General features: G+C 47.2%; 1 protein-coding gene across 1 annotated transcript; it reads right to left on the bottom strand.

Annotated features, from left to right (window-relative positions):
• Positions 1–44,692: 44,692 nt before the first annotated feature.
• LOC142575041 (testis-specific serine/threonine-protein kinase 3-like) lies at positions 44,693–120,450 on the bottom strand. Its single transcript, XM_075684007.1, has 8 exons — positions 120,216–120,450; positions 117,986–118,042; positions 117,354–117,451; positions 103,566–103,732; positions 94,228–94,239; positions 75,345–75,371; positions 50,171–50,327; positions 44,693–44,866 (listed from the first exon to the last, which is right to left on the bottom strand). The coding sequence occupies exons 1-8, from the start codon at positions 120,448–120,450 to the stop codon at positions 44,693–44,695; spliced, it is 927 nt and encodes a 308-aa protein (XP_075540122.1).
• Between the last annotated feature and the right edge of the window lie 23,729 nt (positions 120,451–144,179).

Genomic DNA, 144,179 nt, shown 5'->3' with positions numbered 1-144,179 from the left:
CTGCCGCTCGGTCACACGCAGTGCAAGTTGGGCAATGTTGCGAAAGATGCGCACCTCCTTCTTTCAGCGACCGCACATAATCAGCTGCACGGTAATTCACGCATCTGCCCGTTTGGCCCACATAGGTCTTCCCGCAGGTCAAAGGTATTTCATATACCACACCGGTGCAGCACATTACAAACTGCTATCCATGTTTTTTGGCGCAGTTGCTCCTCGTACCCTGGCTCGCGACGCGGGCGCACAGCTGAGCCGAAAACACGACTGGGACGCCGTGTCTGTTTGCCACCTTTTTCATATTGTGGGCTATCCTATGTACATACGGAACCACTTCCGGCTTCGCAGCTAGTTTTTCTTGTGCGCACGGTTTCTTGACCATGGCACCTTTGATTTTTTGCAAGATCCCTTCAGCCACTGCTGTGATAACCGTGCTTGGGAACCCCACCGAAACCAACCTATCAACTTGCTTGTCAAAGCTCGCACGCATTGCATGGTGACACGATTTCACGAGAGCAGACTTAAGACAAAGTTTAGCAATGGAACGTTGCACGCTTTTTGAATGCGCCGACGCATAAGGATGAAGCTCCTCTTGTGCTCGAGGTGCATACTGCCAACATACATGATCTTCACCCAAGGTAATGTTAATGTCTAAAAACTGTAATCGCCCCTGCAAGGGTAGCTCATGCGTGAAAACCAACCCTCGTCCCTCCTCTTTAAAGCTGTCTAGGACAGTGCTTACACCATCTGTGTAAGTCAACACGTTCAGTTCGTTAAAAACTATGAAAAATCGTCAACATACCGGAACACATTTAGTACACCCTTTTCTGTTAAAACTGGCTCTAAGGCGTTGTCAATACAGGTTAAGAAAATGATAGTAAGCACCGGGGCTACGCAGGATCCAATACGAATTCCTTGTCTTTGTCGATAAAACTTGTTCTCGAAAGAGAGAAACGTCACATCAAGGTAAAATTCTAGCATTTTGATACAATTGTCTATTGACACGCCAGAGGAGTTTTGGAACTCTACTGCACCGTTACATTCTATAGCATCTCTGACAGAACGAAATAGGGCATCGTGGGGCACAGAATAAAACAAGTCTTCAACGTCTACTGAAAGCACATAACCAATGGAAGTACCTTCCTCAAGAAACCTAACATCTTTTGAACTGTTTGTGGCGTACGGATCTTCAACTTTAAGGGATGTAAGGTGCTTTTGAAGAAACTTGCTTAACACAATCTGCCAGGTTCCATTTTCGCTGGCCACTGTTCTGAATGGCACATACAGTTTCTGCGTTTTGGCCGTAAAGAACACGGAAAGGGCATTGCTTTTGCTGTTACCAATGTCATTGGCCAGCCTGCTCAGATCTAATTCTTTGCACATCGCAGCCGCCTTGCCTTTCACTCGCGTCGGACTAGCTTTCAGAGGGATGAAGTTCTTCATAACCCTCACCCCCACGCAGGGTAGCCAACTGGATGTACGTCTGGTTAACCTACCCGGCCTTCTTTGTTCCTTTGTCTCTCTCTCTAATATGTAAAACCCATGCAGAAGAACTAAAAACCACACAAAATCTAGTCGCCATACCTGTTGAAACTAAGATGCGACATGCTTAAACCATTTCAGACGTGTAAATGTACCTGAAATACAAGGACAAAAGATAGGACAACACATATGTAGCACATGCACTACTGATTCTTGTTCATTCTTTTGTCCTTGTATCTTATGTACCTTTACAAGCCTGCAATACTGAACCAACTCGTCCAACTATCTATATTGCTTAAACCAATTTAATTATATTTTTGGTTAATGTATACCCAGGAATTCGTGCGATGATTAGGCAGATTCTTCACTTGCAGAACTTCACCCGACCAAACACCAGAGAAAAGAGTGATGCTAATACAGTCACACAAGTTTTGTTGGCAGTGGACTATGTTAGCTGGACAAACTGCTGCAAGCGTTGCATAACAACATGCATTGAAGCTGGTGAGCAAGTTGAAGTGCATGATCTGCAAATTTTCTGCCAATAATTTGCATTGTCAGACATCTGTGATGAAGGTAAAGAATTAACGGACTGCTGGAATCCGGACCAGGTTCTTGGTAAGTTCTTAGCAACTGCTATTACATTGGAGGTCAAAATAAAGCAACCACTGTGCCACCTGAAGCAGTATTCTCACTTGTTGCTTAATCCAGGAAGGACAGAAAAAGAGTCGAGAATGCTGCCTTCCAAGCTTAATTACAAGCAATGCAAAAGCAACCTTGGAAATCTAATCAACTGCATCATTCTGGGCAGAAATAGAAGCAAAAAGATAGGGTGACATGCAAGAGTAAAGAAATATCTGCACATTGGCCCAGCACATATTAAGTTTATATTATTGCTGGAAATGAAAGAAGCTATGCTAAAAAATGAGCAGCACGGCATGGAGCTGAGAAACTGCATGCCATAATCATAATAAAATCAGCTTTTTCCATGACTGGCAGGATCTATGTCACATGTGCAAGCAACAATGTCCAGCATGTTAATCTCCACCAAACAGAAAGTAGACTAAACGAGACATTTGCTTGAGCTTTGGCAGAGTGTTATCACCGGGCATTTGTGCCTTCATGGCCTCACGAATAAAATAAAGTCGCAGAAGTAATACAATATTGCTTTTGCTGTAATGGACTTTTTATTGTGTATTTGCTTATGTTAGTATGTGATATTTTAATGTAGTTTTATAAGTGCAACAAAGCAATAAATTTTTTGTTACAGTTTGTGTTGAAAGATTTCAATAATGGGGGTTGTCACTCTTACATGTTTTTATGCCAACCCAGTAGACAAAGTTGTATATTAGCTTGTGCCACTAGATGTGTGGTTGTGTTTGTGACGCCATCTTGTTCGTCTCATTGTCGTCATTCCAGCTTTGTCATGCAACTCTCACGCTACCTGTGTTGGAACCAGATGGCTCGCATGAAAAGATCCGGGTGTCTCAGCAGCAGCACACCGACCTATTGTTGGTCACCTCTGTTTGAGATTCAAAAGCAAGTTTCACACGAGTGTTCATTTCGGAACGACCGATAGCAACACTTCACCTTGGCATAGCCAACTGCCTGTAAAATAGTTCACATAACATCAGTTCCCCCATTGCGTGGGATTTACGCAAGTTTATCTCATAGTTTTCTTGTAGAGCCTTTATGTGGGGGATAATAAAATGGCTTTTTATGTCCAGCTCCTCTAAAATATATATAATTCGACACCTTGCATGCTGAGCTGCAGCTTCTTACGTCCCAAAGTGGCATCAAGAAAGCCAGGACCATAAAATGATACGGAGCTGGACAAATCAGTCTCCAAAGATGTATGTTGCGCTCTTGATCTCCTTTCCACAGTTCCTGTGATAAGTTCGTGTGAAAAGACATCCTCAAAGCTAACATATGTAGATACCACGCTGAGAAGCTTTATGTCAAGAAAGGCTTAGGTGGCTAATGGGGCCTTTGGAGGAACAATGAATTGCAATTTTTTTCTGATGTTATGAAGATAAATAACATTATAGCATGCAGACTTATGCTGCAGCTTTCTTTCCTGCCATGCAAACACCAAGAAAGCAAATGTGTAATTGCAAAGTAATCTGCACATTGTATCCCAGGTGTATTGTGCGTGCCACATTACCAGAGAATCCTGCTGACCTTTAATTCACCTTTAGAGTACAACATGTCTTTATCAAGCCATACCTTTACGTTGGGTTTATATATGCAGGGATGCCCTTTCACCTTCATGTCAGCTTAGCTCTGTCAACAGCAGATGCACTAAAGCTACACACTCTTGCTACCTACTTCGCATATTGCAACTGAAATGAAGGAAATACAGGTCTTAAGAGTAAACTTATAAAGAGTGTATCTAAATACTTGTGTAACCTTTTCGGAAAGACCATGTGGCGTCTACTGGTGTAGAGAGATGTAGCTTGGCAAGTAAGAAACTGATGTGCTTTTATCTAAATATAGAATTGATGTTTTGTGGGACAAGGTGCCTGGTGTCTCAATGAGCACACTTTATGACTAATATTATTTTCGCCATTGCGTCAGCTTTGAAACCTTGTCAGAATCTTTAATCTTGGTGCATTAGAAAACACCTTGACACAAAATGAATGTAACCCTTAATGTCATTGATAGAAAGGTGCTGAAAATAATTCGGTGAATACAGCAGAGTGAAATGCAGGGACTTAGATGGGAAATAGGTAAGCAATTTACCAACCACGTAATGAATGCAAGCAGCTGACCCTGAATAGAATAAGAAAGCCCTGGAGCAAGTCTGGCTTGCAGTGCAAGACCTGTGCACACCTATGATGATATTGCAGTATTCATGGCAGAGACGGGACCATTCAACCTTGCACACTGTAACACTTTGTATATCTCGTTAAAATCTTCTTGTACCAACATGTACACACTGCACATTGCAAACAGTTAAATTATTACTATTGTCCTACTGACAGCTTCAATGTTTATTGGATTCTCATTTTAACAGCCGACTTTAATCTTCCACACTGAGAGCTGGACGAGTTGGTGCATTTTTGAAACACTATAAACAGTGCACAAAGTATGAAGGACAGTGAAAATGCAACAGAAGCACTGACTTGCAACTAAATTTACAAGAACAAGAAATACAAGAACAATATGCACACACCATGCAATGTGAAAAAAAGCTAGCAAATGAAGTGCAAACTATTAATCACGATTGACATTGCTATATATGCTACAAAACACAAACATGAGTGATGTCGTGAGTTAACGACGACACGGTAATAAATTCATGCAGAAAGCGATGTTAGAACTTACGTGGGCATTATGTGATTCAATGGATTCAACAGTATGCTTATAAACTATGTATTCTAACATTTTACTTGAATAAGGTTCTAAGAAGTTCAATCTATATGTAGCTACAAATACCTTAGTCACCATATTTAAAAAGATCGAGGACTCATTTGTTTCAAAGATGAAAGAACAATACCTGTTGCGAGAGAATGCTGAAAGATAACAGCGATACTGAGGAGTCCATTGGGAATAATATAATGTAGCGAAATGCATTAGGAATTACGTCAGGGACTACACATTTCTTAAATTTGCAGACATACTTCTATATTATAACAATATTATTATGGCACACAAATTTAAAAAAAGAAATGCCGCTACGTTAGTATTTGCCATAGGAAATGATTTCCTAGTGGTGCATGTACAAAGGCCCCCGTTGACAATTGTACCACTAAAGCTCTACCACATGTTTGACCCCTGTTGATTGCTCCAAGGCCAGCTAAGTCTCACGAGCCTGTTCCCTTAGTGAGTGAAACTCAGTGAGAGAAACTTGGCTTTCTTTTTAGAGCAAAGACAGTTGGCAGAAATGCAGCACACAAAGGTAGATAGGTTTTGGTATAGCCTGTACAGTGAAAGCTCCACTCAAAATCCAGGTGCTGTACCATATCTTCAGAAGATAAAGCATTTATCTAAACATGTGCACAGCGTGTAAATGATCGCACTCCCATGCATGTGATACATAATGATAATCACCACAAAAGCCAACCTTAATGCTATTACTTCCACAGGTAATTTGCACGGCTGCTATGGAATGGCTGTCTAACTGCACCACAATCTATAGCAACTAATACACTGGGCATTTCAAATGGTTCATGAAAGCGGGTTGGGCACTGGTCAGACTGAATCAGCGGCACTCCACACACTGTTCAACGCCCAGCCTCGCGTGAGTCACTTAAAACTTGTCACGGACACCTGCTCACATTGCCTTAAGGCGGGAACGGGCCTTTCTATTAGATCCTCGTTTCACGTCCAGGCTTTCGTTACTAGGCTTCTGCGTGCGTAAGGTGACGCGAAATGTGTGAATACACGTTGTTCATCGACAAAAGACGTCCTTACTTTGCAAAGCGATTTGGAAACGTGTACGCACCCTACATCGACGTCAATGCCGGCGCGCACTACTACTGCGTTTTCGATCTCAGGAGCAGTGTGTCGAGGTAGTGTCCAAGGCCAAAGAAGCATCCGGCTTTACGAGAAGGCGTCAACACAATTTAAAAAACCACTACATATGACACACCCTGCGATATGCATTATCCGTGTCGGCACCATATGCAGCCGGCGCTGTGTTACCACGACTCTTCGAAACACAGTCCAAATCAGGCGACATGTCGTGCTGTTTCGTGGATGCAGTACTGTTTGTTCGAAGCTCCTGTAGTTTCGTAACGGCAACGTTATTCGTACTCGCAGATATTACACACTGCTCCTGTACTAGAGTACACAACACACAGCCACAAGGAACCACAACGGTCCTTCCACCAGCTGCGTGCACGTGCCTGTAGGCGCCGACAGTCATTTCCGATTTTAAAACACCGCATTAAATAAATAATTTATTTATTGAGGCGTAGTGCATTTAACAACAAAACGATAATGTTAGCATTTTATGTATTTTCTATTAAACTTGTTTTGTGACGTCATCATGCGTGGCAGCAGCGGACTCCACTTGGTGTCGTCTGCAGCCACGTGCGTGCACCCACCGCCGGCCTAAACTTTATTCGGCCGCTAGGCACTGCGGGAGTGTCCGCTCTTCTTGAAACGCGCGCGCGATCGTTCTACCGCTACTGTGTGACGTCATGGTTGATATGCGCAGCTGCGCCCCCAACCGGCGCGCCGATTGCTCAGGAGGTTGCGCTGCTGCGCGGAGGCGAGGCCACACAGTTGGCACGATTCCAGCGCGAGGACGGACGCGACCGCGAGCAAGCAGCCATTAAAGGCTTACGCCTTAATACACACTGTGACCGCCTCCCCCCCCCCTCCCTCTTCTAGCCCGCTTTTTGACCGCACAGACCTACATCACCTAAACGAACGCCACATGGCTCTCTTGCTCGGGGTTCAAACACCTCGGTGCAGACGGCCCGGTGCGCTAGCATGCCCCGCAAACACATCAATCTTGCATTCGCGCGACGCGGCGGCGAGCTCTCCCGTTACATGCTCGACGGCCTAAACATCGTCACCGCCACGGGAACGCCGCCACCCCTGGCGAGAACGCGCCTACATGCTGTCGAGCGACATGCGCGCTGCGAAGCGGCTGTTGCTTGGCCTTTGCTTATAACGCGCAGCGAACCGCTCTCGAAGAGTGGCGCCGTTCGAAGAACACAAGCGACCGCCGGCTGCGAAATAAAACAGTCATACACATGGCTCCTGGGTTCCAACGTGGTGGCGTTCAATGCATACAAGGCTGGTTGCGTCAGCCAACTTCAATGCTCAACCTTTCTGCCGAAACTGAGCATACTGACGCCATAGCGTTAAGGGCCCCATGTCGCAAAAATTCTGATGTTGCCGGACGTCGCTTGGCGAAAAATCATTCCGAACCGGAACCAAGCAGGCCTTCGGCGTGGCGCAGTGCGTTACCGAACTAATTCAATTGCGCGAAGTAGAATACCTAAGAAAAATCGTAAAGTGCGGCCTAAACACAACCTGCAGACACGATAGCGTCAGAGTTTAATTTCAATATACCAAAACACATAATTCTGTTACGAGGGAAATCAAACTCCATTTCCGAGCGGCGCGGCCCGCTCGTTTCCTTTCGCTTGCCGGGAAGCGTGACAAGCAGTCAGCGGTCTTTAAAATCCGCTGCGTTCCATTCTTAAAGGCGAAGCTCAAGCGTCCTCCAAATCGTTCTTTCTTTTGCTCGGGACGAATAGCCTTATCTTTTTACAATTTTGTTTTAATATGCGGGCCCCGACTGCAGCCACTTGGCGCGGAAAGCCATAACTGACCCAATATTTATTACACTGTGCGAAGCAACAGACGCAAGCCTCGGACGCGGTGAGCCACGTTGATGCATTGCTCCCGGCGCGATCTGCAGCGCATGCGCTGGCGCTCATTACCGCAATATTATAGCCGGACCCTCTTACAATTTGTTTATTAGCGCTTACTAACAAGATACTGCCCAGTAGGAATGCTCTGGAAATTTGTCAAGTACTTTTTCATGCTGAAATTTTCAAACGTGGACTTAATGAAATTTTAGATCAAAACCAACTTTTTCGCTGCAAGTACAACTTCGCTATATCGAGGATCGACTTATCTGCAGCTTACCGCAAGTACATTCAATATATTTATTCTGGTTAGTGCATGGCGGCTTGTTGAGGACCCGCAGCGGTGGCTATGTGACCGCGATGTTGCTCTCATGAGCATGATGCGGCTCCGTCCTCGATTCGTGGCAGCTGCTTTCAGACACAATGCCCAAATGTCCGTATTTACTGTCCTTAGGGTGTGGGTGTAGAGTAAAAAACAAACTTGAGATTGATAAATTCCACAGCCCTTCACCGAGTCATTTCTCCTATCCCGTGTGTGTTAAGGGCTTTTATACTCCACCTGATCTGTTGCTTCTTCAAACAATTTTTACGAGCAATGGATTGTCTATTTATTAATCTGCATACCTATCTCTGTGCGTCTAGCCGTTTTCCCGGCAGCTTCGGTCACTAGTATATCCGTGGCTTGGCGAGTGCCAATCGGTCACGAGGGCAGGGTACGCCTGCCGGCACCTCGTCGACTCCGCACCAGCACGCCGCTCGCGGTCACAGACCAGACTCGGTGGTTTCTGAACAAGCACCACGTGCGGGATCGTTTGACTCTCGCTGAAATCAACATGCACGAGGTCGATGATCACGTCAGGGACCTCGGGAGTACACTCGATCATTACTGGGACGGATCGCGCGACCACACAATTATCGTGCGCACATATCACACAATTTTGTCTCGTTAGTTCCACCATCATTTTTGCCTCCTCTTATTTTTTCCGGTAATGCAAACCTTGCACCACACATTCTTTTTAAGCTGTGGACCAACCGAACGTAGTCTTCTGATAAATTCCACCATCAGAAGAATCATCAGCTCGTATCATTATTTACACCCTTGTCATAATGCAGTGTGCTAAACGCCCTATAATGTCCCCATTTTATCCAAAGTAGTGATGCGTTGTTATTTTAATATTTATGTAATGATTAATTCTTACTGTCAAGGTGCATTTAGGGCATGACATAAAGCATGACGTAGTGGTAGTGCACTCTCTTAGAGTTGCTGCTGACGGTGGTACTAGCTATGGAGGGCGAGAAGTGGTTTCATTCTGCACTGGTGCGCAGCATTAAGGAATTGAGATATGTACTTGACCACCAACTGGACACTCCACACTTAAGCTTTTCCGGGCACTGACTTGCAGCTGAAATATTATTGGGGAAAAGCATCACGTATGTATAAAATAACAACACGCATGCGCCAAGCATTGCGAAAATGACGAGCAAATGAAATGCAAGTTATTAATCATTCTTTAAGGCAGAAAAAAAGTCAGCGTCTTGCAACAAAATGGACCTGCTACTGATGCTCTTCTACTGATACTCTGCCTCTAGAATAGAACTGGCAGAACTTTCGAAGTTAAACAACAAGCGTAAGACAGCTTACATAAGGAAGTTTAATATGTATAGAATTGAACATGCTCCCAGGAACGGAGGAAGCCTAAAAGCAGTGAAGAAGAAACTAGGAATTTGCAAGAATCAGATGTATGCGTTAAGAGACACAGCCGGCAATATCATTACTAATATGAATGAGATAGTTGAAGTGGCTGAGGAGTTATATAAAGATGCATACAGTACCAGTGGCACCCAGGACGATAATGGAAGAGAGCATAGTATAGAGGAATTTGTAATCCCCCAAGTAAGACCGGAAGAAGTAAAGAAAGCCTTGGGAGCTATGCAAAGGGGGAAGGCAGCTGAGGAGGATCAGGTAACAGCAGATTTGTTGAAGGATGGCGGGCAGATTGTTCTAGCAAACCTGGCCACCAATGCAATGCCTCATGACCTCGAGCGCACCGGAATCATCTTGGAAGAAGGCTAATATAATCCTAATCCATAAGAAAGGGGACGCCAGAGACTTGAAAAAATATAGACCGATCAGCTTACTGTCCATTGCCTATAAAGTATTTACTAAAGTAATCGCAAATAGAATCAGGAACGCCTTAGAATTCTGTCAACCAAAGGACTAGGCAGTATTCCGTAAAGGCTACTCAACATTAGAACATATTCACGCTATCAATCAGGTGTTAGAGAAATGTACGGAGTATAACCAACCCTTATATGTAGCTTTCATTAATTAGGAGAAAGCGTTTGATTCAGTCGAAACCTCAGCAGTCATGGAGGCATTACGGAATCAGGGTGTAGACGAGCCGTATGTAAACATACTGAAAGATATCTATAGCGGCTCCCCAGCCACCGTAGTCCTCCATAAAGAAAGCAACAAAATCCCAATAAAGAAAAGCGTCAGACAGGGAGATACGATCTTTCCAATGCTATTCACAGCGTTTTTACAGGAGGTATTCAGAGACCTGGATTGGGAAGAATTGGGGATAAAAGTTAATGGAGAATACCTTAGTAGCTTTCGATTCACTGATGATATTGCCTTGCTTAGTGACTCAGGGGACCATTTGCAATGCATGCTCACTGACCTGGAGAGGCAAATCAGAAGGGTGGGTCTAAAAATTAATTTGCAGGAAACTAAAGTAATGTTTAACAGTCTCGGAAGAGAACATCAATTTACGATAGGTAGCGAGGCACTGGAAGTGGTACGGGAATACATCTACTTAAGACAGGTAGTGACCGCGGATACGGATCATGAGATTGACATAATCAGAAGAATAAGAATAGGCTGGGGTGCGTTTGGCAGGCATTCTCAGATCATAAATAGCAGGTTGTCATTATCGTTCAAGAGAAAAGTGTATAACAGCTGCGTCTTACCAGTACTCACGTTCGGGGCAGAAACCTGGAGGCTTAGGAAAAGGGTTCTACTTAAATCGAGGGCGACGCAACGAGCTATGGAAAGAAGAATGATGGGTGTAACGTCAAGGGATAAGAAAAGAGCACATTGGGTGGGAGAACAAACGCGAGTTAATGACATCTTATTTGAAATCAAGAAAAAGAAGTAGGCATGGGCAGGACATGTAATGAGGGAAGATAACCGATGGTCATTAAGGGTTACGAACTAGAATCCAAGGGAAAGGAAGCGTTGCAGGGGGTGGCAATAAGTTAAGTGGGCGGATGAGATTAAGAAATTTGCAGGGACGACATGGGAACAATTTGTACATGACCGGGGTAGTTCGAGAAGTATGGGAGAGGCCTTTGCCCTGCAGTGGGCCTAACCAGGCTGATGATAATGATGATGATGATACTCCTCTCAACGTTTTATTATATGGCACGCCTTAGTAGTCAGCCACGTATGCTTGCACTTACCGTGGTACACAATCTGTTCTTTTCACGGTATGTCGGCACTCACAATGACCACAGTGTGCAGGCAAGAAGCGCAAAGAAGTATTTCGAGGACGGGGTCCTTCGTTCTTTGTGCGCTGTTTCTAGTCATCCAAACATGTGTCAACTCGGCCACTCTCGATTTTTCTTCGGAGTTAGGTCTCGCAGTTCCTTAGCGTGTCGGTCGCGTTCATTGTAATATTTCTAGGATGGGGTGCTAGTTTGAAGTTTATTAATTCGCAAATTTACTCTCCTATTTTAAGGTGGGAAACCTCACCAAGTTTCCACCTCATGAGGTGGAGCTGAAACAAATTTGACCTCGACCAGACAATGTTAGATGGGGTGCCGACTTATAGAAATTATGTGAATGAGGTTAACATAACCTCATGCGCCAGTCTTCGGCTGAGTGAGGTCGGGTGCTCACTGTAGTCAAGTTCTGAGGTGAATTTTTTTGGGTGAATATTTCTATTATTTCAGCAATTGACTGGGGTGGGGGGCGGGTGGGGGCTATGACCACTGTCGGCGTCGGCGTCCGCGTTCCAGCATCAGACATCGCTTCGCCAAATAGACTTTCGGACCACTCATACCCAGGCCCGTCATGTAGCGTAAGGAAGCTACTGCGCTAATTTTATTTCTCAAGCTAAATTACGTAGGAAAAACATACGACTTACACACAGCCTAAAGACATCATAGCGGCCGACTGTAATTTGACTATAGGAGAAAACATAATTTCGTTACGCGAAAACTCAAACCCTCCTTTTCCAGCGTTTCTACCATCCATAGACCGGCCACGCCGTCCGTCATTTGCGGGCACCGGCACGTGAGTATCTCGGGGGCCACGGAGCGGCACGTCCGATTTCTTGCAATAACTCCAGATGCCACTCGCCTCCGCCGCATCGAAGTCGTGGCGTAGTGGTCAGGGCGCCGGCCTTGGCTTCGGGAGGTGGCTGGTTCGAATCCGACCACCACCGGAAACCAACCGGCTAAACGGGTTCAAGTGTCCCCCCAGCCCGCAGCATAGCTCCAATTTGTGTAATGTGCACTTGGGGGGTGCTTCTAACTACGCTGTGTCATTCTTCCAACCAGCCTAAAGCGGTTTGGAACAGGACGCTCTCTGGTTGCTGATAATTCATTCGTTCGTAAACCTGAGTGGTATGTCTGGCAATTCACGTCTCTAAATTACCCCCCCCCCCAAAAAAAAAATACTGGCGTTGCAGTAAAGTAGCGGAGGTTACGACAAAAAAAAAAACCGCCCCCAGTGGTTTTTCTTAAGGTAAGTCAATGCTACACCTTTGTGTGCAACATAACCTTGTTATCATGAATGCAGGGCCTAAGTGTGACGTGCATACCACGTGGGAAGCGGAAAACTAGCAATCGATCATTTATTACTGCCTGATGGTAGAAGGAACTCATGATAAACTGCGAGAAATGATCATTGACTAGGAAGGGCATAGCAGCATAGGGAGCGATCATAAACGCATAATTTTGAATATGGGTTATGTAGTTGCGAAAAGAGAGCAACGAGTGCAAAATTGCCAGTCCAAACTTGAAAACTGAACAAATAACAAATATTGTCGCAAGTGTTGAGGAAGAACTTGGGAAATGGCCAAGCAAAATGTTGCAATAGAGCGAGCTTCTAAGTGTAATAACGACAGAAATACGGAAATAGAAGCAACATGTTCGTTGAAAGGGAAGAAAGAAACCGAAACGCTGGTGGAACAGGGAGATACGGGAAGTGATCGTCGAACGACAGAAAGCATCCCTAGAGCGCTGGCAGGCAACGAAGGCACAATTGCCGCAGAATGAAGTCGTCAGAAAGTGGAAAATATACCGGGATAAAAAAACCTATGGTTCAAATACAGGTGCAAAGATGAAATGTGAAATTGAACGTTGGTTGTCAGAAATAAGTGAAAAAGAAAGAAGACCGCACCTAGAATATTTTAGAAGTACATAAAACTATTAGGCAGGAAGTCAACAACAACATATTACCATATCCTAGACGAAGATGGAAAACTGGAAAGGGAACGCGCCAGTAAATTACGTTGGAAAAATAACCGCCGAATCATTCCAAGGCAATGACGAGCTTGAAGTTGAGCAAAAAAGGGAGCATGAAAGAGAACTAGATGAAAAAGGAGCCGCTCCGGACAAACTTCAACTGGAAGAAACCCGAAGGCAAAATTCCGAAGCGCACAGCCACAGGGCTAAACTAGCTTCCCGTTAGGCTTATAATGAACTAGAACCAAAAATAAGGAAGCTCTGTTGAAAGCAGCCGAAAAAAGTCTAACAGATAGAAGAATATGAGGCAGTTGGGGACAAAAGAATTAAATTAATTGATAAAGCTAATAATGATAAGCTAATTCACTCTTATAGACCGTTGACCATTTAATCGGTAATATACAAGATAGCAGTGCAGGCAGGTAAGTTAAAGGTGTAAGCATGGGCAGAGAATAATGAAATTTTGCGAGAAGTTCAGAATGACTACAGAATAGGTAGGCGTTTGGATAAGTTACTGATCCTTACTTAGTGTATCGAAATATCAAGTGTAGAAAGGACACCGTTCTATGTGGCCTTTTTAGACATTACAGGAGCGTATCCCAATGTAGACATCAGCATTTTGTGGGATATTCTGGAAAGAGAAGGCTTAGGCGAAGATTTTCTACCGCTTTTGAGAGAGATTTACTGAGAAAATGCCGTTTCCGTTGAATTGGAAGGAATGAGGAGCGAGGAGGAAGTTGATATCAACAAGGGACTGAGGCAAAGGTGACCTTTATGCCCACTGCTGTTTATGATGAACATGTTGAGGATGGAAAGGGCGATAGATGGAAGTAATATAGAGTTTAATCTGTAATACAAACAGGTGAGTACAATAGTAGAATAGTAGGGGAGAGAGAGAGAGAAACTTATTTACAGAAAGGCAGAGAGGTCGGCCTGAGCTATAACTTGCTCTGGCCTGCTACTCTACTCTGGGGAAAAGGGACGGGGAGGGAAAGGGCTGATGAATGATGATGGTGTAAGGAAGAGATGGGTATATACAAATTCACATAGTTGTGGCATCTCTAAAGCCATGCGTCCAGCCCAGTGGGTTGGAGAAAAGTTGTAGCGGTTCTTGTTACCAGGGCTGCGCTGGTTGCATTAGGCCAAGGACCTAAAAGAAACTCGTCTCATAGCGGTCTCTCATGGATCTTTGCTATGGAAGAGACAAGTTCCTGTCGTTCTTGCGCGTACGCGGGACACACGCAAAATATATGTTCAAGTGTTTCTGGCACCTCCCAGCATTCACAGTTTGGGCTAGTATCACTGGCACCTATTATATTTCTATAACGGTTGGTGAATGCGACACCAAGGCGAATCCGGTGCACCATGCTCGTGTGGTTTCTTTTGAACTTGTGAGGCATACGAAATCTCATTTCTTGGTTCCATTTGTGTAATCGCTTGTGTCGTCGATCTGGTTGGGTCCAGTGTTCCAACGTAGAGTTGCGGTTTACGCGACGAAGTAGGGCGCTTCTGTCTGTTCGTGAGAACGGAATGCGTACTTCACAAGCATTATCTAAAGCAGTTTTCGCTTCAGCGTCTGCCTGTTCGTTCCCCATCACGCCACAGTGGGATGGTATCCACTGAAAGGTGACATTGTAGCCATTTCTAGTTGCGTGGTCGAGATACTCTAATTTCTATAGCCATAGAATAATACGGGCCCCGTCTGAGGACACAGTCAATCGTTTGCAGAGCTGGCTTGCAATCGCAGAGTATCATCCATGCGTGAGGAGGCTCCTCGGAGAGAAATCGAAGTGCCTCCCGGATAGCAACAAGTTCTGCGGCAGTTGAGGTTGAGCTATGGTCTAGTCTAAACCGCCTAGCGATGATGATATGTGGAATGACGAAGGCTGCTGTGGAGGCAAATGCTGTGACAGAGCCATCGGTATACACATGTACAGTATCTCCGCACTCTGTAGAAATGTGCAACAGGGTGAGTTGCCTGAGGCCAATAGATGCAACGAATGACTTTTTAGTAATTCCAGGGATCTGCAATGTAACGACAGGTTTAGGCAGAACCCACGGGGGTATTCTCGGAATACAGTGGGGAGAAAATCTTGACGGCAAAACACTCTGATGCCGCGATATAGTCCTTGAAAAGCTGGAACCTGGGTGGGTGGTAGGGAGCGATGACAGAGGATGGTGCCTGTGTCAGGTCAACACGCGAAGGTGCATTCGAAGAGGCTCACAGAGCAAGTACACTCGAATAGGACAAGCACGAGCTTCCGCTATTGTTCCATTGGTTGACGTGCATCGTGGGAGGCCCAAAAATGTGCGCAGTGCTTGAGCTTGAATGCTCTCCAGCGCGCTCACACAACTAAGTCCGATGCTTGAGAGCGCCGGCATGCTCTACCGTATATACCCTACGAATAGTGCTTGGTACAATTGGACTGATAAGACTCCGAGGGGCCCCATATTGTTTCTCCCACGACGCGAAGAACGTGAACAAAACTCTGCAGCTTTGACTTCAGTGCGGCGACGTGTCTTGACCAAGGTAATCTCCGGTCTATGACTAAGCCAAGGAATCTGTGGTGCGTAACCGTAATAAGTATCGCTATGCCGTTAACAATTATCGGATACCTGGTCATTCATTTTCGCGTGAATGTAATCACGGAACAATTTTCTGTTGAGAGTCGGAGGCCTTGACACCGAAGATACTTAGCTGTGATTGTCACTGTACGTTGAATCCTAGCACGCATTTGGGGATGGGTGGCTCCAGATGCCCATATGCCTATGTCGTCGGCATATGTGCTAATCTTCACGGTGCTAGGAAGTTCGGATGCAACGCCAATCAATGCAACATTGAAAAGAGTTGGACTGAGAACTCCCCCTTGTGGAACACCTCGATGTATATGGTACTGTCCGGTGTCGCCATCACTTGTCGAGAAATGCACCGTGCGGCCACTGAGCCAGCTAACAATCCATGCATATAGTTGGCCACCGATGTCTAAATCTACCAGTGCATCAAGGATTGCATAATGGAGTAAATTGTCGTATGCACCCTTAATATCCAGAAAGACAGCTCCAACTAACCGACGTCGACTTCTTTCCTGTTCAACAGTGGAGACCAAGTCGATAACTCCGTCAATCGAAGAACGGCCTCTTCTAAATCCGTGCATAAAATCAGGAAAGCAATTATTTCTCTCCAGAAACCATTCCAGTCTTGACAAGACCATTCTTTCCATTACTTTGCCGACGCAACTTGCTAAGGCGATCGGTCCGTTGGAGGAAAGCTCGTTAGGGCACTTTCCCGGTTTAAGCAGCGCAACAACGCGACTGCATTTCCAACAATCTGGAAGATTTCCTGTCTCTCACGTCTTATTATAAAAAGATAGGAGAAGACGTCGTGATTCGGTGTGAAGATGGCAGAGTGCAGCGTACGTGATTCCATCTGGCCCTGGTGCCGATGAGCGTCGAGAAACTGAAAGCGCAGCGACAAGCTCTTGCATCGTATACGGTACTTCGAGTCGCTCATCAGGTGACGGGGGTGCGATGGTGACAAGGGATGAAGTCACTGCATTAGATGCGTCCACAATCAGTTTACAGTAGTCCTCTGCTACCTCCATTTCGGTCCGGCTTTGATGTGGAGCCACCGCATGGAATGAGTGTCTTTGTTGTGGAGTTACCTGGAGACTTTGTATGACCCGCCAGATCTTAGATAGAGGCTGTCTTGGAGCTAGGGATCCACAGAAAGCCCTGCAGCGCTGTCTGTCAAGCTTCTCCAGATGTCGAAGAACATGTCGTTGAGCTCGGCGACTGCTCGAAAGATCTTACGGTGACTTTGTTCTTCTCTATCGCCGTTCCGCGCGGCGACGGATCGCACGAAGGCCCTAATATTGTATGTCGACCGATGATCTGTGCTTCTGTATGCTGACTGCTCTAGTTTTGTCCCGCAGGGTAGAGGCAATGGTGTCCTCTATTTCAGATGGAGATGTCATACTCAGGCCGCCATTGGAATATGAACCTGGCAACGTTTAACGCTAGAACGTTATCTAGTGAGGCGAGTCTAGCAGTGCTATTGGAGGAATTAGAGGGCAGTAAATGGGATATAATAGGGCTAAGTGAAGTTAGGAGGCCAAAAGAAGCATATACAGTGCTAAATAGCGGGCACGTTCTGTGCTACCGCGGCTTAGCGGAGAGAAGAGAACTAGGAGTCGGATTCCTGGTTAATAAGAATATAGCTGGTAACATACAGGAATTCTATAGCATTAACGAGAGGGTGGCAGGTCTTGTTGTGAAACTTAATAAGAGGTACAAAATGAAGATTGTACAGGTCTACGCCCCTACATCCAGTCATGATGACCAGGAAGTCGAAAGCTTCTATGAAGACGTGGAATCGGCGATGGGCAGAGTGAAAACTAAATACACTATACTAATGGGCGACTTTAATGCCATGGTAGGCAAGAAGCAGGCTGGAGACAAGGCAGTGGGTGAATATGGCATAGGCACTAGGAATAGCAGGGGAGAGTTATTAGTAGAGTTTGCGGAACAGAATAATATGAGGATAATGAATACCTTCTTCCGCAAGCGAGATAGCCGAAAGTGGACGTGGAGGAGCCCGAACGGCGAGACTAGAAATGAAATAGACTTCATACTCTGCGCTAACCCTGGCATCATACGAGATGTGGACGTGCTCGGCAAGGTGCGCTGCAGTGACCACAGGATGGTAAGAACTCGAATTAGCCTAGACCTGAGGAGGGAACGGAAGAAACTGGTACATAAGAAGCCGATCAATGAGTTAGCGGTAAGAGGGAAAATAGAGGAATTCCAGATCAAGCTACAGAACAGGTATTCGGCTTTAACTCAGGAAGAGGACCTTAGTGTTGAAGTAATGAACGACAATCTTGTGGGCATCATTAAGGAGTGTGCAATAGAAGTCGGTGGTAACTCCGTTAGACAGGATACCAGTAAACTATCGCAGGAGACGAAAGATCTGATCAAGAAACGCCAATGTATGAAAGCATCTAACCCTACAGCTAGAATAGAACTTGCAGAACTTTCGAAGTTAATCAACAAGCGTAAGACAGCTGACATAAGGAAGTATAATATGGATAGAATTGAACATGCGCTCAGGAACGGAGGAAGCCTAAAAACAGTGAAGAAGAAACTAGGAATTGGCAAGAATCAGATGTATGCGTTAAGAGACAAAGCCGGCAATATCATTACTAATATGGATGACATAGTTCAAGTGGCTGAGGAGTTCTATAGAGATTTATACAGTAGCAGTGGCATCCACGACGATAATGGAAGAGAAAATAGTCTAGAGGAATTCGAAATCCCAAAGGTAACGCCGGAAGAAGTAAAGAAAGCCTTAGGAGATATGCAAAGGGGGAAGGCAGCTGGGGAGGATCAGGTAACAGCAGATTTGTTGAAGGATGGTGGACAGATTGTTCTGGAGAAACTGGCCACCCTGTATACGCAATGCCTCATGACCTCGAGCGTACCGCAATCTTGGAAGAACGCTAACATAATCCTAATCCATAAGAAAGGGGACGCCAAAGACTTGAAAAATTATAGACCGATCAGCTTACTGTCCGTTGCCTACAAAGTATTTACTAAGGTAATTGCAAATAGAATCAGGAACACCTTAGACTTCTGTCAACCAAAGGACCAGGCAGGATTCCGTAAAGGCTACTCAACAATAGACCATATTCACACTATCAATCAAGTGATAGAGAAATGTGCAGAATATAACCAACCCTTATATATAGCTTTCATTGATTACGAGAAAGCGTTTGATTCAGTCGAAACCTCAGCAGTCATGGAGGCATTACGGAATCAGGGTGTAGATGAGCCATATGTAAAAATACTGGAAGATATCTATAGCGGCTCCACAGCCACCGTAGTCCTCCATAAAGCAAGCAACAAAATCCCAATACAGAAAGGCGTCAGGCAGGGAGATACGATATCTCCAATGCTATTCACAGCATGTTTACAGGAGGTATTCAGACACCTGGATTGGGAAGAATTGGGGATAAAAGTTAATGGAGAATACCTTAGTAACTTGCGATTCGCTGATGATATTGCCTTGCTTAGTAACTCAGGAGACCAATTGCAATGCATGCTCACTGACCTGGAGAGGCAAAGCAGAAGAGTGGGTCTAAAAATTAATCTGCAGAAAACTAAAGTAATGCTTAACAGTCTCGGGAGAGAACAGCAATTTACAATAGGCAGTGAGGCACTGGAAGTCGTAAGGGAATACATCTACTTAGGGCAGGTAGTGACGGCGGATCCGGATCATGAGACGGAAATAATCAGAAGAATAAGAATGGGCTGGGGTGCGTTTGGCAGGCATTCCCAAATCATGAACAGCAGGTTGCCATTATCCCTCAAGAGAAAATTATATAATAGCTGTGTCTTACCAGTACTCACCTACGGGGCAGAAACCTGGAGGCTTACTAAAAGGGTTCTACTCAAATTGAGGACGACACAACGAGCTATGGAAAGAAGAATGATAGGTGTAACGTTAAGGGATAAGAAAAGAGCAGATTGGGTGAGGGAACAAACGCGAGTTAATGACATCTTAGTTGAAATCAAGAAAAAGAAATGGGCATGGGCAGGACATGTAATGAGGAGGGAAGATAACCGATGGTCATTAAGGGTTACGGACTGGATACCAAGGGAAGGGAAGCGTAGCAGGGGGCGGCAGAAAGTTAGGTGGGCGGATGAGATTAAGAAGTTTGCAGGGACGGCATGGCCACAATTAGTACATGACCGGGGTTGTTGGAGAAGCATGAGAGAGGCCTTTGCCCTGCAGTGGGCGTAACCAGGCTGATGATGATGATGATGATGTCATACTCTGACAGGCGGTGTCGACAGAGGTCTTAAATGCAATCCAGTCTGTTTGACGAATCCGACGTGTGGCTGAAGGGCGAAACCAGCTAAAGTGAACGTAAGTGTGGGGAGGTGGTCACTACCATGAGTCTCTAGATCCGTCGACCAGGATGCTGAAGACAGAAGGCTCTTTGATACAAACGTTAGGTCAAGACAACTGCTGTAGGACGTGCCACGAATAAATGTGGGAGGCCCGTCATTGAGCACATTTAGTCCCCGACTACACATAAAGTCGGCCAAATATTTGCCACGAGAATTCATCGAAGTGCTACCCCACAGGGGATGGTGCGCGTTAAAGTCACCAATCACAATATGAGGACCTTGCGATGCTTGCAGCAGAGACATCAGGTGCGAGCAATCGATCCTCGCTCTTGGGTGGATATATCCTCCAATCAGTGTAACCGTGCGACATCTGTGTTTTATGGTGAGGCATAAGTAATCATTAGTAGTATGCGATGGGACGTCATGTCTGAAATACACCAGGTTGTGACGTATACAAACTAATACTTTGCTCGAGGTTCGGTCGTTACGAGACCACATCTGGACATAACCAGAAATACGGAAAGAATCCGTATTAGGTACACAGATAACAATAACTGGAAATTTGTATTTAAATACCCGCTGTTGGAAATCCGACAAATGACCACGCAGACCTCGAGCATTCAATTGTATAACCAGCGGTTGACGCATCCGTTCTTCAAACGTCGCCATACTTGCTTAGTGAAGAACCACTAGCAGTGGTTCCAAGTAGCTGCACGGCAGCCTTGGCAGTCGGGGTATTTAGGCCGGAAAAAATCCTGTGCATAGAGCCATCAAATTTTTCACACCTCTCGTGACATCAATGTCATCCATCTTTCCATTTTCTTCAGTGCGTGTTGGAGCGGTGCATAAGGGCGTTCCCGCAGGCCTTGATGGTAACGAGGGCCACTGAGTCTCCGATGTGTTTGGTGCCGATGATGGGTCGCCTTGTACTTTCGCGGCAAGCAAAGGCTTTGAGGCACGTGCTTCTTCATTCCTGAGACGAGGAGGGGGTGGATGTTGCACTTGAGCTGTCATCCCTCCAACGCGAGGAGGGCTGCAATCCCGTTGATGTCGGTGTCGTGAACGACGTCTTCGGTGGCGGATAGCACTTGCCGCTTCCCTGTGCTTGGCACGATCTCTACTCATCTTCTTCAGAATACCCATTTCCTTCCTGATCTTTGGGCACTCTTTTTACGTTGCGTCGTGTGCAGCAGAACAATTTGGACATTTCGCAGCAACGTTGCAATTGCTGTCTCCGTGAGGTCCACCACATTGTTTGCATGTTATTGCACCCTTGCAAACTGCACCGACATGCCCAAGTTTCATACACCTGTGACATTGTAAAAGCCTCGGCACGTAAGGACGTACCGTATGCCTCACATATCCAACTTTGACGTGTGTTGGCAAAGTTTCCGATTGGAACACTAATTTCACACATCGGGAACGTCCAAAACGGTGAAAGCTGTGCACAGGAGCCGACGATGATAGTAGTTTGGCCAGGTCAGTGTCTGTAATATCAATGTCCACATCGTAAATGACGCCTGTCCTCGCTTCCTTGCCGTATGTGGGGAATGAGCGAACAGGGATGCTTCCCAACTGAGTGATGTTTTCAGTGTCTCCAGTATTGTCGGTGTATTGACTTCCACCGAGAGGATGTTCTGTCGAGCGTTTATACGTATTTCTTCTACTTGACCATGAGCAGTTCAAAATATTCCGACAGGCTCTGCCTGTTCAGTGAGTTGAGGTTGTCTTTTGTCGTTGTTGGTACATATGCAATAGTGTATGATTCCTTGCCACTTGCTTTTTTCGTCACCTGGCGACTGCTCGGTGATGTTCTTCGTACCTTTCTCTGCAGACGTCGGCTTGACACCACGGTAAAATCGCTGTCCGAGCCCATCTCACCAGTAGAGGAGCCATCAGATGACTCAATCGGGACCATGCTGGGGTCGAAGCGGTCACTCACGTCACCGGCATAATGAACTGGCCGTTCAGGACCAAACTGCTGGGCGGGGTTTGGGTCCCCCATTGCAGAGGACGACGTCCCTCAGTTTTTTTGTCACTGATAGCAGAGATCACAGAAAATAAAATCGAAAATGCAGAGAGCTCGAAGCTGAAGCTGCTCGCTACTATCACTTCTTCTTCTTCGTTTAGTAGAACAGTAGGTTAGTAGGAATAGTAGTAGAACAGACGTTATGGTATTCAATGAAAACAGCGAACCGACAGTGACAATACACAACCAGGAAATACCTCGCGTAAAATAATATAAATTGTATTGGTATGTCGGTAAACAAAGGCAATAGATCTGTGGAAAACACTGAAAAAACAATAACAGTAAAAGGGAAGAGAAATGCAGCCATAAGAGGGGGGGGGGGGGGAGTCACAGAGCGCTAAGGGCATACTATACGTACGAGGTGCTTCTGGGTATGTGGAAAGGTTTATTGGTTTCAGACCTTACATTTGGAAATGCGCTTGTTTGCGTGAAATCAGAGGCACAATCTGGACTCGACGGGAACCGAAGGTGAGTGGGTCGCCCAGCATTGGGTGCTCACGGAAAAAGTACAAATGAAACTATGCAGGGTGATATGGGCTGGGCAAGTTTTGAAGTGAGAGATCACAGTAAAATGATGAAGAACGACTGAGGGATATGGAAGAAAGTAAATGGGCTGGCAGAGTGCTCAAGGTGCTTGTACAGGAATGACATTGATTCACAGTGGCGGAAAATAACTGAGAAGCTAAGGCAGTGAAAAAACCTTGGCAGTGAGCGCTGCATTATAGAAATTCTCCTACTCACTTGGCTTGCACGTAGGCCCCCCGGGTTACCACTATCACGAAATGGGACTCCTTCTGGCCCCGTAGGTCAACCCGCACTTCCATGCAATCACGGACACCGCGACATTGTCCGAGCAACTTCAAGATGACATTCGTTCCGTAACTCGCGCCTTTCCCGATGACTTTCCAAAAGATACGGCAGGCCCCCATCTCCTACACTTATCAGAAGCCAAATTAGGTTTACAACGATAATGGTAGAAACCAAGCTTGAATCCAACAGTCCAGCTACATTCAACACACAGATAGAGGTGCATGCAACGACTCTATCTCGCTAAAACTGAGAGTCCATCTGCAACAAGCTGGATGGGAATATCAGCATGCCCCAAACCTGGAAATTTTCCTGACATCTCATAGACTACACTCAATCGAGGAGAGCCTAAACACATCTCTTAATTTTATTTCAACATACAGCAGCCCTGAAGGGCTATCGTAGGAGTGGGCAAGTACAATACATGGAAAAGCATAAAAACAATACTGAACATCAGTGATTAGTAATATACAATAGAAATTCATCAAGTGGTAAAGATTTTACATAAAGAGGCAGATCATTCCACAATTCTATGGAACTGACAAAGAAACTGTATTTAAACACATCTGTATGATGACGAAAAGTAGACGTTTCAACTCATGGTAATGATGCCTGGTGGTTGTTGGTGTAGCGGGTGCAGTGCATTTGCTAAGTAGGAAAAATCGTGGGGACATAATTAGAGTATAAAGAAATTTCGAAGATTCAATGTGACGACAAGAAGAGAGACTGGTAAGCTGATAACTAAGAAGATTGGAGCTGGATGAAAATACCTGTGAAAGGCAATGATAAATGAAGCACACACCTTTCTTCTGGACCGATTCAATTTTGCTGATGTCAGATATTTTGTTTGGGCTCCATACGATAGAGCCATGCTCCAGTATTGGACGAACCAGTGTTTTATAAGTGAGGAGCTGTTTGCTGATTGGGACTGAACGTAATGTGCGTTGCAAGAAGCCTAACCTTCTGAGCGCACGGTTGCACATGAGTTCGATGTGATGCGACCAAGATAAATCCCGAGGGAATAGAAGACCTAGATATTTATACTGTGAAACATCTCCTAGAGGGTAGTCCTTATAGGAAGAGGTAAACGGAGAAGGGAAAGAACATTTGGTAAATGATATAGATACAGTTTTCAGGAAGTTGATCTGCATCTACCAAGTCTCGCACCATGATTGAAATGGCGCAAGTGAATCATTGAATATAATGTGAACATGAGAAATTTTAATAATCTGGTACAAAACACAATCAAATGCGTACCCGCGGATTTAACAGTAATATTACTTGGTAGATGATTTATTAAAAACAAAAATAGAAACGGACCTAATATTTAACCTTGAGGCATGCCAGACGTTACAGTGCAAGTGGAAGATTGAGAAGATCGAAAGAGTACTTACTGAGACCGATTGGATAAAGAAGAAGAAATCCAGTTAACTAATACCTGGTTGTTAAGAATACCAGTAAGCTTTAGCAACAATTTGGAGTGTGACGCAGTGTTGAAACCTTTTGAAAAATCAATAAATACGGCATCAATTTGATCACCTTCATCGCGGGCCTGGATGATATCATGAGTTGATTCACTAAGCTGGGTTGTTGCGAAACCGCATCCTAAGCAGTGTCGAGCATCAGATTAAACATTATTAGACTCTAGAAATGCAATGATACGTTTCTAAATTATGTGTTTGAGTATTTTAGAAAGATGAGATATGATAGAGATGGGGTTTGTTTAGTAAGGAATGCTTCTTTCTAGATTTGCATAGTGGAATAACTTTAGCCGTTTTCCAGGCACAGGGACAATAATGCTGAAATATAACAGTTAAATATTGACTAGTCCACAAAGAATATATAAAGAGAAATGTATTGTCTATATTGTAGGGATTACCCTTCTTTTTCGGACCCAGTTTCAAAGTCAAATTCAGCACACCCTGGTTCTAAACAACGATGACGTTAATACAACATTTGTAAGCTCTATAAAAGAGCAACAGCGGAGTTATCAAGTGTAAAAACAGATCTAAAGTAACTAATAAATGCACTTGAAATCATGGAAGTATTACTGCTGTGTCGTTTGTTTCAAAAGTATTAGTGGTAGATTCTTTTGGTAGAACAGAGCTCCAAAATTTGCGTGGATTATTTTAAGCAAACCTAGAAGTGTTACCTTGAAGTAAAAATCACGAACAGCATTAGTTTTGCTTCGAAGTTCCTCCTTAATGGCAATGAATTGTGCAGTAAGAGCAGAGTCACCAGTACGTTTAGTACGCCGCAAATGTTCAAATCGTCGCCATAGGTGTGAAATTGCCTATGTGATCCAAGGCAGCTCTGAATTCGTCGTTTTTGCCTTTAACGGTAGAAAACGCGTGATGCAAAATGTAGCGAGATTCCTAATAAGTGTAGTTACAGCATCGACGTGGTCAAAAAGGCTAATTGCTTCAAACTGGCTAAAGGAAGCACTAAGTGTATCAATTATACCAACATCATCAGCATGGTTCATATAGTGGAAGGTAGCATGAATACATCGTGCTTTCAGTACAGGAAAGGAAATTAATGTAAAGACCGCTTTATGACCTGATATGCCATCAACGAAAGCACATTCGTAACCATAACCACAGGCCCTAGGGCTTAAAAAACAAGATCTAAAATTGCCGTACCTGTTATGGCATCACTGACCTTTGGCTTTAAGGAGGAAGTCTGTGAAAAGTAGAATGCCTCACTGTACGGTTGGGAATTATGACCTAGCCAGGATAACGACGGTCCGCGTATATCGGGGACATTCAAATAACCCATGCATATCAGATTTGGCCGATGAGGTGCTATTTCTTGGATGAATGCATTGAAGGAAACCAAAGGGTCTTTGATAAAGTTATGTGGACCCTAAAAGGACACCTACAAGAAAAGTGAATGGCTCAAAATAAACTTTACACGAAAGCGATTTAATCTGAGAAGGAGCATCAAGCGCAAAAAACTAAGTCGGAGTGTAAATATAAGTCAACTCTACCACCTCCACCTTCCGTTCTATCAGTTCTTATAACATTAAGGCCTTGTAGCTATACTTCGGCATTGCAAATATCACTATGAAACAGCGTTTCCGTGACTCCAATGATATGGGGGAAGTAGGATAAAATTAATGAGAATAAATCAGGAAACGTGTTGACTAAACAGCTGGCCTTAATATTTAAAATGCGGAGAATATCGATGAAGTCACGTGGGCGTCATCCAGAATTACAAGCAGTAGCTGAAAGAGTAGCCCCGGTATCGTGATTACGAGACTGCACAATCGTGCTAGTCTGCGGGTCCCACTTGTAGCGCACGTTGTCAATAAACACGTGGCCGTATACTATGCGCGCGGAGGAGCTGCTGTTGCGGTAAGTTCTGGTTGCCTTTCATAGCTTTCTTCTGATAGATCGTACGTTGTATGAATAGCCCTCAGATATGCGTTGTCCGGAGCCTTTCAGCTTAGACGCGTTTTCGAAAATTTCAGCTTTCTCACGAAAATCCAGAAAATTTCAAAACAATTGGGCGGGTGCGGGCTGAGGTACATCTGCCGATCCTATGAAACCTTTCAGTTTGTCGGCAGTCCATGCAAAGGGTTACTGTGAAACGTGTTGTAACAGCGTTGACTAATGCCCTAATGTGATCATCTGGAGATGCGGGAATTCCATGCAGAATCGAATTATTACAGCGCAGTCTATTTTTCAGGACGTCGTTCTGAACCGAGAACTTACTCACCTTCTCAGTAAGAGAAGCAACTGTACTTTTTAAGTCATCCATCATTTTTTTAGGTACACTACATGGAGTAGTGGATGACTCTAGAGCGTTAAGACGCAGGTCAAAAGCCGCGAAGCGCAGAAGAACGAAGTTCAGCTATATTTTGTGCGATTTTATTTTGTTCAGCGAGCAGTCTGAAAATATGGCAGAAACGGAAAGTTCGCTGCCAGTGGATGCCGAGTCGCTATCGGAACCGCCCACATTCTCACTCGGTAACAGCGCAGGTGTTGCCGAGCCGGTGCGAGAATTTCCACCAGAAGTACCTTACGTCCCCTTGGTGCCGGGTTTAGCTCAATGCACAAGCAAAGCATTTCACAAGCATTTTTTCACAAGCATTTCACACAATGCACAAGCCGAGCATAAACGGAAACAAATGAAGATACAATGGCTTGTGGGCAAGTAAACAGCAGCAAGTGACGCTTATCAGAACGGATAGAATGAGCGTTGTCTAGGCAGCATACCTGAACGATAAAGGAGCACCGCGTAAGCATTGTACTGCTGCTGTTACGGCCATTGACGCTGCACTGTGGCTGGGGTCTTTCATATCCAAAGCTGATGACGTTACAATGTTGGCCTTAAGAACGATTTGATGACACGGTGGAGAGTCAGCATAGACACTTGAGCATAACACAGCCACAGCAGACAAGCCAAGATTATCACTCTGCAGAAAGACAGGAAGGGCAACCTGCATGCATCCACGGTGATCGGCAAGTTGCGCACCGGTTGACGCATTCCGGACCACCACGCTGTCCAGGCAGTGCGCCGAAGAATCCAGAAGGCTGGCAAGAAACTGGACGAACAATGGTACGTGAGGAGACATTGTCACGGCCGTGCCGCCGTGTCCACTGAAGACCATTGCTGGCACTGCCTTTTTTAAGCCCAGGAGCCTGGCAAGCCGGTGTCGTCCTGGAGACGTCAAGGTGCTCGCAGATAGTGCGCAGTAGATGCAGTCCATGTGCAGATTAAAGCCCGGCTTGCCGAAAACTGGGCAGGCTTACGCCATGAAGACAGCTGGGTTCGATGTAGCAAGCTGAGACCAGCGGTGTGCGCCATCGGCCCATCCCACAGATCTGTGATCGATGAAGTAGCTCCCAAGCGGAGTCTTCACGAAGAATGGTACCAGAGGCGACATTGTCACGGCCGTGCCTCTGTGTCAACTGAAGACCGTTGCTGGCACGGCATCTTTTAAGCCCAAGAGCCTGGCAAGCCGGTATCGTCCTGGTGAGGTCAAAGTGCTCGCAGATGGCACAAAGTAGATGCTGTCCACGTGCCAATTCAACCCCGTCTTGCCGAAAACAGAAGTTGCACCACGAAGATGGCTGTGCCCGATGTATGAAGCTGAGACCAGCGGTGCATGCATAGAGCGGTGCCCACCGTCGGCCCATACCATGGTTATGTGATCGATGAAGCAGCTTCCAAGCAGAATCTGCATGAACAATGATACTTGAGGCGACATTGTCAAGACCGTACCGCCGTGTGCACTCACTAAGCTCATACACATATCAGACCCACCCCTACACAAATTCCTTCAAGAGCACCGAAATCATTATTTCTCCACATACACGCACGCAACACACCTGGGAGATACGGGTCCCCCCAACGACATCCTTGACCAACCTATTACAGAGGCGGAGGTTAAGATGGAGTTACAACGCCTTAACACGTGATGAACCATTGGCCCGGACGTTGTATACGACAAAGCACTCCGCAACCTTGACTCTCCGTCCATCACAGTCCTCACCAATTTTGCCGCCCCATTGACAAAGACATGCCAAAGGTCGACATGGTTGGTCACGTGTTGAAAGGCACAGCTGACGGTGCATTCAACATATTTATGTGTAAACACTGCAGCACGGTTCACTCCATCATAACAGAATGCCGTTGGTTCGAAAACGCGAAAAACAGGTGCATTGCTCACCACTTCACCTAACTCCCGAAAACGGGTGCGACAACCCCATGCGAACATCCCGTGACGCCCCCTCTGTTCTCGACACCTACAAACTTAACCAGGATTGTTCGCCAGGAACTCGAAAAGGCATGGCTCGAACCGCTTATCAAGCACCTGCTCACGACCATTTGGCGACAATATCTCTCATTCAACCCGTCGTACGTGAAGAGTTTGCGAATATGGGCATTCCACAAGGTGCCTGGTCCGTACCTCCGCCCATGCGTCATTCCGGTCCTCAGACTGAATTAGACAGCCCCAATTTTTGCTGCTGCCGCTTCCACTCCTCGATTCACGCCCCGCTACAGAAACCCATCTGAGTGGAGGACGCCAGACGACCGCCCAATCTGTTTTGCTTGCTCTCGCGTCGGCCACATTTCACGCCACTGCCGCAATTGTCGGTATTACCGACCAAGCAGGCCGGTGACCGCCGCCAGGATCGTGGCCCGCCTTTTAGCACATCTCTTCTCGATGACCACCTTCAGGGCCCGTGAGCCTAACCGTCTATTTCGCGCTCTGCACTGACATAAGCCATTGCTTCTCCAGGACACTGGTCTAGTCAATCGCGGTCACCTCCGAGTCGCTAGTCGCGCTCCCCTCAGCGCGGTAGCTCTCCCTCTTCCCTCTTACTCTGGCCACCACCCGGGCAAATAACCAGTGCAGCTCCGGTAGGGGAGATTGCATTGACGACAAGGACCGAAAAACCTGTATTTACCCTCACTTCAAGACGCAATTTGCTCGGTGTTCTCGTCGACGGGGGGACCGTTACTGCCCTCATTGATACCGGCACCCATATATCTGTTATGAGGTCTACACTCCGACACCGCCTACAAAAAATGCTCAAACCTGCTGCCTCTCCTACTCTGCGAGTAACCTCTTACCTTCCCAAAGTGAAGCATTCCGTGCTGTCTAATTTTCTTACCTTGACGTTTTTGATTTTGAGAACAGTCCACTAGGCCGCGCACACGTCGTGGCCCACCGCATCGACACTGGAGACGACAGCCCCCTTCACAAGCACCCTTACCGAGTCTCTTACTCTGAGCGCCAAGTCATCCAAAAGGAGGTAGAGAAAATGCTTGACAGAGATGTGATGCATTCTTCCTTCAGCCCTTGAGGGTCCCCTATGCTGCTTGCGAAAAGGAGGGACAACAGCTGGCGGTTTTGCATCGATTATTGCCATGTCAATCGGGTAATGGAGAAGGATGTGTATCCTCTCTCTTGAATTGATGATTTGCTCGACTTCCTCCTTGGTGCCAGATATTTCTCATCGCTATATCTCCGCTCGGGCTACTGGCAAATTGCCGTCGATGACCGCAACCGCGAGAAGACCGCTTTTATCACACCCGGCGGCCTCTACCAATTTAAGGTCATGCATTTGGGTTGTGTAACGCTCCTGCAACTTTCGAACACATGATAGACACTCTCCTACGCGGTCCTAAATGGTCGACCTCTCCTTGTTATCTTGACGACGTCATCGTTTTCTCGCCCAGTTTTGAGAGCCATCTCCGTCGTCTGTCGGCCATTCTCGACATATTCCGCCGGGCTGGTATCCAGCTCAATTCCTCTAAGTGCACCTTTGGGCGCTCTCAGATCAAATTAATTGGACACCCAGTTGATGCCACGGGTGTCCAACCAGACCCTGACAAAGTCCATGCCGTCCGTGAGTTCCCGGTTCCGCGGTCCACCAATGAAGTACGCAGCTTACTTGGGCTCTGCTCTTTCACCGCTTTGTTCTCACCTTCGCAGACATTGCTAGACAGCTCATGGACCTCCTCAAAAAGGATGCGACCTTGGCGCATGGATCAAGCGACTTCTTTGCATCGCTAATTTCTGCCCTTACATTACCGCCTCTGCTAGTTCATTTTGACCCAGCTGCTAGAACGGAGCTTCGCACCGACGCAAGCGGCCATGGCATAGGTGCTATCCCCGCCCAAACACAGAACGGAGCTAACAGTGTGATAGCGTATGCTAGTCGCCTCCTGTCACAGTCGGAAAGATTACACTACTACTGAGTGGCGGGCTGTCGCGAAACTCTGTTCCTGCCTATATGGACGGTCGTTCGCGGTCATAAAAGACCGTCATGTGCTCGGCTGGGTCTCAACAAAAAGGCTCTACAGGGAGGCGTGGTCGTTATAACAGTAGCACACGTTTCCGGTTGTGTATAAAAATGGCAAGTTACAGACTGACGCCGACTGTCTATCCCGTCACCCCATTGAACAATCCGACTCCACTGAGACAGATCCTGACACCTACGTCTTACCAGTATTCACCCATGTGGTCGACGAAGAACGTAGAGATCTATTGTTGCTCTCTTTTATTGACAGTTCGCAATACGGTACCCTCGACTCCTCACTCAAATTGTTCTTGCTTCAGGACAATGTTCTTTACCAGCGCAACATGTACCCCGACGGCGCAGAACTCCTATTAGTTGTCCCGCTTTATCTACGCAGAGAAACACTCGTCTATTTTCATGATGCCGCAACTTCTGCGCTCTTAGGCGACTGGAGAACTTATGATCACATACGACGGCATTTCTTCTGGAAGGGCCTTTATCATTCCGTTCGCCGCTACCTAACATCTTGTGACCTGTGTCAGCGCCGCAAGAAACCTCCTACTCAACCTGCTGACATCCTTCAGCCAACTAACATTCCGAGAGAGCCGTTTGATCTTCTGGGCCTCGACTTTCTCGGCCGCATTCCAATTTCCACGAAAGGCAACAAATGGATTGCAGTCGCTATGGATTATACCACGGGATTTGCACTTACCAGAGCGCTGCCAACCAGCTGCGCCACGGATGTAGCCGACTTCCCATTCTACGACGTCACCTTCCAACATGGTGCTTCACGTCACCTACTTACAGATCGCGGTCGCTACATCCTGTATCGTGTGATGGACGATCTACTTCGATCATGTACTCATCAAAACTTCACCACCTCATATCACCCTCAAACCAAGCACCTCACCAAACGCCTGAGCCGTACACTGACTGACATGCTTTCCATGTACGTTTTAGACGATCACCACGGTTGGGACGTTGCCCTTCTGTGCGTCACATTTGCATACAACTCATCGCATCATGATACTTCCGGCTACTCACCCTTCTATTTTTTATATGGCCGCCATCCCTTATTACCATTTGACACCCTGCTCCCTTCTGATCCGGCGTCCTTGTCGACGACTTCCTACGCGCAAGATACCATCACGCGTGCGCTCGTCGCGCGCACAGTAGCCTGCGCTCCGCTCTTGTCATCGCAGACCGCATAAAAGTCCATTTACGATCGTCGATACCGGGATACTGCTTTTCCACCGGGCTATCGCGTCCTCTAGATCCCATCTGGTCCTGTCGGCCTCTCCGAAAATTTAATGTCTCGGTACGCAGGGCCCTACCACGTGCAGCACCACGTGACTCCTGTCACCTTTAAATCCCATAGCATCCACTTCATCGACGGCCATACCTCGAAGTGACATCATACATGTTTCCCGCCTTAAGCGTTACAACTGTGACAACCCATTTTGAACACAACCAGCACCGGGACGGTGCTTCACCAGCCGGGGATAATGTTACGAACAGGGGCTGAGTCACAGTCTCTTCTGTCGGTCTGAAAGAGCTGCCAAAACCTGCGTGCCCTGTCCACTCTTGACTAGCCAAGTGCTAAACGTTTACTGTTGAGCTAGTACTCCCCGTAACATTTGCCTGTGCGCGCATGACACCATGCTGGTTAATTTAATTGAAACACGTTGCGGGCTAGTTGGTTTGAATACATGATACAATGTGTAAGCACGAGTGAACAAGGACGATGAAAGAAGCAGACACACAGAGACAGCGCCGTCTCTGTGTGTCTGTCTGTTCCTACGTCCTCGTTGAGTCACGGCTACGCATTCTATTATTGTTAATTTAGTTAGTAAGCAAATTTTCACAAGTTTATACAGCCAATAAATCTACTACCCTCGCTTCGTACAGCTGTCTACAAATTTGCTGTCGGAATCGGTGCTTCGCATTTCGGGCGGCACTGTTAATTTTTTTTACTACATAGTGTTTGGATCCCACCGATGGCAACGGTTGTTGTGGTCGCACCGATGGTACGACCTGTTGGGAACTCGGCGCTGACGCCCGTTGTTGCACCTGGGTCGCAAGCCCCAAGGGTAGCGTTGGCCTGGCGGCCTGGGGTACAACTGGAAGCATCCGAAGGTCCCGGCAAAGCATGAGTCGACTGGTAACAACAAAACAACTTGTTTATTTTAACATCGCAAAGAGTTGGCGGTCAGGTTGACCGAAGTAGAGAGACGGGAGTGCACTTTTCTCAACAGAAGAAATCGGAGCCCTCCTTTGGCGTCCGGGGGCAGCTGCTTTTATACTCTCGCAGTTGAGGGCAAGAAGGAACCCCTCAATAGACGAGCACGTGATTGTACAATGAGATAAGGTGACGCATACTGTCGTAGCGCCGCCGGTCGGGCACAAAGACTGGAAGGAGAAGGTAACTCCTACTCTCGTAGCGCCTTCGGTTGGGCACAATGGCTGGGAGGAGAAGGAGACTTCTACTCTCGTAGCGCCTTCGGTCGGGCACAATGGCTGGGAGGAGAAGGTGACTTCTACTCTCGTAGCGCCTCCGGTCGGGCACAATGGCACATACACTCACACACGCACATGAAGACACGTGGCATCGGAACATGCCTGGACGCGCTTGGCGGGGAGCGTAGCGGCGACGCCGAACGGGCCAAAATGTCTGCCGCTTTGTTGCAGTCGCGCCGGCTAAACCGCGCGTCGTAGGCGAAACGTAACAGACCGCCCCGCCGGGGGAAGGAGATCCCGATGGACAGGGGACTGCATCCGCTGTCCGGAGGGATGTCGCTCGATGATGCTCATAACCGAAGTCGGGCGTCCCTCGACGTTTCTTGAGCGCAGCGCACAGAGAAGGCCTCGTTCTCTCGTTCAGGTTCGCACGGGACACTGCAAAGTGACTTCGGGAGAGTTCACATTCTTGTTCTCGTTCCCGGCAAGCGTTAGAACTACGCTGAAACTCAACCGCTCAGTCAGCAAGCACGGCACAACCCTCACTAAGCCCTGCCAGGCTCTTTCCCCTTTTTATACCACTGCCTAGTTCCTTACAGTAGTCTAGCATCACTCAGAACGCGTCCACAAATTGGAAAATTGCACTAGAAAGCATATCATCACTTTGAAACACTAAACAAAAGCAATATGTTAAAAAAAATCCTGCCTCAGGAAGAAAAACATCAGTAACAAACAATTTTGAGGCTGATTCCTACGTTAGGGGCTTCGGCTTAAGCCATCGGCGTTACCGTTGAGACTCCCCTTTTTGTAACGCACCTCAAAGGAATATTGTTGCAAAGCGAGGCTCCAGCGCAGGAGGCGGCCATTTTTGGGAGAGATGGTCTGCAGCCATTGGAGAGGGCAGTGATCCGTCTCAATGATAAACCTCGAGCCGGCTAGATAGCATGACAATTTCTGAACGGCCCACACGAGACATGCACACTCTTTCTCGGTGGCGCTGTACGCCTGCTCACGACTGGTCAGCTTACGACTAGCATACAGGACGGGGTGTTCTACTTCTCCATTTTCCCGTTGGCACAGTACAACGCCCATGCCTCGCTCACTAGCATCGCACTGAACAATGAACCCTTTTGTATAGTCTGGCGATCGTAGCACAGGCTGGCTTGTTAGGGCACTCTTTAGGGCGCTAAAAGCTCTTTCCTTTGTCTCGTCCCAGACGACTGTTTGAGGCTCTGTTTTTCTTAGAGCATCCATCAGGGGAGCCGCGATATCAGAGTACCTGGGGATGTACCTCTGATAGTAGCCGGCGACACCTAAGAACGACCGAATATCGGTCTTCGTGCGCGGTTGCGGGAAGTCTCGCACAGCGGCCACCTTTATTTCAGAGGGGCGGCGACGACCCTGACCAATCACGTGACCGAGGTAGACAACCTCGGCCTGTGCTAACTGGCACTTAGGAGCCTTGACTGTCAAGCCCGCTTCGCGCAGGCGGGTTAGCACTGCCCGCAAGTGTGCCATATGCTCAGACCAGGATGCGGAGAATATCGCTACGTCGTCTAGATACGGTAAAGCGAATTCTTGCTGTCCCCGCAACACTTTATCCATGAGGCTTGAAAAACAGTATGGCGCGTTCTTCAAACCAAAATTCAACACTTTAGGACGGAATGTTCCCATTGGTGAAATGAACGCCGCATACCTACTAGCCTCTTCTGTAAGTGGAACCTGCCAATAACCCCTGACAAGATCTAGGGTGGAAATAAACTGAGCGCTACTAACTTTCTCAAGGCGCTCCTCGATGTTAGGGATCGGATAAATTTGATCCTTAGTGATGGAATTAAGCCTGCGGTAGTCGACGCAAGGACGAGGTTCCTTGCCCGGTACCTCAACTAAAATCAAAGGGGAGGTATAATCACTCTCACCTGCCTCAATAACACCGAGCTGTAGCATTTTCTTTACCTCAGCCTCCATAATATCGCTCTGGCGGGGTGACACCCGGTACGCCTTGGATTGTACTGGCTCGGGGGAGGTAAGTTCTATATCATGAGTAAGTACAGAAGTCCTACCAGGCCTCTCAGAGAACAGACCTTGAAACTCTTGTAATAGCTGGTGTAGTTCGGTTTTCTGCTCAGGCGACAGCGGTGCTTTACTGATAAGGTCACTAATGACTTGACCGGTGTCTTCCCTGTTCGTCACTGAGCCTAGTCCCGGAAGCTCGACCGGAAGCTCTTCAGGAACGTTTACCATCATGCACACCACTGCTTCCCTTTGTCTATAAGGTTTGAGCAGATTACAGTGGTAAACTTGCTGTGCTTTCCGCTTTCCTGGCAGACTTACCACGTAGTTAACGTCCGACAGTTTCTGAACAATTCGTGCTGGGCCCTCCCACTGCACGTCTAGTTTGTTGTTTAGCGATGTGCGCAATATCATGACCTCATCGCCCACCTCAAAACGACGGGCCCTGGCTGTCCGATCATAATAAACCTTGGCCCTCTGCTGGGCCTTTGCCATTGCTTCACCTGACAACTCCTGTGCCCTTCTTAAGCGTTCGAGGAGCTTAAGCACGTACTCCACCACGACTGGGTCGTCGCCCCTGCCTTCCCACGATTCTCGAAGCATGCGAAGCGGAGACCGAAGCGAGCGACCGTACACCAGCTCAGCTGGCGAAAACCCCGTAGCTGCATGCGGCGCGGTTCTTAATGCAAACATCACCCCAGGCAGACACAGCTCCCAGTCAGTTCGATGTTCAAAACACAATGCTCTCAACACGCGCTTCATGACGGAGTGGAGCTTCTCAACGGAATTCGACTGTGGGTGGTACACTGAGCTGCGTAACAGCTTTACCCCACACCTTTCGAGAAAAGTTGTCGTCAAAGCGCTAGTAAACACTGTGCCCTGATCTGATTGGATTTCCGCAGGAAAACCAACTCGCGCAAATATGGACAGTAGTGCATTGACTATCTCAACTGAGCTGAGTTCTTTAAGCGGCACTGCTTCAGGGAACTTTGTCGCTGGGCAGATCACAGTCAAAATTGTCTGTACCCCGTGGCTGTTACCGGCAGAGGTCCCACTGTATCAATAACGAGCCGTCTAAAAGGCTCCGTAATGATAGGTACCAATTTCAACGGCGCCCTTGATTTGTCCCCTGGTTTGCCCACCCGCTGACAAGTGTCACATGTCCTCACGAAATGGTCTGCGTCCCGAAAACACCCTGGCCAATAGTACTCTTGCAAGAGACGGTCCTTAGTTTTCTTAACTCCTAGGTGTCCGGACCACGAACCCCCGTGCGACATGCGCAACAGATCCTGACGATAGCATTGAGGAACGATCAGCTGATCGAACTCCACTCCTCTGCGGTCTAGATACTTCCGGTACAGGACTCCACCTCTTTCCACAAAACGCGCATTTTTCCTGGCGATACCTTCCTTGACATTGCAGCGTATGTTTTCTAGGCTACCATCCTTCTTTTGCTCGGCTATCAAAGCCGACCGGCTGACTTTTAGCAACCTATCAAGTCCGTCTGACGTAGGCGCGATGAGCAAATCTGTAGATAGCTCTTCTAACTTTCCCGCATCGGGATTTTCCTCTCCAGTATCTGGCGCCTTCAACGCTACAGGCTCAATTTTATTCAGTTCGTCAGCTTGCTGCACCTCTGACCCTTTTTCATTGTTCGATAACGTCGGCCCCGCAACTACCGCCTTTGCAGCGAGCTCCCGAACCTTCGATCTGGTTAAGGCCTGAACGCTAGCCTCACCAAACAAAAGCCCCTTCTCGCGCAGGAGGAGATCGGACCTGTTCGAAAATAGGTACGGGTACTGGGGGGGCAGCATAGATGACACTGCGGCCTCCGTCTCAAGCGCTCCGAAAGGTCCTTCGATAAGCACTTTTGCTACCGGCAGACACACGCTATGAGCTTCCACGGCTTGCTTGATCCATGCGCACTCGCCCGTGAACATATGGGGTTCTACGTAAGACGGGTGAACTACATCCATCGTAGCTGCGGAATCGCGAAGCACTCGGCACTCTTTCCCGTTCACGAGGAGGTCTCGCATGTAAGGCTCGAGAAGCTTCATGTTCTCGTCAGTGCTGCATAATGAAAAAAACACAACTTTTGGTGTTGTTTCCGGACACTGCGCCGAAAAGTGACCCGGCTTCTGGCACGTATAACACACGCGCGCTTGCCTCATCTCGAACCGCTTTCTGCGTTCGGCTTCGGCTGCCGCCGTCTCTTTACGTTTGGTCGGACTGCTTTCACTCGCATCCTCACTACGCGTGTTCCCCTTTGCTCTCATGGGTGTGAACTTCGGCCTCTCAAACTTCGAGCCAAATTCACCCTTTTGACCGTCCTTAGCTCCGCGAGCCCGACGCGTCACAAACTCCTCGGCTAGCTCAGCGGCTTTAGCCACCGTACAAACGTCTGGCCTATCCAAGACCCAGTACCGCACGTTCTCAGGTAACCGACTATAAAACTGTTCTAGCCCAAAACACTGCAGAACTTTATCGTGGTCACCGAACGCTTTCTCTTCTTTGAGCCACTCTTGCATGTTTGAAATAAGCTTGTAGGCAAACTCTGTATATGACTCATTCTTGCCTTTCTCACTTTCCCGAAACTTCCGACGGAAAGCCTCTGCTGACAGCCTGTACTTCTTTAGCAGACTCGATTTTACTTTGTCGAAATCCTCTGCCTCCTCTCTATCCAAGCGAGCGACTACGTCGGCCGCCTCGCCGGGTAACAAAGTGAGCAAGCGCTGTGGCCACGTTTCCCGAGAGAACCCCTGCTTCTCGCACGTTCGCTCAAAGTTAACCAGGAACAAACCAATGTCCTCTCCAAGCTTAAACGGCCGCATCAGGTCAGTCATTTTGAACAATACGCGTTCTCCTGTACCGTGTGCCTGACTTCCATTACGAGCGCGTTCCATCTCTACCTCAAGACGCTTCATTTCCAAAGCGTGTTGACGGTCACGCTCTTGTTGCTCTCGCTCTTTCTGTTTTTTACGTTCACGCTCTTCTTTTTCTTTCTGTTCTTTAAGTTCGCGCTCTTCTTTTTCTTTTTGCTCTTTAAGTTCGCGCTCCTGTCTTTTTGCAGTCTCCCTCTCCTCAATGGTCTCAAGGCATTCCGACAGCTCGTCATCCTCAGCTTCTAACTCAAGAATAGCCTTTAGCAGTTCAGGTTTTCTGAGTTTGTCTGAGACATCCAGACCCAACTCTCTTGCAAGCTCCAGCAATTTCGGTTTGCGCAACGACTTCAAATCCATGGCTGCTCTGAATGCTGCTTTCTCTACTGCCTATTATTGTCTTGCCGCAAACTAACCCGGCAGCAACGACAACCACAATTACCAGCTCTGTTTCTAACACTAACAAAAGCCTGGCAAAGCTCAGAAGAAGAAAGTCCCGCACTCACCAAACCTCGCAGGCAGGAATTCAGCGCAGTCGTTCCGCTGCAGGCAACCAGTCATCACACAGGGCTCGTTGCACTGCTCCCGGATCGTTGTTGAGCTGCTCAGCATACAGTCAACTGCATCTCTTCGCTGCTGGCCTCCGTTGTCGCGATCTCACCGCTGGCAGACAGTTGTTTGGATCCCACCGATGGCAACGGTTGTTGTGGTCGCACCGATGGTACGACCTGTTGGGAACTCGGCGCTGACGCCCGTTGTTGCACCTGGGTCGCAAGCCCCAAGGGTAGCGTTGGCCTGGCGGCCTGGGGTACAACTGGAAGCATCCGAAGGTCCCGGCAAAGCATGAGTCGACTGGTAACAACAAAACAACTTGTTTATTTTAACATCGCAAAGAGTTGGCGGTCAGGTTTACCGAAGTAGAGAGACGGGAGTGCACTTTTCTCAACAGAAGAAATCGGAGCCCTCCTTTGGCGTCCGGGGGCAGCTGCTTTTATACTCTCGCAGTTGAGGGCAAGAAGGAACCCCTCAATAGACGAGCACGTGATTGTACAATGAGATAAGGTGACGCATACTGTCGTAGCGCCGCCGGTCGGGCACAAAGACTGGGAGGAGAAGGTAACTCCTACTCTCGTAGCGCCTTCGGTCGGGCACAATGGCTGGGAGGAGAAGGAGACTTCTACTCTCGTAGCGCCTTCGGTCGGGCACAATGGCTGGGAGGAGAAGGTGACTTCTACTCTCGTAGCGCCTCCGGTCGGGCACAATGGCACATACACTCACACACGCACATGAAGACACGTGGCATCGGAACATGCCTGGACGCGCTTGGCGGGGAGCGTAGCGGCGACGCCGAACGGGCCAAAATGTCTGCCGCTTTGTTGCAGTCGCGCCGGCTAAACCGCGCGTCGTAGGCGAAACGTAACAATAGACAGTTGTACTTCTAGTGGCTTGACACTGAAATTTCATTGCAGGCTTCATTAGACATTGCTTGTGCATGTGGTCGTTGAGCTGTGTGTTTGAGGACATTTCAGGACACTTCTGGTAGAAACATCTTACTTGCGGTAGGAAAAGTTGCTGGTTTCCGACTGTAGTCTGTTGTCGCCAAAAGGGTAAGCGCAAAGCCACGACATAACAGCGGCTGGCATACGTTTCAGAAGAAGTGGTACGTAAACATAAAATAAAATCAAGCATACTCGTAGGAGGCCATAAGCGTCCCAGCTAGAACTGCAGCAGTTGTGCTTAAAAGTACTGTCGATCGCTTTACTGGCAGATCAGCATCGTAGGAAAACCCAGGGCTTGCGCGCTGAAGAGCTTATCGTTTCGATTTCTACGGGCAGAACGCTTTGTTATTGACGCTTTATCGGTGATGTTCGATTTCTCGGGACAGTGGTCTCGGATTTCGGCGAGTACATCCGATGGTGTGCTGCTTCATAGATCATGCTCAGTGTCTTGACTCAAGGCATAGAGCATGATCTCAGAATTTATACTTCCCTTATTGAGAAAAATATATACGATGTCTTTATCGTTAATTCGTTTACAAAAGCTTTGCATGTGAACCAAAACCGTTGTGAAGCGTTACGCACCAGTTTTTTCTTTCGTTCCAGAGCAGAATCGGAATGGAAAGCTTTTCAGTGAAACGAAACTAAAACCGGAACGAGAAACATTTCGTTTCGACACCCCGCATTGGGCAGGATGCGCACGGTCTCTTGAGGAGAGTTCTTGGTGAGGACGGTAGTCATCTTTAGAGCTATCTAGGGAGGAAAAGGTAGTCCAATTGTTCTTCGCGAAAAAGTCGCGTTAAATCATGAGTTTCCACACTTTTCCAAGAAGGAGTTAGTGGATTATTGTTGGTCCATAGCCTCTACCAACGCCAAATTTTCGCAGAACAGGTTTGGCTAAGGTATAGGCGAAGCTCCTGAATACGAACAATGCTGAATTGCTCTACTAGCGGTAGTTGAGGTCAAAAATAGTTTGCATGGAAAATAGTTGTCTACAGTATGCTAGAATACATAGCATACCTTCCTCATTACCCACCATTTTGGTATTCTATGTTACTCCATTAACACAAGGACCTGCATAACATTAAAACAGCGACAGCTAACGGTGCTGTCCACCGTTGTTATAGTTGTTCTTTTCTTTTAGAGATGATCAAGCCTGCTTGGTGAACCGTTGAAAAAACACAGGAATAAAACTGAACCATCTCTTCCGCATACTAATGATTTCACACAACAAACAGAAAAGAAAGCAATACAGAGTTATATGTGGAAACTTTATGTTGTGTAATTCTGCACATGCGAAATTTCTCGGTTTCATCTATACTTCTCTATGTTTAGAAAGCTAATACGCTAGCACTTCCATATCTGTAGTTTGTCCAAGATATTTGCGATTTCATAAGCACATGAGTTCTGAAATATGCGTTTTGTGAACTTGTTGATTGTGCCAGTTAAAGCTCCTTTCTTTTTTGGTGTGGGTAAACGAAAAGACAGACTCGCAAGCGTATTAGGGTCTGATACAATCAGAAAGGACCGCTATTTTTACAAACATCCAAGCAAAGAAAATGTTAAAGAATACCTATCCTTTACATTTAGATAAATGCAATTACAAGCCCACCACTGCCATTTGTTTTCGTATCAGCTAATTGTTTATGCGAATAGAGTTACTGCGAATTCCTACCCGTAAGCGCGGAAAATGGCTTAGAGGAGGCGTAGATTGGATAGCTTAGAAAGGAATATACACATGTATTGGAAAATATTTATCTTTGAGCTTTCACAGCGAAACTGTAATAACTTTCGCCGACGTGTGCTGCCGCTGTCGCTGCTGAGTCTCGTGATTGGTCACTGGGTGCCTGTGTGTGTCCTCTCCGGGATGGTGTGTGAGTAAATTCTTTTGGGCTGCGTTTATTTGAGCACCTCGTTTTTCTAGTGTACTTTTTTGTTCACCGCAGCAAAGGGAGCATCCGGACTGAAGGCAACGTGACTTGCCTGAGAAAGAAAGGATGTAGTGGCCTACAACACTGGCGTTTTTTTTGTGACCGTGCGTTTACTATGTCTACGGCGGCCGTGATTCCTGGCAAAAGAGAAAACCGCTTCCATTTGGCCTAACCAGTGACGAAGTGAAGGCCAGTGATGAAGGCGGAATCCATGCTCAATATCGTTCATCCATATGCAGAGGAAATGTCGTGCACTGAGTTCACATCGTGGCAGCGCTTATACTTCACACCGAAGGACATTTGCAATGCGCATGGACCACATATATAAAAGGTACGGACGTAGTCCCGTCCATCGTCCCATTATTGTGGTACGTAATCAGGGCAGTAATTTTCGCATAATTTCTTTAAGAGCGGAACAGAGTTTTTTGGATGTGACTGAATTATGTTTGCTCCAGACGGAGTACTGAACGTGCACTGGATGTCAAAAAGAAAATAAAGCGGATTTTTCGTTGATCACGTTTCCTCAGCTAATCTGTGACAGCATATACAGCTGCAGAGCATTACGATCTGCTACGTGCCGGTATTATGCGCAGGGAGGTAAATAATACTTTAGTTTGGCTAGTTAATGCATTCGTAACTGCGCTTGGGTCTGAGAACGCCATTAGATTGATAAACAGCGTAATCATCACATTTTAGAACGCCGTAACAGCACTGAGAAATGAACTAGGAGTATTCTGAATTGCACAGATCGGCGATGTTGGCCGTTAGAACATTTTTTCTAAACACAATTCATGTGATCAGGTGAGAACACAAGACGGTAAGCAACTGATATTCATGCATAAAACGCTTCTACTACGTTCTAGTTCCGTTAGGCATGGAATATTTACTGTTTTTTTAACTTAAACAGCACCTTAATGATCAGATGCTAGACAGTTCTTGCGCATGAGACCTGTGGTGAAAACCTTAGTAATAAGACTACCGGCTGGTTTACTTCTTGCCTAATGTAGATGTCTGTAAGATGATTTCAGAAGGCGTAGTCAGGGCCGCTTTCTAGTAGGGAAGCTGAATAGTTATGACAAAGTGGTTCTTACCAGGCACCACTGTGGAGGTCACAGACTAATAACAAAATACAAGTCAGCTTAATAATGCTCAGCATAAAGAGAACAAGCGGGGAGAAATAAACACCGATAAATAATTTTTCATTGGGGAGAAACATAAATAACGAAAAAATGGAGCCCTATTTATAACCCACTGTGCCATTTAGGAACGCTCAGGCTCACAATTTAATTTTGGTGGAGACACGTGTTTAGGCAGTGTTTCCCGGCTCCAAAGACAGGCCAAGGAGGTACATGACATAGAATGACGGGGGAATATATGAAGTGGATTGCATTCAGTTCAATTTATTTAATAGCAAATACACTGTAGAGGGTCCTGCGCAAAAAGGATGTCGTAGCAGTTTTCCATGGGCGCACGGGCCCCGTTACATGGCAGAAGAGACATACTTACAGTAGCTACGGGCCAAGCAAATTGAACAAACATACTTGCATACAGACAAACAGCAACACATGTTAGAAGAAAAAGAAAGAAATTAATATCAACGTAAGCTGCTGGAAAATTAGACGGCCCTGTGCCGCAGAGGTGACCCCTAGGTAAAGCCTCCGCCCCCGATGCCGGAGGCACTAGGTTCGAATCCCCGTGCAGCGGAATTTTCCTATAGGTAGACATGTGTCCCGGTCAGGTGCTCGACGGCTTGTGAGGGTTCACAGCGGTAAAGGGCCTCCTATAGCGATTTCTAGGAATGGTCTGCTGGGGACTTTTGTCCAATGAGAGACAGCCGTCATGCTTAGCATCCGTCGCAGTTTTGGGAGACTAGGCAGGCACGCACCAGGCACTGGGCCATTATGAGATCTCAACGCTGTGGCGGGGCGTACCTATTTAACCCAAGAGCGCCCCACAGTGCTTCGGGACGCCATATGAGAGATTGCCACCATGAGTGAGGCTAAACGTCCTGTTTTACAGGGTTAGCCCACGGTGTTCGACAGGACTTGCACGGCGCGGGCTCCTTCTCTAGTACGTCCCTTACCTCCTATAGAAAGCCGGTTGTCGAACCGGGAGAGGCACATTGAGATAGCTGGTGGGTATCTGGCAGGAGCTTGAGTTTGGCTGAGGTGAGAAACGATGAGCTTGGATGTTGTGTACTTATGGACAGGTCCTGCCACCCTTATGGCTTGCCGGCCTTTGGTAGAGGAGACGTGTGACCTTTATATGCAGTTGATGAGCGCGTCAGTCCCTTGAGCGGCAGCCGTACACCAAGCGCGAGGGCTGGTCTTAGCAGAAAACTACTCAAATTAGGCGAAAGTTGAAAAGTCCAAGGATTGCTGCAATTGTCTCTGAACTGAATGCTGAGAGTCCAAATAGACGCCCTAACCGCGAATGACTTACATGAATAAAGATAATTCGGAACTATAATCGCAAATTCAATGGAGAGGACGACCGTTCAGGGTACTCACCATTCTCCCCCTCATAACCCTCATATCACTGGTAATGGAGTATTAGTCAACATTGAGAAGTAATAAAGTGACAGGGATGCCTGAAGGAAATACGGCAGAACTGTGCTAAGGTGGTTAAACGAGTCTTTATAAATTGTCTCCTACTATCACCTCGCCGAAACGATGACAGTATTACGAGGTGTCGCACTCAATATTCGACCCGATTTAGTGGTTACCATGGCCCTAAGCATTTGTTCACCATGGCGGCACACGTCGTAGTTAGTGCCCCAGAATAGTGAGAATAACCTGTAGCTAGGTCAGTTGGTAATCTATCTTCGTAGTTTGAGAGGCAAAGAGAACACGCAATACACTTGAGAACACACGCAGTCTTACGCAGAGACACCCAGGAAGAGACCCTCTGTCTCATACAAGCGCTAGTGCGAAACGGAGGGTTCTCTTCTGGCTGCCTATATATGCAAGTACATGCGTGCTGGTGAGTGTGCTTATTGCCCTCTGAAATTGTTACCAAGGCACATGGGTGCATGTCCGTTACTGTACTTCGCCCCATTCAAGTGTGCCGATGGAGAATGAACTCTAGACGGCGGTGTAGACACAGCAGTATATAATCCATTGTTGAGAGAGAGCTTACGTGTTTGTCGGATCCGGATAGAGCAAGAGCCAAGGGTGCTTGACAACCATGCCCATAGTTGCTCGCAGCGTTGTCACCGGCTCGAGCAAGAGGCGAACAAGGTTGCGGTACTCGTGCGTCGAGTCCAAGTACCGGGGAAAACGAATCACGCGGTTCATTTGGAGGCGAACCTGAGAAGGAGACGCAGTAATGGCGCCAAGTATCTGCTGTTGCAGTGTTGAGATTCCTAAGAAAATGTTAAAGATTGCGCGTGCGTGATTCTCTACAAAACAAGGGCGGTTTCTCGCATATGTTGCCCTGAAATTTGGTAAGAATGCTTCTGTTCGTGCAATTGTTCTGAAAATATTGTTACGGGAATGTTGCCAGCATATAACAACTATATTTACAATATGTATACAGGATGAGTCAGAATGGCTAAGATGGCTGACCACCAACAACACGCAGCAGCCAGCGTCTCCGATCTTCCTCTCTTTCTGTGGTTTTCTCGCAACAGGACTCAGGGGTGGTGACGCGCCGTCTTGGTGCATGGTAGGCGAAGAATTGCGAGCGAAGTGTGGCTTCAGCCGCGAAACGTGCACGACGTCGACAGGCGGCTGACTAAAGGATGCATCAAAGCGTAGCTGCGAAATCTCGTAATTGACGTCGTTAATTTGGCGTACGACTTCATAAGGCCCTGTGTAGCGAAAGAGAAGCTTCTGGGAGAGGCCAAACGGACGATATGGTGACCATAGGGGCACCCAAGAACCTGGTGCGAACTTAACATCGCGATGGCAGTGGTCCGAACGCTCTTTCTGTATATGTAAGGCTAATAAATGAGATTGGGTGACTTGATGTGCCATGCAAGCGTGATCGATGACTTCACGAGCGTACTCAGTTGCAACACATGACACAGAAGGGAGGATGTTGTCAAACGGCAGTGTGGAGTCGCGACCATACAAGAGTTAAAAGGGTGAATATCCTGAGGTGTCATGTCGGGACGAGTTATACGCGAGCGTCACGTAAGCCAGCGTGGCGTCCCAGTCGCGGTGATCGTTGGAGACGTACATCGACAGCATCTCTGTGATTGTTCGGTTGAGACGTTCCGTAAGACCGTTCGTTTGCGTTGACAGCTTGTGCTCAGTAGCACAAGTTAGGAGGAGGTGCTCGACAACTCGAGACAAGAACGAGCTGCCGCGGTCTGTAAGTAACTGTCGAGGTGCACCGGGCAGGAGAATGACGTCGTGAAGGAGTAAAACGGTGACGTCAGTTGGGCAACTAGTCGGCAACGCCTTTTTTATCGCGTAGCGTGTCGCGTAATCAGCAGCGACGGCGATGCACTTGTTCCCTCTAGTCGTTGTCGGAAAAGAGCCAAGCAGGTCAAGGCCTACGCGAAGGAATTGTTCAGAGGGAACTTCAATAGGATGTAGTCGTCCGACAGGTGCCAGAGGAGGTTTATTCCCGCGCTGACACAATTTGCAAGTTGCAACATAACGACGCACAAAGCGGTAGGTACGCGGCCAAAAGAATTGGCGTCGTACGCGGTCGTATGTACTCATCAAAAGTCCAAGGTGCCCCGCCATTGGTGCATCGTGAAGTTGTTCGAGAACGACGGGTCGCAGATGACGAGGATGGACAAGCAGCAACTCAGGGATGTCAGGGTTGATATTGAGTAGTTAGAGGATGCCGTCATGCAGCACGTGCCGTCGGTGCTGTCAGATTGTATTCTGTAGATGATTAACTGTAAGGATGCGTCGCGTTGTTGTTCAGCGCGAATGTCAGTAATGTCAGTCGAAGCCATGACGCAGGTCACCGGATCATGCGCAAGAGGATCGGGAGGATCAGCGGGGTGACACGAGAGACAGTCAGCGTCTTTGTTGAGGTGGCCAGTCTTGCAATGGACACTAAATGAAAATTCCTGGAGCCGCAAAGCCCAGCGACCAAGCCATCCTGTGGGGTCCCGGAGGGAAGACAGCCAGTAGAGGGTTTAGTGGTCTGTAACGACCAAAAATGTGTGGCCGTACAAATATGGCCGGAATTTGGCGACAGCCCAAACTAAAGTGAAGCCCTCCTGCTCGGTGATGTTGTAATTTATCTCTGCAGGTGACAGCAGGCGGTTGCCGTAAGCTATCACGCACTTGGTACCATTCTGGTGTTGGGCAAGAACAGCGCCGATGCCATAGCTGCTTGCGTCAGTGTGGACTTCGGTCGGTGCAGACGGATCAAAGTGGGCAAGTATGGGAGGGGTGGTCAGAAACCCGATGAGAGCGGCGAACGCGTGATCCTGCTTCGGGCCCCATGAGGATGGCGTGTTCTTCTTCAGTATATCTGTCAAAGGCGGAGCAGCGTCGGCGAAATTTTTGACTAAACGGCGAAAGTAAGAACACTGGCCGACGAATTAGCGTACGTCAGAGGCAGAACGTGACAGAGGGAAACTGCATACGGCGCGAACTTTTTCTGGATCTGGTCGGACACCGGATGCGTCAATGAGGTGTCCCAACACGGTGATCTGACGGCGCCCGAATTGGCACTTCGTGGAGTTCAGTTGAAGGCCGGCTTTTCGGAAGACCGCAAGAATTGCAGGGAGTCGGGTCACGTGGCTGCCGAAATTAGGAGAGAAAACTAACGTCATCAAGGTAACAAAGACAGGTGGTCTATTTGTACCACCCAGAAGAGAGCTCATGATACGTTCAAATATCGCAGGAGCACTGAATAGGCCAAAGGACATAATTTTTAACTGATATAAGCCATCCAGCGTGATGGAGGCCGTCTTCTCGCGGTCCATTTCATCAACTTGAATCTGCCAGTAGCAGGATCGAAGATCGATGGACAAGAAGTATTTAGTTCCGCACAAACAGTCCAAGGCGTCATTGATGCGTGGTAGTGGGTAGACGTCTTTTCGCGTGATATTGTTTAAGTGGCGATAATCGACGCAAGAACCCCAGGTACCATCTTTTTTTCACAAGGATGACAGGCGAAGCCAGAGAGCTGGCTGATGGCTGGATGACCCTTTTGCAGAGCATTTTGTCCACTTCTAATGGGATGATTTGACGTTCAGCATGGGATACACCGTAGGGACGCCGACGAATAGGATTAGTATCTCCAGTGTTTATATGTTGGTGAAGAACTGATGTTTGGCCTAATGGCCTGTCACCGAAATCAAAGATGTCATTGTGCGATTCAAGCAGGAGTCATATGTCCATGGCCTGTGCAGAGGTGTGATCAGGTGCAATCATTTTCGCGAAGTCATCCGTTAAGGAACCAGAGCTGTCAGCTACAATTGGCGCTAATAAGCCACTCTCCCGATTTAGACTCTTAATTTCAATTTCGCAACCACTAGAAACGCTGGCCAAGAACATGCCGGCCGGAAGTACTTGAGGGCGCAGGCTGAAATTAAGAAGCGGTAGAACGACGTCGTTATTTATAACCGTGACCGACATATGTGGAACAGCAACATTCAAGTTCAACAGCACGTCGATGATGGGGTGAAGCACATATTCATCGTCAGGAACCTGTAGTTGGGCGGTCAAAGTAACGTAAGTAACCGCCTCGGGAGACAGACGCCCATCTTGAAGCGATCACAAGTGCGGTCGGGCAGTACTCGGAGCATCGGCGAGTTGAGGCAGTTCTAACTGGAGAACACCAGTCTCGCAGTCGATGAGAGCAGAATGAGTGGATAAAACGTACAATTCAAGGATAACGTGACGGCAGTTGTCGATCACAGCAAAGAGAACAGAAGTAGGGCGGCCGGCTCTAATTAAACGTGCAGAACACATTCCAAGAACAACCAGCACGCCGCCGTCGGCCACACGAAGCACTCGGGCAGCTGCTGGTGTGACGACCTTCTTTAAACGTCTACGTAGGCTAGCGCTCATCACATCACAATCGTGTGCAGCCGCCTAGAACCGCACTACCTGTGACAAGCCAGTCGAATCGGCCCCCGCCGGATTAATCGCTCACATTGAGCGCGACTGCAATTTCCCGCAGTTCACCTTCTCCACGCCGTCCCTCACTGTCGCCGATGCGACCTCGCCCCATAACTCGGAACCAGGAAAACTAATTGTCGCAGTTCAAGAGGCAAGGACTGCGGTAACGTCGAAATATGAAAATCATCACCGTCGTCCCTCGAACGTAATCGAAGTGCTTGTTGACGGTGTTTGCGCATCTTTACTCGAGGTCACTGAAGCCACTGTATGTGTTATCAACGCTTAGTTTGACCCCTTAATTCGGAAAGTCATGATGCCCCTTTCTGGACTGTCCCCCTACACAGCCAGTGCTCAGATGTTCACACCTTGGCGGCTTGCACTGCTCATGTTGTCGTTGCCGACGTCCTACCACTATCTCCACGCACTTTCGAGAGTTTGAGTTAACTCATGCCTTTTAGCTGCCATAATGCTAGGCAAAATGTTGCGAACAATATTGACGTGATCCTTTACGGCCTCCATTGTGTTAATGTGTAAGCATTCTTTGGCGAGTAGACCAGGAAGATTTGTCTGCCGTGGGAAATGTGTAATTTCTAGTATGTGGACGAAACTGCGTAATTTGACAAGATATTTATATTGGTATGAGTGTGGAAATGTAGATAACTGGGAATTTTATAAGCGATAAGGAACAATTCAAGCAAAAAAAATTCATCAGAAACAATAGCCATATGATCAAATTTATGCATACACATCGGGATACATAGTGCTCCATAGAAAATGCACGGCGAAGCCTATAGTAAGGGTGGGTGGACTGAAATTTGAGGGTGGGCCAGCTTGAAATGAGGGATAGGCCGGCTTAAATTTGAGTGTGGGCCAACTAAACTTTGGGGACCAACATAAAATTTAGGGTTAAGAGCCACTTGAAATTTACGGGGCGGACCAACTTTAAGTTTGTGGGTTGGCCAACTTGAAAATTTGGGGTGAACCAACTTGAAATTTGGAGGAGGGCCAACACAAATTTTGGGATGAGCCAACTTGAAATTTGGGGGTAAGCTTACGCATGCCTAGACAACACCAGTGAAGTTTCTCGACACTTTTTTGTTGATATGTATGACGTACTGGTCACTAGCTCACCTTAAACTGAACACGTTCACCATCTAGGCCTCGTTATCGGACATTTCGTCGAACATGTGGCCACTGTAAGCGCTGAGAACTGTAAATTTGGCGACCTATCTCTGGAGTTACTGGGCTACCTTGTCAAGAGCACTGACGTTGGTCACCTTCCCTAAATGTGAAAGCAATCGCGGACTTTCCTCGCCTTGAATACTTAAGTCAACTGCGATTTTTTTTTTGGTTTGGTGAACTCTTACCTGTGGGTCGCTACAACGTTGTTCCACTGCCCTGCAGCCCTTTGGAAAACATTCTATTTCCTACACGTGCCGATGTGCCGATTTTGTTTTCAGCTCGACGCTGTGCTCCTTCGGTCGAAGTTTCTAATGCATAGCGAGTTTCATCACTCAGCGCGTCACTATCGCACACTGCTATACACCGGTGCATGTACGCTCAGCCTCGCACCTGTCGCACGATGTTTCCGTCTTCGAAGGGGAGCGCAGCGGTCATCATAACGTACAGCACGACGCCGAGGCTCCACATGTCCGCCTTCTTGGGCTGGTAGGGGATGCCCTGCAGCACTTCGGGCGGGGCGTACGCTTCGCTGCCGCAGTACGTCTCGCTGTACACTTTCTTCCTCCGCACCACGGGATCGTCTGCGCGCGGGGATGCTTCACTACGCGCCACGCACGTGATCACAGTAACGAAAGAGAGAAAGCGACGCTACGGGTGCTGCTCGCTCTCACTGAATTGTTTTAGGCATGCAGCGAGATGGTGATTGAAGTTCGCTTTCGAAGCACTACGCCCGCAACTACGACACGAACAATCTCCCGATGAGTGTCGATGACAATGAGATTAGCATTCAAACAATGCCGCGATACACCGTATTGCCAAAAACACGTTTCTTCAGACTGTAGTTTTCGTTCCGAGACTTGGATCAGTTTCGGCTATATGCGACATACACTTTTCCTGGGTCTTGCTTCACGTAGAGCAGCGCAAACAGAAACAAGTACGAATAAATAATGTTCACCACACCCCCGGTATGAGATAAACGATTATTCAAAGAAAAGACGAGAATATAGAGAACAATGGGTAGCTTGATAGCCATCCGAAGCCAGGCATGCGCGGCAGATACCAGTTGGGAGCCACAAAATCCACCTCGCGTACAAAACTAAATTATTGGGTTTTACGTGCCGAAACCACTTTCTGATTATGAGGCACGCCGTAGTGGAGGACTCCGGAAATTTCGACCACCTGCGGTTCGTTAATGTGCATCTAACTCTAAGCACACGGGTGTTTTCGTACTTCGCCCCCATCGAAATGCGGCCGCCACGGCCGGGATTCGATCTGGCGACCTCGTGATCAGCACCTCACAATATGGAGTGAACGTGTGCATAAAAACAAGGCACGACAACACAAATGAAAACGCATGAAAACCAAAAGATTTTATCCGAAAGCTTAATATAATCTAACGTGCAATATGTTGAAACGCTGGCGCAATAACAAAGGCCACGTTATCACCAGCCCCTACACCTTGAGAAGCATATCATGCTACAACAAGCGAGTTCATGCATGCTCTCTCACTTGCTATGCATATTTTCTTTTCGGACAACACTTCTGTTCCTCGTAATATCAAACAAGCGGAAAAATTCACCTATTGGAAACAGTGACAGTAAACAAACCACTGCCAGCGATGTCTCTAGGGATGCTATGTAGTTAACGCTTATGTTACTGCCGAACCGATTTTTCTTCGCCAAATTGCAGCATACATTATTTTTCCTATGGATCCTCTCATTATAGTTTCTGCCGGGATAAGCAGCCTAATCAGTAACATAAACCATTATTGTCTTGATGTAGGTAGTGTAAACATCAGGTTCTTTAAAATAGGTTGAACCTACTCATCGATGACCCTTCGTATGCTTCGTCGGCAGTTTCTAGAACATCATATGATCCAGACGATTGGAAAATTGGGAAATTTGTTCCTTTGTAACAGACCGGCAGTTTACATGGGAAAAAAGTCTTGGGTTTTGCGTGCCATAACTTCAATATGATTATGAGGCAGGCCGTAGTGAGGGACTCTAGATTTATTTTGACTATATGGGGTTCTTTAACGTGCACCTAATGCGCAGTACACCGGTGTTCTTCCATTTTGCTCCCATAAAAATACGGTCACCGCGGCCAGGATTTGATCCCCTGACCTCGCGCTTAGCAGCGCAACACCAAAGGCACTACGCCACCACGGCGGGTACTCACTGCCATAATCACTCTTCAACGTCCCCTATTATTTTGGATCTATGTGGCGTACGGAACTTAATAAAGTAAGGCTTTCCTCTCCCCTGTTTTGTGACGTGGTTGGGCTGAAGTTTCTGAAAAGAACGAGCGTTCGTTTCTTTTATTTTATTGCACCCTGAAGACTGAAATATTACAGAGCGGAGTGGGTAAAAAACTTACACAATAACAAAGCAGCAAAAAATGGTTAGTTATCACAGCAAAATTTATTAGTTAATTGTATCCGGGAGTGATGATGTCTGATAAGTCTGAACGAAACCTTAAGTTGTCCTTGATTGCGACAACTGCGCCGGGAAGGAGGTTCCATTCCTGAGAGGTCCTAGGAATAGATGATTCGGTACAGGCTCTGTTGCGGCATTGAATCATTCCAAGCTAATGGCTATGATCAGTGCGAGAGGAAATGTACGTAGGAAATGATATCAGGTTATAGCGCGGGTAGGAATTGTGGAAATATAGTTTATGAAATAAAGCAAGGCGAAAGCATTTACGCCGGGCTGAGAGAGGAGCAAGTAACAAGGAGTTTTTCATGGCAGCTACGCTTGATGTGTGGTTGTAATTGCTATGAATGAAATGCGCGGCATTGTTTCGGATTGGCTCAAGTGATTGAATAGGGGCTTCGAGGTGCGGTTCCCAGATGAACGAGGCGTACTCCCTTTTACTTTTAATAAGCGTTTTGTATAGGATAATTTTACTGATGTAGGAGCAGAAGAAAAACTTTGGTTATATAACCTAGCATGCGGTTAGTGTTGTTAATTAGCTTATTGATGTGCAACAATCAGGAAAGTAACGAGAATATATGGACGCCTAGGTATGTATAGGATATTACGACCTCTAGGGGAGTATCATTAAGGTAATAGTTTGGCGGAGGAGCATTGCTGCGAGTTACAAGCATACATTTACATTTATTTACGTTAAGTTGCATTAACCATACGTCACGCCATATAGAGATAGCGTTTATATCGTCTTGTAAGAATTTATCAGATTTGTCCGAGATTTCAGGTAGGATAACACAGCCACCTGCGAAGAGGTATATATTAGAAAAAAACGTCATTCGATAAATTGTTCATTGAAACTAAGAAAAGAAGAGGGCCTGTAAATTGGGGCACACCAGAGTCTACGGGATCAAATGGGAACATATGATTGTTTGACATAACATACTGTGAACGAGTAAGGAGAAAATGCTCAAGGCATGCAAACAGGTTATGATCAAGATTACGTTTACTAACTTTAAACAGAAGTAAATTATGACACACTTTGTCGAAAGAATTGGCAAAATAAAAAAAACAAGGTCTGTGACTAAACCATTGTCGAGAATAGGATGAAAGCTGTGAGTAAAAGAAAGAAGTTGAGTTTCACAAGAGAAGTTTTTTCGGAAACCAAGTTGTACTTTTGTGGAAAATGAATTATTCTCTGAGTGCTTTGCTAAATATGAGTACAAAATATGTTCAAGGACCATGCAAGGAATACTGGTGAGGGAAATGAGCGGTAGCTGAGGGACTAATGTTTGCTACTGGACTTGTGAAGTGGGGCCACCTTCGCGACCTTCCAATGTGCAGGTAGCTGATGGGTATCTAAGCATTGCTGAAAAATTTTTGAAAGAAGAACAGATGACAAACAACAGTACTTTTCAGAAATTTCGCGTTAACCAAATCAGTAGCGGGACTTTATGACAACTTCAGATCTTTAATTACATTTTCGACCCCAAGAGGTTCAATGATAATGAAGTCCATAGGTGGGTAATTCCAACACTCTAGAGTTGGAAGCACAGGGTCATACGACAAAGCTGTTACAGAACACAGAATTAGGAATATGGGAACATACATCTTCAGGTACCAGTGAATCACTGGAATCAATCAGCATGACCGAATTATCTTTGGAAGGGTTAATAACACGCCAAAACTTTTTAGGGTAATTCGCAAGCATTTTGGGCAAAGTGTGTACTTGGAATGCCTTTTTGGCAAGTTTTACAGCTTCTGTGTAAGTACTGTTCGCCTCCTTATAAGCGTCCCACTTCGACGCCAGTGAACTTTTATTCGCTATTCGATACAGTCGTTTGTTTTTCGGTTGGAAATCTTTTTTTAACTTGGAGATGAACGAGGGTTTCTTAATATTGCAGGGTATTACACTTCACGGAATAAACTTGTCGGTGAGCTCATTTATTCTATTTTTAAGAACGGTCCAGTTCTCATCAACCGTGTGATTAAATTGACTTAGGGAAGGATCAAGAAAATTAGCTAGTTTAATATTAATAGCGTCAGTTTCCCTGTCATAGTGGTAAATTATTTTTTTCAACAATTGGTTTTATCCCAGGAGTTAATATGTTGAAAGAATTACCCACGTGCATCGCTTAAGCCCGGTAAGCATGAAACATTCGTAACTATGTCAGGATGAGAGCATAAGATTAAGTCAAGGAGGTTAACAGTGCCTCCTGAGATCCTAGTTGGTTCTAACACTAATTGTGTTAGGGAAAACACAGAGCAGAGATCAAGAAAGTCGGTACTTTGTGAGGAAAAGGATAACAGTGCGGAGGTTCAGTAGTCCATCATATGTTGGAAGAGTTGAAATCCCACAATATTATAATGGGTTCGAAGGATGCCGCAAAGTAAGGGTGTTAAGCACGTTGTGAAGCTCAGCGGTGAAAGTGGATGTGTAGGATGAAGCGTCGTAGCAAACAACGATCGTAATTTAACAGTAAGGCATATAAACGCACGCGCACACAACTTGCAGGGTACAGTGAATTTGGACTTCATGACATTGCAGGGACTTTGAAATAGTGAGTAGGACGCCTCCGCCTTTGCGAGCAGTGTGATCGCAGCGGAAGATACGAAATCGAGACAAGTCAAACATTTCACAATCTTGCACATGAAGCTGTAGCCACGCTACCGTTAATGCAACAATACCAGCATTACAGCTATCGATGCGCGATTCAAGTTCCTCGCGATTGCGAAGCACACTTCTAGCGTTTGCAACAAGCACGAAGGCTTGTAGGGTTAAAGATACGCCATTGCCCTTCGCACATCGCTGTGTAGTAGGATGAGGACGCAGATCGTCAGGTACGCTTGCGTGATCTGGAACAGCACTTTTAACTCGCTTAACGCTGTCACTTGTTGGATCATACATGATACATTCTTTATCAACGAAAATCTTGTTAAAACGCAGTTTAAATAAGGGGAAATTTGGCTGGTTCTTACCAAATTCGAGAAGCTTTTTTTCGACCGAGCCTTGTCGCAAGCGAAAAGTCCTCGGATACTCAAATGTTACTACCCTTAAGCTGGCTGCGCGACGAAAGTACACTCTCCTGAATTTTAAGCTTCGATAGTTTCATTATAACCGGACGACATTTTGTATTTGAAAAAGTTCCCATTCGATGCGCCCGTTCAGCTGAGTTTGGTGGCAAGGCATTTGCCATCGCTGACGACAGGGCATCCAGAGTTATCTGTTCAGTTTGCAGCCGTGACTCACGGGAATCGAGTATGCTGTAAAAAAACCAAGCTATTCCGCCTTGATCAGTCTTCCAAGTCGTCTAAGCGCGAGACTATGATGCGCTGCTGCTTTTTAAACCGCTGAGTGCTTTCTTGAATTACGGCTAAATCATTGCAAAACATGTCTAATGCTTGAAATTTATTTTCAAGTGATTCAAGATGGCGGAAAATATCGGTTAGCTTGGCTTCAATTGCGTTTTGGGTGGTTTTCACATTCGTCATATCTGATTTCAACTCGGACTGACCTTTAGTGAACTCGACTGTCATCTTTGTCTTCAAGCATTAATAAGACGGTACTCATCTAATCAGACTGGGGTTCAGGAAGACTACTCGAGGCAGAGTCATCTTCAGCCGACCTCTGCACCGTTGGAGGCTCCGGCTTTTCCTTGACATCACCGCATTGCAACAACAGCGCCACGTCGAGACAATCACACACAGTAGCATATAAAATACGTGGGCATGGGAGCTGCAAAAACGGGCTCTTGACGATCTTGGACAGCATCGACGCATACGCCCACGGTAGGGCAGATGTGGATGGACGCAGAAGGTGAAACGAGGGACAGCATAAAACAAAGTCTGTGGAGCGGAGGAAAGTTGCGCATGAGGCATAGTGCAACGAGTGCTGCTCGCATGTCCACTGATGGAATACTTCATCAGCAAGATGCGTTTGAAGGGGCTGGGAAAGGGTGGTAAATCAGCCGGGGACGTCGTCCCGGAAACGATGCGGTGTTGGTCTAGCGGTACATCCAGGAAGGACGGGAGATTATGGAGACCACACGTGTGGGTGACGCGCTCTTGACGATGTTGGACAGCATCGACACATACGCACACGGTAAGGCAGAGGTGGATCGGCGCAGAAGGTGAAACAAGGGCCAGCATCAGCAAAATCTGTGGAGCGAAGAAAAGTTGCGCATGAGGCATGGCGCAACGAGTGCTGCTCGCATGCCCATTCAGTTCCATTATACCAACCTAGATTTTCTGAGTCACTTGACACCGGTTCTCTACATGCGGAATGAAGGTAAGAAAGGTCACGACACTTCATAAAACAGTCAACAGACAGTCCCCATTCAACTATCGTCCTATTTCCCTGACTCGCATCCCATACAGGCTTCTCGAACATATGCTGTTTTCTGATATTGCTAACTTTCTCCAATGGCTTTTTCGAACCCTCAACCTAGTTTTCGAAATATATTACCCTTGTGATACAAAGCCTAAATCATTCAAACATCAGCTACATGCCATTCTTGATCGTTCTTCTCTTGCGGATCGCATGTGATTATTTTTAAACGTTTAATAATGTGTCTCATAATCTGCTAATGTATATATTAGACTTGCTTAATCTTGACCCCCAAATACTTACTTGTCTGTAGCGTTTACTTTACAGTCGTTTTCAGTTAGTTTCTGCTAACAGACCCTCCCTTCAATCCCGTCCATCCGGGAGTACCGCAAGGGTTTGTCCTTAGACAACTATTATTTCTAATATAAACTAATGAGTTGCCTTCTGGTATTTTATCCGATATTATCTTTTTTGCTCATGACTTTTATATTTCGAGAAGTAACTAGTAACCATAATACAGCAATTCTCCAATCTGAGCTTAATCCTATCACTGCAATTAAACATAAGCAAATGCAAATGGACGCGTGCACCTTGATATACTAACATTTTACCAATTTAATACATCAATAATGTCCCTCTAGATTCCATTTTATCCTACACAGATCTGGGTGTTCATGTCCCATCGGACGTTACGTAGAATACATATATTGCACATGTAATAAGCAGCGCTAATAGATCATTCGGCTACGTGCGACGTGTTTCCTCACGTGCCGCACAGTCCCTGAAGGTGATGGTCTACAAAAGACTTATACGATCGAAACTAGAACTCTCTGCCGCAGTTTGAGACCTTAATCGGGATAACTTAACCTATGTAGCCTAAAGGATGAAAACCAATTCCACATGATTTATATTCTCGAATAAGGACCGCCACCGTCAGCACGATGAAGTGTAACCTGCCGTTAGTATCATTGGCGTCGAGCCGTAAATTTTTGCATCTCTCTCTCTTTTACGAATTATACCATCATGCTCACTGCGGAACGAGCCTCTTTAGCCCCCGATTGCTTATGAACTCGGCTTGATCACAATCATAAAGTTGTAATTCCGTCATGTACAACCTCCACCTTACGGCATCCATTTGTTCCGAAAGCATTTGAAGACTGGAATGGAACTGAAGAGTGGAATAACCTTCCTTAGGATCTTGCCTTCGTAAGGGAAACTACTCATTAGAGAGTTTTAGAATAGAGGCCCCAAAGAGCTCTGCAGGTGTTAGCGTTGGGGCACGCAGGAGGGAAGAGCTTTAGAATAGGGTTTTGCGTTTGCGAATAGCGTCTTGCGCTGACAGCGCCACTACGGCGTCAAAAAAAGCTATTGGAAACAATTAAAAAATATATACCATTTTATGATAAGAATGGTCATTTTCACTGTCGTGTCGTCGCGTTTAATTACAATTTGGAGGTTAATCTCTCAGCAGCAAACAATTAGTTGCGCTTAGTTTTGATAGCCACCTTTACGTTCCTTCACCAGCCAAGTCAATCCACAAGTTCATACTCGCGCGCGTGCTCAGAGAGCCAGTAGTGCTTCTTGCCGTGTTTGCGACGTAAAGTTCAGAGTTTCCCATCACCACGTATTTCGAACGTGAGTCGATCGCGCGTAGGTGTTCTATGTGAGCACCTACTTTATCTGGATCTCAACTGGAGTGCTCTGGAAGACATTTTCCTTGGACATAAACAGCGCACACCGCGGCAGTATAAGTCGGTAAACGGCCTATTTAACTTCGAAGAACTGCGGGAAGATGCTTTTAGGCGCATGTTTAGGTTTCATAAAGAACACCTGAAAGACGTGAGCACGTCTCTGCTTATCCTGGACACAGTAATAAGCACCCAGGGTGTCTGCGTAAGTGGCCAGGAAGCTCTTCTCATAACCCTAAACAGGCTGGCGTATCCCAACAGGTGGTGAGATTTGGAGCCACTGTTTCGCCGCCACTACTCCACTTTGTCAAGCATTGTGTGCCAGGTGCTCACGCACATTGAAGGTAACGTTGGACAGCTGCTGGACTTAACCAAGAACAAGTAGTTGAACATTGCTGAACTAGGTCGTTTTTCTCAGGCAAGTACAGTGCATTGAAATACCTAACTGCGCGAACGTGAGTGCATAAATATGACTAGCTAAAATTGGCATCCAACGTAACCAGATTACTCTTAAATTCTTCCAGCAATTTCTGAGTGTCAAGGTAATTGCTTAAGTTATCTACTTTTATTTACAGGCAGTGCATTGCAGAGGTGCACCATTTAAAAACTGTTGGGGGTTCGTGGATGGGACAGCGAGACCCATTTGCTGGCCATCGGTGAACTAGAGAATATATTTCTCTGGTTATAAAGTGTCCATGCTGTGAAATATCAATCTCTCATGTGCGCCAACAGCATCGTGTGCGATCTTGACGGCCTCTATCCAGGCCGGACAGGCCGCCATTGGAATATGAACCTGGCAACGTTTAACGCTAGAACGTTATCTAGTGAGGCGAGTCTAGCAGTGCTATTGGAGGAATTAGAGGGCACTAAAAAGGGATTTAATAGGGCTCAGTGAAGTTAGTAGGCAAAAGAAGCATATACAGTGCAAAAAAAGCGGGCACGTCCTGTGCTACCGGGGGTTTAGTGGAGAGACGAGAACTAGGAGTCGGATTCCTGATTAATAAGAATATAGCTGGTAACATACAGGAATTCTATAGGATTACCGAGAGGGTGGCAGATCTTGTTGCGAAACCTAATAAGAGGTACAAAATGAAGGTTGTACAGGTCTACGCCCCTGCGTCCAGTCAGGATGACCAGGAAGTCGAAAGCTTCTATGAAGACGTAAAATCGGCGATGGGTAGAGTGCAAACAAAATACACTATACTTATGGGCAACTTCAATGCCAAGGTAGGCAAGAAGCACGCTGGAGACAAGACAGTGGGCACAGGCATTAGGATTAGCAGGGGGATAGTTATTAGTAGAATTTGCGGAACAGAATAATATGCGGATAATGAATACCTTCTTCCGCAAGCGGGATAGCCGAAAGTGGACGTGGGGGCAGCCCGAACGGCGAGACCGGAAATGAAATAGACTTCATACTCTGCGCTAACCCTGGCATCATACACGATATGGACGTGCTCAGCAAGGAGCGCTGCAGTGACCATAGGATGGTAAGAACTCGAATTAGCCTAGACCTGAGGAGGGAACAAAAAAAACTGGTACATAAGAACCCGATCAATGAGTTAGCGGTAAGAGGGAAAACAGAGGAATTCCAGATCAAGCTGCAGAACAGGTATTCGGCTTTAACTCAGGAAGAGGACCTTAGTGTTGAAGCAATGGACGACCATCTTGTGGGCATCATTAACGAGTGTGCCATAGAAGTCGGTGGTAACTCCGTTAGACAGGATACCAGTAAACTATCGCAGGAGTCTAAGGATCTGATAAGAAACGCCAATGTATGAAAGCCTCTAATCCTACAGCTAGAATAGAACTGGCAGAATTTTTCGAAGTTAATCAACAAGCGTAAAACAGCTGACATAAGGAAGTATAATATGGATAGAATTGAACATGCTCTCAGGAACGGAGGAAGCCTAAAAAGCAGTGAAGAAGAAGCCAGGAATTGGGAAGAATCAGATGTATGCCTTAACAGACAAAGCCGGCAATATCATTACTAATATGGATGAGATATTTCAAGTTGCTGAAGAGTTCTATAGCGATTTATACACTACCAGTGGCATCGACCCGCCGTGGTTGCTCAGTGGCTATGGTGTTGGGCTGCTGAGCACGAGGTCGCGGGATCGAATCCCGGCCACGGCGGCCGCATTTCGATGGGGGCGAAATGCGAAAACACCCGTGTGCTTAGATTTAGGTGCACGTTAAAGAACCTCAGGTGGTCAAAATTTCCGGAGTCCTCCACTACGGCGTGCCTCATAATCAGAAAGTGCTTTTGGCACGTAAAACCCCAAATATTATTATCAGTGGCATCCACGACGATAATGGAAGAGAGAATAGTCTAGAGGAATTCGAAATCCCACAGGTAACGCCGGAAGAAGTAAAGAAAGCCTTGGAATCTATGCAAAGGGTGCAAAGGGGGGAAGGCAGCTGGGGAGGACCAGGTAACAGCAGATTTGTTGAAGGATGGTGGGCAGATTGTTCTAGAGAAACTGGCCACCCTGTATACACAATGCCTCATGAACTCGAGCGTACCGGAACATTAGAAGAATGCTAACATAATCCTAATCCATAAGAAAGGGGGACGCCAAATACTTGAAAAAATTATGGACCGATCAGCTTACTGTCCGTTGCCTACAAACTATTTATTAAGGTAATCGCAAATAAAATCAGGAACAGCTTAGACTTCTGTCAAGCAAAGGACCAGGCTGGATTCCGTAAAGGCTACTCAACAATAGACCATATTCACACTATCAATCAGGCGATAGAGAAATGTGCGGAATATACCCAACCCTTATATATAGCTTTCATTGATTACGAGAAAGCGTTTCATTCTGTCGAAACCTCAGCAGTCATGGAGGCATTACGGAATGAGGGTGCAGACGAGCCGTATGTAAAAAATACTGAAAGATACCTATAGCGGCTCCACAGCCACCGCAGTCCTCCATATATAAAAGCAACAAAATCCCAATAAAGAAAGGCGTCAGGCAGGGAGATACGATCTCTCCAATGCTATTCACAGCGTGTTTACAGGAGATATTCAGAGACCTGGATTGGGAAGAATTGGAGATAAAAGTTGATGAAGAATACCTTAGTAACTAACGATTCGCTGATGATCTTGCCTTGTTTAGTAACTCAGGGGACCAATTGTAATCCATGCTCACTGACCTGGAGAGGCAAAGCAGAAGAGTTGGTCCAAAAATTAATCTGCAGAAAGCTAAAGTAATATTTAACAGTCTCGGAAGAGAGCAGCAATTTACAATAGCTAGCGAGGCACTGGAAGTGGTAAGGGAATACATCTACTTAGGGCAGGTAGTGAAGGCGGATCGGGATCATGATACGGGAATAATCAGAAGAATAAGAATGGGCTCGGGTGCGTTTGGCAGCCATTCTCAGATCATGAACAGCAGGTTGCCATTATCCCTAAAGAGAATAGTGTATAACAGCTGTGTCTTGCCAGTACTCACCTACGGGGCAGAAACCTGGAGGCTTACGAAAAGGATTCTACTTAAATTGAGGAAGAAGCAACGAGCTATGGAAAGAAGAATGATGGGTGTAGCGCTACGGCATAAGAAAAGAGCAGATTGGGTGAGGGAACAAACGCGAGTTAATGACATCTTAGTTGAAATTACGCAAAAGAAATGGGCATGGGCTGGACATGTAATGAGGAGGGAAGATAACCGATAGTCATTAAGGGTTACGGACTGGATTCCAAGGGAACGGAAGCGTAGCAGGGGGTGGCAGAAAGTTAGGTGGGCGGATGAGATCAAGAAGTTTGCAGGGACGACATGGCCACAATTAGTACATGACCGGGGTTGTTGGAGAAGAATGGGAGAGGCCTTTGCCCTGCAGTGGGCGTAACCAGGATGATGATGATGATGATGATGATGATCCAGCTCACAGACACGACGCCGGTACATCAGAGAGACTATGTGCTAAAGTTTTTTTGTATCACGTAATGGTATTTTCATAAAAACAGTGCATATCTAGGTCCCTACAAAAATATTGTGCAACCAAGCCTAATGCTGCACACCTTACCTTAAGACTAAAAGGTACACAGGACGTTTACTTATAGTGTCCTTTGTGCATGCTTGATCACCTTAAGGAAACATACTGATTGGTTTTCTTTCATGTTGTGTGCACCTGCACCCCAGAATTATTAAGAACATAATTGCATGCATAGTAGCCAAGAAGGCCTTCTGTTATGCACTGGCCAAGCTAATATGATGAGACACAAAGATTGAAAAAGAACCATTCTATGTACCATTTTGTTTTATAAGTAATATTCTTGTTCAGGCACTTCAGCTATGAAATATCTTTTAGTGCTCTTTGTGAGTATATTTCTTGGGTGACTGCCGAGTGCTGAAAAGAGTTGCTCTGTTGTAGGTATCCTGGGAGACAGCGGCCTTTACAACAAGCTCGAGCACTTGGTGCAGGGTACCTCGTACTCCATCTATGGTGACCCTGCATACCCACAACGTCCACTGCTAATGCATCCATATGCCGGCTCTTCTCAAACAGAGGCACAGCTAAGGTTTGATTCCGTCATGAGCACAGTCCGCCAGGCCGTAGAATTTGGGGTCGGCAAGACTGTTGGACTGTTTGCACTTTTGGACTGCACAAAAAATCAAAAGCTTCTTCTACAAAATGTACCGCAGACTTACAGAGTAGGTACAAACTGCCAAACTGCAATATCTGCCATCCTCGCAAACTGTCATACATGTTTGTATGGTAGTCAAGTTTCGATGTATTTTGGCTGAAAACCACAATCTCTGCCAGACTATCTAGTTGCCGTCACTGCTTGGCATCGTCAATCCTCGGATCAGGGATCTCACATATGTCTGGAACTTGCGTATGCGTAGCCCATAAGAGCATCTTGGAAAGAACTTTACATTTGTCAAGCAATCATTGGCTGCATTTGAAGCACTGAACAATCTCATATTTGCCGATGCTACGTTTTGTGTGACCTGTTAAAGAAGCTTTATTCAACTTGTATGCAGTGGTAGAGCACCAGCGTCAGAAGCGTAGCTTTAACAAACTTTAATTTGCAAAATTATATTTCAAAGCGTTTAGGCATATATGTTACAGGGATAATCACCATGTCACTTCTTTTTTGAAGGAATAAATGCACCGTATAGCGCTACAGTAATGCTTATTTTTTGTTTCGCGAAAGCTTATGTATGATTTCAAGAAGCGCCCTCTGAGTTGCCAGGGGTGCCTCTCGTTTTGCCCTCCGCTCCTGCATCTCTATTTCGTGCTGCTTCTGCAACCTTCCAAGTTCTGCACACCACAGCTCTTTGCCGTCATCCAGCATTCGCTGATGGCCCTCCCATTTCAGCCTTTTCTGGTCCAGCTGGTCCCTCTCCAGACTGAGGCGCTGCTCTGTCAGGGCAACCTTTCGCTCCTCTATAGAGCACTCTGTGGCTCTCATCGACTTCTCATAGTTCAGCCTTCGTTCGAAGAAAGCCAGGTTGCCTCACTCGGCAGCCCTTCTCACACCTTCAAATAAATGTTGAATGAGACGGGCACTGTTACTGTTTGTAGATAGGAAGTGACAAACTACTCCACACAACATTTGTATTTCGCATGTGCCCTAACTACACACAGAGTATACTTGTCTTCCCCGCACCGTCCCTCTTAAACTACACTAATCAGGGTCAGGCTGTGCACTTGTATGCTCAGGGGAGTTCCTGCAGGTAGGCATATCCAAATCTAGCAAAGGTTCATCGCCTAGTGGTACATCTTCATACATTTGCAGCAACTGTGTTGTCGTTGGACTTTCTTCGTCCGGGTTCCCTGTGTGAAAATAGAAGACACCACGAATTCAGTAATATTATATTATGGTTGGCATTACTTCTTTTGGCTGCTAAGAGGCAGTGATCAGAAGAAATGTGAGTCATATCAGCACATCTGCATCTTCCTGCTGCTTAATGCAGGCCCGTGACGTCACCTTAGAACATAGTTTTGGCGGCATGCTGTTGTGCTTTAAACACTTCAACTAAATAGCATGTGTCCTTTCACAATATGTGTTGACAAAAACATGTCTCTGCTTGGCGCAGTGCACCATTTGAAATGTGAAGTAAAGTCTTTTCATGTACAGCCAGTAACTGTGACGTTAAATGGAGCGTATTGTGTAGAACATTGCACGTACATCATTGTTGCATTGTTCCATTGATGATGCTCTTTGACATATGTTTGCATACGTTGTGATGCAGCGCTGTCTGACTTACCCGTGCTCAGTTGAAATATATGTTTGCGAACCCGACATGCTATTGTTCTCATGTTAAAAACATTGCATGTATATCAAAGTTGTGCAATCGTGGACAAATGAAATACGGGCAACGGAGAGCATTGCCGATAGTACAATCAGCGCAACCTACTGACCATGCTCAAGTCAGGTGGTGAATGCGAGAGTACGTGTTCCCCTGCAATATGTTCGACTGCAGTTTCTTGTGTGCTAGTTTTTGTCATAACCCCGCACTGGCGCACCGCACCAGTGGCGCGCCGGTGGGGCTTCACCTGCGCATGCCACAATTTAAAGATCCTGGTCCTCTGTTGTAGCTCGTTGTCTGTGTTTACGAGGTAGATTTCCAAGCCATCCCTCATCATGCTACGCCTCGAGAAGCCGATTAACAGTCGACAACTGGTGGTCTGTAATGCTGGCAAATGTCACGTTGCGGCACATTATATGAGTAAAGAGCCATCATGTGAAGTCTGTCTTCTGTCGACACACCAGGCATGGCTGAGTTCTAATAGCCTTAGGAACACCGGGTCCTGCAGTTATATACAATAGCGCCCACATGGCAACGCCGAACCGTTAAGGTGTGGCTCTTTTGCAAGCGGCGTTTTTGACAGTACAATTGAGTGCCACAGGCAGTGTTGCCTTCCAGCAGTTAAAGCGCCGGTGGTAGCGAGCAGACGATGGTGGAAAAAATAAATACATAAATGAAAAGGAACGTTTGACAGTGAGCAAAGCAAATGCTAGTCTCGCACGTGCGGGCTGCCTTTAGGAAACACCGCGCGGCACAAACAGCTGCTTTGACGGCAATGTCAACGATGCGCCGGTATAATAAAACTAGCATACAGGAAACTGCGGTCGAACAGATCACAGTGGGACACACACTCCCGCACTCACCACCTGCATTGAGCATGGCCAGCAAGTTGCGCTGATTCTACTATCTGCCACGGGCTCCGCTGTTCGCGTTTCATTTATCCACGATAGTACTTCTCACCTGCGTGCAGCTCTTGACTTGCATTTGCATTAGTTGTGGTGCAATGGTGTCTGTGTAATCCACATTGCCTGAATCAAAATTAATGTTGGCAGACATGTCAGTGTTCCTAGCACTATTTCTCTTCAGTGCTAAAAGGAATTCATGTTGCCACAATGTTTTCTCTGGTGCTGCAGTGTAGTGCAGCCCCTACAGAGCACAGTTCTTCCTACTTTCTGCAGTGGCTTAAATAGACATACTTGAGCTAAAACCCCACCTGAGTTAGGTACAAAAGGTCGGGTGAGCAACATATGAGCGGTCCTTCACTGTACAGATAGCAACTAAAATACAACTAATGTTGTGGAAAGCTAATGCGGAACATTGTATGACATACACTAAGGTATGTATTTTGTAATGTTGACATGCATTAAGTTTACAATCACAATACCATAATATGATGTTCTAACTTCGCACATATTTACCACAATCACAGCTCCGCATGCACGTGTAGCTGTTAATTGTGTTACAAATAGCAATATATCACGGCAACATCGCGGCAAGAAGCTATAAATGCAGAGCTTGCGCATTTCTCCTGGAACGAAAAAGTATGTTGTGCTGAACAGTGTAAAAAGTAAGTATGTGCTGAACGCGGTGTTCATGAAGTGCATGGTGCTGTCTTGCAGACACTCAAACCTTAAATGTGAGGTCGGCCCCGTTGGCAACGGCGACAGCTATTTGGCCAACCACGTGTGATGCCGCGGCAGCATCTCTCGTGTCGGAGGCAGCACTACGCTCAGCAGCCGAGACGGCTGCGAACGCGCGCAAGCTACTTTCCGCGCAGTAGTAGGCCTGACTTTAAGGCCAAAATCATCTGCTCACTGCGAATTCTCCTGTAGGGGATGATGCTTTTCTGAAAACTGCTCTTCAGTTGCCGACCTTCAAAGCGAGCGCTCTAGGTGAATACAACGAGTAGACGTCGAACCACCGCAAGACAGAGAAACAAAAATAGGCGCTGGCAATTACGGTGAATAGTACTTACCTCCTTATGTTCGCCCGGTCGTTGCGTCGGTACTGGGCGAGCAGCCGGTCCAGCCTGTCGAGGAGCTGTCGTTTCTTTGTTCGTACAGACGCTTGCCCATCCTGCCGGATCGGCAAATGGTTCACTGCGCGGACCTCGCGCAACCAAGCGAGGTCATCTTGAAAGAAAATTGCGTTCGCATAAGTGTGACCACGTTCGTCGGAGCCATTTCGAAAATGATCGTAGGAACAAATGTGTAGCCTTCGGCTAAGGCGCGCCTCGGCTGCATTCGTCCTCAAGTTTGGCTTCGCCAGTGGATTCGGCCGTCTCTCCTCGTCTGCTTCTTGCCCAGCCGAAGCATTTCCGTGTTAGGCCTACCGGCCACGAAATCGATGGCGTCTAATGAATCAATCTTCATTACACACGTCTGTTGAGTCAAAGAGATAAGCGTAGTCGCTTTTCCCAGCTTAGGAACTGCACACGTTGGCACGAATCAAGCCCAGTTTGGTGCTAAGCTAGAGCCATCGCTTCGATGGGTGCCAACATGTTTGTTTACGCAAAACTTTTGGGGACGCTATTTGGGCTCCCACTAAATCGGTGAAATAGCGTTCCCAAGGCAAAACGCAAATGCAGTTTGTGTTTCGCGCATGCGCAGTGGCTTCGACGTTATTTCTTTGGGGCCCCAAAACGCTTGTGGCCCCTATTCTAAAACTCTCTACTAAAAAAAAAAAACTTTACGCGACGTTTTACTTAGAGCGCTTTCATGTGTTTACGAGTTTCGATCGTTTGCATTTCTTGCTATTTACAGAACTGTGAATTACGGAGCTTCAATATTTATGTACCCAATGCATCCTAATTTACACTGTGCACCTTGAGTTATGCACCTACATTATTTAAACCTAATTATGAATTATGTAGCTTATCTGTGAGTCGGTAACATAGTGTAATAGTAGTATTTGGTTGTGTCGCTGGAGCTCTTTTTTGTGCATATTTCTTGAACTTCTAGCCTTACTCTCCTCTGTAATGCAATTGCCTCTGAGGGTTTATTAAATAATAATAAATATATAATAATTCTAACCTCTACTTTTTATGATGAGCATTTTCATTTACTTCATAAATAACCTCGTTCTTGTTATGTTAATGTTAATCTTGTAACATGTAAAAAGATTGATAATATTTCACGTAGCAGAAGGACACGATATAGGATATCTAACACTTGCAAAATATAGTCAGATTGCCTTTTGGAGGTCTTGTTAAATTAATGCCTGAATTAACCCATCCAAAAATTGAAGTAATGAATAACACGAGATAGAAATACTCGAATGCATCAATCCTGGGGGCAACGGCGAAATAGTTTTGGGTGAGCTGCGTGTCGGCGCTGCTTTAGGGCCTTCGTACTTTCATAGAGTCCCAGCAAGGTGAAGGAAATGAGGTGCGGCACTCAACATGGCGGCGATTAGAAAGTCCTAAACTAGTGAGATGTAGAGAAGTTCAAGTTATACCGTGAAAGATTGGTCCGACAACATTTTTCTGGGTGAACAAGGTCAGCGTCTTTTCGAGTTACAGCTAACGGACGATACAAGGATCCTAGGTCACTTTTTGAGAATTGTTGCAAGAGGACTACTTCAGAAAGTGCTAAATATGTTAATAAAATTTGAGCATTTGTTAAGGAAAATAAATGTTTCTGAAATATTGTCCAAGTCAGGGTATCATCTAACGTAATAATCTCGTAAACAAATTATTAACAACTTAACGATCGTAACATCACCAGTGTAAATGCATATTTTAGCAAAGGTTGCGTCGACACCGTTATTGTGAAATAGTGGAGGGCGTTATACAAAAAGTAACAACTCCAGCACTACGTGCTGGTTTCTATAATGTACAGCAAATTTTTGTCACATTGTTAAGCATTTGTCCCATGAAATAATTTCTGCTTCTCACATGTAATGGATGGGAAATGTCTAAGCCGAACCTTTGTTGCTTTTCATGGAGCTCGTGGCTGCCGGCCGCGGGTGCTGCTCGCGCGCATTCGCCGAATAACTCGAAATCGATTATGACAATGATGACTTAATGGCATCCATGTTAAAACGAGGCGCTCACACATAGGTTACTAGGCCTGGTTGATTTTATCACGTATACTATACATGCCTTTTATCAAGAATCTTTATTTTCCAGGTAAATTTACACTGTACCGCTACATACGACTGTAAGGCATCCGGTCGTATTTATCTGTTCCCTGCTTTTTTCTACCTTATTCTCTGAACGTATCCTGTTTATCTCGACTGCTGACCGATTGACGCTCCCATCCACTTTAGGCCTAAGAACTTCTGGTAGCTGTACGTTGCCTACGGTTCCGACTGGGTTAATCCCTTCGCATTTCAATAAGATGTGCTGAGCGGTCTCCAGACTTTTGCAGCATACGCGTGCGTTATCTAGTCCCGAATATTCGCTCAGGTATCTTTTTGTCCTTAGGCGACCACCTCGAGCCTCAAAAAGCAAGCCACATGCCTTTGTGTTATCGTGCAGATTTTCCCTTCTAATTTCTTTCATCTCATGCTTGTAAATATCCGTGGACCATTCTGTTTTCGTTTCTTGCGTCCAAATAACACTCTTTGTTTCACCAACTTTTCGTATGATTCGTCCTGGTTGTCCATCTTCACTTTCATTTACTTGGTTGCCAACTTTTCTGACCCTTTTCTCCGTTCTGTGTTTAGGCTTTTTGGGTACAGATACTTGTGCACTTTAGCCTCGCGTTTTTTTTTATCGATGTTCATGAGGTCATTCTTCAAAACTAATTTCGCTCTGCACTTCTTTGGCTTCAAGCTAGGCTCAAACCATGTCTCCTTGCACTGCCTCATTTATAATTTTGCCGTGGGCTCCCAAGGACAACCGGCCCACCAATCTTTGGTTAACTTCCAACATAGTCCAGATATCCGATTTCAGGCTCCATGCATCACGTCATACTCACTGTGGCCTCACAGTGTTCTGTGTTTCGTTGTTGCAGCATTCCGCTTCCCATGTATTTTCAGTTCTCTTGGTGGATGCTTCAGTAAATCCTTCCTTCGTTTATGTTATGCCGAAGTATTTATATTGCTTGACTATGGCTATGACTTGCTGTTGGATTGACATGTAATTACCCGTCTTTTTATTAAAGCTCATTATTCCTGATTTCTCTGAGTTAAAATCGTATCCTGTATTTGTCACTGTGTTGCCACAGATATTCGCAAGTGTCTGTAAGTCGCTTTTATTGTGCACTAGTACCAATGTGTGCTCCGCATACATTAGTCCAGGGAGCTTCTGTTGCCCCATTTGTCCATTAAATACGTAGGGCAAATCAAACCCTACTTTGCTGTTTTACAGTCGTCTTTCTATGCCCCGCAACACATAGCGGGAACAACAATGGAGACAGAAGGCATCCTTGCTTCAGTCCGCGTGGAATTCCCACAACTTCAATAACGTTTCGACCTTCCCATACAACTTGCACTACGTTATCTCTATCTCCCTCAGGAGCTTCACGAAACGGCCTTCTGTGCATTCGTGCATAAGAATATCCCGTAACAATTCCCTGTCTACGTTGCCATAGGCTCCTTTACTATCTAAAAATTCTATCGATAATGGTCTATTCTGAGCTACTGAAATTTTTTATACGCTGAGTTAGTGAAACGTATTATCCTCGAATCATCCGCCTGACCTGCACCAATTCTGCAGTTTCCTCGCAGTACGTCATATATTCCGACAGATTTCGACAGCTCCAATTTAATGGCTTGCATTACCATGTTAAATCTCACAGAATCTACTGCAAATGGCCTGTACGAGCTCGCCTCATCCTTATCATCTATTACTGTTTAGATGAGGTTCATCCTGCTTGCACGCCATCCAACCGCCATTTTTTTCGTTCTAATCATTTTCTCCATGGCATAAGTGAGCAGCGCCTTGCTCTTTAGAGCGAGGTTTTTGATTGGCTGTATTTGTAATAGACCGGGTCCTGCTGCCGTGTTATTACGGACATTTTCTTCTCTTTTATTTCGAATAAAAGGTTTCTATGCTAAATTTTGGTCTCTTCGGCTTCTCTGTTGTTGTTGGATCTGTTGAGTCTGAGCTACGTTTTGTTTCGTGTAGAAGTTATCCCTACCCCGGTCATGTACTAATTGTGGCCATGCCGTCCCTGCAAACTTCTTAATCTCATCCGCCCACCTAACTTTCTGCCGCCCCCTGCTATGCTTCCCTTCCCTTGGAATCCAGTCCGTAACCCCTAATGACCATCCGTTATCTTCCCTCCTCATTACAAGTCCTGCCCATGCCCATTTCTTTTTCTTGATTTCGACTAAGATGTCATTAACTCGTATTTTAACCCTCACTAAATGTGCTCTTTTCTTATCCCTGAACGTTACACCCATCATTCTTCTTTCCATAGCTCGTTGCGTCGTCCTCAATTAAGTAGAACCGTTTTCGCAAGCCTCCAGGTTTCTGCCTCGTACGTGAGTACTGGTAAGACACAGCTATTATATACTTTTCTCTTGAGGGATAACGGCAGCCTGCTGTTCATGATTTTGGAATGCCTGCCAAACACACTCCAGCCCATTCTTATTCTTCTGATTATTTCCGTCTCATGATCCGGATCCACGGTCACTACCTTGCCCTAAGTAGATGTATTACCTCACCACTTCCAGTGCCTCGCTGCCTATTGTAAATTGCTGTTCTCTTCCGAGACTGTTAAACATTACTTTAGTTTTCAGCAGATTAATTTTTAGACCCACCCTTCTGCTTTGCCTCTCCAGGTCAGTAAGCATCAATTGCAATTGGTCTCCTGAATTACTAAGCAACGCAATATCATCAGCGAATCGCAAGTTACTAAGGCATTCTCCATTAACTCTTATCCACAATTCTTCCCATTCCAGGTCTCTGAATACCTCCTGTAAACACGCTGTGAATAGCATTGGAGAGATCGTATCTCCCTGCCTGACGCCTTTCTTTATTGGGATCTTGTTGCTTTCATTACGGAGGACTACGGTGGCTGTGGCGCCGCTATAGATATCTTTCAGTATTTTTACATACGGCTCATCTACACCCTGATTCCGTAATGCCTCTATTACTGCTGAGGTTTTGACTGAATCAAACGCTTTCTCGTACTCAATGAAAGCTATATATAAGGGTTGGTTATATTCCGCACATTTCTCTATCACCGGAGTGATAGTGTGAATATGGTCTCTTGTTGAGTAGCCTTTACGGAATCCTGCCTGGTCCTTTGGTTGACCGAAGTCTAAGGTGTTCCTGATTCTATTCGCGATTACTTTGGCAAATACTTTGTAGGCAATGGACTGTAAGCTGATTGGTCTATAATTTTTCAAGTCTTTGGCGTCCCCTTTGTTATGGATTAGGATTATATTAGCGTTCTTCCAAGATTCCGGTGCGGTCGAGGTCGTGAGGCATTGCGTATACAGGGAGGCCAGTTTTTCAATAACAATCAGCCCACCATCCTTCAACAAATCTACTGTTACCTCATCCTCCCTAGCTGCCTTCCGCCTTTGCGTAGCTCCCAAGGCTTTCTTTACTTCTTCCGGCGTTACTTGTGGGATTTCAAGTTCCTCTAGACTATTCTTTCTTCCATTATTGTTGTGGGTGCCACTGGTACAATATAAATCTCTATAGAACTCCTCAGCCACTTGAACTATCTCATCCATATTACTAATAATATTGCCGGCTTTGTCTCTTAACGCATGCATGGGATTCTTGTCAATTGTGAGTTTCTTCTTCACTGCTTTTAGGCTTCCTCGTTCCTGAGAGCATGTTCAATTCTATCCATTTTATACTTCCTTATGTCAGCTGTCTTACGCTTGTTGTTAACTTCGAAAGTTCTGCCAGTTCTATTTTAGCTGTAGGGTTAGAGTCTTTCATACATTGGCGCTTCTTGATAAGATGTTTCGTCTTTCGTGGGGCCGTATAACCTAAAACTATTCCAATATGTTTTTATTCCAATCTCCTGATGTCAAATTTGCGTAACCGCCGACGCAAGTGACCCGCACGGTTGTCTGAACAAACTAATCAAATGCTCCCCTCGAACATAGGATCCTCGTCTTTGTTTGCTTGAAAAACGAATAACATTCCCTGCACTGAGCGGCTTGTCTAATCTAATTGCCTCACAAAAGGCGAGGATCATGCTAAAGTGGAGAGGGATTCGATGGGGCCGAGCCAGTGCACTGACGTTCGATAACCAGATGAAGAGGGTGGTGCCGGCGTCTGCGATTGGTCCGCTTTCTCTTACTTTGCTTGCGGTGGCTCTTCGACAATCGCGGCGCCATGAAGCTTAACAATGGCGCTAAAACGGATCCTCAGCAAAAAACAGTTGGCAGAACGAGGTCGTAAACATGCCGAAAGTTCCCGGAAACGTTACAGGGCCACGCAAAAAGTTTTATTGCACGCAAATAAACCCATGCTCTCGGGCAGGGGCGAGTAGCCAGTGCCGGAGCGATCGGCGGCAGCCATCTTTTATTCTTTTCGGAACGGGACAGCCTGCGACCATTCAGAAGTCCGTTTTCTTCGGGCGTATTAAGGCATCTTTAATGCGTATGCGTCACTTTGACGCGGTGAGTTTTTGCGGTTTTGTGACGTCGCGTGAAAGGCAGGTGAAATGGTTGCAGCCCGAAAACTTTTGCCCAATATCCGAGGGCTAAGGGCAAAAAGGCGTCGAATCAGATATAACTATTCTTGTTTTGTTCAGTCAAATCATGCATAATCAGTGTTTACACGTCATATCAGATGAGGAGCTATCGCTGTTTTCGTGCCATCGCGTAACAGACAGGTGAAATCGGGGTGGTCCAAAAAAAGTTTTTGACCAATTACGGTGGGCTGATTGCAGAATTGGAATAAAAAAGTTTGCAATAGTTTTACGTTATAGCGCCCTGGTTTCAGCGAAGCGAGTGAGGTAGGCGGTCGCCCCGACGATCCACTTGTTTCCGGATGTTCACGTCGGAAACGGTCCCAACAAATCCATCCCGATCTGCTGAAAAGGTCCGCAAACAGGTTTCATTGGCTGTAGTAATCCCGCAAGCATTGTCGGTGGTGTCTTGCGTCGCTGGCAGTCTCGGCATGTTTTGACGTAACGGGTCACGGCGGCGGTCATGCGCGGCCAGTAATACCTTTCTTCTACCCTCGACTGCGTCCGGGAGAATGGAAGGTTCCCAGCGGTTGGGTTGTCACGCAGGGCGTGCTGTACTTCTGGACGCATCGCGGACAGAACCACATGAAGGTTGTTGGCGCAGACTGGTGAGAAGTTTTTTCTTTACGAGTAGTAAAGAGGAAATATCAATAGCCAAGAAAGTGGATGGGGAAACGGCGCTGCGGTGACTCAATTGGTAGAGCATCCCACGCGAAATGGGAAGGTTGTGGGATCGTTCCCCACCTGTGGTAAGTTGTTTTTTCATGCACTATCAATTCCATTAATTTATCCTTTCCTAATTTCATTTAATAAGCACAAGTAATTTCCCCTATGTTGTCCTTCGTGTCGGTGTTTGCTGGCTTCTTATGATAGGACTAATAAAAAATTGGGCCCCTCTGTTAACACCCTTCTCGTTCTATACGAGTGGGTTATCTTGAAGTGAGATCGAAGACTATCGTCGCTTAAATGCCCTTGGGACAGTGTCGGCGTTCTCTTCCAAGTACTCGAAGAGGCTTTTTAGCTTCAAGCCTGCTCGTTGTTGTTCAGCGAAGCCTTCCTCGCTGATTATTTCAAGGAAGGCGTCGTCTTCCTCGTCATATTGCGGCGGCGGGTCAATGATGGAGGCGCGTGTTAGGCAATCGGCATCAGAGTGTTTTAGTCCGGACTTGTAGTTTACAGTGGGGTCATATTCTTGCACTCTGAGGCTCCACCGCACGAGCCGTCGTGAAGGGTCCTTTAAATTAACTAGCCAACATATGGCGTGATGGTCGCTGACGGGTTTGAATGGCCTGCCACATAGGTAAGGGCGGAATTTGGCTGTAGCCCAAACACAGGTGCGACAATCCTTTTCAGTCGTAGTATTATTGCCTTCTGCTTTTGACAGCTACCGGCTAGCGTAAGCTATCACCTGTTCGACTCCGTTTCTCCTCCGGACTAGAACGGCACCGAGGGCTAGGCTACTGGCGTCAGTGTGGATTTCGGTATCGGCATCGTCGTCGAAGTGCGCAAGTACCGGCGGTGACTGCATGCGTCTTCTGAGTTCCTGAAATGCGTCGGGCTGCGGCGTTTTCAACTCGAACTCGATGTTACATTTAGTTAGATTTGTCAGCGGCTCAGCGATGCGTGAAAAGTCATTGACAAAGCGCCTGTAGTAGGCGCACATGCCAAGGAATCTATGCACTGCCTTCTTGCCGACGGACTGCGGGAACTTTGCGATGGTTGCTGTCTTCTGCGGGTCGGGGCGTACTCTACATTTGCTGATGACGTGGCCTAGGAACAGAAGCTCATCGTAAGCGAAGCGGCACTTTTCCAGCTTCAGAGTGAGCCATGATGCCTTGTTGGCCTCTAATACTGTCGTAAGCTGCGTAAGGTGATCGTCGAAATTTGCGGCGTGGACGACAAAGTCATCCAAGTAAACAAGACAGGTGTGCCACTTCAATCCTGCTAAAACCATGTCCATCACGGGCTGAAACGGGGAGGGCTCCAAGCAGAGTCTGAATGGCATAACCTTGAACTTATAGAGGCCAACTGGCGTGATGAAGGTGTTTTTTTTTCATCTCTTTCGTCGACTTGTATTTGCCAGTAGCCAGACTTGAGGTGGATAGACGATAAGTATTTGCGGTTGCAGAGCAGATCCAATGCGTCGTGTATCCATGAGATGGGGTATACGTCCTTCTTCGGTGATCTTCTTCAGTCGACGATAATCGACGCAGAAATATAGGGTTCCGTCCTATTTCTTCACCAAGACTACAGGAGAGGCCCACGGCCTTTTCGAAGACTGAATGGTTTCATCGCGCCTCATTTCGCTGACTTGTTGCCGAATAGCTTCACGTTCTCGAGTCCAGACTCTGTAAGGGCTCTGGCGGAGTGGTTGAGCGCGCTCTTCGGTTGTTATGCGATGCTTTGCGACTGGTGTTTGTCGAATCGTCGATGACGTCGAAAAGCAGTCTTCTTATCCTCGGCGCAGACTTCCGAGCTTTTGCTCATGGGGAGACTTGGATTAATGTCGAAGTCTAGTTCGGGAATTATGGTCGTCGAGAGGTAGATGCGGCCGAATCCGAGAGGACAAATGCATTGCAGGTTAGCACAATTTCCTCGATATATGCGAATGTCGTTCGTGCCCTTGTTAACGTGCTTGAACTCCTAGCTGAAGTATGTTAGCATCATTTCCACTTTCCCTCTGTGGAGTCGAGCGATCCCTCTTGCGACGCAAATTTCACACCCGAGCAGTAGACGTTGGTCGCCCTCGATGACGCCTTCTACGTCAGCGGGTGTTTTGGTGCCGACAGAAATAAGAATGCTGGAGCGAGACAGGATGCTCACTTGATATTCGAGCACCCTAAAGGCGGGTTGACTACGAGAACTCTGCGGCGGTATCGCTTGGTCTTCCAACAGCGTTATCGACTTCGACTTCAGGTCGATGATTGCGCCGTGTTGGTTCAGGAAGTCCTTGCCGAGAATGACGTCTCGTGAACACTGTTAAAGGATAACGAAGGTGGCACGTTAAGTCGGGTCATGAACAGTACTTCCTGAAGTGCAGATTCCATTCGGCGTTATGAGGTGTCCTCCCGCGGTTCGAATTTAAGGGCCTTTCCATGCAGCCTTGCTTTCTTTAACTGGGCAGCGATGGGTCCACTCATGACGGATTACTAGGCTCTTGTGTCTACTAAGGCGGTGACTGCGTGGCCGTCGGGCAGCACGTCGAGGTCGCTGGTTCTTTGTCGTGAGTTGCAGTTTGGTCTTGGCGTCGGGTCACGACTGGGTGGTGTTGACCTGTGGCTGGAGCGTCGTGTAGTCAGGTCTTCTTTGTCTGCGTATTCTTTGCTTCTAGGCATCGTCGGGATAGCGGTGTATTGTTGATATGTCATAGCAATAGCCTTTTTGGTGTCTTCGTCGGCGGCGGAAGATCTTCGTCAGTTCGATGAACACCAGCCGCACCTCCATTGGTTGGTGCTTTTAGTTTTCCAGATATGGGCTGATGGAACGGTCCCAGGCTGGGCCAGTGTATGGACGGCGCGGCGGCGACGGGCTGCGGCCTGGTGACGGCGAACGGGACTGTCGTCGAGGGCTCCACTGAGCAGTGACGAGGTAATCGCCGATGTCACGAGGGTGTTCACCTTTCCGAGGGCGCGGTGCGTTTACGGTGCGTTCACGGTGAATCCTCGCATTCCCAAGTCGCGGTATGGGCAGCGGCCGTACGCATAGCCCGCTTCCCTGCAATGGTAGCAGAGCGGGTGATGGTTGGGGGCGCGCCAAATGTTCGCCTTCCTCGCGTAGCTGCGCTGGGCGACGGAGGACCGTGCTGGCGGCGGCCGCGGTGGACGACGGAATTGTGGCGTTAAAGGGCCCTGGGGCGGTCGCGCAGAAGGCCTTGACGGCGGGCGACGGCGGCGTAGGTCATCGCTTCCGGCTGGGGCTGCCGTGATAGTGGTTGCACCTCAGGAACTCCAAGGAATCGCTAAAGCTCTTTGGCGATTGAGGCCGCTTGATGCTGCAACCTCGAGTACAACTTCTGCAGCTCTTCACATACGACCGCTCTGATATTCTCGCCGAGATCGTCGGTGGGTATTGATTGAACTCCGGTGTAGATTGTAGAGTTCGTGCGGCGGTTGAATCACTGGGTCCGCATTTCGAGTCTCTTCTCGATGCTGGTGGCCTCGCGACAAAACGTGTCGATGGTCTTCGGTGGGCTTCGTATCGTTCCAGAGAAAAGTTCCTCCACACCACGCATGAGTAGGCGGGCTTTCTTCTCACACATTTCCGGGTCGACATGGCGGAATAGGCGGCTCTTCTTCTGCTTGTGATCACGATCGTCTCATTAGGCAGTTGCACTCGGGTTTCTAGTAGAGCTAGGGCTCGTTTTCGGCGTACGACGCTTGTAAATGTCTGCAGGAAGCAGCTTCTGAACAGGTCCCCTGCACAGGTACCCAATTTGGAGGAGGCCCAGGTTCGGCCAACAAACAGCTAGTTTCATTACCAAGCACCTACATCAGACGTCACGTGGTAGTGACGGTGAAGATAGCAGCGAAGCTGTGAGTAATGAAACTACCGGTTTCTTGGGGCGAACCTGTGCCCTCAAAAATAGGACACACTCAAGGAAGAACGACAGCGGCAAACGCAGTCGACAATCGCCGAAAATCTGATCAGCGTGGAAAGCGTGTCGCCTTTCATACATGAGCCAGCGAACGTTCCAGAGTCCCCGCGTGTCTTCCAAAAAGTTCTACATCATTCGCGTCGCGTACACATGCAATGAGATTACACAAGTTTCGGCGACAACAGACAGCGGATACAAGCATCGATAGCATTTCAGAAACTTGCGCTACACTCAGGCGCGCCCTGCGCTTAGTGATAACATTTGTTAGACGGTGAAAACGCTCACGGGTAAAAGATAAACAAGTTCACGTGTCCATATGGTTCCAGATTCTTTTGGGGACTCTTTGTCCCTTTGCGAGTGCTATGCACTCAACTTGCGCACTTTTCTCTCGCACGAGCTCACTCGCCACCCCTTTTTTTTTGCTGCTCAGTATTTGCTGCAGTTAAGGAGCACCTTCTCTTCGTGTTACCCAACTTTTTTACTTCTCAATAATTTCTAAACGGCTGCTTACGCTCTTCTATAGCTGGCTTTGTTTCCTTGTTCCACCACTTACTCTTTTCAATCCGACAATTTTTTGCCGCGTCTGTCTTAAATCCTGCTACATAAAGTCTAGCAGTTCCTTATATTCAAAGACTGCTGTAGGAAAAGCCTTTACTCGGTTGCGGGACGGCGGTGCCATCTAGGAGCAATGGCTCTCACGGAGTCGGCCTGGCGCCTGCAGCCTGGAGTGTACTCGTCGCGGGAATAATGGGCGCTAGTTTTGCGTCCAAGTGCTGCTCCGGACTGTCGTTCGAACTACAAGAGTGTCTATTTCACCTGCAACTCTGCCTCAAGTTACGAATTAGGGTTAGCGACGATGCCTTAGAGCGCCATCGGCGTGTTGGGGCTAACCCTTCAAGTCGACTACGGAGCATACACATCACTCGGACGAGACGCGAACAAGTGCGTGTTGGCCGCGCGCCGATCAGCCGACGCTGGACGAGGAGCAACATGGTTAGACCCACCGCGGCACGTCTAAGAAGACGAACACGAACGACGAGACATTAGATATGAGTAAAAAGTTGTTTGAATATGGCAAATCTTCTGGAAAGCCATTTTCAATCCGGTACATTAAGCTCAACACCGGGTAAAGTGCTGGGTTTACTGTTCAGCTACCGACCACGTTTGTGTCCTTGAATCTGGTAACAGTGCTTCCGTTTTGACAGATGCATCACCTGCATCGATGTCGGCTTCTGACACTCATTTGTTTTCTGACTAAAAGTCCCGCTATACTCACCGTGATGAATCTTTTTTTTATTTACCAATATTAGCAACATCGTCAATAAACGTGAGGCACTGTCATCAGTCTTGGACGCCTGCTCCGCCGATGTAGTTCTACTTACTGAAACCTCGTTGTCGTCAAGAATTGACAGCTCTCAGCTATTTGAATGTGAAGAAAGTACGCTATTTATTGCTGCGATTACTGTGACAAGCATGGTGGTGGCGTGCTTATTGCTGTAACCGATAATCTTGTATCGCATATGATTGTAAATGTCTCAGACTTGGAGTTCATTTGTGCTTGCATTTCTTTAAACCACAACGAAGTTATTTTTTGTGCATGCTCCCGCCCACCAAATGCTGCTTAAGATTTCTGTGAAAAATTACATGACGTGCTTAATTATCTGGTCCCACAGTTCCCGCGCCCTCCATTATTTCTCTTGGGTGACTTCAATATCTCTAAATTTAACCGCACTAGACCTGTACCGGCTGTATCTCAAACATTATCTGGCGTTTCGTCTTTTGCTGCCATGTGCTTAGACTTTAACTTCACTCAGATCGTTTCCCAGCCTACTAGAATTCGTCCTACATCGGCTAATTGTCTTGATCTCATTTTACAACAGCACCTGGACTTGTACACTCGATTTCATACATACCTGGTATAAGTGACCACAGCCTTATTCGTTTCGTTATAACAACGTGCAACAGGCGTCAGCCTTCGCCAACAAAAACGTTTAGAAATTAAAAAAATTGAGATTATGTCTCAATTAATAAGGAGCTTGCAGTATTCTTGGATGGCTGCATTCCAACATTTTTCGATTGTACAGTGGAAGAGAACTGGATTTCCTTTCAATATAAAGTCGCAAGTCTCGTTAACGGACACATACCATTACAAAATATTTCAGGTAATCAATGGGAACCTTGGTTTAACACAAAATTAATGAGGCTACGGCCCAAAAAAAGCGTCATTTTCGTTTAGCGAAGTCTACAAACAGTCTTGCTCGCTGGCGTGTATATCGTGATAGTCTGTGCTCCTATCGCATTGTTTCAAGCAAGCAAAGGATTTTTTTTTTTTTTTGGAGAGCAGCACTCCCTTCTTTCCACCTACCCTTCCAAGTTCGGGAACTTTGTTAACCCTACAAGAAGTCGCGTTATTTCTCTTGTTAACTCTGCTCGACACGTGCTGCGCAATGAGGAATGTTGTGCTGTCTTGAATGACGTCTTCGCGAGTGTGTTTACAAAGTCAACTGCCGATGTCACGCCGCAGCTGCGTATTCACCTATTTCTTTCCCATGGATGCAATTGTAGTCGATTTTGCTGGAATGGCTAAATTAATTGAGAAACTAAAGCTTTCGTCTTCATGTGGTGATGATGAAAGTAATGCAAAGTTTGTGAAGAACACGGAAGTTTACCCTTCAGTTTTCCTGTCACACCTCTTTACACATTCAATTGAACGGAAAAAAAGTACGCTATATATCGCTGTGATCGCTGTGACAAGCATGGTGGTGGCGTGCTTATTGCTGTAATCAATAATCTCGTATCGCATGTGGTTGTAACTAACTCAGACTTGGAGTTTATTTGTGCTTGCATTTTTAAACCACAAAAATGGGGGCACGACATCGTTTTAGACATGGAGCGTTCACCAATGCCACTGTTCCAGGTGCGCCTTCTTCTGCTGCTTTGCCCTTGTCTACCGCATCATGTGCTACTCAGGAAGCAGTCAGCGTTCCAGCAACCTATCGCTCCTTGGAATGACCGCCATCGCCAAAGTTCAGATTCATTCCTGCCTGCTGCTGGCAACCAGGAGTATCAAGGTGACACGTCGCCACTATCAGCACGGGATACGCAGCTTGTAGGCCATCATTTGAAGGCGCCCCGCTGGGGAACGACACCGTTTTAGACACGGAGCGTTCACCAATGCTTGTGTTCCAGGTTAGTTACCTGAATTAGTTACCTGAAGTTACCTGAAGTTAGTTACCTGAAGTTCTTGCTTGAAGAGCAGCAATCACTGTCTTTTTGTGGTGTCCTGCCCCAGCGAGATGCCACTTGCTATCAAACGCTTTAAGAACTTGTGCTTGTTCATATGTCGGGTACGCTTACTTCTTTCTGGAGACGTCGAATCAAATCCTGGCCCCGTGACCTAGATATCATTTTGGAATCGTTGCGACGTATCGAAACCGGTCACGATGAAATTTGAAATGACCTGCGAGCCCTTAAAAGTTTGCAGGCATCTGTCGACGTTTAACAGAAGCAGTTATCCGTTAGGCTTCAGACGATTGAGGGCGATCTCGAATCGATTAAATGTATTGTCAATAGCTCGTCATCGGAGTCTCCTGAAAAATTCCATGCTATCTCGAGGCAGCTTAGAACAATAGGGATGCGTTGTGAGGATGCCGAAATTAGACTTCGGTGGTGTAATTTACTCTTCTTTGGCATCCCTGATGAACGAAACGAATCATGGTCATCATCTGATTCAAAAGTTATCAACTAGTGCAGTGAACACTATGGCACGCTCTAAGAAAAGTTTACACCCTCTGGAGTGTATATTTGCCACACTATAATAATCGTCATCTGTCTTGCCCGCATTTCCTTTCTTACAAACGCTGCGCTCGTTACTTTATTGTCGGGAAATGCTGTGTCATGCTGATAACGTGCATGCCGTTCGTTACTGGGAAGTACCGGGCTCGCCGCGTTCAAGAAAGGAAATGCGGACAAGACAGATGACGATTATTGTTGTGTGGCAAATATACACCCCAAAGGGTGCAACTTCTTTCAGAGTGCATCGCCATCAAACCCATCCGAAAAGAACGCGCACACCACCTTGGCCAGTTCAACAGAGAGACGAACAGGCCAATAATTGCAAAATTTTCATTTTTTAAGCATAAGCAAAGCATAATAGAAAACGGCTACAAATTCAAAGGCACGGAATTCGCCGTTCGCGAACACTTTTCCTTCCAAACGCGCATCGCCCGACGGAAGCTCATTGCCTTCGCAAAAACCAGGGGCGTGCCGTTGAAGTTAACCCTCGACGAACTGGGAGTAGATAACACTACTTACAGGTATGACTCCCTGTCCGATACCGCGGTACCACTTTCGCGATAGGTAGAACTTAACCCGATAACATGCGCGTCTGACAACTACTCTGCTGCGCAACATACGCACATCGACCCTCGTCGCCACCGTCGAGAAGTACCCGTTGCTCCGGATTGAAGATCTCTGGTCAGCGTTGTCAGGTGGACAGAAGTTCACCAAGCTCGAACTCAGAGGTGCTTACCAACAGCTGGTGCTCAAGGATGCCTCCGGGAAGTATGTCACAATATCGACAACTTTGGGGTTTTTCCATTACACGCGCTTACTGTTTGGCGTGGCATCAGCCTCAGCCATATCACAGAGGGAGATGGACAGCCTCTTCAGGGGCATCAGGCACGTGGCGGTGCACTTGGATGACATCCTGGTTACTGCCAGCGACAACGGGGACCACATGCAAAACCTACGCAACGTCCTGGCCCGACTGCAGAACGCCCGCCTCAAGCTCAAGCTGGAAAAATGCATTTTCGTGGCCCCTCGGGTTGCGTACTAGGAATCAGCGGCGTAGCCAAGGGGGGGGGGGGGGTCTTATGGGGCTTCAGCCCCCCCCCCGAAATTTTTTCGTGCTCTCACGCGCCGCTGACCAAAAGAACCCCCAATGCCGGAGACCATGCTCGATTTTGTCTCGAATGTCCTTTTCACGCTCGAAAAAACATTTTAGCGTGAAAATTGCGAAATCGGGCTGCATTTCGCGGCAACGCCCATGCACTGGGAGTCACATATCGTAGCGCAAGGAGCTCCATCCGGGCACAAAGTTCGAAAGGCGTGGCGGGCGGGCTCGTTGAGGTATCTCGCTGAAGCTGCGGATCCTAGCGAGCGCTTGGATTTCAATTCTTAAACTTTATGTGTATAAAGTTCTATTAAACTTTTTATGGGAAAGGCGTATTGACCTTTCCAAAGTCGTGCTTTGGATTTTCAATTCGGGAACTTTGGTGGTTTAATATTGTTCTACACATCTGACGCGAAAGGTGCATTGACTTTTCTAAAGTCGTACACCGGACCATACAACGAGACATGCGAAATCACGGCACTGTCAGACAACTTGACAAAGCACGCAGCGAGGTGCGATGCGACGAAGGGTTGTGGTGGCTCATTTGTGCCGTCATGTCAAAGCATCCATGTCCATGCGCCATCTATACCATCCATGACCATCCATGCGCCAAAGCATCCATGTCAAGACACTTAAGCAAGCAAAGGTAACTACGTTCTTACTTATTTTTCTATTGGGACTTTTATTCGCAAGGACACATTGAGGCTCTCCTTTTTTTTCTCCCTAGCCGCGGGTTGCCGAACCAGTCCGAGCGCATGCATTTTTCTCATGCTGAATTGACCACCGCGTGGCGCATATCGATGCGCATTCGCTTTCGTCTTGACGTGTGTATTTTCGCCTCGCAGAGTTTCTGACGCTTTCTGGCTAGCAGACGAGAAAGTAGAAACAATGCATGGCCGCTCGCCGCCATCACTGCGGAGACTCGATGGATTGCAACGCGTTCGCTTGAGTGCAACTTCTCCGGAAAATTTTGTCTCGCCGCTGTATAATACTGAGAAGCATGCGTATGGTTCTCTCAGGACCAAGCGTCTCACATTTTCTTCGATATTCCTTCGGTAGCCATACTAGGTGCCCCAAGTAGCCGTTCGATTGTAGCCAACATGCTTTCGTTTCCGTTATTTCACTGCGGTGCCCCCCGCCCCACAAAAGAAAAAGACATTGTAGGGGCGCAGCTAATTGTCGGACGGTGAAAGTTCGATTTTTTTGCTTGTTCTTTTGCGGAAAGTAATGGGCCGCGGGATGCTTCAGTTGCCGCATACTCTTATTATGTTATTGCGGTAGCAATTATATGGGCGCTCCGGAGGCATTCCTGCCATCGCCGTTGCCTTCATTTTCGTTATAAACTACAAGGGCGATAACGTTTTGACCACGCGCCGCATGCTGCATGCGCGAGTGAAAGCCTAAGGGGGGGGGGAGTGGGTCGGAAGTGGTGAGCTGACGATCGTGGTACAGTCTCGTGTGCGCAAGGGAGAAAAGCGGGGAGGAAGTGCGCCGCCTTCTGTCGCGCGTGATACATCAGGGGGAGCGGACGGAGGAGGGGGGGCTGTGATCTGTGAATCTGTGGTTGCGCCACATGTTTATTTGCCTTGTTTGACGCATCATATATAGGGCTTTTTCTTAGATACGTAGATTGATTGGAGACTTATACGTCTATTTAAATATCTTGATGCGAGGTTATGTGTATATGCGCAGTGAAATTTGTTTCGAATGACACTTTTTATTCCTTTATAAACCTGTATCTTCGCATTTGTACATGCCATTGTATCTTCACATTTCTAATGTACGAAGGCGAGTCAAATGAAAGTGAGCGAACCCAACCTGCGCAATAATGGATCGGTTCATTATCTGCAAGGCATGCGTGTGGCACAGAGGCATCCCTCATATACAAAGGGACACGCAGGTGTGAGGATCAAGGTGCTTTAATGCTCTCATACACTGGGTTGAACATGGTTGCGTGACATAATGGACACTACAAAAGTTGAACTGCGTGGTGTCGTAAGGTTTTTGACCAGATGAAGATGCTTCCAGAAAAGAAATTAGTCGCCGTATGGCTGACGTGTAGGTTGAACATTCCATTTCATTGGCCACTGTGAAGCGTTGGAGCAAACAGTTCAAAGGAAGACTTGAAAGTTGCAAAGACGATCCAAGACCGGGCCAAAGCCACCGTGCAATCACCCCCAACTCAACTGCAAAGGCTAATTAGGCAAGAATGGAGGATAAGCATTGATGAATTGGCAGGGCATGTGAACATCAGTCGCGATTGGCGTCACACCATAATTCATGAACATCTCGGTTATCGGATCTTGAGTGCGCAATGGATGCCCAAGATTTTGAATCACCACCAGAAGACGGATGGGTTCGGCGCTGCCTTGACTCATCGTTCATGAGGCATAAAATTATAAAAATAGAATATTTCTACACTTTGCGCCTTCGAAATTCATTTTACTTCTCAAATACTGCCATCAAAAATTTCCTAGTGTCTAGTGCATCTTTAACACCAAAATGCAATTCTTCCAATGCGAGAAATAGTGACACGTTGTATCGGGGGGGGGGGGGGGGAGGGTTCCGAGGCTTCGTAATACATATAGCCTACAGTAATTACAGCACAACCTTCCATATATTTTAAATAAATATTAAGATACACAGACTTTTTCATACAAGGATCTTCGAATGCATTTCGTAAATATGTGGTCAATGATTGTTTATCGTTTTTCAGAGCCAATTGTGTTACTGATTTTGTAACCCATACACATATATTTCTATCTTTTGTTATATCGGATATGTTTTCTTTAGTCTGTCATAGCGAATTGTGTGAGCTTTTTGATAACCCTTGCACACATACTTAATTTTTTCTTATGTATGAAATGTTTTTTTCTCTTAGTCTCTATATTATTTTCGGTCTTGTTATTGTGCATTTATGTAAGTAATTTATGGTCAGTGTCTAACAATGTTATGATTTTTGATGCAACCACCATGTATTCCTTGTAACGGCCCATCGGCCCAGTCAAGTTGTTTTTCCAACATCTTTTAGCCTTTGGTATCCACCAGAACACTTGCATTTCTGGAAATAAAATATATATCTATCTATCTATATCTACCCCGGTATCACGATGAGGGTGATAATTTTTGGTCTGCAATTGTGACCGTGGTCGAATCATGGTGCCGCTACTACAAGCCTGAAGCCCGACGGCATACCCTACAGTAGAAACATTTGAATTCACTACCCCCAAGAAAAACAAAGGCCGTCATTTCTGCCGGAAAGGTGTTGTTGGCTTTTTTTTATTGCCAGGGGCCATTAACGATTGAATTTGCTAAATCTGGAGAGACTATCAAAAGTTTGGATTGGCTGCGTGTCGCAATCAAGATCAAACGACGTGGAAAATTGAGGAATGGGGTCATCTCGCTCCACGACAATACCCGTCCCCATGTCACCCATGTAGTTAATACAAAACTGACAAAGTTCAAGAGGGAAACGCTGCAACATCCGCCATACAGCCCAGAGCTGTCGCCTTGCGACTTCCAAACTTTGGAACATTCGAAAAACACAGCTCAGGAAAACTAGATTCATGTCATACGATGACGTGAAAGAGTCAATTACAGACTTTTTGAAACAGAAACCCAAGGCGTTTTATGAGACGGTAATCGCGCGACTTGTTAATCAGTGGGACAAATGTATAAATCCTCATGGAGACTACTTTTAAATAAAATATCCGGTTTGTGATATATTCGCATTGGCTCACTTTCATTTGACTCGCCCTTGCATATTTTGCAGAACTCCTGCCTTATATATGCGCTCTCTTTTGTGACTATAACTTCGGAGCGATTCGTTACAATACACGACCGATGACAGCTGCCCCTGCGCAATACATTCTAGCGAAGGACAGCGTTATTGAAATGTTTCCCTGGTCGTTGCTTATGTACAAAAATGTAAACAAGGTTCGTGAATGGCAAACACACACACACAGAGAGAGAGAGAGATGTAAATGAGAGAAAGGCAGGGAGGCTAAGGAAGTTTTATAAAAATATTTGTCCTCACTTGTTCATTTCATGGTCTATATATGTTTCATATCAGCGGCATGCACCGCTTTGCCGGTTTCAAACCGGTATAGTTGTAAAGTTCGTGTGATACTTTCTTTAATTATTAAACATAAAGAAAACATGGAAGCATTGATATCAGTTATTTCGGGCACAATTTTTGAGACATACGAGTACTTTCTTTTAGGAAAAATTAGTTATTTTACTTGTCTTCACAGTGCGTAGCGTTCAAGAGTTCGTTTGCAGCATCTGTGGCAACGGCAACGCAGTTCTTATTAATGTTTAATGTATTTGATCCCTCGACAATTTCTATAAGGAGTAGGCCTAGCTGCAAAGTGAGCCCCCCCCCCCCCCCCGAGCGAAATTTCTGGCCATGCCACTGCTTGGGACATGTCATTTCCCAGGCTGGCCTAGCCCCGGCTCCCCGGAAAGTCGATGCTGTGCTCGAGGCGCCTAAGCCTCAGAACAAGAAGGAACTTCAGAGCTACCTCAGCTTGATCAACTTCTACAGTAGTTTTCTGCCGAACATGTCGGAGCATCTACAGCCGCTCCATCTTCTGCTTCGAGATGGTCAGCAATGGGTCTGGAAGAAGGAGCAGGACCGGGCCTTCCAGTGTAGCAACGAGCTGATTACCAAGGCTCCAGTGCTAGTACACTTCGATCATGCCAAGCCTGTGGTACTGACCGTAGATGCGTCGCCGTACAGCGTGGCAGCCGTCTTCGCACACCGGGACAAGGATGGCTAGGAACGCCCTGTGTCGTTTGCTTCTCGTCGGCTTCATGCTGCAGAGCAACGCTACAGCCAGCTGGACAAGAAAGGCTTGGCCCTCATGCTCGGAGTCGAAAGCTTCCACCAGTATATGTCGGGCGGGAAGTTTGAGGCGGTCACGGACCACAAGACACTGTTGGGGCTGCTGGGGCCTGAGAAGGAGGTTCACGTGGAGGCATCACCTCGAGTGGTACTCTGGGCCTTGAGGCTGGTGGCTTACAGTTACCAGCTGGTTTACCGTCCGGGAGAGGACCTGGGAACTGCTGATGCCCTGAGCCGCCTGCCTCTACCAGAGGTGCCTGATGCTGCTCCAGAACCTGCTAAAGTGTTCATGCTCGAGCACGCCTACCCGGAGGTGCTCTCCAGATCTGCGGTATCGCAAGCGACCAGTCAGGACCCAGTCCTGTCTCTGATGGTCAAGGCCATGTGTCGTGGGGAGGAATTGGTTCAGCAGGCCTGTAGCTATAAGGTCGCCGAGCTGAGCTTGGAGCAGGGCTGCCTACTGTAATGTTCCAGCGTGGTGATCCTACAAAGTCTGTGGTCCAGGGTTTTGAAGTTGCTGCACGCGGGTAATCCTGGCGTGGAAAAGACGAAGATGGTGGCCCGGTCCCATGTTTAATGGCCTGGCCAGGACCAGGACATCGCTCACATGCTGTAGCGCTGTCAAATCTGCCAGGAGCACCTGTGGACCTCACGTCATGTGGAAATCACCCCCTGGCCGTTCTCACAGAGATCCTGGCCCCACCTACATGCGGATATTGGGGCGCCCTTCAAGGGCCATTACTTCCTGGTCGTGGTGGACGCCTTTTCAAAGTACGTGGAGGTTCTACCTGTCACCACTTCATCAGCAGGCACGACAGTTGCAGCTCTACGTAAGGTCTTCGCCGCCCTAGGGTTACCGGAGGTCATCGTGTCCGACAATGGTCCTGCTTTCGTCAGCAGAGAGTATGTGGCCTGGCGGACAAAGAACGGAATCCGCTGGATGATAGTTCTGTACCACCCTGCTTCAAACAGTGCAGCCGAGAGGCTGGTGCAAACCATCAAGGACAAGCTGAAGAAGAGCCACACTGGGGATTTCCGGACGCAGATTGCCCGGATACTGTTTCAGTACCGGACCACGCCCCCCGATGTCACTGGCCGTGTCCCCTGTGACCTCCTGCTGGGACGGATGGTCAAGACACCCTTGGACGTCTTGCATCCGGACTTCCGATCCACAGCGCTCCTGAAGCAGCTGAAGCAGAAGCTGACTGCTGACCGAAGGTGCTCTGCCAGGCCTTTGCCATAGTCGGGAGCTCCCGTTTTCGCCAGGAACTTGCGTCCTGGCTAACCCTGGTCCGACAGACAGGTGGTGTCTCCTGCCAGTGCCTGATCGCTGATCGTCCGCATGACAGATGGGGCCACGTGGCACAGGCACGCTTACTATAATAGGCCTCGCGTCGGGGCCTGGCGAGCACCCTCGACTGCCACTTCGAAGTTCCAGCCCTCAGGAGGACTAGCGGCAACACCAGTCGCTTTCAGCGGAGCACTGCCCACCTCGGAGGCGGCAAGCGTTGCCAGTGGTGCGGCGTCCGTTGGGCCGGTGTCAAGTCCGCCACCACTCACCACTCACCACCCTGCAGACCCCTCGGACGGAGCGAGGCTGGCTCAGGCAGCACCCGGCGCTGCCACGCCCGGCCCGTAAACACCGGTGGCCAGGCGGAGTACTCGACGGCGGAGGCCACCGGACCGTTACTCGCTTAGGTAGCAAGCACCGTCGACCCGATTAGAATGGAGGCAGAGCCTCGTACATTGAACTTCGAAGTTTTTTTGTTGTCGACAAACAAACAGGTGGTAAGGGGGTATAACATGCACGTGACGCCCCCTCGGGCATAATTTTCGTTGGCCCGCCAGTGGCCTGTTAGGCTCAGTAGGCAACATTGGTCAGCGCACAAATAACCACCGACGAGCACAGCTGCTCGGTTGTCAGTCATCGTTCATCACCACCACGCTGCTGAGCGTCTCTCTAACAGAGGGTGCCTCGAGCTCTCCCTCGTTCACGAGCCCGGGTGGATCGTGACAGATTTACTGCACAAGTTAGGGAACAGACATTTTAGAACAGCGTTTCTCGTCTCACATACGCTCAACGAATGCACCATTCAGCATGCTATGGGGCGCATCCCTTTAAGAGAGAGACGCGAACGCAAACATAACAATGCGTTACAAGCCTGCGTGCCGTCTTGGGCCTCGTGCCAAACATATCGAAGCCAAGAATATATTAGGAACCACGCTGTCAGATTCATGCAAGCCGGTAATTTACTTCAACTTCCGGAGCGCCATTCGCAGCCGCCGCCTACGGGAGCGGGTGAAAATGCTGGCGGCGATATTGCTAATATTGCTATCAATATATCGCTAGAAATAATGCTAGCAATATACTGCTAGGAATATTGCTAACATCAAACTGGCGGGCGTAATCAGGCAAAAATTGGAAGCATTTCATTAGAGGATGCCTGAGTACTCTGTGTAGATTACGTACGACAATAATAACAAGAATGCTACATTATTAGAGAATATAATTCGAAAGTGTGTTAACTTATTAATGCAGTGTAGTGAAAAGGAAGTAAATCTACAGTACAGCTGTGGAAGGCGCAAATAATGAACAGGCTAAAAAAACAGTCCTGTAGGTCTGTAGCAAACTCTATAGACCATTCACGTTGTGGCAACAGGACAAGGTTGATCCTGGAGGCAGAAAGTCTGGTGGGCAATTAAGTTGGCCAATTGGCTCTCGCAGCTTAGAAATCCCGCAAAGGACGCGATGACGCCATGACGACACGTCACTGTATGCCAACAAATCAAGACAAATTTTTTGAACTGAAGCTTTATTTGCTTCTTCCTGCGAATTTCCCACTGGTGCTGTTGCTGTCTTGCTCACCGTGTCAGAGGAAGGTTCAGAGGGTACATATACATATACATTGAAGGAGCGTAGAAAAGAGGAAAGGTGGCGCAAAATACTCGTTTGGACCTTTCAATCTCGTCACATGGGCAAAGTGCCCTCGGAACGCCCTGGGCGTCGTCACATTAGCCTCTTGACAGTTGTAATTATGCGTGAACCCCCGTAATAAGCATTGCTGATACTGCAGTGCTTACCATTCTCCTAACATGCAAGTCCTGAAAAGAGGTAGAATGGTTGAGTGGGGGCAGGGAGAAGAGGTGGAGAATGAGTAGAACCGAGCTATTCGCGAAACGATTGATTAACACCTTTACTATTCTTTGATCACAGTTCTCATACAGGGGAGAAGAACGGTACAAGAAAGAGGCAACGTGAGAAGGTCACGAAACTTTACTACTAAAGACATGACAGCGGTACCGGGCAAACTGAAGGCACCGTACTGTACCTTTCTGATCTTTCTAAAAAATAAACACCATGAAAATTTTTCAAGTGGACAACTGACGCCGGGCGTGCACACGCGAAGCCGCAAGTAATTACCGTAGGGTATTGGTGACACTCCTGAAGTGGTCGCACGTGAGAAGATCGCCCGCCGCGGTAGCTTTATGCATATGGCATTCCTCTAGGTCGCGAGTTCGATCCCAGCCGTGGGGAGCCGGATTTATACGGGAGCGAAATACGAAAACGGTCGTGCACTATGATTCAGGGTCACGTTAAAGAACACCAGGGTATCAAAGTTAGTACGCAACTACGGCGTGCCTCGTAATACGATAGTGTTTTGGCACGTAGAGCACCCTAATTCTGCCAAAATCTGCCTCGATGCGATGTACCATGTGAAGCAATGGCAATCCTCAACCCTCTCGCAGGGCACAGACAATGGCGCAGAACGCCTCAAGCAAACACGGCTCGCTGTATGTTGTGTAATACGCAGACAAAGAGCAGTAGTGCACGCAAGGTAACATTTGCTATCAGCTCACTACACTCGTGCTGCACAATACGCTGAAGAAATCATACATTCGCAGACAGCATTACCACTAATTAACGTAAATCAAAACAAACAACGCAGAAAGCTTCACTTACATTGATTCGCACAGTGCGTTGGTCGGCATATAATTTTTTAGACTCTGAATTTATATGAGTAGGAAGGGTGCTCATTAATGCAATATTTTCATACGCAGTGAGCAAAAGCGGTTATTGTGTCTACTGTAGAATTGATTTAAACGGCTTCACTCGAACGGCCATTAAATAATTGCCAAGTTCTGTGGCATCGTAGTCGTTAAAATGGGATACAAGTGACCGGGAAATCGGGAGCTGGATGAACGGCAAGAAAGCGGAAGCTTGCAGAAGACTTCAGGAAAATAAAATCAAAATGGCATACAAGTGACAGGGAAATCGGGAGGTTGATGATCGGCAAGAAGGCAGAAGCTTGCAGAAGACCTCAGGAAAATAAAATAACGCTTTGAGCAGCATGGTCAGGGGGCCATGCGATCGTATTAACGTCTATTAAACATCCTCGAAAATATGAACAGAGCTAGGCCGACAAAAATGCGGGCATTCTGGGAAAGGTGAAACAGCTGGAAATCTCAAGACAGCATTATCTTAAATATAAAAGATGACCTGAAAATAAGAAACCATAACGTTGACAGGGTGGTCAAATTTTGGCGCAAATAAATTGTCTTTTGGAGCAGTTGAAACCCGATGGTGCGAAAAAAGGCGAGACTGTCGCTAGTGTTGAGGGGAGGTCAAGTACGTAGGTCATGTTGCCGACGCCAGCACCCGGTAGCGGTCAGGCGACTGCACGTTTCAGCGAAATGCCTGGTCGTCAGTCATTACAGGGTGATTCGGGTCTGAAATATTGGACGCGCACTCCATCCCATTCAATTCAGTGCACTCTACGGTGTCATTCTTCGACGATCGGTACCGATTCTCGGGCAATGAGGATGAGAAGAAGTTGTCTCCCGTGTCGACTGTCACCTTCCTCGAACTGCCAACATTCCTTGGCCGCCGTAGTCGCTTAGCTTTTGTTGGCTTCGACTGCTAATCACGAGGTCGCGGGATCGAATCCCAGCCACGGCAGCCGTGTTTCGATGGGGGCGAAATGCGAAAATGCCTGTGTACTTAGGGTTAGGTGCACGTTCAAGCACCCCAAGTGGTCCAAAATATTTCGGAATTCCCCACTACGGCATGCGTCATAATGAGATCGCGGTTTTGGCACGTAAACTCTATAATTTTTTATGTAACATTCGTTAAAGATGTCCTTGGCAGTCGCACAACTCTTGAGTACAAGTAAGAGTCAGGAGTTGTGCGCGAGGTCTTCGAGTATGTGTGTAGCCTTTATGGCGTTCGAAACTTGCTAGTCTACATTTCCACTACATTTTACAAGTGGAACGGCAACATGGTAGCCAATATGGAGAACAGGCAAATCGCGCATACATTACTGCACAATAATTTTAAATAGCGGTCTTTCTTCACGCACGTGGATAACCGTGACAGGAGACTGCTTTGGGAAGTAAGTGCAAGTACTGTATGTCATTCCCAAGGGTGTACCTGGTCCAGTGGCTAGTAAATATGATGTAATATTGCGAGCAGCTTCGGCCATAGCATGCTAACGGACGACGACACAAAGATAGTTCGCTCAATTCTTGTGGCGTGACTTTTGCGTGAAGGTGCAAAACCAACATATCCATGCATATATCTTAATACGTAAGCACATCTCGATTTGGAACTGCTGCGGTAGCCAGTGAGTGCGGATAGCAAAGCCGCTAGGGAAATGATTGGGGCACCGTAACGAAGTAGATAGGTCAAAAGCAGAAGCCATCCACGACGGCGTCTCTTGGAAGCTGGGCGATGTTCGCACGTTAAGAATGCGTGCCGATGGTGGAGAGGCTGCCACGGAGGGCTTGTGACGGTTAGCCTAGCCTGTTTACTCAGTAGCATCAAAAAAGGAAAAGAAAAACAAACGGATAAGAAAATAACCGTATCAGAAGCACAGAATCAATCATTGCTCGTCGCGACTAAACGCTCTTCGGATGACGTGATTTCCAGGCGACGAGCGGCTACGTTTTATCAAGAATTTTGATAACGGCGGCGAGACAAGCACTGTGCTAAAGTTCAATGCGGAGGGATAGCTTTTAATTATTTTATTTTTGTTTTGTTGACGTAATCATCGCGTCACCGCGGGAAGTTTCAAAAGTTTAAGGTCAGTACGCCACGTGGTGGCGGTCACGCGAACTAAACCCTCGCGTCCAGAAAAGCTGGACACGTTTGAGTGTCGAGCAAGTGCTTGGGTTGCTTCACAAGGAATAACAGGTAGTAGCGCTTGAGACTATGTCTCACGTGGCACTTTGCCTTCGCAAGTTCTTTCAAAATTGATGAAAAATAAACCGACGTCCTCGGCCGTTTTAAGAAGGGAGAACAGATCTTTTATCTTTGGCGGTTTCACTACTTGAGCATTGGATGCTGTGCTTTGTGAAGCCGCTGCTTGGCCTGCCTGTAGATCCAAGCACTTTCCTTCGAGACCACGTTCTTTCAATAATAATAATAATAATAATAATAATAATAATAATAATAATAATAATAATAATAATAATAATAATAATAATAATAACCTTGATTTCCATCAAACCGATAGAGGGGCCATGGGTGAAAGCTGCTGAAAAGCTTGACTAGAGCCCATGGTACCCTCTACAAGTCAATACAGGAGCATACATGAAACATACACGAATCTAACAAAAGACAACGCAAAATTGGTTCGATTTGATGCATTAGAAGAATAAATATTAAAATTGTTCAAAGACATAACATATCACGTGGCGCAGTTCGCGAACTGTAGAACGACCTAAATGAATTTCACATTTATTCAGATTATTAAGAAGTTTAGGCAAAATATACGATAGTGTACCCATAGAATAGTTAGCACGGGGAGTGACCACTTTCTAGTATTCAGACTGACGTATAGTATAGGATGTGGGCTTTATTTCCAGCTTGGCTAGGTTGCGAAAAAAATTTTGATGTTCTTTTATTCGCACTCAAAGGCCACAATTAGTCTATAGCTATACAATTTCCAGACAGGCGTTATATCTGCTTTAATGAACCGAGTATGTGTGTGAGAATTGTAGGGCACATCAAAAAGAAGCCTGATAAGATGTACACCTTTGTTAAGTTAGTTACTGTGGTAGATCCCCATACTAAAAAGCAGTAAGAGAGGTGAGAGTAAAAAAGAGTTATATATTAGCTTTTTTACGCTGAAAGGTAATATCGACCTACATCTGGATAAAATACCAACGACACTTGACAGTTTAGTGCAAACAGAATGTACATGAATATCCCACGGCATATTTTGCGAAAACGTGACCCCATGAATTTTAATACAACTTAGTATTTCTATTTTTGTGGTGCCGTAGATAAGATCTATGTTCATATTTACCTGTTTTGATTTCGGTCTAAATAGCACAGCCTTAGTTTTGTTGGTGTTAACCCCTAACTGATTTGCTACAGACCATTCCAGAAGTTTTACAAGAGCGGAGTTTGCTATGTAGCTGATTCGCTGACAGTCTGTAGCGCGAAAAAATATGCTGGCATCGCCGGCGTACAAATATATTTGGCTTCACTGGATCTATTTACAAGATCTTTCACATAGACATTAAAAAGAAAAGGTCCAAGAATACCGCCTTAAGGCACTCCTCTTGAAATCGGTTTCAGGTCCGACCAGTGCTCAACTATTTGAACATCCTGCGGCCGATAGCCAAGGTAAGATTTCATGAGATTCCAGCAATGGCCCCGCGCTCCATACAATTCAAGTTTTTTGAGTAAAATGGAATAAATAATATAGTCAAATGCTTTCGTGAAGTCAATGTACAGGCCCAGTACAACCATCTTACTTGAAAACTGTGATAAAATAAACTCTTTTTGTTCTATCAAGGCTAGTTCCGTAGACCTATGCTTTCTAAGCTCAAATTGAGCTGGCGTTGGAAGGTCATATTTCTGGAAGAAAATTGAAAGGCGATAATGAATAATCTTCTCTAAGCCTTTTGAACATATTGGCAACGCTGAGATTTGGGAATAATTGATGTCATTTCGATCACCTTTCTTGGACAATACTGTAACCTTAGCCAGCTGCATTCTTTGTGGAAAAACGGTACTTGAGAAACAAAGGTTAAATATATGGGGTAAGAATCGGTGTAATGAGATCCATAATATATTTAAGAGGTCGAATTTGCGTACCTTCAACATCACAACTAGAGCTGTTTTCAAGAGACATAAAAACATAGACCACTTGTTCTTCGCTAAAAGCCTCAATAAAGAAAGTAGATTGGTTACTAGGGGGCATGAATCTTGAAAATTCAGACACTGGAAAATAATCGCCACACTGCACAAAATAGTTATTAAATATATTTGGCAGGGCGCCACCGGATATCTCTACTTCCCCGATTTTAAGTTTATCGGTTTTTGGGGACGAGTTACTGAGATTTAAAACAGTGTTCAACTTTTTCGACAAAGGTTTACGAGAGCAGGCGTCAAGCTCAGCATGAAAATAGTTTTGTCTGCTTAGCTTTATTTCTTTATTTAGCTGATTTCGGTACATCTTAAATTCCTTGAGTTTTGGGAGATTTTTAGTTGTTATGAACTGGTGGTACATAGTATTCTCGTTTGGTATTGTTAAGGAGCTCTGGCGTGATCCAAGGCTTAGGTATTTTTCTGCCAAGTTTCAGTTGCTTAAGCGGGAAGTGCCGTTTATATACTTCAGCGATGTGATCAAGGAACATGTTATACACCTTGTCAGCGCAATTATTCACCAGAAGATATTCAAAGTCAGAATTTAGCACGTCATTCCTGAAGGCATCTGCTAGTTGTATTTATTATTTGACCATTTATAAATTGATTTTTGATATGATGATTGTGTTTAATATTATAATGGTAGGAAGGTGGTCACTCAAGTCGCAGGTCATCACACTCTCTATATTCTTTTCACTGACCGAGTTAGTAATAATTAGTAGGCAAACTGATTTGATTTGAGCACTCGTGTCTTTGTTCCGCCTTATTTCGGCTTCCTTCTCACGTTCATCCGTCTCATGCTGTCTTTGGTACTCTTTGTCCCGCGTTCGTGTTCCCTCTGGACCTCAATATCCTCCCAAGCCTCCACGATCTCCTCGGTATCGGTGCCGCTTGCCTCTGTCGCATCAATGACCTCCGCCTTTTTAGCTGCTTCCCACAATCTGCGCAACTTCCTCCAATCTATGACTAGCACTCCAATCCATGGCTAGCTTTCCTTAGCCGACAAGTTTCTCAAGGAATTAACTATAGAAGCAAGGTATCTTTCAAGAACGCTTCCAACGCACTTGTTATCGGAAGAACCACGCTAAGCCTGGTAACTTCCCTGGTCGTGCATTCGCCATGCGAAGTCGAAGCGCAGCGCAGACTATCTCACCGCTGCCATCCACTGTTGCGACTGGGGGTCGGAAGATGTTGAACATCCTTTCCTCGTGGAGAAGTGATGGAACATGGGGCTGGTCCCGATATCCAGGACGTCTTACACATAAGATTATATTACATATTCAGAAGAAAGTCAAAGTTGTAGAGCAAAATAAGTTCATGAAGACGTCGTAGCAGCGGATCACAACAGCCGTCCGTCATTCTTTTTATCCCCTGCGTGCTCATTGGTTAGTCGCCTACCCCAATCCAGCGTCAGGACACCGAAGACCTCACTACCACCAATCCGGAGGTTTGTTGCCATTTCCCTATGAAAGGAGCTTTGTCGGAAACACACGCACATCACTGAGTACAAACAGGAGAAGAGAGATAGCAGACTGGACCCGTCTCCGGCTTGGACGTGCCAATTTGGGCGGCTGACAGTTGAAGGACCGTCGCCACGCTAATTACACAAACCTCAAGAGGTACTCCAGTGGTGACCATAGAGCATCCCCTTTTAGAACAGTTTTGACACGACCATCGGCCCTTTCCCAATAATCGCACCATTAACCCCGCTCCTTCACCCCGACCGGCCGTTCAGCCGGTGGTTGTCGCGGGGTGAACGGACGAACACAACAACATGAAATACAGCCAAAATTCAAAACACCACGAAACTACGACAGCGACCGAGCGGCACAAGGCAGTCATCAAGAAAATCAATGATGTTGAAACTACTATGTGGCTCACGACAGGAACAAAAAAGCAAGGACTGTCACTATATTAACACCACAAGCCGGAAGTGTGCCCATCACCACACTACCGAGGAGATAGAAGCAGTGCCCTTCTGCTTCAAGCTCGCACTGGCGCTCTTCTCACAAACCAACGTCGCCACGAACTATATCGTGTAGATTCGACGTGTCACTTTTATTTATTTATTTATTTGTACATACTGCAGTCTATACAGACCAAGCAGGTGGGCGTATTTCTGCAAGCACTCATTTATGACAAAAATAATGTGTGCTCTTGTACTAGACATATGGACCAGAAAAAGGAAGAGAGCAAAAAAGATAAAAGAGAACAGGTTGGCCTTTTTGGACTGTAGAGGAGGATATTCACACCATCAGAAAAATGCAATGGGATAGTCAGTGTCATATCGGCATACAAGTTGGGATTTCTGCTGACCTTCACACCAGAACAAAATGCACTTCCATAGGCGATAGTAAACATAACATGAGAACAAGGGGGGAAAACAACATTCCACTATGACTGTGCAAAATACATGTGTAGTGCCTGCTCAAAATGATCAGCAGAGAAATTTCTGAGGGTGGATCATTCCACTGAACAACAGTACGAGGAAAGAATGGATTTTAAAAAGGTTAGTGCGTGCGTGGAAAGGGAGCAAGTTGTGAGCGTGACGGCGTCAAGACGCGCGTGAAAGAATCAGTGGACCTAAACTTGTTGAGAATGAACCCTACTGCTCGCCTCTGAACGATTTCAATTTTATGCTTCATAATCATCATCATCATCATCAGCCTGGTTACGCCCACTGCAGGGCAAAGGCCTCTCCCATACTTCCCCAACTACCTCGTCAAGTACTATTGTGGCCATGTCGTCCCTGCAAACTTCTTAATCTCATCCGCCCACCTAACTTTCTGCCGCCCCCTGCTACGCTTCCCTTCCCTTGGAATCCAGTCCGTAACCCTTAATGACCATCAGTTAGCTTCCCTCGCCATTACACGTCCTCCCCATGCGCATTTCTTTTTCTTGATTTCAACTAAGCTGTCATGAACTCGCGTTTGCTCCCTCACCCAATCTGCTCTCTTCTTATCCCTTAACGTTACACCCACCATTCTTCTTTCCATAGCTCGTTGCGTCTTCCTCAATTTAAGTAGAACTCTTTTCGTAAGCCTCCAGGTTCCTGCCCCGTACGTGAGTATGTGAGTTAATGCTTATCGTTTACATAATAAGGGTCCCATACTATTGAGGCGTATTCTAGTTTTGGCAACACATTTCTGTATGCTAGAAGTTTTAAATTTGAAGGTGCTCTATTTAGTTTATGACTCAGAAAGACAAGCTTTCGAGATTGTTTCGACCAGGATAAAGTGTTTGTAATCGTTATGCCTAGGTATGTATATTCGGAGACTTCCTTTATTTGTGTACTATTGATGCAACATGTAAATGCCATAGGTTGCTTTTTGTTCGTGACACGAGGTAAGGTAGTTTTGTCAGTATTTAGGGTCATGGAGCAGGTGGTGCACTATTCATTAGGTCTGGCTAAGCTATTCCTTAGCTGAACTTGATCATCACGATAACTAATCTCTTTAATGACAAGACAATCATCTGCGAGCAATATGATGTTACCCTGAGGATGAATGATGCTAGATATCATTAACACAGATTAGGAAAAGAATCAGGCCGAGTACGCTTCCTTGACGTACTCCGGACGGAACTGGTGATGCAATAGAAGCATGGCCCTTAACGTCTACGAACTGACTACGGTTTGAAAGATAGGCTCTTATCCAATGTATAATAAATGTAGGAAGGTCGAGCTTAGTAAGTTTTCCAAGAACTTTACCATGAGGTACGCGATCAAACGCTTTACTGAAATCAAGGAAGATACGATCAAATTGTCAGGAAGAATCAAGCGTTGGAGCAATTTTGTGAACAGTTGTTAAACGTTGTGTACATGTCGACAGTTTCTTTCGAAAGCCATGCTGAAATGGAGAAAGCAAGTTGTTACTTTCAAGAATATTAGTTATGCAATGAGCGATGATGTGTTCTAGTGTTTCACAGCACGTGGATGTCAACGAAATCGGACGATAGTTTTAAATGCTTAGGCGATCACCCTTCTTGTGGACTGCAATGACACGAGCCACAGGACAGTCATCAGGTAAGGTTGCTGTGCTCATAGATAAAGAAAAGACAGCTGTTATGTGTGCAACAGGCTCGGCGTAATGGCAAACAAAAGAATTTGGTGTGTCATCCGGCAAAGATTTTTCTTTAATATCAAGCAAAGGATATGAAGTCTGACACTTGGCACGGAGAAGACGAAGCCTACATGACTATCAGCGCGGGCGAACATAGAATGGAAATATTCATTCATTATATTAGATATTTCCTCAGGGTCGGTGGCCCCAATGTCGCGTTGCCTTATTTCTTGCAAATGTGTGTTTCCACTGCCAAGATATCGCAAAAATTTATCGGAACTAGTTTTTATGTAATTCGGCGAAGTTCTAGAAAAATATTTTTCTCGAGTAAACGACAATGCGTCAGAAAGCTGGACTTGCAGGTGGCGAATAACTGCAAGGTTTTTGTTTCAGTGCTTCTTGGCGAGGTTTAGCCTGCGTTCTATAGGTGTAATTTTTCTGTCAACCCATGGGTTTCTTCGTTGTGGTTTAATACGTTTAGTCGGCACGAAGGCATCAATACAGCAGTTAACGCAGGTCACAAACGCACGCCACAGTGCCGGCGCCACAAGGGTAGCTTGCTCGCTCGGTACACCCGGAGGCTTGCTCAAGTAATATCAGTTTTTGGTAAGTTGTCGACCAGCTTCCAAAGTTTATTAAGGATAGATTGATCATTGGCATTAATACAATCTTTAACAATTTTCTAGGGCTTAACGTGCTTCCTTTTACAACTATCAAGCGTACTACTGACCAGCACAAGCTTGTGGTCAGATATGCCTTCCTCCACTCGCACGTCGAGCTCTGTCCTATTTTTGCTGAGAAATAGAAGATGCAAAATTGAACCAGTATCAGCATTGTCACGTGTGTTTTCAAGCACCACTTGCTCCATGTCACATGCAAACATTATGTCGAGAAGAGGGCTACCGGCCAGCTGCATCTCGGGCCTGTGCAGCCAATTAACTGCGGGTAGGTGGAAATCGCCCGCCACGATAAAATTCCGGTGTTTCAACACAGTCATGTAGTCACGCAGTGAGGACAAGAACTCGGGAGAGGATAATGGTGGCCTATAAACCGCGCATGCCGCAACTACATTTCCCAAAACAATTCACTTTCCCAAACAAACTCTCATAGTTTTTGATCTGAGAAAGTATTTCTGCGGAAAACGTGCTTTTTAGAATAATCGCAATACTTCCTCCCCTCGATCCGCGGTCCCGACGGAAAATCTTATGTGATGGTGATACTAGTATTTCGTCGCTAACACTATCGTGCAGCCAGGTTTCCGTGACAATTGCAATATGGAGGTCGTATCTGAAGAGGATGCATGCAAGTTGTTCTACCTTATTTATTATACTTCTGGCAATGAAGTTTCGCACTCGCAGGGTTTTAGAAATGGCGCATGTGTTTAGTCATGCATTACCAGAAGATTTGTATTAGCGGCTCACGGCAACTAACTGAGATATACTGTCATCCCAAGCATAAAACCAGCCATCAAATTTCAGTTTGTCATTGATAAGAAAAGCACATTTTCCATTCTCGACATTCCGTTGGACCGTTTCCGAAAGAAGTTTTCATTTTCCGAGAGTTTCCTTGCTGTGATCATTCTGGATAGACATAGCCCTACCCGTAAGCTTACGCACATTGCGAAAAACGGCCCCTTTTTCGAAATGTCCTGGAAATATACTATAAGAGGTCTTTTTCCTGGCTGTCTTCTAAGACGATGAATACGCGCGATAGATTTTCACGATTGCTGCAGTTTTTTTTAAAAAGTGTCATCAATTACTGCTTTTCGTAACCTTTTATCATCTTCATCGTCTTGCTCTTTGACACCGAAAACAACTAAGTTTGACTGCGATCTTCGAGGTGAGGTACTATTTCGTTTTGTTTGATAACCGCTTGATCTAAAGCCCGAATTTCGTCTTCTAGTGTTTGAATTGAGCAGGTTTTTTTTTTTTGCTAATTTCTAGCAGTAGCTTATCGATTGCATTCAATCGTGTATTAAAAGTGGCGACGGCTTGTTCATTCGATGTAAGACGCTCCCGAGTACCAGTTAGCTTGCCCTGGCTGAAGGCTCTCAAACATTTCTTCAACTGTAGGGCCTGAGTATTCTTCAGTGTCTCCACAGACAAGCAATTTACACATACAGAAACAGTCCTAAGCAATTGACAAGCATCTTCGTGGGCATGGCATGTGGCATGTGGAAACAGACAAACTAAGCTGGGCAAGGAACATAAGTCTGTTGGTGAGTGACATGATCCCTTCCGTTTCGCCGTGCCCACTTACGAAGAACAGGTGTGGATGGTCTTTTATATGCCCGTCCGATGTGGTCATAGGCGGTGATTTGGCTTGCGCGGTATGGAACATGCGCACATGTAGGTCGGCAGGTGATAGAAAGTGATGAAATGGGGAGCGGTTGTCGTCCACGTCACACACTGGGAGCACTGTCGACAAAATTGTTGTAGTTGATGAAACGGTGCGGACAAGCAGCAAAACCTGGGGAAGGAACATAAATCTTTTGGTGAACGACATGATCCCTTCGGTTTCGCCGTGCCCTCCTCCACGTGTTACTGCAATGTTTGAGGTTTCCCGCAAATCCCCGATCGTGCCCCCTGGCCGAGAGCCTGGCTCTGACTGGTTGCACCACGGAATACCGAGCTGCACGCGCCGAGGATATGAAGACCCGGCTAGAACAGCGGGAACCACTGGGCAGGCGAGCCGAAAATCTGGAGGAAGATAGACATCGTACGACTACAGCCACCCCATGGATGCAGCAGTGAACTCCGACAGTGAGCGGCCGCCGACGCCAACCACCTCAACTACGCCAGCTACTACGACGTATCACGGCCGGCCAGGCAGCGATGCGGCTAGGATTTGAACCGGTATGGCTGGCGGACGCGATCGTCCTGGCTTTGCTGAAATTGGAGGCGACTGCAGCCTGGAGTACAGTGAACCGGACCAGCCAGAAGGCCTCAAAGAGTGTGACTGTGATGGAACTGTGGTTTATGTTCTTTCTCCCCTCACTTTCTACGCCCTACTTCGTTTAGTTTCGTGCTTCAACATCTCCTGTGGCGTTGACAAACGGCTGCCCTGAGTCAACAGGGGTCAGGACCACTTACCTACCTACCTACTTACTTACTTACTTACAATACTTCGCCTGCAGCAGTGGAATGTAGGGGGGAAGCGGGGCTGCGTATGGGGATCGTTGACCACTGGTGGAGAAGGTGAGAGGCCGCGACGCGGAGATCCCCGATGAGACGGGAGAGAGGGCATCGGGAAATGGGCTCACGTTGCGCACGCGTTGCGACGCCTAGAAACCGCACGGACAGTCTCATCTTGGCCTCAAAGTGGGAGCCGGGTGCCGCAAACATATGCCACAGGAAACCAGCTTCTTCTTTGAACCCCCATAACGCTGTTTGGGTTCAAAGGCGCATTGCCCTTTTCACAAAAATGAATAGAGCATTCGGTTTCACTTTACACTGCAATTGAATAAACAAAAACATGTTTACCAGCATCCTTCTACATTTACGGAAATCTTCGCCATATATGAATTCCAGCAGTGCACGTTGGATCTGCTGCAATATCTTACTTTAGAAATAAGGACGGTAAATATAAGGCGCGCATGAAAGGTGCATTGACCTGCCGTGGTTGCCGTGGCTACCAAGCACAAGGTGGTGGGATCAATATCCGGCCACAGCGGTGGTGAAATGTATAAACACGAGTGTAATTAGATTTAGATGCACGCTAAAGAACCCCTGCTGCTGCATATTATTCCGGAGTCCCCTACTACAGCATGCCTCATATTCAAATCGTGATTTTGGCACGGAAATAATCCTAATAATTTAATTTTCAAAGAAGTTTTACTTTGTAGGCTTGATGATTTCTACTGAGTGGGGTAACCTAAGCGAATGAACAGCAATATTTCGTGCAAGTTGACTTACTGCAGTACCGGCTGAAACTGAAGTCCGCCAGCTTGACCACGAGCTGAGTGGTGAGCAGCACGTTCTCGCATTTCAAGTCCCGGTGTGCAATGTTATGACGATGGAGATAGGCAACGGCGGATGCAAGTTGAACGAATATGTGATGGGCGGTTCTTTCATGAAGACGTCCTGCATTCTGACACAAAAAAAACAGGGCTGACTTCCCGACAACCTTCAAACTACAAACACTAATTTATCTTCCTCAAAGCGCCACCTGCCATGGCTCTGTAAGTATGTCATGGTTCGAAGGTATTTCTCATAAATGATGAAAGTGACATTAAAATTAAAAGCACCATCAACAGTTTTACACACGAAGTCAAATCTAGCTTCACTTGTACAAGTTCGGATGTGGTTTATATACTTGAATGTTCCTTCTGTAGGAAACAATATATCGGTGAAACAGGACAATCAATGAACGTCAGATTAAACGGACATCACGCAGACACAGCTAAAAGGCTTGCCAAAGCCGTCGTCGAGCATTTAATACAACCATGTCGTAATTTTGATGAACGTAAACTCTATGTCTTAGAGTCAAATTTCCGTTCTGAACGAGAAACAAAATACAGAGAATCATACCTTATACATAAGTTCAAGACACTACAACCAATAGGCATAAATGTTTCAAAGGGAGCTTAAGAATCTATTCACTATGCAAAATTTCAAGCTATAGGCAACAACACTTAGTTTGGTTTCCTAGCGTTTTATATTTTTTTCTTTCCTTTTTTCCCAGCTGGCGTGTCAGACGCCGTTGACACGCCGGCTAACACGTGGGCGTTGACACGTGGTTGACATACGGCAGTGCCCCTTGTCTTGTGCACAGCATTCCTTTATTCTCAATTGGACTTGTTAGCACACACTTCGCCCGTTGCCTCATCCACCCCCCTTACATCCACTCTTAGAAGAACCCATATATACTGTGGCGAGGAAGGCATATGTTGTCTTGAAGAAGACAAATTAATTTGTCGAAACGCTGGCTCCTGCGACGATAATGGAAGAGAGAATAGTCTAGAGGAACTCGAAATCCCACAGGTAACGCCGGAAGAAGTCAAGAAAGCCTTGGGAGTTATGCAAAGTCGAAAGGCAGCTGGGGAGGGTCAGGTAACAGCAGATTTGTTGAAGGATGGTGGGCAGCTTGTTCTAGAGAAACTGGCCACCCTGTATACGCAATGACTCATGACCTCGAGCGTAGGAGAATCTTGGCAGAACGCTAATATAATCCTAATCCATAAGAAAGGGGACGCCAAAGATTTGAAAAATTATAGACCGATCAGCTTACTGTCAGTTGCCTACAAACTATTTACTAAGGTAATCTCAAATAGAATCAGGAACACCTTATACTTCTGTCAAGCAAAGGACCAGGCAGGAGTCCGTAAAGGATACTCAACAATAGACCATATTCACACTATCAATCAGATGATAGAGAAATGTGCGGAAGATAACCAACAATTATATACAGCTTTCATTGATTACGAGGAAGCGTTTGATTCTGTCGAAACCTCAGCAGTCATGAAGGCATTACGGAATTAGGGTGTAGACGAGCCGTATGTAAAAATACTGAAAGATATCTATAGTGGCTCCATAGCCACCGTAGTTCTCAATAAAGAAGGCAACAAAATCCCAATAAAGAAAGGCATCAGGCAGGGAGATACGATCTCTCCAATGCTATTCACAGCATGCTTACAGGAGGTAGTCATAGACCTGGATTGGGAAGAACTGGGGATAAAAGTTAATGGAGAATACCTTAGTTACTTGCGATTCGCTGATGATATTGCCTTGCTTAGTAAGTCAGGAGACCAATTGCAATGCATGCTCACTGACCTGGAGAGGCAAAGCAGAAGAGTGGGTCTAAAAATTAAACTGAAGAAAACTAAAGTAATGTTTAACAGTCTCGGAAGACAACAGCAATTTACCATATGTAGCGAGGCACTGGAAGTGGTAAGGGAATACATCTACTTAGGGCAGTGTGATGTGTGGTGCGCGACACGGTGCAGTGATCGGGACGGCCAGGAGCAGACGACACTGAGTGCACGCGCACCGAGGTGGAAGAAGGAAAACAACGACGCCGAAGAGCGTCCGGCACGAGAACGCGCGGCGCATGAAAGACAACAAAAAGAAGAAAAGCAACCAATTAGAAAAGACCACGGGGCGTCAGGCAGCGAATCCGAGAATGCCAAATCGGCCAGACAAGAAGAAAAAGCGTGATGCGCTGGCAGAAGGAGAGGACACGCAGGGAGACGCCGGGGAGACCCCAGGAGAGTCCCAGGAAGCGACGGCAGGAGGAGGTCAACCACCGGAGCGGGCGTTGAAGACGCGCCGTCGGGTTCCCGACCCGAGCCCACCAGGACTTCACCCGACCGGGGCCTCCTGCCAACCTGTTCCTTTGCGTCGCCCGTCTACCCGAGCGTGCCGTCAGCTCCTCAACGCCGGTGAGCTTCTGCGCCAGTGGGCAGGACGAGAACAGTCGGGCTACGGGCCCGAGTTCTGCGCCAGCTGCCCGGCCAGAACGCCGCCCCGTCTGTCGTGCCGCCTGCTGCCCGAGGCCGGCGTTCGAGCTTCTGTGCCCGTGGGCAGGGCAAGAGCAGTCGGGCTACGGGCCCGAGCTCTACACCCAGCTGCCCGGGCAGAACGCCGCCGCCGTCTACTCTTGCCACCAAGCCGCCTGCTTTTCCTCGCCTAGCCAGAGCGGGCGCACTCCGGTCGCCCGTCGGTCTGCTTACACCGCGACCCATGGTGAGACCGGCACCACTCCTTTCGCCAGCTTGTCGCCGCGTCGCCGCGTCGAGACTGTGACGCGTCCCCGCCCTCGTGGCAAGCCCGGACTCGCGCACCCGTTAACCTCATGCAAGCCCTATGTTTGTTTTTTGCCGCAATGTCTTCTTGAGTGTTTATTTTAGGCATGCTTTCCATTTCCTTCTATTTGCTTTATGCCTCTTTTAGTTTGATTAAAAGTCTTTGTGTGTGTGTGTTCAAACCAACGGCTTTGTCCTCAATTGGGTTCTCGGAGGCTCCGCCTAAGAGAACCAACCGAACCATTGAGTACACGAACCTTTGCCCCATATTAGGGTCATTACAGGCAGGTAGTGACGGCAGATCCGGATCATGAGACGGAAATAATAATAAATAACAATAGGCATAAGAGTGGGCTAGGGTGCGTTGTGCAGGCATTCTTAGATCACGAACAGCAGGTTGCCGTTATCCCTCAAGAGAAAAGTGTATAATAGCTGTGTTTTACCAGTACTCACCTACGGGGCAGAAACCTGGAGGCTTACGAAAAGGGTTCTTCTTAAATTGAGGACGGCGCAACGAGCTATGGAAAGAAGAATGATGGGTGTAACGTTAAGGGATAAGAAAAGAGCAGATTGGGTGAGGGAACAAACGCCTGTTAATGACATCTTAGTTGAAATCAAGAAAAAGAAATGGGCATGGGCAGGACATGTAATAAGGAGGGAAGATAACCGGTGGTCATTAAGGGTTACGGACTGGATTCCAAGGGAAGGGAAGCGTAGCAGGCGGTGGGAGAAAGTTAGGTGGGCGGATGAGATTAAGTTTGTAGGGACGACATCGCCACACTTAGTACATGACAGGGCTTGTTGGAGAAGTATGGGAGAGGCCTTTGCCCTGCAGTGGGCGTAACCAGGCTGATGATGATGATGATGGCTCCTGCTTTCACCTTGTTCTCGTTTTGCTCATCGTAATGATGAAACGAGAAATTCAACGCAAAATGAATATCCTCCATTCGTGGTTTCTCGCAGTGTAATTCCCGAGCACCTTTTACTTGAGAAAATTTTATCGTTTGCCAATGGGTACGTTAAATTTGCCTGCACCACCTCAACCAGTTTTCTAGGTGCTGCCCTCTGCCACTCGTTTCAGCGGTGCAGCACCTCGTAAACTGGTTCAAGTGGTGCAGAAATTGAACGTATCCCTCGTTTCAGCCGTGCAGGAATGGCGCCTGCAGAACCAGGACGCTCGCTTCAAAAGGTGCAGGACAGGTACAAGGCTGGTTCATGATCTTGCTGCAACCACTCCACTGTTGGTGCCGACTTGGTGCAGGCATACAGGTGCAAAGCAGCAGTGCAACAGACGACGCAGCACAGAGGCGTGAGCACCGTTAATACCCCGCTTACGCACGTCTGATGCGTCTAAGCAAGTGGTGATGGTGTGCATTCACGCCCTAGCAGCCGATTATACCTGCAGTGCCGGACGTCTGAAAGTTACACACTCTTTGCGCATTAGTCTGACATAATATGACGCCTGCACCCTGTCTGCGCCTTTGCATAATGTCTCGCTTGGCCGCCACCTGAGGGCTCAAGCTGAACAATTTCTTAACTGTTCGTGAACCACCGTGAACTGGTTCACAGTGGTGCAGGCGAATCGAACAGAAACAAGATCTGTGCTGCCAAGGCATACGCTTCGGGTGCACCAGGGCATCACGCGATGTCAGTAAAAGTAGCGCTGTCTAAGGCTGCGCGTCCCGATGATTCCACAGAGCTGTCGAGTGGTCCCTTTAATTCATCGCGTTCAATGACTCTGAAGTCTGTGCCACCCCTACGAACAGACACACTTGACGTGTGTCACGTCTAGCAAGCAGCAAGTGCACTTAAGGCCCCTTTTAAAGAAAAATACATTGCTATATTATCCGGGAAAGAAAATAGTCGCCCCTTCACCTAAAAGACGAAGCATCGATTGCATAGCAAATTAGTATCCAGTTATGCGAAGTAAGGATAGCAGTTATATCAGCTCTACAAACTTCTAAACATTGCATTACTACGTAAATTAACAAGCACGGTGCCACACGTGCACAAGCATAATTGAACACACCTCACTCGATGACCGAGCAGACCCACTGTCAAAGCGGTGGAGTGAAAAAGCGCAGCAGCAGCAGCGAGCTTACTGACCTTCGTACTGCCTCTCGCTTCACCGCTAACTATGAATTGAAGACACAGCGCACACGAAGCTATCAGCACTCTGCACGCTCTGTCCTTCATCGCAGATCGCTTTCAAGATAGGGCCCGTACGCGGCCTCGGTATACGCAGCCGACACCGTAGTAGAATGCCTCGCCATCTCCTTCCTCTTCCTCCGGTGTCTTGCGGGCGACAGCACACGGCGCGCTTCGTTCCTGCTTTCCTTCCTTTCGCGCGAGAGGTTGAGCCACCATCATCGGTTTACCCTCGCACGCTTTCACTCACACATACGGCATTCGGCGACGGTATTATCGCGCTTGTACCTTATACGGAACATCACGGCTACGACATAAGTTCCCCTGGACAGTCCGCATAAGTGCTATCGCAATAAATGATTTTGAAACAAACTGCAAGTGGATGTCACCATCGAAAATTACAAAATAGATTTCAACCTGCATATGACAAATCCATAATTAACAACTCTCCCAGTTTTACGAGAGACTCCCTGTTTTGACGGGTCTTCCCAAACGTAGAGAAGCTACCATAAATCTCGCAAAAAAGCCGCCCCCAACACCGCCGCGGAAACAAAAATAAGCAATAAAAATACATTTGATTTTGTGAACGCGGGTTAGACGCAAGCGTATGGGTGCTCTTCCGGAGATCCTAAGCTATGCCGTCTTGCCTGAAACACGCAGATTGTCGCAAGCCGCCCACCAGGTTCTTCGGGGGCCTCCTGAGTACACTTAGCTCTCGCCTTTTGCCAATCTTGTTCGGCTCGAGCCCGGCGCTTGCCGACGACTTTGGGATCGGTCGACTCGTGCTCGGCCTGCCGCCGCTTGCGTTACAGCTCAGACCTCGTCGCTCGGTCACTCGATCGCCAGACGCACCCAGTACATCCATAGTGCACACATATTACGTAGGAACTGCCAGACAAGGCGAACCCAGCGCACCTCCTCCTATTTTCCTATTCTGCGGCGCTCGGCCTCCTTCCGCCTGCTCCGCTCTGCCGGATGCTTCTCCGTACCTTTTCTGGCGCGCGCTCCTCCTCTCTACCTCCAGGTGCCCTTCACCTCGGAAGCTTGCTTCCCTCTCTAATCTCGCCGATTTCTCAGATGGGGAATGTACTGCTGCGCGGAAAAATAACCCGTTATGCTGCACAGCCGCATTGTAATTGCTAATATGTGATAGGTCAATTCAAATCTAAGCCATTCGTGTTTATGTAGGATAGGCCTAACTCAGCTCACTTATGATCGAGATGTGCTGAGCAGTACGCGTGAAGGAATGGTCTATTGTGCGATCTATAGTGGCCTGTGTCTTTAAGTCTGCTTTGCCACCATGCAGGCGTGTAGTGTGCTGAAGCATTATAGGAGTAAAACGTGGTCACTCTTGCGCGACAAAGTAGCGTGTTCCTTAATCGTACCCACGCGCACGCGCCGTATCGCTTGCCAGTACGAGCACCGAGACATCTAGTAAGTGTACTGGTATCCAGAGTTGTTGCTCGCTGGGCTTTCGGTCCAGAGAAAAGCGACCTCTTTCTATTTGTACTCCGCCTCTTTCTCCCCACGGCGAATCTCCCGAAGTTTGATGTCCCTTGGTTGGCAGGTATGTAAATCTGTACCGCGCAAGCCAGCAAATACCTGTACAGTGTTCTGTGCGAGTGTTTTACGAAATTCCGGTAAGCTGTGGCATCGGCGAGATTGCCCAGTGCATAAATGATCGTTTACGAAAGCAGGTGCTGTTCATGAGGAACGCAACAAACTCAGATTCCTCATCACTGAAACCTTGCACGTATGAGTCCGCAATCTCCGCGACTGGAATACTAAAAAGAAGTCATGATACAAATCCGCATGAGTTTGCTGAGGCCCATTTCGTCAAAAAGAAAGGTTATTTACGCGTAAGTGATCTTTCTATAGCAATCCCTAGTGAAGAATATATAACTTTCTGGGATATGGCTATTGATTGTGCCTGTTACGCATAAGCTTGTATATACAGGGTGTTCCAACTATCATGCACCAAGATTTAAAAAATGCAAATGCCATGTAGCTGGCCAGAACCAAGGTAATGTTGTTTGCCGTCGCTTTAACATACTCAGATGACTTTATTGCCTTCAGCTTAATTGCATATTTAGTCTTATTTACCTAATCAACTGCTCAACTATTATAATTATTCGAAAGCTGTAAATGATAAAATTGTAGAGCAATATGTGAAACTTCCCATACAGCTTTCTTTTGCTCAGTGCGTGCTACATCAACGAGTTTGTCCGAGCGTGAAAGAAGCCGGCGAATACATCCAAAGTGCCTGAAGCGGCAATTTTTGCGTGTATTCGCGGGTTTCTTTGTTCCACTGTTGGACATATGTCAGGGGCCCACGATACCAACCACTGTCAAGTCAGTATCACCCTATAAGCGAATGAATGACTTACGGGGTTTTACGTGCCAAAACCACGATATAATCTTGAGGCACGCCGTAGAGAGACTCCGGATTATGACCACTAGGGGATCTTCAGGGTTCCACCAATGCACGGGACACAGCCCGTGCATTGCCTGAAGCTGCAACAAACCAGAAAAAAGAAATAACCGCCTGCCGTGGTTGCTCAGTGGCTATGGTGCTGCGCTGCTGAGCACGAGGTCGCGGGATCGAATCCCGGCCACGGCGGCCGCATTTCGATGGGGGCGAAATGCGAAAACACCCGTGCACTTAGATTTAGGTGCACGTTAAAGAACCCCAGGTGGTCGAAATTTCCGGAGTCCTCCACTACGGCATGCCTCATTATCAGAAAGTAGTTGTGGCACGTAAAATCCCATAATTTAATTTTTTTTAAATAACCGTCTAGTGCCTCCGAACTTCTTGATTGGAAGAAATTTTTGCCCAATCTTGTGCGTGGCTGCAGCGTGCACACATAATGTATTCTAGCAGATGCGGTGTAATGTATTCTAGCAGATGCGGAATTTTATTGGAGACAGTATTTCCTCTTGTTCTCTATTTCGAAGCTTTACATTATCATTGGTTTTTTTTTTTCATCTTTGTCATTTCCTTTCCAAAATGGCATTTTCAAATCTGTGTTTCAGGATGTTCTCAACTTTCTATCTTTGTTGTACTAACTCTACTGTGCAGTTGTACATGCTTATTGGAGAACAGCCACAAGCTGTCTCCAATGCAAGTCTGAGCAATGTTCTTTTCAATAAGTTGCATGTTGAAAGAAGAGCAACACATAGTGCTTCAGCGCCAGCTGTTCAGAATGAGGTGAGTCACAGGCGGATCGGAAAGGTCAAAGAAGAGCGCCGTGCTCAAGTCCGAGGGCTGCCGCTCCCAGTCAGATGAGGCGGCCACAACCAAAGAAGAAGTGAAGCTCCGGCGGACTTCAGAAGATGTCGCACTGTGGAACGTGGACGTTGTCCCGCTTCAGCAAGTGAATCGAGAGAACGAGCGGCATCAGCGATCTAGTGTCAGGAGCTGGCCGAAGCAGGCAACTGCGGGGGACCGGAGGAGAAGAGTCTCCACAAAGCAAATCGGTGCCGATGTTGTGGATAAGAAGCCGCCTCCTGGCAGAACTTCGCCCGTGAAGACATCACCTGTTAAGAGTTCGCCTACGAAGCCCTCGCCTCTTCGCTTGTATATACAGGGTGTCCCAACTATCATGCACCAAGATTTTCAAAAATGCGAATGCCACGTAGCTGGCCGCAACCAAGGTGATGATGATGGTAATCTATTGGCATTCGCTTTGAATCAGGGTGCTGAGAAGTAGTTACCTAGCCAGCTTTCATTAATTAGGTATGCTATACATGTTTTTCATTGCAGCAGTTTTGTTATACATCTGCTTAATATTGTTTTTCTCAAAACTTCTTTACTTACCTCGTACAGGTACCTGTGTCGTTAACAGATTCGGTCGTTTCAATCTCTTCCCTGCATTTTCCCCACCAATACCCTATACGTATCTCGCTTATCTCGGCTGCTGACCGGTTGATGCTTCCCTTCACTTTAAATCCAAGTATGTCTGGAAGGTATTCGTTACATACTTGTCTCGCTGGGTGAATTCGCATTCCACGGGGATGTCCTGTGTGGTCTCAGTATTTTTGCTGCAGCGTACGCACGCCCAACATCGTTTAGAATGTTTCGCCGGTATGTTCTTGTCATTAGGCAACCAGCTTGAGCCCCAAATAGCAACTAGCACTGCCCTTTATGTTATCGTGCATATTATTACGCTACGCGGCGGAGCCGAAGAAGAAATGCCTGACCGCCTGCGATCTCATCCCTACGCCCCGTCAATCATCTTGTAAATAAACCTACTTCATTCGTAACAACTTTCGTGGAGGTGCTACGTAATCGTTCTGGACAACCCTCTTCAACGCACCCTCAGACGAAGCCGGTGCTTGATCGGATTGCCACCTGAAGACACGAACATCAATGAACCACATTCAGTTGGCGGCAGCCATGATATAAGCGTGCAAGATGACAGTGAGCACCCTAGGCAAATCATCTGCTGGATCCTTCGCAAGAAACCACACACCTTTTCCGGCAAAGATGATGAGGATGTTGACGAAAGCCTCAGGTACAATCAAACGGCAAGCGTTCACAATGGCTGGAACTCAACGGCGCGACTTGCTAACGTCGTTTTCTTTCTCAGCGGAACCGCAGCTCTCTGATTTGATAATAACAAGAGCACGATGACAACGTGGGAAATGTTCATGGAGGAAACTAAAGCCTCTTCGGGGACTCACTTTCAAAACGAAAGAAGGCTAAAGAACGCTGAGCATACGCTTTCGCGCCGAGCACAGTTGTCCAGGGAAACATGCACCATTACATTGAAGAACTATTGAAACTGTAGAATTGTGAACCCGGGCATGTCGGTTGAAGAGAAGGTTGAACATCTCCTGAAGGGCACCACTGAAGCTGTCTACAATTTTCTTATCTCCACGGAAGACCTCCACAGTCCGACTGATTTAGGACGCCTCTGCCGTGCTATTGCGGCACTGCAGACGCTGCGAATATGGCCAAAGTTTGGTAGACTTCACAACATCACCATGGTCGCAAGCGTGGACATCTGCACCTCCCACGACATTGGCGCACTTTGCAGCACAAGGTGAAGGAAGAGATACAGGACGGGGGTAGCACCAGTGCACACTTTACGTAGGTTGTCCTGAACAGCCGGTACTTTACCAATTGCAAACTGTCAGCGAAAATTGCCCCTAGTATGATGAGCGCGTCCGCGTCGACACAGCGGAATCCCGCCATCCTTAGCGTGCCTTCGTAGCGTAGTGAATCGTCCTGGCCAACGACAACCTTACCTGCTACAGCGAAACAAAGGCCCTGCCTGAAAGCAGCCTGGAGGAAGTGGCAAAATCGTTCGCCGAGAACATCCTGCGGGGGCATGGTGCTCCAGAACGCCTTATCACCGACAGGGGGAAAACTTTTACAGCGGAGCTTACGCAAGCAATCCTGCAGTACAGCCACACAAGTCACCGGAGGACTAGCGTCTGTCATCCGCAGATGAGCGGTCTTACAGAAGGCCTAAAACTGTCACATGCATGTAGGCAATATACTTCTACGTCGATCGCAGGAACTGGGATGCCGTCTTCCCTACGTAACCTTCGCTTAGAGCACAACAGAAGAAAAACTAACTGAAATGATGCCGTTCAAGATGGCTTACGGAAGGAACCAGGCGAAGACTCTCGGCGCTACACTCTAAGAACAGTTTACACCCTTTGGCTTGCCCCTTCTGCCACACAAAAATAATCGTCATCTGCCTTGATCCGTTTCCTTTCTTTATCGCTGCGAGCCCAGAACTTTCCAGTAACGAATGGCACGCGCGTTATCAGCATAGAACAGTTTACACCCTTTGGAGCGCCCCTTCTGATAACGCGCGTGCCTTTCGTCACTGGAAAGTTCCGGGCTTGCAGCGATAAAGAAAGGAAACGCATCAAGGCAGATGACGATTATTTTTGTGTGGCAGAAGGGGCAAGCCAAAGGGTGTAAACTGTTTTTAGAGTGTATGCTGCTGCACGCCACCGACGAAGATAGCCTCCACGTCACCGCCTATGAACCTGTGCGGCGAACCGTCACCGCACAGGTTCGCCCGTCGAAAAAGCCTGACAAGACGCCCGCCTAAATATCAAGAACCAGCAATAGACGGCCAGCCGACACTCCAACCTACGACGGCGTTATGTAAAGTACCAGCCCCGTGAGCACGTTCGGATGTATGCTCCAAATAAGCCCAAGTGGGCAATGTGAAATGCTACTGCGACATTATTTTGGACCATACAAGATACTCCAATCTATTGGCGCACTGCATATGAGGTCCTGCCTGACGGCGTTACGCATGACAGCGACGCGGCGCACGGCCTTAAGTACTCCACGTGTTGCGTCTTAAGCCATTGTACGTGCGGTAACGACGTTTGGGTCTTTATTTCTTTGTTGTGTTAATTTTCTCTACAACGTGTGCTTTTGTTTTCGCTTTTAAACTTTTTGACACGTGTCACGTGTGCTTCTCTATTTCCGGTGACCGCTGTTCACCGGCTAAACTCTAAGAACAGTGTACACCCTTTGGCTTGCCCCTTCTGCCACACAAAGATAATCCTCATCTGCCTTGATGCGTTTCCTTTCTTTATCGCTGCGAGCCCAGAACTTTCCAGTAACGAATGGCACGCGCGTTATCAGCATAGAACAGTTTACACCCTTTGGAGTGCCCCTTTGATAACGCGCGTGCCGTTCGTCACTGGAAAGTTCTGGGCTTGCGGCGATAAAGAAAGGAAACGCATCAAAGCAGATGACGATTATTCTTGTGTGGCAGAAGGCGCAAGCCAAAGGGTGTAAACTGTTCTTAGAGTGTAAGAAGTGTCGAACGTTATCGGTTGGCGCGAGACGCGCCTGTGTGTATTCTCGATTCTTGTAGATGATTCTATCTCCTTTCTGTGGTGACGCCGAATCTCTTGTAGCCAGATTATATGCCTGACGCGAATAGTGTTGTGCATTCTAAAGATTGCGCATGCGCCAGAGAATACGCTGGAACGTTCGCTGAGTCTAACCCCGACGCATCTGAGCCGCGGATCATATTGACACGTGTACTTGTTTATCTTTACCGGGCGGCCACGTTTCGCCGCCTAAGAAATGTTTTCTCACAGCACACGACGTGCCTGCGTGTATCGGAAGTTTCTCGAATGTTATCGATGGTTCCATCCGCTGTCTGTGACCGAACCTTGTGTAATCTGATTGCTGTATGCGCGAGGCGAATGATGTAGAACTTTGTGGAAGACGCACGGGTCCTAGCGATTACTCTGGAACATTTGACCACTGATGCACAAAAGCCGACGCGCTTTACCCGCTGATAAGATTTTGACGATCCCCGATTGTGTTCGCCGCTGTCGCCGTTTTTTAAGTGTAGGCTGTTTTAGTTGGCACAGGTTCGCCCAATAAAAGTTAGTTTCGTCTTTCACACAATTGCTATCGTGTTCTTTATACGTCATTACCACGTGACAATATTCTCGACGATCACCGATTTTGCTCGCCCCTATTGTTGTGCTCGAGTGTTACTTGCTTTGCAGGGCACATATTCGCCCAACAATGTGTGAATTCGTAGCTCACCGCTTTGACGCTGTGTTTCTTCAACATCCCTACAACATGGCAATACTGTCACGTGGTAGTGACTGTAAAACACAGTATGAAAAATTAAAATTGGCGAAACGAACTTTTTATTGGGCGGACATTTGTCTACAACGACAGGCTATGCTGAAAGTACAATAATAATATTTGGGGTTTTACGTGCCAAAACCACTTTCTGATTATGAGGCACGCCGTAGTGGAGGACTCCGGAAATTTTGACCACCTGGGGTTCTTTACCGTGCACCTAAATCTAAGCACACGGGTGTTTTCGCATTTCGCCCCCATCGAAATGCGGCTGAAAGTACAAGGATAGCAGCGAACAAAGTCAGCAACCATCGAAAAATGGTCTGCGGGTCAAGCGTGTAAGCTTTTACATACGAGTCATCGAAATTTGCACAGTAGTCGATCCGTAGTAGCCGCGTGTATTCCATGAAACATTACATTATTCGCGTCGAGCTGCAGTCAGACTGCAGAAGTTTTGGCGACAACAGTAAACGAATAGAACCATCAATAACATACCATCAAGTTCCAATTATGCACCCGCATCTTGCGCTCAACGATAATCAAGCCTTTAGTGGGTGAAGCGGGGTGTCCACGAAAAGGAGAAAACAAGTACGCGCGTCAGAGCCCTCTTTTAAATAACATCATCTTTGTAACGTTGCCTGCGTTATGGGCGTGTGCGAAGCATTGACCAGGCCGACATGGTGAAGCGCGAAAAACTGCTTGCGTCCTTTATTTTGCTTGCTTAAAAAGACACGCCAAGAGCAAAGAGGGAAAGTAAGCAGAAAGGGCATGGCTCGTGCCGAGTAGAAATAGTGACGTGGGTTGCGCTGGTAAGCGTACTATCAGATTACGATACATCCCTCTCCTTTTGAAAGTACGCATATTAGAGCAGCAGCTATGTAATGCACGTCCTCACAGTATTAAAAATTCAAGAATTCAAGGGAACTGTTGGAAATTCGCGTCGCACTGCAGACGTTGAGGTTGTCTGAACTGGCGGCGAGATCTTCGCAAAGATGTGGTGGGGTCTGTCGCCATTACACGCGATGCATTAGTCTGGTCGGCCAGGTCGCGAGCGGCGTGTGTACTTTGCTGGCGTTCGTCAGTACCATGGTCATCTTCCAGTGCCTCCTGAATGAAATTCGCTTTCCGTGACCAAAACTTTTTATTCAGCCTAACAGTAAACAGGGATCATTATCAGTCTCTTCGTTTAGCCGCTTCAACGTGACGTCGCTGACAAGGGCTGTAACCGCACTCACAGCATAGATTTGCACATCTGCGTCAGCGTCCGCATCGTCCTGGTCCGGTATCACAGCTGCGGCTCGGGAGAGCATGTCTGCCAAGATGAGTTCTTTTCCTAGAACATATCGAAGGACAGTCATATTTGAGCAGACGCATAAAAAACCTTTGTAGTCTAGGCGGCATATCAGCTATTGCTTTTTGAGCTTTAGGCGTTCTCACCTGTGCTCTTGGGACAAAGGAACGACAACGCAGCAGTGCAAACAATCACAAGGGCATTTATTGCACCTTTTATAGATCAATGCCTGCTAGCCGAGTTGCTATCCACAAAACATGCCAATGGGCGAGCGACAAATCTAGAAGTCAGACTTACCGCGACCGGATAACGATCGAATATGTTCGCCCCATGCTGGATCCCAACGCCTGGTCGTTCGCGCGTACGGTCACGCGGACGGTGGCGCGTTCGAAGGCGGCCACGCGAGACGGTCTCGCAGAAGTACGGATCGGCACACGCGCGGCACGTCCGCGGCGCTATCCGGCCCGCCGCCAAAGACTCAGCGTGTTCTCCCCTGCGCCCCCAAGCAACCACGCCGTGAGGCGGCGTTAGCAGCGCAACACTCGCACCTTCTCTCGTACTGCGCCTCAACCAGACCGACTGCCGCGGGCGTCACGCAGACCACGCGGTGAAGCGGGATGCAGGTGATGGTATCTGCGCGGGAAAACAACATATGAGGGGACGCGTGAGAGTCGCGCATCCCCAGAAGCTATAGCTATCAACGGCCGATGATCAGTTTCCAAGACAATCTGTCGACCATAGATGAAGTAATGAAACTTCTGGCAGCCGAAAGTCACTGCCAATGCTTCCTTTTCTATCTGAATAACGCTGTTCCGCGTCAGTCAGCCCCCTTGGTGCGTACGCCACCGGACGCCATTCACTTCCGTGACGCTGCATGAGAGCTGAACCCAAACAATTCATTGATGCATCTGACATCACTTTCGTTTCTTTCCGAGGGTCAAAGATGGCTAGCAGTGGCTGCTGACCAAGGCTGTCGCAGATGTTGTGCCATTCATGCGTGTGGGTTGGTGTCCATGCAAATGCTGCATCATGCTTGATTAGGCTGCGCAATGAAGAGGTCCTCTGCGACAAGGCGGGAAGGTACTTGGAAAAATAATTGGCTACACCCAGAAGACGCTGCACTCGCTGTTTGTCGGCCGGAATGGGCATCTGATGCACTCCATCAGTCGTTGGTTGCGCTTTATGCCGTCTTTCGAGATAATATCATCCAGAAATTCGATTTCGTGAACACCAACCTTGCACTTCTCTGCGTTTAGCTTAAGAACAGCTTGCCTAGCAGCTTCGAGAACTGATCTCAACCGATGGTCATGCTGTTCCTGCGAGATTCCCCAAATCAAGATGTCATCAACATACACAAGAACGCCCGGTAAGGAATCGAATATGTCGCTCAGAGTCTTTTGAAATAATTCTGACGCAATTCCAAAGGGCATCCGCAAGAACCTGTACCTACCGAAAGGAGTTGCGAAAGTGAAGATTCTTGATGTTTCTTCATCTATAGGAATTTGATGAAAACCAGCCTTCGCGTCAAGTCGACTGAACCACTTTGCACCGGCCAGTTCCGCCTCTATGTCCTCACGTCTTGGCATTTCGTAATGCCCCCGTTTTATGCTAGCGTTGATTATCCTGGTATCCATGCAAACCCTGAACTTTCCATCTTTTTTCTTGACTATTACCAATGAGCTTACCCATTCAGTCGGTTCATTGACCTTTGTCACGATGCCCACTTGCTCCATCCCCTTCCGCTCGTTGCGAAGTGGTTCCTTGAGGGCCAAAGGAACTCGTCGGGCAGCTTGAACCAATGGGACAGCATCCGAAGACAGGACCATCTTGTAGTGTCGCTGTACGCAGCCGGTACCTTCGTATAGCTCGCCGAATTCCTGCATTACTTGTTCGGAGTTGCTTGCTGCCACTGCGTCGACTGACCTGGTAACTAGCCCGAGCAATTCACTTGCCTTGAGCCCGAGCAGTGCCTGCCTTCCTTTCTCGGAAACGAAGAAGTCCAATTGCTGGCGTCTGCCACCAATGACTACTTCTTGGCTGATGACACCTAGGTGTTTGATGGTGGCCCCATCGTATGAACTCAAAGTGGTGTTGTTGCGTTTGGCAGGCGGCATTGGCCACAGCTTCCTGTAGGCTGAATACGGTATGACGTTAGCTTGAGATCCCGTGTCGACATTGAATTTGAGATGGTCGCCGCCAAGGCTCGCTATCACCATCCAATCACGTTCATTATGTATGTTACTGGTACACACATTCAAAATTTCAAAGTCGTCATCACCGTCCTCCTGGACCTCATCTACGCGCGCCGCTCTTCTGCAGCAAACAACAAAGTCATTCCTTGCGTTGCAGATTCTGCCAGTTTTGCCATAAGCTGGGCAGTCGCGTGGCCTGTGTACTCTGCCACAACGTGAGCATTTGAAAGTTTTTGGATGCATGGTTGAGCTCCGAGCGACATTGACTGGATCTACTTCGTTTAATTTATCCGCCAATGCTTCGCATTGCAAATTTTTTGCATGCGAAATTTTTTGAAAATTTTTTGCGTGATGCCTTGCATATTTTTTCGGCTTTAGCCAGCGTGAGCTCGTTTTCTTGCAGGAGTTTAGCCCGGAGGCTGTAATTGTAAATGCCGATCATAATTTGGTCGCGAGTCATGGAGTCTGTTAGCTCACCGAAATTGCACTATCGGGCTTGCATCCTCACGTCTCGTGCGAACTGTTCAAAACTCTCCCCCGCTGTCTGCATCCGCTTCCGGAACAGGTACCGCTCGTACACTTCGTTTGAGCAGCGCAGTATGCGTCAAACTTGCCGACGACGGTCTCGTAGTCTTCTTCGCTTTCGCTGAAGGAGAAGTTGTTGAAAACTTCTAATGCGTCCTCCCCTGCTAAGCTCAGTAGTACTGCTGTCCTTGCTGCCTTGCTCAGGGGTTTGTCATGCGGCTGTGTTACCGTGAATTGGAGCTCCAGCAACTGGTTAAATCGTTGCCAATTCTCGCCCATATCACCTGTCATGAGTAGTGGTCCCCGTGGCTTCAGTACATCCATGTCTGTTCCTGGGTGCGCCCGATATCCTGTTCCCGCTGGAAAGTGTTGCACTGGGCGGCCCCTTCTGACACCATGTAACGTTCCGTGCGTTATGGGCGTGTGCGAAGCATTGACCAGGCCGACATGGTGAAGGGCGAAAAACTGCTTGCGTCCTTTATTGCGCTTGCTTATACAGACACGCCAAGAGTAAAGAGTGAAAAGTAAAGAGAAAGGGCACGGCTCGTGCCGAGTAGAAATAGTGACGTGGGTTGCGCTGGTAACCGCACTATCAGATTACGATACTATCTTGATGCCACAAAAACGAGCGCAAGAAACTAAAGCATATGCAATGAAGAAAAATAAAAAACAAAGACACAAAGTCTCAAAGTTAGCGTTGGTAGAAGGGCTTAAGATGCACAACATCGACTATTTCAGGTTGTGAGCGGCGCCGCTGTGATTGCAAATGGCGTCCGGCATGACCACATGGTTCAGTGTGCCAAAACGTCGGATGCTCTACGTCGGATGATCTTGTAGGGATCGATGTAGTGTCACAAAATCTTCTCACTAAGCCCTCATTGGAATATTGGGGTTTGACCCCAAACATAGTCGCCGCGTTGGCGCTCGACGTAGCTTCTTCGAAGATTGCAGCTTCTGCTGTAGGTCATCTGTCGGTTCTTGATTTGCAGGCGGGCGAGCTGTCGGGCTTCTTCAGCGCTTTGGATATAGGTGGCGACGTAGAGATTCACTTCGTAGGTGATGTGCGGCAGCATGGCGCCGAGAGTGGTCGACGGGTTACTGCCGTAAACAAGCTTGAACGGCGTGATCTGCGTTGTTTCTTGCAGCAGCCACCCTGTGTTGCCGTCTGTAGCGATTTCATGCACATGTCACACATTCTTGCACCGCCATGTTATAAGCGAAGGATGCGCACGGCAGGACGGCATTCCACTTCTTGTGCTCAACGACCACTTACATTGCTAGTCTTCTTCAGCGGTTCCATAAGACCATTGGTCTGCGGTTGGTAGGTAGTTGACCTCCTGTTTCTTGTCTGTTCTACTTCAGAATGGCTTGGGTGAGTTCTGTAGCAAAATCCTTTCTTCCGTAAGTAGTGAGGACTTGTCTCGTAGCAGGATGATCTCGACGAATAATTTCGCTATTTCCACCACACTACCTTTGGGCAGGGCTTTCTTTCGGTGTAGCGGGTCATGTAATTGGTGGCCACGATGATGCAGTTGCTTCCAAATGTTGATGTCGAAGAAAGTTCCAAGAAATTCATCCCGATCTGCTAACACGGTCTGCAAAGAGGCTTCATCGACTGTAATAATCCCGCTGGCCTTGTCGCCGGTCTCTTGCGTCGCTGGCAGTCACGGTATATCTAAACGTAGCGGGCGATGACGGCTGTCAGACGCGGCCAACAGTACTTCTCTTGTGCACTTGCGAGCCAACTGGAAAACCCAAATTGCCCGGCTGTCTCATGATCATGCAGGGCGTGCAGGAGTTCTGGCTGGAGTGCTGCTGGCACAACGATAAGATAGTCTGCGTGGACTGGGGAGAAGTTATTTTTATGAGGACGCCGTTGCGCATTCAAAACGAGGACGGTCCATGTCGAAATACTCTAGGGCCAACGTCGGCACTGCCTGCTGGGTATTCCAGAAAGCTTCGTAACTCCGTTGCTGTTCGGGGAAGTCGTCTGCAGTTATTGCTCCTAGGAAGGCGTCGTCATCCAGTTCGCCTTGTGGTGGCAGGTCGATAGGGGCGCTCGATGGGCATTCGGCGTCAGATTGCTTCCTCCTGAACTTATACACCTCGGTAATGTGGAATTCCTGGAGTCTGAGACTCCATCGTGCTAGGCGACCTAAAGTATCCTTTCAATTTGCCAGCCAAAACAAGGCATGGTGATTGCTTACCACATTGAAGTGCCTCCCGTATATGTAAGGCCGAAATTTTTTCGTAACCCAAATTATGGCAAGGCACTCTTTCTTTTCTTCGTCGTAGAATAATTAGCTTCCGCTTTTGACAGTGACAAGAGTATTACGCTTTCAACTCAGTCTTTCCTTTGAACTAGCACGGCACCGAGACATACACTGCTTGAGTCGGTGTGGATTTCCGTGTCAGCGTCTTCCTCGAAGCGTGAAAGCACCGGCGGTGACTGCAGCCGTAGTTTCAGCTCTTGAAATGCATCGTCCTGCCATGTTTTCGATTTAAAGCCGACGTCGGATTACGTGAGAAGGCTCAGCGGCACCGCAATGCTTGAGATGTCTTTTACAAAGCGTTCTTAATAGGCACACAGGCCTAGGAATTCGCACACTACCTTATGGTCGGGACGTACTCGAGACTTGCGGACCACGTACCCTAGGAAAAGTAGTTCTTCGTAAGCGAAACGGCAAATTTCCGGCTTCAGGGTGTGTGCGGTTGGTTTGATCGCCTGGAGCATTTTCTGCAGATGTCTCCGGTGATCTTCGGAATTTGTGGCAAAGGCTACAACGCCATCCATGTAGACAAGACAAGTGTGCCACTTCAGTCTTGCCAAAACTGTGCCGCGCGGGAAGGTTGATGGTGCACAGCATAGTCCAAATGACATCCCCTTGAACTCGAAGAGGCCGTCTGGCGTTGTAAATGCGTTCGAATTTCAATCCCTTTAGTCGACTTTAATTTGTCAATAAACAGTCTCGAAATACTTCGACGAAAGTACTTAGTACTGTAGAGATGATCTAATGCGTCGCCTATCGTGGGAGGGGCTATACGTATTTCTTCAATATTTTATTCAAGCGGCAATAATCGACGCAGACCCGGATAGTTCAATCATCCTTCTTCGGTAAGACCACAGGAGAAGCCGACGGCCTTCTCGATGACTGGATGATGCGTCGCGCAACATCTAGTCGATGTGTCGCCTTATGCAAAAGGAAGTCAGAAGGTAAAGGGACTTTTGCAAGTTCTCGCACTAGGGTTTGGTAAAACTACTAGTATCCAGTGCTGAATTAGTGACACCTGCAACACTTAGTGTTGTCTGCAACACTTCTATGGAGTGTGTCACTCTTATTCCCGCCTTAGTCATTAGAGTGTAGCAGATCGTTAAACATGGCAGCTTCATTGTGGATATGCACCAAGGAGGAAACGAGGGCAGTGGTTCGCTTTTTGTTTAGGGAAGGTGTTAAACATGCAGAAATTAGTCGTCGAATGCAAGCGCAGTATATGGTGACATTTTTTTATCGCGAAGCGATATGTACGGATGGATGAAGCATTTCACACCGGGAAGAGCTTCGATATATGAAGAGGAAAGATCGGGCAGGCCATCGACGTGAACGACTGAGGTCAATTTGAAAGTCATTGAGAGTTTGTTGATAGAAAATGTATTAATGAAAATGGATGAAATCGCCAATACTTTACGTATTAGTCAAGGTTATGCGTGTTTCATCTTACACGACAGGCTGAATTTTCGAAAAGTGTGTGCAAGGTGGGTTCTCAAAGAATTGTCAGCGCAGCATAAGGCACAAAGGTCCGACATCTCTCTTAAACATTTAGCCCGTTATCGCTGCGAGAGAAATGGATCTTTACAGCAAATTGTTACTGTACATGAAAATTTGGCACATCATCACGAAACGGAAAGTAAGTCGGTGAGCATGATTTGGAAAAACTAATAATCACCAGAATTTAAGAAATATAAACATCAACTATCAGCTGCTAAGATTTTGCTCACACTATTCTGGAACATTGAATGTGGCAGCCGTTCATTTAATCCCAAGAGACGAAACTCTGAGCAGTCACAACTGTTGTGATGTGCTGCGAACTAAACTGAAACCTGCAATCAGATGCAAACATCGTGGAAAACTGCGAAAAGGTGTCATCCTGCAGGAAGATAACGATCGGCCTTATTCTGCCAAATGGACGGCCGAAACAATAGAGCTAGGATTAGAATTGCTGGAACAGCCACCATACAGTCCGGGCCTAGTTCCAAGCGATTTTTATGTCTGGACCATTGAAGGAAGTGCTCAGGGGAAGAAGATATGCAACCGATTCAGAAGTCATTGATGCGGTGCAAAATTGGTCACAGGTGCGACCCAAACGCGTTTTACCGACGGAATCAAAAAAGTTGTGAAAGCTTGGGCAAAGTGGGCTGAGATGATGTGTGGTTATGTAGGAAAATGATGTATGTTTTAGTTTTTATCAATGTAATTCTTGTACCTGGTCTCAAAAGTCCTTTTACTTTTTGACTTCCCCTCGTAGGTTCTCGTTCTCATCTCGGCACTCGGTAAGGGCTCTGGGAGAGTTGTTGAGCGGATTCTTCTGTTATTATGTGATGCTTTGCTACTGGTTTTTGCCAAATCCTCGATGACGTCGAAAAGCAATCTTTCTATTGTCTGAGAACCGTTCCGAGCTGTTCTTGCTTACTCATGAGGAGGCTTGGGTTGACGTCCAAGACTAGTTCAGGAGCTGCTGTCATCGAGGTAGGTGCGGCAGAATCTGAGAGTGTAAATGCGTTGCTGGTTTGCGCAATTTTCTCGAGTCATGCGATTCTTGTGCATTCTTGGAAGCGCTTGAACTCCTGGCTGAACTTCGTTAGCGTCACTCTCCCTTTTCATCTGTGCAGTGTCGCGATGCCTCCTGGGACGTAAATTTCACAATAGAGCAGTAGACGTTGATCGCCCTCGATGACGCTTTCTACGCCGGCTAGTGTTTCGGTGCCTGCGAAAGTGAAAATGCTGGAGCAAGGCAGGATGCTCACTTGCTCTTCGAGCACAATCAAGGCGTAGTCACTACTAGAACTGTCCGGCAGTATCGCTTGATCTTCGGACAGCGTGATCGACTTCGACTTCAGGACGATGATAGCGCTGCGTTGGTTGAGAAAGAAGTTCGTGCCGAGAATGAAGTCTCATGAACGCTATTGGAGGATAATGAATGTTGCAGGGTAGGTCCGGTAATGAAGGCTAATTCTTGCCTTTCAAGTTCCGGTTGGCTTTACTAGGTGTCCACCCGCTGTTGAGGGCCTTCCCATGCAGTCTTACCTTTCCTCAACTGGACTGCAGTGGTTCCACTCACGACGGAGTAGTTGGCTCCTGTGTCCCCCAAGGTGTTGACTGCGTGGCCGTGGAGAAGCGTGTCGAGGTCGGTGGTTCTTTGAATTGCGTTTCACTTAGGTCTTGGCATCGGATCACGGCTGCGTCGCGTTCATCTTTGGATGATACGTCCCGTCGTCAGGTCTCTTTTTATCAGTGTATTAAAGCTAAGCTTTCTTTGCCTCTTTCTTCGACTTCCCTGCTGCTGCTGTTGCTGCTTCTATCTGGCACACCGCGTTCTGAGTAAGTGCATACATGGAAGTTACCAGGCAGACAGGAAAGGTTGCGCGTGAAACTCGTTTGTACCCAACCTCGTCGAATCTGCACAATTCCCTCTGGAACTCCCTCGTCATCGCCACACCAACCTCTTGACAACTATAATTATCCGTGATAAGAGGGGGGGGGGCTCCAATCATTGCTGAAGATGCAGGGCCTACCTATTTACTACCGTGATAGTCCAGAGAGGACGTAGACAGAAATGCAGAGAGGGGGAGGGAAGAAGCAGTTCTCATGTAAGGAGGAGGAGAGGGGGAAAGGTGATGTGAAAAGGCCCCGAAACGCTACTACAGGGGTTGCAGGGAAACTGGATAAACTTAAGTTCAAGGTACGGTGTGGTACGTTTCTACTGTTTCTGAAGAATGAACACCATGCAAATATGTGAAGCGGACCACTTACGCAGGGCATGTAGAAGCAGAGTCGCATTAATGAAAGCACACCGCAGGGTCTAGGCGACATTACGGACGCGGTCGCACGTGAAATAAATACTTCTGTGGACGCCGCGGTAGCTTTGCGGTTACGGAATTCCTCCGGGTCGCGCATATGATACCGACCGCGGAAGCCCAATTTTGACAGGGGCGAAATAGAAGACGCACTTGCGCTTAGATTTTGGGACGCGTTAACGGACACCATGGCGTCAAAATTATTGCGGAGTACGCCACTACAGCGTACCTAATATGCCGATTGTGGTTTTGGCCTACACAGATGCATAATCCAATTCAGGTTTATTACTTCTCGCACGATGCGATGTGCCATGTGAGGCAATGACAATGCTCAAACATCTCAGAGGTTATGAAATATGGTGCACAAGCAAACACCTCTCACCGTGTTTTTGTGTACTACAAAGACAAACAGCAGTGGTGCACGCAAGGTAGCCTTTAAGATCAACTCACCACTCTCGTGTTAGACTAAACGTTGAAAAAGTTGAGACCTACGGTGACTGCTTAGTGGCTATGGTGTTGGGCTGCACGAGGTCGCGGAATCGAATCCTGGCCATGGCGGCCGCATTTCGATGGGGACTAAAACACCCAGGTACTTAGATTTAGGCGCCCGTTAAAGAACCCCCGGTTGTCCGAGTTTGCGGAGTCCCCTACTACGGCGTCCCTCACACTCAGATCCTGGTATTCGCATGTAAAACTCCATATTTTATTTTATTAAAAAAATTAAGCTTGTGGCGTCAGCATCATCTCTGATTATCCTCAGTCAATGCAACCAGCACAGAAAATGTCATTTAGGTTGATTCCCACAGTCCGTGGGATCTGTGCAATTTTTTTTTTGCTAAGGCTTAGTCAGGATGACGGCGTCTGGTTGAAATGTCGAGATAGACTTTTCGGCGTCTTCGTCGGCGACGTAGGCTCTCCGTCAAATTGAAGAAGAGCATCCTCACCTCCATCGATTGCTGCTTTTGGTTCCCTGACATAGGCTGACGGATGGGCACCGGGCTGGGTCAGTGTATGGTCGGAGCGGCAGCAAAACGTAGCGTCCTGGTGACGGCGTACTGGAAGGACATCGGGGACTCCACTGCATTGAGGCAACGCAGTCGATGATTCACGCGGCCGCTTACCTTGCTGTTGGCGCGGTGCATTGACGGGGAACCCTCCCAGTTCCATGTTGGCGTATGAGCAACTGCGGTAGACATGGCCGGCTTCGCCGCAGTGGTAGCAGAGCGGGCGGTGGTCGGAGACGGCCCAAATGTCCATCTTCCTCGAGTAGCTAGGCTGCGCGACGGAGGTCACGCTGGCGGCTGGGGCAGTGGAGAACGGAATTGCGGCGTAACGGGCTCGTGGCGCGGTCGTGGAGGTGGACCTCAACGGCGTGCGATGGCGGCGTAGGTCATCGCTTCCGGCCGGGGCTGCGGCGATTGTGGTTGACCTGATCACTGAAATTCTTTTTTGACGATGTCAGAGACTGAGGCCACTTGCGGCTGTGACCTTAGAATGAACATCTGAAGTTCCTCACGAATGACCACTCTGATGGTCTCTCGCAGGTCATCGCTGCCGAGTACTTGAACATCGGTGTATTTTGCGGTTAGCGTTCGGCGGTTCTATTGCCTTGTACGCATGTCGAGCATCTTCTCAGTGATTGTGGATTCGGAAACAAATTCTGCGAGTCTTGGGTGGGTTGCGTATCGATCCGGCGAATAGTTGTTCTTTCACACCGCGCATCGAGAACCGAACATTATTTTCTGTAGACACGTTGGGTTCCGCATACTGGAAGAGGTGAGTCATCTCATCCGTACAGATTGTGATGTTCTCATTCGGCAGCTGCATGTGGGTTTACACTAGAGGTTTTGCTCGCTCTTTGTGCAGGACGGTCAAGAACGTCTGCAGGAAGCCGTTGCGGTCCCATATAATGATTGTGGATTCCTGGTTTTCAAACCACGTCCTGGCGGCGTCTTCTAAGGTTTGGTACATGTGCCACAGCTTGTCGCCGGAGTTCCAATTGTTGAATGCACAGATCCTTTCCAATGTTTCCAGCCAGTTATTAGGATCTACAAATGATGATCCCCGGAACGTCGGTGGCCCCCTGGGCTGTTCCAGCACGAAGGGGGACGCTGTGGCTGCCGCTGCGGTCGTTGACTCAGCCACGATCATTTGGTTGTCTCAGGCAGAAGTCAGTGTTCCGGGGCAGCTGTTGTAGCTGGTGGTTTGCTCGACGATCTGGGACGGCGTTGGTGCTGTCTTCGCGGTCCAGTCTTGGATCACGGCTTGTCGGGGGTGTACGGTACATAAACGCAAAGCACCTCACAGATTTCGCGTGGTAGTGACGGTCAGGTACACAGTAGTAAAAATTAAAAATGGCAAAACGAACTCCTTACTGCGCGATTTTTTGCCCACAATAACAGACTACGCTCAAAACACAACGATAGCGGCGAACACAGCCGGCGATCGTGGAAAATCTGATGCACCGGGAAGCGCGTCGGCTTTTATACACGATAAGGTTGAGGACTGGGCGTATTGGTATAGTATATTAGAGGCTCGATAGCGCAATATTTGGACGACACCCACAAAAGAGAAACACGCACCACAAGCGCTCTGTGGTGTGTGTTTCTATTCTGTGTGTCGCCCAAATGTAGCGCAATCGAGCCTCTAATATTTTGTACACGAGTCATCGAAGTTTCCAGCGTAGTCGCTGGAGCCCTTTTGTCTTCCGCATAGCATTACATGCTTCCCGCTGCGCATAGAATCAGATTACACAATGTTCTGTAACAGACAGCGCCTGGAACCATCGATAGCAAGTTATAATCATGCCGGTGCGTCTAGGGCTGAGCGATAACCATGTCGTTATTGGGTGGAACACACTCTCAAGAAAAGCACAAACAAATACACATGTCAACAAGACGATGGAACAATGACGGCGACATGTCACTATGGCAAATAATGCGTCACGTCGGCTGTATGATGACGACGATATATTAACAAAGTTGTAAAGATAAAGGAATGAGAATGGCGGGACGACCACTGTATCGTGAATACTGTATGGCGATGATGACCCAGGCGTGAATCTCCGCATGGCTGCCATTGGCTGATCTTAAACAGACGCTCTTTCAATGCTAGCAGCAAGGTCATCTTCAGTTTCCGCTCTAGCAGAAGGGCGATAGTTTGGCAAAATGGCGGCGCACACGATTGTTTACGTTGCCATGGCAACAGGAAGAGAAGCCAGGCGGCGCCTCCTTATCCTAGGGCTCTTTCTTTCTTTCTTTTTTTTTTCTTAACACGACCCGCTCCGCTCCCTTTCCTTCCCCCTTCCACATGCTCCGCGCACCTTTATTTTTTGTTTCTTTTTGCCTGTTTGCGATACGTATTTTTCTTTTTTTTTTTCGCCAACGCGCGCGCTAAGCTACGTGGTGGTTCATCATCATCATCATCAGCCTGGCTACGCGCATTGCAGGGCAAAGGCATATCCCATACTTCTCCAGCTACCCCGGTCATCTGCTAATTGTGGTCATGTCGTCCCTGCAAACTTAATATCATCCGTCCACCTAAAAGCTGCCGCCCGCTGCTACGCTTCAATTCTCTTGGAATCCAGTCCGTAACCTTTAATGACCACCGGTTATCTTCCCTCCTCATTGCATTCCCTGCCCATGTCCATTTCCTTTTCTTAATTTCAACCAAGATGTCATTACCTCGCGTTTCTTCCCTCACCCAATCTGCTCTCTTCTTACCCACCCTTACCGTTACACCCATCATTCTTTCCACAGCTCGTTGCGTCGTCCTCAATTAAAGCAGAACCCTTTTCGTAAGCCTCCAGGTTTTTGCCCTGTAGGTGAGTACTGGTAAGACACAGCCGTTATACACTTTTCTCTTCAGGGATAATGGCAACCTGCTGTTCATGATCTGAGAACGCCTGCCAAACGCACCCTAGCACATTCTTATTCTTATGATCATTTCAGTCTCATGATCCGGATCCGCGGTCACTACTTGCCCAAAGTAGATGTATTCCCTTACCACTTCCAGTGCCTCGCTACCTATTGTAAACTGATGTTCTCTCCCGGGACTGTTAAACATTATTTGAGTTTTCTGCAGAATAATTTTTAGACCCGCCCTTCTGCTTTTCCTGTCCAGGTGTGATGTGTGGTGCGCGACATGGTGCGGTGATCGGGACGGTCAGGAGCAGACGACAAGGAGTGCACGCGCAAAGGCAAATTCCGTGCGGGAAGGAGAAAAACGACAACGCCGAAGAGCGTCGGGCACGTGAACGCGCGGCGCAAGAAAAACAACTAAAAGAAGAAAAGCAAACCAATTAGGAAAGACCACGGGGCGTCAGGCAGCCAATCGGAGAATGCCCAATCGGCCAGAGAGAAGAAAAAGCGTGGTGCGCTGGCAGAAGGAGAGACGCAGAGGGGACGCCAGGAGAGACGCAGGAGAGACGCAGGGGAGATGCCAGGACGAGGTCAACCACCGGAGCAGGCGTTGAAGACGGACCATCGGGTTCCTGACCCGAGCCACCAGGACTTCACCCGACCAGGGCCTCCTGCCAACCTGTTCCTGTGCGTCGCCCGTCTACCCGAGCGTGCCGCCAGCTCCTCAAGGCCAGTCAGCTTCTGCGCCAGTGGGCAGGACGAGAACAGTCGGGCTACGGGCCCGAGTTCTGCGCCAGCTGCCCGGCCAGAACGCCACCCCGTCTGTCGTGCCGCCTGCTGCCCAAGGCCGGCGTTCGAGCTTCTGTGCCCGTGGGCAGGGCAAGAACAGTCGGGCAACGGGCCCGAGCTCTACACCCAGTTGCCCGGCCAGAACGCCGCCGCCGTCTGCTCGGGCCACCAAGCCGCCTGCTTTACCTCTCCAAGCCAGAGCTGGCCAGCTCTGGCCGAACATTATTTTCTGTAGTCACGTTTGGTTCCGCATACTGGAAGAGGTGAGTCATCTCCTCGGTACAGATTGTGATGTTCTCATTCGGCAGCTGCATGTGGGTTTACACTAGAGGTTGGGCTCGCTCTTTGCGCAGGACGGTCAAGAACGTCTGCAGGAAGCCGTTGCGGGAGGTGCTTTGCGTTTATGTACCGTACACCCCCGACAAGCCGTGATCCAAGACTGGACCGCGAAGACAGCACCGACGCCGTCCCAGATCGTCGAGCAAACCACCAGCTACAGCACCTGCCCAAGAACACTGACTTCTGCCTGAGACAACCAAATGATCGTGGCTGAGTCAACGACCGCAGCGGCAGCCACAGCGTCCCCCTTCGTGCTGGAACAGCCCAGGGGGCCCCGACCTTCCGGGGATCATCATTTGAAGATCCTAATAACTGGTTGGAAACATTGGAAAGGATCTGTGCATTCAACAATTGGAACTCCGACGACAAGCTGCGGCATGTGCACCTAACCTTAGAAGACGCCGCCAGGACGTGGTTTGAAAACCAGGAATCGACAATCATTATATGGGACCGCAACGGCTTCCTGCAGACGTTCTTGACCGTCCTGCGCAAAGAGCGAGCCCAACCTCTAGTGTAAACCCACATGCAGCTGCCGAATGAGAACATCACAATCTGTACGGAGTAGATGACCCACCTCTTCCAGTATGCGGAACCCAACGTGTCTACAGAAAATAATGTTCGGTTCTCGATGCGTGGTGTGAAAGCACAACTATTCGCCGGATTGATACGCAACCCACCCAAGACTCGCAGAATTTGTTTCCGAATCCACAATCACTGAGAAGATGCTCGACATGCGTACAAGGCAATATAACCGCCGAACGCCAACCGCAAAATACACCGATGTTCAAGTACTCGGCAGCGATTACCTGCGAGAGACCATCAGAGTGGTCATTCGTGTGGAACTTTATATGTTAATTCCAAGGTCACAGCCGCAAGTGGTCTCAATCGCTGAAATCGTCAAAGAAGAGGTTCAGCTCCAAGCGAGAGCTGGCCAGCTCTGGCTTGGAGAGGTAAAGCAGGCGGCGTTCTGGCCGGGCAGCTGGGTGTAGAGCTCGGGCCCGTAGCCCGACTGCTCTTGTCCTGCCCAAGGGCACAGAAGCTCGAACGCCGGCCTCGGGCAGCAGGCGGCACGACAGACGGGAGCGGCGTTCTGGCCGGGCAGCTGGCGTAGAACTCGGGGCCGTAGCCCGACTGTTCTCGTCGTACCCCCGAGCACCGAAGCTCACCGGCCTTGAGGAGCTGGCAGAACGCTCGGGTAGACGGGCGACGCACGGGAACAGGTTGGCAGGAGGCCCCGGTCGGGTGAAGTCCTGGGTCCGGAACCCAACGGCCCGTTTTCAACGCCCGCTCCGGTGGTTGACCTCCTCCTGGCGTCGCTTCCTGGACCTCTCCTGCGTCTCTCCTGGCGTCTCCTCTGCGTCTCTCCTTCTGCCACGGCATCACGCTTTTTCTTCTCTCTGGCCGATTAGGCATTCTCCGATTGGCTGCCTGACGCCCCGTGGTTTCTCCTAATTGGTTTGCCTTTCTTCTTTTGGTTGTTTTTCTTGCGCCGCATGGTCACGTGCCGGACGCTCTTCGGCGTTGTCGTTTTTCTCCTTCCAGCACGGAATTTGCCTTTGCGCGTGCACTTCTTGTCGTGTGCTCCTGTCCGTCCCGATCACCGCACCATGTCGCGCACCACACATCACATAAGTCCCTTTTTTAACAAGTTTTTCAGAAGAAAAACTGCCGCTCAGTGCACGACATAGTTCACGCATGCTCGAACACTACACTCATGGTGCGTTCACAAGAACTCACTGTGTGATTCCATGGCACAGTTCACTGAGCACACAGGAAAAAAACATTAAAGAAAAAGACTAATTCAAATAAAGCACAGCAAGTGAACAGCAAGTGAAAAGGAAGAAAAAACTAGCCTCAAAGACTAATAGCATGGCATTGCGATGACACAAGCTTGTATAGGTAACGGTAACGTCAAGAGGCGTAGGGTTGCAGCCCTCCCTGTATTCTACTCATGTAGTCCACCCTACGAAGTTCCGCACGTTGGCTTTCTTGAAGGTCATCGCCAAGTTCAATTGCTTCTACACCCGAGCCGTCATTTGTTGTGAAGGTAGGTATAGGGGTGTCCGTCTCCTCCTCCTCCACCACGATGAATGATGCTGACTGTGGGGCACTTTCCGGTTCACGCTCTTCATAGCGCTTCAGCATGTTAATATGGAACAGTTTTGTAGTATGTCCCAAGTCCAACCCGTAATCAACGTTGCTTTCTTTTCCTGTGACCAAGAAAGGCCCCTTCCAGTGCATCAACAGTTTGTTTGCCATTGTTGGAAGCAGGATAAGGGCACGGTCACCAACTTTCAGCTGGCGCATCTTGCTTCCTCGGTCGTAGTACTTTTTCTGGGTCGTTTTAGATCGCGACAAGTTCTCTTGTGCCAACCGTAGCGTCTTTTCCAGACGATCTCGGAGATCCAAGACATACCCGTATGTGGTCTTGATTTCTTCGCATACGTGGTCTCCTGTCCATAGTTCTTTAAGTAGACTGAATGGACCTCGGACGTGTCGATTGTAGATCAACTCGAAAGGAGAAAACCCCATGCTGGATTGAGGCACTTCACGATACGCAAACAAGAGGGGTGCTAGTAACCGGTCCCATGACTTTGGTTCTTCTTGGCACATCTTGCGTAGCATTTGTTACAACGTGCCATTAAATCGCTCCACCAGACCATTACACATGAGATGGTACGGCGTCGAGCTTAGATGTTTGATAGCCAGCAAGTCATTTATCTCTCTTATTAGGTCCGATGTGAAACAGGAGGCCTGATCGCACAATATCTCACCTGGAAATACAATGCGAGAAAACATTCCTATCAGTTCTTCGGCCACCGTAGCCGAATCGATCGACGGCAAAGCTATCGCATCTGGATATCGTGTAGCGAAATCCACCAGGGTCAGTATGTATCTGTTGCTCTTATTTGACGTAGGCTTTAATGGTCCAATTATGTCCACTGCCACTCTTTCAAATGGAGTGTCTATTAAAGGCACGTGACCAAGAGGTGCCTTGCCCACCTTGCTCTTAGGATATGTTCGCTGGCAAGTGTCACAAGAGCGTACGTATCTTCTCACTGCTTCTTGGACTCCTGGCCAGTAGAAGGATTCCAGAACACAATCGATCGTTCTCTTGATTCCTTGGTGCCCTGCCATCAGACTTTCGTGCGCCAAAGTGAGCACTTGGCCACGCAATTTTCGGGGTACTACCACTTGTTGGGTCGTTTTGCCCGAGGGTAGCCGGCAATAACGATACAGCACTCCCTTTACTACTTCGAATGAGTAGGATGCCAATCTTTTGCCTTGGAACACTTGACCCACTTTGTTCCTGCAAGATTCTAAGGTCTTATCTCCCTGGGCCGTGGTAAGATCCTTCCTGGTTGTTTTCAAGGCGCTGATATTGATCGTGGATGTTTTCGGCTGTTGGTCTTGGCTCTTGATGTCGACCAGCAAAGCATCCGGGGAATGGTCTTCTCCCTTGGTTCTTTTCTCACTTGCTATACCATCTTCGATGGGCTTCTTCTTCAGCCTTTCTGTCCAGGTTTTATCTGGATCATGAGGTTCTCGTGAGCCTTGTACATTTCCGATAATAACATCGTATAAAGGAGCTGTCATACACTTGACAATCGACGTACCAGAAAAATAAGGTGAATGAATTTCAACCTCAGCCTCAGGAACTTCAATGCTGCTGCCATTCACCAGGACAAGCTTAGCGGTGGTACCTGTCAGAGCCTTGTCTGGTACGAGGGAACGACGCACGACCAGCGTATTGCTTCCCGTATCTCGCAAGACTGACGCGGTCCGTCCGAAGATGACGCCCTTTAGCACTGGCGTCTTGCGTGTTACAGTGCTTGTGTGGGTCTTCACCGTGCTAGCTATGTCTTCTTGTTCAACGACTACTGCGTTAGAATCTTCCAGGCGCTCTTCTGGCGACAATAGGAAAGACGTCTTTAGTGGACCGTTTCTCTTGGTGCAGGCTTTGACATCATACCCGGGCTTATGGCAATATCCGCAGTACGGTTGCCTCAGCTTAGATCGGCAGTCCGATGCCCCGTGACCCAGCTTTCCACATATGAAGCACCGCATTGGAACTCTCTCGGATGAGCTTCCGGTTTTCTCCGTAGGGTTAATGCCTTCCGATTTCTGCCGGAATACTAACAAATTGGGCTGTCTCTGAGCCTCTAAGAAATTATCGGCAGCTTCGGCCATGTCATCTAGCTGGCAGTAGCTCTTCTCGCACAGGAAGAGTCCTAACCGATGATGACAACTGTTCAGAAACTGCTCCGTCACCACTAGGTTCATCATCATCATCATCATCAGCCTGGTTACGCCCACTGCAGGGCAAAGGCCTCTCCCATACTTCTCCAACAACCCCGGTCATGTACTAATTGTGGCCATGCCGTCCCTGCAAACTTCTTAATCTCATCCGCCCACCTAACTTTCTGCCGCCCCCTGCTACGCTTCCCTTCCCTTGGGATCCAGTCCGTAACCCTTAACGACCATCGGTTATCTTCCCTCCTCATTACATGTCCTGCCCATGCCCATTTCTTTTTCTTGATTTCAACTAAGATGTCTTTAACTCGCGTTTGTTCCCTCACCCAATCTGCTCTTTTCTTATCCCTTAACGTTACACCTATCATTCTTCTTTCCATAGCTCGTTGTGTCGTCCTCAATTTGAGTAGAACCCTTTTCGTAAGCCTCCAGGTTTCTGCCCCGTAGGTGAGTACTGGTAAGACACAGCTATTATATACTTTTCTCTTGAGGGATAACGGCAACCTGCTGTTCATGATTTGGGAATGCCTGCCAAACGCACTCCAGCCCATTCTTATTCTTCTGATTATTTCCGTCTCATGATCCGGATCCGCCGTCATTACCTGCCCTAAGTAGATGTATTCCCTTACGACTTCCAGCGCCTCGCTGCCTATTGTAAATTGCTGTTCTCTCCCGAGACTGTTAAGCATTACTTTAGTTTTCTGCATATTAATTTTTAGACCCACTCTTCTGCTTTGCCTCTCCAGGTCAGTGAGCGTGCATTGCAATTGGTCCCCTGAGTTACTAAGCAAGGCAATATCATCAGCGAATCGCAAGTTACTAAGGTATTCTCCATTAACTTTTATCCCCAATTCTTCCCAAGCCAGGTCTCTGAATACCTCCTGTAAACACGCTGTGAATATCATTGGAGATATCGTATCTCCCTGCCTGACGCCTTTCTTTATTGAGATTTTGTTGCTTGCTTTATGGAGGACTACGGTGGCTGTGGAGCCGCTATAGATATCTTCCAGTATTTTTACATATGGCTCATCTACACCCTGATTCCGTAATGCCTCCATGACTGCTGAGGTTTCGACTGAATCAAACGCTTTCTCGTAATCAATGAAAGCTATATATAAGGGTTGGTTATATTCTGCACATTTCTCTATCACTTGATTGATAGTGTGCAGAACTGGTAACGCACTCCCTCACCAGAGCAGGATTGGCCACCCTGGTGCAGTACTTGGCCACAACCTCCTATGAACACAACAATCGCCACCACTAGGTTGCGAAGTGCCAAATACTCCTTTTCGGTTTTGGACATTTCCACCCACCGATTAAAGAAACTCAGTAGCCTAGTTGCGTACTGCTTTCCAGTTTCGCCATCTTGGGGTTTGCTCTGTCGGAACTTCTCCCGATAGCCTTCCGCCGTAAACCGAAAACGCTGGAGCAACGCCAACTTGGCTTTATCGTAGTCAAAGGACTCTTCCGGAGACAGACGTCCAAAGACTTTCAGAGCTTCTCCGCTCAAGCATAAACTTAGAGCCGTGGCCCATTTGTCTCTAGGCCATTCTTGTCCGGTGGCGACGCTTTCGAACCTTGAAGGCGCAACTTAAGCGTTCGCTCCTCCAATTCTAGCTGCCGTTGGCTCGTCTCGCCACGATTGCCCTCAGCTTCCGCGACTTTAAGCCGTAACTGTAAATTCTTTTCCTCTAATACAAGCTCCTCCTTCTTGGCTTCGCGCTCCGCTGCCCACTCTTTTCGCGCACGCGCTTCCTGCTCGTTCAACCATGCCCTCAACTCCGCACCTTCTAGCCCCATGCGTTCGGCTAAGGCTAACAGATCTCTTGTGCTAGCCATTGCTCCTAGCCGTTAGAAAAAAAAAATCCAAACGAACGGCTTTGTCCTGTCGTAGACACCAATTTGTGATGCCTAAATATGTGCCCTCCTAGCCTCCGGTCGCCCGGTCAACGAACTTACACCACGACCTTTGGTGAGACCGGCGCCGCTCCTTTCGTCAGCTTGTCGCCGCGTCGTCGCGTCGAGACTGTTTTGTCCCTGCCGTCGTGGCAAGCCCGGACTCGCGCAATAGTTAGCTACATACTAGCCCCAAGTGTGTTTCTTTCTGCGATTATGTCTATTTGAGTGTTTCTTTTATGTTTTTTATTTTCTCCTATTTATTTTAGGCCTTCTTTGTTCCATTAAAAGTTTGTGTGTGTGTTCAAACCAACGGCTTTGTCCTCAATTGGTTTCTCGGAGGCTCCGCCTAAGAGAACCGTTAAAACAATTGAGTACACGAACCTTTGTCCCCATATTAGGGTCATCACACCAGGTCAGTCAGCATGCATTACAGTTGGTCCCCTGAGTTAGTAAGCAAGGCGATATCATCAGCGCATCGCAAGTTACTAACGTATTCTCCATTAACTTTTATCCCCATTTCTTCCTAATCCACGTCTCTGAATACTTCCTGTAATTACGTTGTGAATAGCATTGGAGACATCGTATCTGCCTGCCTGACGCCTTTCTTTATTGGGATTTTGTTGCTTTCTTCATGGAGGACTACGGTGGCTGTGCAGCCTCTATAGATATCTTTCAGTATTTTTGCATACGGCACGTCTACACCCTGATCCCCTAATACCTCCATGACTGCTGAGGTTTCGACTCAATCAAACGCCAAACGCAGTCAAAAGTGAGGCCTCCCAAGTAAGTTTAGAGGGAGTTGCCAAGGGCGTTTTGGGGGGAGGCGAACCCCCACATTCCCAAAGGATGTAGGGGTTCACCCTCCCAGCTTGTTAACCTTCTGGCGATGCGGTGCGCTTCCTCGTTCTCAGGATTTCCGGAGTGGGCGGGGGCCCATACTAGATTTATACCATACCAGAGCGCTTGGTAGGACCGCCCGGAGCAGTATGACTTACTTCGGGCGGTTATTCGTACGGATCCAGCTGGGGTACCGTGGGTGCAGCGCTGGTTCCTTCTCTGCCTCGGCAAGAGCGATGGCGTCAACAGCGTCCAACCCACGGCAACCCATTCCCGCTGCACTGGGCGTGTCGCCAGCATTCATACGGATGTGCTCACGTCACCTCGATTTCTTGCCGGTTGAGTCACACCTGGATCGTTCATTTAGCTCACCAGCGAGTCTTGGAACATCGGTGAACCAGCTTAAAAGCAAGACGAGCAGCCACGCGCAACTCATTGGGCTTGGTAGCACCGCCCGGAGCACTGTGACGTACTTTGTACTGTTCTTCGCATAGGTTGCCAACAAATCGTGTTTTTGTGCTTGCGTTAAGAGCAATGTCTGTCCGGTAGGGCTTCCGAAGCCACAGTGCCCACTGCTCTGTAGTTAGGAATCATTTCGCGTCATTCTCATGCTATTGCAACGGAGTGGTGACTTAAAGGAAAATCTGGGCCCCGACAAACTACATGAAATATTGCGGGCTGTAAATGAAATCCGAACTTCGCACTTGACCTTAGATACTGGTCTGTTAAATGTGCAGCAGAGGCTTTCCCAAATTGAAGCTTCCCTTTCATGACTCAAGCAATATCACGAGAAAGTTGATAAGTGTGAACCAACTGTGCACGCTATGCGCAGTGAAGTTGCCCAAATGACTAGAAAAGTTGATGACCTGAAAAATAGGAGCCGACGCAATAAGCACATGATATATGGCGTGAAATAGCGCGATAAAAAAACTCCTGCGGCCTTGGAATCGCTCGTAACAAAAGATATCTGCATAATATTCTGGACATCCATGTAAAAAAATATATACTGCATAATATTCCAGACGTGCATGTCATAACTGCGAAACATGTGCACCGAATCGGCTTAAGAAAGCCAGGTCGAGATCGACCGGTCATACAACCCTTTTATGATTTCACAAAAGAAATGACTGTTCTTAGCAATTTTTTCAAACTGAAAGGAAAGAAAATTTCAATTTCTGAAGATATCTCCGCTGACATTCGTGAAATACGCAAGAAGCCATGAAAAGCTGTGGCAGGTAGTCGGCATAACGGCGATAAAGTCGGTCTTCATTTGACAAATTAAGGAATAATGAAAACCCCTTCGTCTTTAATAGCGATGGAGCCAAAATGGAGCCATTTCTCGGCTCGAAGCCCCAGGTGACAGCGAACGCTAGCGCTTGCGAATGAATGACGAATACAAAGTACTGCACGGCTGACGTTACTGTGCTTTATTGCGAGAAGCAGTGTCAATAAACTTGAAAAATTCGAGCAGCTGCTGCTGTTGTGCGGCTCAGATGTAATCGCAATTACATAGACGTGATTGAATTCAGATATCCATGATTCTGAGTTGGTTCCTCCCTCCTATGCATTTCTACGCACAGATCCGCACGGTCATGGTGGAGGCGTTGCCATTGCTGTTAAGCGGCATTTATTTGTTCACCGAGAAACCGGTATCGCTGATCATGAGAGCGGATGCTGTACAATAAAGGTCAACGATGTCACTTTACTAATAGGCGGTGTCGGCAGACGAGCAGGCACTCCGGACAGTTACCTTGTAGAAATGCACGACTTCTTTTATAACCCCATCAACCAAAGAAGCAAAATAATTCTAGCTGGAGACTTTAACTTGGGGGCAATGATTGGGATAACTTGTTAATTCGCAATAAAGAAGTCAAACGCTGTGACTTTCTATTTGATATCATGCAAAGTTTCTCGCTAGCTCAATTTGTGTATAAACCAACATGCGCTCAAGGGCAAGTGTGCTCAGTGCTCGACTTTGTCTTTGTGTCCGCAACTTCAACCCCTGAAGTTAGCATAAAACCGGGTATATCCGACCATAATATGATTTTATTGACGGTTGATGATCTTGGCACGGGTGCAAGGCACCCTAGTACTGACAACCGAATTTTCTTTAATGATTACACGGGGGCAAATGATTAGCGCATCATTGATTCTTTAGAAATTATTGAAGATGATTTTAACGATATTACGTTTGGCCCCAACGCTCTATGGCTAAAATTAAAAGGTATGTTTGTACACTGTGACAGTAAATTTATTCTTTCCTAGGTCAAAAAGATAAAGCCGAGAACGCCGTGGATTAAAAGAACTATCATAACCTGAAAAGATGGGTGCAAAGGATGCACAAGAAAAAACTTAATTCCACTACGGTAAGTCAGCTCTCACAAGAACTGAAAGAAAGGCTAAGAAGCGCGAGAGATAGCTTTTTTCTAATACTTTACGTGAGTTCATGAAGAATCAGCCTCGGAAATTTCGGCGCTGTCTGTTAAAACCGGCAAGTGCTCCAATCAAATTGGACAATGCTGGTATAGTGGCTGAGAATGCGCGTATCTATCGCTAACTCATTCAACAGATATTTTCAATCGGTCTTCTCCCGTGCCCACGTCCCTAATATGCTCTTGTCAGAGGGCGAATCAGCCTGAAATTCTGATAACAGAGTCCAGCATTTTGAATTTGCTGCTACAAATAGACGTTAAAAAATCACCTGCCCCTTATAATTTATCAAGAACTTTCCTCAAGTATGACGCGGGTGAATTGTCCCCCTTCCTGCATAAAATTCTCAGTGCATCACTTGAAACGGTAGTGCTTCCAGCGGGCTGGTTTTGCGCAAAGGTCGTGCCAATTCACAAAGGTGGAAACAAGCAGCTTCTAGACACATACAGGCCAATATCCCTAACCAGCACATGTTGCAAACTAATGGAACATACAATAAATAAGGCTATCATAACTTACCTGGAAGAAAATAACCTATTATACTTCAGACAATACGGCTTCAGACAAGGGCTTTCAACTGTTACTCAACCTTTAGAAATTATACACGACTCTACTGTAATAATCGATTCAAAACTGCAAGCTGACGCAATTTTTGTCAATTTTTCGAAGGCTTCCGACCACATTGCACACACTTTACTAATCTTCAAACACCAATCAATTGGTATTAATCCCAAGATTGTTTCATGGATTGACACCTACCTCTCGTATTGATGCCAGTTTGTTTGCCTAAAGAATACTGAATCAGACTATATTTATGTTATTTCTGGTGTGCCACAGGGATCGGTTCTGGTGGCAACTCTGTTTATTGTATATATTTACGACTTGTGTACATGCATGGAACCAGTCGTTACAATAGGACTTTTTACGGACGACTGCGTCATATACACACCTGTGAAAACAGTCGATGAAGAGACAAAGCTTAACAAGTCCCTACAAAACATCGTTACCTGGTGAAAAAAATTGGGCCTGCAAATTAACACACAAAAACTATGTGTATCACTTTAACACGTAAAAAAATAGCCCTTAAATTTCACATATTAATTAATACTTCGTTAGAACGAGTAGACTTAGTCAAATATCTAGGTGTCACAATAAAAAGATCGTTGAAATGCGACATTCATATCAATACCGTTTGCGCACGTGCGTTCAAACAACTCGGATTTTTCGAAGAAAGCTAGCGACAGTCCCCATCTCGGTGAAATTAACTGCTAATAAAACCCTGGTTAGGCCGATATTGGAATACGGCAGCATAGTATGGAATCTCCATCAAAAATTTTTTGACATGGCATTAGAAAAGATCCAAAGCAGGGCGCTCCTATTCACATACACAAAGTATTCAAGGTACGACAGCGGAACTGCCCTTCGCACACAAGCAGGCTTACCAACACCTGCTGTTCAGAGGTGGTTGGCCTGTTTGAACTTCCTTTATCTTCTTTGCCATGACTTGAACTTAACAAAATCAGACTACTTCGTGCCCACCGGACGTCACTCTAGTCGAATTAACCATGATAAATGTATTGGACCATTTTTTCGCGTTGTAGCACACTTAAATACTATTTTTTTTTCTTTCAACAATAGATCTGTGGAATTTCGTCCCAAGTGACACTATTTGCTCACAACCTGTGCACTCATTCGTGTCGGCACTCGAAAGGCACCTCGACTCATTATCGGAATGATGAACGTACTGTGGCCGTCTTGGCTGATCGTTGCTCAAACATGCACCAATGACGTATTGCCCTGCCCCAACTTCTTCCACCACGCGCCGGTGTCCGTACGTTCTTTCGTACTTTTCGGCGCTCGGTTCTTGCGCACCTTTGTCCATTGCATGGTGTGTTAATATACATTGCACTTGATACTGTTTGTGCATTACATGGCACTCCCAATGTGCATTCTTTTTCTGTATTAGCTGCTTTTTACACTTTACATGGCGTACGCACTGTATAGCGTGTTTTTGTTTCCTGAGATTTACTTCTTGCTTAAATGGCGGGTCGATTGTAACCATTGCTTTTTTGTTTACTGTACTGTTTGTATGACCACTCCTGTATTAGCCTTTCAAAGTTTACAGTATCGATAAATAAATAAAAATGAAATAAGTCTGTCTGCTTGATAGAACGTGTGGTAATAATTGTTTAAGGTTGGCTGCGTAGTTTTGTGAAAAGTGACTTTAATGTAAGTCAAGATCGCGCTTTTGAATGGCTCATGAGTGCATGAAAGAAGTCATTCGGATGGCTAGAGCAATCGCAGCCTCCTCCGCCTCAAGGGCGGAGAAGGCATCGACTGTGGCCTCGTTTAAAATGCGGCTGCTCTCGGTCAGTACGCTCACAACGTATTTTCGGTTACCCTGCGCCGCCGCATCCACACAGGCAAAAGAGTGGTCGTCCTTGTACTTATCCCAGAACTGCTTCGCCCTGGCCGTACGACGTCTGTCGGGCCTTCCTGGGAGCATGTCTTTAGGAATAGGTTTAATGATCAGTTGTCATCTTGCGATTTCTGGCAGGGGAGTTCGTCCCACTTAGGCGAGTGTGGGACTTATAGTCCAGCTTGTCCACAAAGTACATGCAGGCCAGTGTACTGGACAGACGAAAAATTTTCGTTTTGTGCGCCGCTATCTGTTCTTCTATAGTGTTATGTATTCCTAACCTCAATAGTTTGTCCAGATTGGTGTACTTGGATAGGCCCAACTCTGTTCTGTATGCTAGACAGATTAAGGCATTAATTTTGTTCGCTCGCCAAAGGTGGCAGTAAAGGCGCGTTCACGCCGAAGGCGGAGCGGACAAGCGGACAAGCGGCTCCGGCCTAGCGGGCGCGGATTTTCGGCTTTGCGGAAAATACGCGGCCGCTTGGCCGGATCGCGCACGGACCGATTTCTTTCCGCGCGGACAAGTTGGCCGCTTTGGCCGCAGCCAATCAGAACCCGACACGGCGGAAGCGCTGGTGAACGAATGTAAATGAATGTCTTTCTCTGGGCTTTTCGCTTCTGTTCTTGAAAAGCGTCAAAACGGCAAGTTGGGCCAGGTGGTCGGGATTTATTGTAAGGTTTGTTACAGCGCAACACAAGACAGGGACAAAAGAAGGTATAAAACGACGACACAGCGCCGTGTCATTGCTTGATACCTTCTTTTGTCCTTGTCTTGTGTTGCGCTGTAACAAATCTTGAAAAGCGACTATACAAGTGGCGAGTAAAATGCCAACGAACTCGTCTTCTTCGTCTGAGCTCATCATTTTGCAGAAGTAGGTAGCGGACGGGAGCACGCCAAACCATAACGAAAAAAAAATATCGAAAGTGCTGGTACAAACCCAATGTGCCGCGAGATGGCGGCACGTCCCTGAAATTGCTAAAGATATTGCGAGATGGCCCGCCTTCCCGGCGGCGCGGACAGCCAGACAACGCGGCTGGTCTCAACAGGCGCGGGCGCTCGCCGCTTTGAAAATCCTTTTGTCCGCTTAGACGCTCCGCTTTCCATGTGAATGTGCCTTAAGGGAGGGAGTACACTATGCGACAGATTAGAAAG

The sequence above is a fragment of the Dermacentor variabilis genome, chromosome 3 (genome assembly GCF_050947875.1).
Source record: "Dermacentor variabilis isolate Ectoservices chromosome 3, ASM5094787v1, whole genome shotgun sequence".
In the NCBI taxonomy this organism is placed as follows: domain Eukaryota; kingdom Metazoa; phylum Arthropoda; class Arachnida; order Ixodida; family Ixodidae; genus Dermacentor; species Dermacentor variabilis.
The sequence above is the reverse complement of the archived record's forward strand: the minus strand, read 5'-3'. Positions and strand labels throughout refer to the sequence as shown.

Coding starts and splice junctions, on each gene's coding strand:
- LOC142575041 (XM_075684007.1), bottom strand. CDS start 120,450: ATGGATGTACTGAAGCCACGGGGACCACTACTCATGACAGGTGATATG. Junction 117,452..117,985: donor CGTGACGCCCGCGGCAGTCG/GTCTGGTTGAGG, acceptor GATATGTTCTAG/GAAAAGAACTCATCTTGGCA. Junction 44,867..50,170: donor ACGGAAACATCGTGCGACAG/GTGCGAGGCTGA, acceptor TCTCCTTCTCAG/GTTCGCCTCCAAATGAACCG.